This window comes from Drosophila willistoni, assembly GCF_018902025.1.
Source record: "Drosophila willistoni isolate 14030-0811.24 chromosome 2L unlocalized genomic scaffold, UCI_dwil_1.1 Seg168, whole genome shotgun sequence".
NCBI classification, from domain to species: domain Eukaryota; kingdom Metazoa; phylum Arthropoda; class Insecta; order Diptera; family Drosophilidae; genus Drosophila; species Drosophila willistoni.
This window is the reverse complement of record NW_025814047.1, coordinates 10,894,375-11,038,553: the sequence shown is the minus strand read 5'-3', so window position 1 is coordinate 11,038,553 and position 144,179 is coordinate 10,894,375. Positions and strand designations below refer to the sequence as shown.

Below are 144,179 nucleotides of genomic sequence, written 5' to 3'. Positions count from 1 at the left end.
TTGCTTCATTGGAACTAGAGTTGGGCTGGGTTTTATCGTGTCACGTCGTGACACGAACGGGCGCCCGCGTGCGCGTGTTGAAAAGTTGAATTTTGTCCATGGGCGTGCGTGTTCGTTCAGAGCAACATGAACACGAAAAAACACGAACATTTTTTTTTTAATTTAAATTGAGAAAAAATACTAAAAATCCCAATGCTGACTCAATATTTTAAGCTTGTAATCGGTCGGTCACACTTTAATGTAATTTACGCGACGCAGCACCACAATGCATAACTATGCAAAAAAAACATATACCGAAGCAAATTTTATCGAATTTGGCAAAAAAACAATTGGCATTTTCAGCAAAAGATCTGCTACCTTTAAATGTTACAGAAGGTAAGAGACACCTCATGCGTTAGTGCTGCGATCGATGGTATTGTGAGAGTTGTCACAATTAATTATTAATGTGCGATATGTAAAATCTTACAAAACTGTAGATCTTAGCAAAAATAACGTGTGCGTATTAAAATAGTGTTTCTAAAATATATTTATATTTAAAGGCATTGGGTTTCGCGAATTTGCACAGCAGCTAATCAATACGGGCGCAGAATTTGGTAAACAAGACGTGGAAGACCTGATTGTATCCAGGAGAACACTCACAAGGGACTTTTTAGAGCAGCAATATATAGAAATAAAAACTAAGCTGTTGGAGTCCTTGGAAAATGAAGAACTTTCATACACAACTGATATGTGGATGGATTCACACACGCAGAAAAGTTATATTTCGGTCAGCGCACACTATATTACAAAAGAATTAGAGCTTAAGGTAGCTATTCTGGGTATTAAGGAATTTGAACATGAAAAAAACGGGAGTTAATATTCTTTCTCAAGTTTCTTTAATTCTGGAAGAGTACAACTTAAAGCTAGGAAGCTCATTCATAGTGACAGACAATGGGGCCAACGTTGTTTCCGCTTTCAGCTCATATAAACGTATGTCTTGTGCATGTCACAACCTAAATTTGGTAATGGATGACGTTTTAGAAAAAAATCCAGTTCATGGTGTTCTAACACTCCTCAAGAGTTGTAAAAAATTAGTAAAATATTTTAAACATTCTGAGCTAAATAATAAGTTGTCTAAAACGTTGAAGCAAGATATAAGGACACGTTGGAACTCAAAATATATTATGCTTAACAGTATTTACGAGATGCAACAAGAAGTACAGAACTTACTCCTACAAAAGAATGAGCTTAAAAGAGTGTCCGAAATTGACTTTCATTTAATTGGCTTACTTTTGGCATTTTTAAATCCTTTTAAAGAGTGCTCAGAGCAGTTAAGTGCTGATAAACAGCCAACTATAGGGGAGTTATGACCCGGGTTTTGAAAAACCTCGAAATTTTTTCTTCAGTTCGGGAAAATGAAAAATTAAGAAGTTTAACATTTAAATATTAACCAAACGCAACTTTTTTCCAAAGAATGTATGTTTATTTGAGTTACTCAAAAAATTTTGGAACAGATTTAATTTGGATAACTTTTTTTAACTTTAACCAGTTATGACTCAACTTAAGAAATTCACTGAAAATAAGAAAATATGAAAGGAATGTCACACGAATTGTTGTGATTTAATTGTTTACTTATTTTGAAGGGCTTCAAAGCCAAAAACAATGAAAAACCCAAAAGAAAATGGCCATAAATGAGAACGATTTTAAGCCCTCGTCGTCCATGTCACTTTCGCAGTTTTTGCAAGCGAAATAACTTGCTTGCATATTAGCGCACTTCGAATGAACATTCCCGATCGAGATCTTCCAGAATATTCTTGGACAAACTGGTCTCAATATGTAAATTTCCTTTCCTTGTTGTTAAACAACAACAAAAATGTTGGAATTTGATAATTTTACATAATCCGAGTGCAAAAAAAAATGGGACATAACTGGGCACCCCAGCTGAGTCATAACCGGGCCTTTTTATAGTTTAAAGTTTATATCTATATTTTTTATATACACTACATAATCACATAAATTTTTATAGAATCACAAAATATACGGCAAATACAATACTTTGATGCATTGCACTCACCTTTTCACTGTTGATTTCACAAAATTTTGGTACTTTGAAAAAAATGGAAAAAAATCTTTTTCGCACGATTTTCAACACGATGTTTGGTACGCGTATATACAATACGTTTATTAACGTTGGGGTCTGTCCAAAAACTGCAGAACGTCTAACAAACATGATTTACAGGACTCAAACTGTCATTCAATACCGCATTTCAAAAATATTTGAGAATGTCACAACTGGGCCTGAGTCACTCCCCTACATATCTATGTACTTTGGTATGAAAAACTTAAAAAACACTGTCAATATTCAATAATGGATTCTGATGTTATGACAGAAATAAAACGTAACACTTTAAATTTGTTAGAAAAACGTTTTCAGCCATCAATTGTGCATTACGTAGGACTTTTTTTATACCCTCCGTTTAAACATATTAGCCTCTTAAATCCAGATCAAAAAGAGCAAGTGCTGGCCACTGTTAGAGCTATGCTTGTAGACTGTATGGAGTCCGTTAATAGTTCTGTAGAATCGCCCCCTAAAAGGAGTACACCACCTACTTATTTATTTGCTGAATTTTTAGACAGTCAACAAAGTAATTCGTTAGAAAAACCCGTAGTCAAACAAGAATTAGAAAACTACAATGCCACTGAATCACCGTCCACTGTGGATGTATTAAGTTTCTGGAAAAACTCGAGTAATAAAGGGCTACGGGTACTAGCCCGAAGAGTATTAAGTATTCCAGCTAGCTCAGCTACGAGCGAAAGGGTGTTTTCAACCTCGGGGCAAATTTTAAATGAGCGACGTACTCGACTTTCGAGCTCCAACCTTGACAAACTATTATTTTTGTACAAGAACTTGTAAATTATAATATTTGATTGTTATACATATTGAAAATTGAACGCAAAAACGTGGAAATTTAATAAAATGTACAAAAAAAAGTATAAACAAAAATCAAGTTAAAAATTTTGTGTTGGGCCGTGTTGGGTCGTGATTCCAAAATTTTGGAGCGTGCGTGTGTGTGCGTGTTTGGGATTTTCAATTTTGGACCGTGTTGGGCTGGACCGAAAAATTGCAGTCCATGCCCATCTCTAATTGGAACCAAGTTGGTCGTCGTTTCATAATTTCTTAAGCCACAACAAGTTTCCGAAAGGGAAAAGGGATTGCAAGGGGCAACCAATCATCAAACACCTATTGCGACATCTAGGAAAGAATGACGACATCATAAATTCATAGGATAGCACGCTTAAACTCTCCACATACTGCAGTAAAGTCATTGGAATAAAACCGCAAGTATTCAATCAATTACTGTACTCGCACATGTACAATGATAGAAACAGTTATAATTTCGTCGTTTGTCTTTCCATTCTTTACATATACAAACACACGAGCGTGAGTGCCTGCGCCAACTGAACATTAATGACAGTTAAGTTCGCAAACATACTTATATAATTATTCAACATTCTCGTTGGTTATGCTACTTAAGGGTGTTGCTGGCATTATGGCATTGAAGCATTATGGCAAAGACGGTTCAAATACTCCCGTAAGCTCAAAGGAAACAGATAAACTAACAAATCTTAGTTCCCAGCGGACTCAGTTTGAAAATCATATTCGAAATTTACATGAAAAAATCATTGCTACTGGCGACAAGGAAGATGCCGATACACTAGACTGCAGACTTCGAATGCTTGAATCTTATTATAGGCAAATTACTCATATTCAAACACAAATTGAAAATTTGCACGTAATTGATAAAGAGCGCAGTAATTTAGATGAAATGTACATAAAGGTCAAGGTACATTTATTGTCTCTTTTACAAAAAAAACCTTCAACGGGACCAGTAAACGCATCGGATATGAGTTTTATGAGTTCTTCAATGTCTCCTACAGTGGTTCTCAGTCAACGATTGCCTAAACTAAAATTACCCAGTTTCGATTACAAATATTCAGCGTTTAAGAGATTCAAATCGTCTTTCCTGCATCTAATTCACAACGACCACCACAAGCCAACAATTGATAGGTTCAATTATCTTCTCAAATGTTTATCAGGACCTGCACTTGAGGTCGTGCAGTCGTTCCAAGTCACCCAACAAAACTACAGTCAAGCTTGGTTAAGATTAGAAGCTCGCTACGACAACGACGTTCTTATTTTTCATAATTTTATATCGAGTCTGTTCAATTTACCATTAGTCAAGCAACCAGAAGCAAGACTTTTGCAGAAGCTCATCGATAATGCGTCCGCTATACGAGGATCACTTTTTACACTAGGATCAACTGAGGAAATAATGAATAACATCATGATTCACACATTTCTTACGAAGGATGATGCTGAGACCGAAGGCGTCTACTACGAAAAGCAAAGCTTCGACAAGCTTTCGACGCGGAAGGAATTCTGCACAGTTCTGGATCGCCGCTGCCAGTTCCTAGAAAGTCATCAGACAGGTCAACTCGGCCTGCGTAATAGTTCTCTAGGAGGAAAACGACCATCAACGTCAAAGGCATTCCTAAATATTAACTTTCAATGCTTACAATGCCATTCGACGCCGCACTATGTTAGTAATTGTAAATCATTTGGAGAGTTATCGCTACAACAAAGGTTCGAAACAGTCAAACGAAGTAACAAAGTGTGCAGATCAGCTCATCACACGTTATTGCATCAACTCGCCCCCACCTCAATAAATAACCTTTCACCATCGGTTCAATCTGTCAATCCAATAGCTAATTCACAAAGCACTTCGTTACTAACAAACACTAATAAAAAAGGGATGCTTCCTACATATTGATTCACATAATGGATAAGACTGGCACATTGTGTAATTACACTGAACTTTTAGATTCATGTTCTGAACTAAATTTAAAGGTAGGACTAATAATAGGACATTTGTTGCAACAAAGAAAAACAAGAATGCGAAACCCGTTTGGTAAAAATGTAATTGTAAAATCTGATTGAAGACGCCCCAGAGAAATTAGGATTGTCTTACGACAAAGCAGTACGGCGTTTCAAATTCTTAGAAAGTCGTCTCGACCGCGACGATCAACCAAAACAAGCATATGTGGATTTCATCGAAAAGTAGAAAAAACTTGGCCACATGTTTCTCATACCTGCTGCAAGCCAGAACGAGCCGCATTGTTACATACCTCATCATTGGGTGTTACTACGAAACTTAGAGTTGTGTTAAACGAGCTGTTAATGATTGGCCTTACAATTCAGCAAGACCTAATTATAAGTTTTGAATCATTTCGTCTGAACAGGTATGTACTAACAGGCGACATAGCAAAGATGTATCGCCAGTTTGTCGTAGATGCAAGATGCAGCTGCACCCTTCTTAGCCAGCAGAGGTGTTCATCATATTTCCGATTTATATGCACACGATCATCCTATAGGTGCTGAAACATTACTCAACGACTTATATGTGGATGACTTGCTAACAGGAGCATTACCGAGCTTCAACACATTTAAAATGATATAGTAGACATCCTAGCACAAGCTGAATTGCATCATACAAAACTTAGTAGCAACTGCAAGGAAATTACCAAAATTTCAGAGGACGAAGAATTTATCGCCATGAAAGATCAAGACACTTCCAAAACTCTGGGAATGACTTGGATCCCAAGCATTGACATCAAGAACCATTTACTAAACGATCAATTCCTTCAGTAGTAGCAAGAGTGTTTGATTTGCTGGAATTCATAAGTCCAGTCATTGTTCGGTGCAAAATTCTTATTCAAGACTTGACACTCAATGACCTAGATTGTGATGAGCCTGTCGATGGTCAAATTAAGGAAAGATGCAAAGAAATTTTACAGGATCTTAAAGACTTATCAAATGTACAAAATGTACTTATGAGCCTACGGATGCTGTCTTTATGTTCGATTAGAACTCTCGAGCGGAGTCAAAGTCACTTTACTCGTTGCGAATTAAAAGATAGCACCTGCTAAGGCATAGTCATTGCCCAAGTAAGAACTGTGCGGAGCATTGTTGCTCAGTCGGACTTGGCGCAAATTCGAAAGGACATTCAAACTATACACTGACAAGGTGTACTTTTGGACCGATTCAAAAATTGTTTTGAAATGGCTGAAACTTCATGCATCAAATTGTTTTGTAGCAAATAGAGTATCAAAGTTACAACAACAAACGGAAGAAATAATATGGAAGCACGTCCCTTCTAACAAGAATCCAGCAGACATTGTTTCTCGTGGTTGTCGGACATCAGAGCTGCAAACAAGCATGTGGATAACATTGTGGCCAACATTCTTAAAATTGTCTAAGGCCTAAGGCCAAAACATATGCGGCAATTTTTGTATGTTTTGCTTCAAAGGCGATTCATATTGAATTAGTTTCCGAATTGTCAACAAATGCATTTCTGCTTTGTATACGTAGATTTGTAGCGCGCCGTGGTATACCATTGCGCATGGTGTGCGACAACGTCACAAACTTTGTTGGCGCTGCTACAAGGCTAGCTGAGTTTAAGTCAGAATTGTTTAACTCAGACGTCATAGACCACATAAAAACATATAGTTCAATTAAAGGATTTAACTTTTGAACGGAACTTCGGTATCTGGATAGATGGCAGCGAGTGACCTATTTGAAACAACAATTCTGGACGCTGTGGCCACGGGATTACGTTCATAATTTACCATAACGCAGCAAATGGATTGACGGAAAACCAAATGTGGCCTTGGGACAACTAGTTATAGTACGTGAAGACAACGTGCCGGCTCAACATTGGCTTTTAGCAAGAGTAGTGTCTGTTATTGCCGGGCCTGATGCCAAATTCGAGTAGTCGAATTAAGAATTCACAATTCACAAGCTCGCTCCGTTTTTAGAATCATTTATTTGAAAGTTGGTTCTCTCAACAGGGGGAGCATGTTGGAGGAGAGAGATCTAGCATCACTAATTGCTCTCTTCTTGCTTTTCCCTTTACATTGTACTTTGAATTGCTCTTACATGCATATAATTTAAGAATTTAAGAATTTACTGTACCAAGAGAACTGACATGCGACGGACGCAAATAAATGTAAAACTATGTACATTACATTGTCTAATCTTTTCGGAAACATTTTGAAACTACATAAACAAGAGAAGTTTAGAGCCATCGAATCCAAACGAGGAAGCAATTTATTAACTGACCGAGAAATTGGACAACAAAACCGATAATGAGTTTAAGTTATAGAAAAGTTTTTAATATCGAGATAAAAATAAAAATTTGATAAGCGCAAAAAAGAACACGTCCGTCCTCTGCAACGCTTGAAATGATATATGCAATTTGTCTTCGCCCATTTCAAAAAGATGTTTTATTAAAGACGTAGTACGTCCGAGCGCAAAAAAGAACACGTCCGTCCTCTGCAACGCTTGAAATGATATATGCAATTTGTCTTCGCCCATTTCAAAAAGATGTTTTATTAAAGACGTAGTACGTCCGAGATGATAACTTGCATTGGGAAACATTTATTTGACGGCTTGAAGCTGTCTTACTAGTGAGTGCGTGCGAGAATTAACAATTGCCGGAGCGAGTTCGAAGACTCTCCAAAAATCATGACCTAGTATTACCCTTTTTGTCAACGTTGGAATTATAAATAAATTCAACATTCTTTCCAATCTACCGTAACGTACAGTGACCTCTAACATTACAATCACATTTTGGCCGTTTCCGTCCGGTGTGCGTACTTCACCTTTAGCTTTTCGAATTGGGCAAGATGTGAAAAATTTGTCCGAGATAAATCCGAGCCTATGAAGCTTATGCTGGCACCAGCTCGGTGCCAATAAACCTAATTCTGTGAACGTAGGAAATGAAACTTCTGCATAACTTTTATTATCATTGTGATTTCTAGAAATTGTTTCAACAAAAATATTTCCTAAGTCTTAACGTGCTTTTAGACGAGGGTTTGTCAGATCTAAAAATTCTGTCTTTAGCTGTAAGGTAATGTTTTAAACGTTGAGGAAATAACAAAAATCTTAGTGGAAACTTGTGGGATTTTCTTACGTTTACTTTGAGATTTACAGTGTTGGTACTTGGTTTATGTTTTTCCGAGTTTGCTGTAGCTATTGCGGGAGCATTCGACATTGCCTGGATGCACCCTTCTGTCGGTTTTCGGCTAACCTATTCTACATGTAAGAACCGCTGATGAGGCACCGATAGACAATAAGAGAACCACAAGCGGTCACCGTTTCTGAAGCCACTTCGTAGTGCTAAGCCAGCATAAAATAATAAAAAGACGGTCACACTTAACTTCCAAGTTTGGATCGACAGCGAGCACACGTTTCGGGACAGACCTGCAGTGAGTTTTGTTTTTGTTAAAGCCATAATATTAAATTGTAATTAGACTCTACAAGCATAAGTTAAAGTTAGTTCGAGTACGTTTACTCTGACTGGGTTAGAACTAAAGAAGGTTAGTTATGAGAATATTAAATTAAAAGGGCTCATAGATACAAGAGCAGATATGTGCTTGATTCGTCGAAGTGTTTTTTAGAAGCTAGTAGTTAAGGAGCTAGGAGCGAAAATTTTAACGTTTGGTAGTTTCAGTATAATGGTGATAATCGACAAAATTAACGTAGTTGTTGAATTTCATGTAGTTTCCGATTAGGACATGGGGTTTGACGCTATTTTGGGAAGAACGATTCTTGACATGAAGGTAACAAAAAAAGAGTACTCAGTTTCTGATTAGCAAGGAGCAAAAATTAGTAGAAGAAAATCTCAAATATGTTGAGGATTGCATGAAGCAATTTGAAGATGTCTGCACAGTTTTTGAAGGGAAGGATGAAATCGGTTTAGAGTTCTTACATTTAAGCCAAGAACAAGCTAAAGAGCGAAGATTGAAATTTGAAAGATGATATTCCCGTATACCAACACCCATGACGGTTGGCCTACTGCGATCAGGAGATTGTAGATAATCAGATACAGGAAGTTCCCTTGAGAGTAGACCAGAGAGTAGAACATCGGTCAGGATTAACCATGAGGCATGTAAATGCTTCGAGTCGAGTCGCCTGTTATTCAATAACAGATAGTATTATGTATCGTACGAAAGAAGCTCAATTGGTTGATGATTTGACAAAAGCTTTAAGAAGATAAGTTGAAAAAGGCGAGTACGAGGATTTCTATATTTTGAATCAGGTCTTGTTCAAGGATGCCAATAAGCAGTTGATCGTAGTACGCAAGCAGATGGAGAATGAAATTATCTTACTGGCCCAGAAACAACGATATATCTCAGCAAAAAAAACACAGTTATTGGTCTAAAAATCATATTTCATTCGCAAATTGAAAGAAAAAGTAACGCGATTAGTTGAGAGTCGCATACAGTGTATTCTAACAAATGCTAAAATGGGTAGAAAATAGGGGTATCTGACAAGACTCTAGTTACAATAATTTGTTAGTAGTTGTCGATGGTTTTAGTAAGTTCGTATGGTTATATCCTACCCGAAGTACCGAGGCAGAAAAAGTCGTAAGTCATTTGGAAAAACAAGCCAATATATTCGGTAGCCCAGTGAAAGTAGTGACCGATAGGCATTTACGTCACATTTGTTTAAACAGTATTGTAAGGACAATAACATACAACATTTACTTATTAAAACTGGTGTTCCGCGTGGAAATGGACAGTTCCAAAGAATGGACAAGGTCATTGTACCCATGTTAACGAAATTGAGTTTTGAAAGTCCAGCAACCTGGTATAAGCATGTAGGCAAGGTGCAACACATGATAAACAACGTACAGAGTACGGGGTAAGTCTTAAGCTCAAAGGAAAATACTTGGGGCCGTACAAGGTAGTAGCAGTCCAGAAACATGGAAGATATGAGGTTGAAAAGATGGGAGATACGGAAGGGCCGACTAAAACATTCACTGTGGCAGAGTTTAGAAAACCTTGGTGAATAGCCTTTTTTTTTGTAAATTTAAATAAATTTCTTGGTAGCAGTTGATGTTTGCAGCTCCCGCTTGGGATACCTTAAAACTTCTGTCATTGTCAGGATCGTTTTTTATAAAAATCTCCATTGCCTCGTCAATCAAGCCCATCGCTTTCGAAATTTGTTTAGAGGTTAAAAACTGTTCTTCGAACATTTCTTTTAAGTTTTGATAGCAAGACGCAATTATATACAGAAGTAGGTAAAGTAGATGTCAATGTTGAAAAAAGTAAAACTGCCATAAATTCAAGGCCAATGTTAAACGGTAAGAGTTGATTAGCGTTGCCACAATGGCTGACTTCGATATTAGCGAAATGCGAGAAAGAAAACATTAAAAAAATTGGGTCAAGATTCGTTTTTTTACATTTTGTCCCAAAGCTCGGGAACGGACGGACTTAGAGGCTAGATGTCTTCCCAACATTTGTAACTCTTTTAATTCTGTTGCTGAAGAAAGTTTGTAAAAAAAATTAATATTTTAGAAGTTAGAAGCAAATGAAAAAAACATCCTTTTCGATAAAATGGCAACTTTGATAAAAAACACCCGGAAAAAATTTTGCATGAAACCATCGTGATAACTTAAAAAACTAATGATGCAGTTCGAATCGCAGGACCCAAAATAGGGTGAAACCATCGAATTTTGCCATGCCTTTTTTTTCGACTATCACAGTGTTATTATTCTCACAAAAAATAGTTATAAATTAAAAATACTTCCATAACTACTCTAAAAAAGGGCTTAATTGTATTTTTTTCTAGAACTGTAGCTGAAAAAGTCATTTTGGGCTATATAACATTTATAAAATAATTTATATAAAAATTTTGATCAGGCTTTAGGTAATTTTTTCAAATAAAAATAAAAACATTGTTTGTAAGTTTATTTATTTTCCGATATATTTCGGTTGCGCAGCGTCAACCGTCTTCAGGACAACTACAATAAAATACAAGAACATTTAACAATTACATATGTGACATTTAACAAAATATTTTTAGTAACATACATTATTTAACACGTCAGCACCGTTTGACGTGGAGTTACGAACTAATTCTTGTCAAGTAAATGTCTATATATGTGAGCGCAGTTGTCAGTATCAGTCTTAAAGTTAAGACGTATGGCGCTCGGTGTATTGATGATATGTAGCATCTCCATGGTGAACCTTTTGTTGCCGCTCTTCATCTAATATTGTCGTCTCTTCGAAATTCGGTGCATGGCCACTAGTTGCACAGTGTGTCATTAGTGCTGTTTTTGGTGTGTCTGTGTAATGCCTCATTTTATAGTCAGATTTGTGTTGGGAAATCCTAGTTTTTAATTTCGATTTTGTCGTCCCTATGTATATATTATTGCACGGTATATTTCCTTGTCCATTGCATGGGATTTTGTATATCACATTGCTTCTATTAGTCATCTCTATTTTGGATTTTGTTTTGTTGAATACATGTTTGAGGGTATTGTCCGGTTTATGTGCTATTTTTATTCCATCTTTGTCATAACAATCCGAATGTAATAGTCTTTCCGATAATTTGGGTACATAAGTGACCGATACATATGTTTTTTCATTCTTAGTTTTGTCAATGGTGGATTTGTGTTTTTTAAATAATGTCCTGATTACGTTATCCGGAAAATCGTTGTCCTTTAAAATATTTAATATTTCCATCTTCGTTTCTTCATGGTATATTTTATCCGAAATGTTCAGCATCCGTTGGATACAGCTCCTTGCTGTATTTATTATCATCGTCTTAGGGTGTTTTGAGTTGAAATTAATGATTAAATTAATTTATTTAACCATTAACAATATTTCTACAATAAATAAGGATGATAATTGATCATAAAACGCTAAAACAGAAATTACACCAACGAATCTGAGTATCAATGGACTTTGTACCATCAACTCATAGTTGTAAAAACTTGGTTTAAGAGTCGCCGAACTTTTCGTTAAAAAAAATCGATACATCATTTATCGTTATCACAGAGTTATTTATGTATCAATTGATCGATATCCCAATATCCTAGATATCGATTGATCGACAGTAGAAGAGTATTGCGTAAAGACGTTACGTTTCAAAATTTAAAAATTTTATTTACCGCACGCTAGAGTAAATATCACAAATATTTGGTTAAATTTTAAACTTTTATATTTATTGCAACTACAAATTTGAACCGATTTAAAAGAGCATAGAAATTGCAGTTGCCAAGTTTAATATATAGTTAGTATGTTCTATTTGATTTCGTTTGACTAACAAATACTTACATACTTTTTATATTTATTGCAACTACACATTTGAACCGATTTAAAAGAGCATAGAAATTGCAGTTGCCAAGTTTAATATATAGTTAGTATGTTCTATTTGATTTCGTTTGACTAACAAATACTTACATACTTTTTATATTTATTGCAACTACACATTTGAACCGATTTAAAAGAGCATAGAAATTGCAGTTGCCAAGTTTAATATATAGTTAGTATGTTTTATTTGATTTCGTTTGACTAACAAATACTTACATATGCTTTGGAGTACTTGTATCATTCCTAGAAATAAGAAATAAGAAGATAGGAAGGTAGCTTTTCAAACAAAAAGCATATCCAAATTTACCCCAACAATGGGCACTATATTGACAAGGTAGATGGCATTAAATACTTTGCTTAAAAAAATCTAAAACTCATAATTCATACATGATAAAGTGTCTTTCAATAAAACATTAAAAATTTGTACAACATGGTGATTTTCATTTTATTTAGCATTTATTGTTAATGTATCTAATAATCTTATTTAATGAAGTAATCCTTAGGAGGGTATTCTTGGTTGTGAGCCTGTTTTTCGATCCATTTAAAAAAAATTAATATTTGATTATTTCACCCTATGGGTGTATGGTATCAAAATGTTTAAATTTTAATATTTGATGTATTTTGAGCATGAATTTGTTTACCCTGCTGGAATGCAATGTGATAAAATATGTTTTTTTTTATTTGAGCACTTTTAATAACTTTTTGTACCCTTGCAGAGGGTATTATTAAATTGGTCAGATGTTTGTGCGTTACAGAGGAGACGTTTCCGATTTCATAAAGTATATATATTCTTGATCAAAATGAGAAGCTGAGTCGATATAGCCATGTCCGTCTGTCGGTCTTTTTCTTCTGTGCGTTTTATTATCTGGGGCAGATCTAGTATGAAAATCATCAGGATCGGACCACTATATCATATAGCTCTAACAGAAACATTTTCATGAAAATTACTAATATGATAGTATTGGATATAAAATTTCAGATCCCAAAATTTGATCTGATCTGATAAATAGAACACAAGTTACAGTCAATATAAATGGGTTCCACCGGTGCCGGCAGCGCTGCTTGCTCTCTACTACGTCATCATCAAATCAACAGAGCACATGCATACACACACAGACGCAACGCTACATAAACTGTATGTGTATGCGTGCCGTGCGTTGCTTAGGGAATGATGAAAGAGTAATAATGTTTTGTTTGTGTATTGATGAATTGAGATGCATGGAAAGAAATTTCAAAATGAACCGTGATGTTGTAAATGCATTCCATTCCTTTCAACATGAATTTGTGCGACTTTTCCCCACAACAAAGTTTTGGCATTGCAGGAATATGGTAACCGATATAACCAACAAAGATGATCAAATTCAAATAGTTAATACCGAACACAAGCGCGCATAGAGCGGCACAAGAAAATATCAAACAAATACTTCGGGTGTATTACTTCCCAAAAATTGTCAACTTAACCAAGGAAATCGTCTTAAATTGCAAAGTCTGCACTACGGCTAAATACGACCGTCACACAAAAAAAAAACAAGAACTTGGTGAAACGCCCATTTCGTCTTATCCCAGCGAAATGTTGCATATTGATATATTCTCCACTGACCACAAACTATTCCTAACCTGCGTGGACAAGTTTTCCAAATTTGCTGTTGTACAACCCTTATTATCCCGAACAATAACGGATATTACCATCCCCATATTGCAGATAGTCAATATTTTTCCAAAAATAAAGACAATTTATTGTGACAATGAAGATTATTTTAATTCAGAGCCGATTACTTCAATGTTGAAAAAACCATTCGAAATAGACATAGTAAACGCACCTCCATTGCATAGCTGCTCGAATGGACAAGCAGAACGATTCCACAGTACATTGCTAGAGATAGCCAGAAGCATGAAAATTGATAATGATACGACCCAAATCTTAGTAAGAGCAGCAACAGAATATAATAAAACAATTAATTCAGCAGATGCAACGCAGATAGGCAAAATAGGTTATTTGACGTAGGTGACAAGGTATTCAGTAAGAATAATAAAAGATTGGGAAACAAACTATCCCCACTGTGTTAAGGGGTGGGTGGACCATAACGACAATTTGAAGTAATTTTGATCAAGTGTCTATAATTGCCACATCAAACTACACCGTTACTATAGTCCCTTTTTACGTCCCATTCACGAAAATCATAGACGATACTGTTAAACTGGCTGAGTTATTCCCCTTGACGTACATGCAAAAATTTATAGAAGTAGACATAAAACACGTTCGAAATCTTTTGTCCGAGTTAATGATACAACACAGGACAGCAAGAAGACTAGTTTTTTTGGGCACAGCAATAAAGGTTGTGACAGGAACGCCTGATGCGGCAGATTTGGAAAGAATCAAAATAACAGAAGCAGAGCTAACTCAATTTAACAATAGACAAATAATAATTAACACAGAAACTCAACGGCAAATCAAGTTACTTTAATAAAATAATACAATCCAGAAGTGGTGAAATTACTAATATCCCACACTTATACGAAACGTAACTAGCAAGAAATCTTAGCGGACGTTGACGATACCATGCGCAGTACGTTCAAGTGGCCCCTACGCAAAGACTGTTACGCGCGAGCCCAAGCAAAAGTTGCACACCCTTCACCCGACCGACCGAGGGGTGCAGCCATATAACGCACGGCACGAATCGCGTGGACAAGTACACAATAGAAAACACAGACTAACAAAAATAATACTATAACTATCTATGAACTAAATAGGAAAGGATAGAAGTTTTAAGTATAGTAATAGAAGACTCTGAGCAGATCACAGGGAATAGAAGGTTGAATCAGAGCAGAGGACTCTAAAGAGTTCATGCATGGCATAGTTAGAAGAACAACGACTAAGGTTTAAAGGTATAATAGGATGTCTACTCCGTCTACATGGTACCGACAGATTCACCTGTGCTCAGGCGAGCCAATATCACTTATAAGCAGCTTGTGCATAAAGGTAACACCAAGCAGTATATTCAAAAAATATATTAAACGTTGAAAAAAGGCAACACAAAAAGGTGAGCAGGTTGTCTGTATGGCTATTTCAAGAACCACCAACTTCTATCATCAGCAGACTTTGCTAAAGAACTCCAGAATTGCTATCCGATGATAGAACTTGGTTGTTCTTGAAATAGCTATACAACCTGGTTTGACTTATATATATTATTATTTATTGATTATAGCGTACGTTGACGATACTATGCGTAGTTCGTTCAAGTGGCCTATACGATACCAGGACAAAGCCTTATACGGGCGAACCCAAGCAGATAGCTGCCCATCTCCCACCCAACCGACCGAGGGGTGCAGATGTTTTAAGGTTAGTAATAGAAAACTCTAATCAGATTATAGACAATAGAAGGTTGTAATCAGAGCAGAGGACCCTAAAAGGTTAGTAGAACAACGACTAAGGGTTAAAGGTATAATAGGATGTCTATTTCGTCTACATGGTAACGACAGATTTACCTGAGCGAAGAACTCAGGTTAGGATCTTGTGCATAAAAATAACACCAAGTATAATTCTACGGTTATTTAAGGAAGGAAGGTTAATCAAAAGAAGTCTACTAGAATACGAAGGCAATTGACATTGCGATCCCAGCCTAAGCCACGAAGAGCAAATAGCAAGAACTGCTTTTGAACGGATTCAAGTCTAGTCTAGTGCGACTCATATTGAGGTGACCAAATGCAAGATCCATACTCTAAGATAGGACGGACAAGCGAAGTAAAAATAACGTTAGTTTTATAGGGGTCGTCAAATTCTTTTGACCATCTTTTAATGAAACCCGCAACACTCATGGCCTTTGCGACCGTGGTGGAAATATGGGTGTTAAAATTTAACTTATGGTCCATAAGTACGCCCAAATCACTCATATTGTTTAGTCGTTTTAAAGGACTATTGTTTAGAAAATAAGTGACCAGTTGAGGAGAGTTACGATAAAAAGTCATTACCTTACATTTGGTAGTATTAAGATTTAATAGATTAAACTGGCACCAGGATTAAAAGTTTTTAAGATCAGCTTGTAGCCGACTAAATGAATCTGTATCTTTTACAAAGCTTGACTTCGTCAGGATACATAACCACACGCGAATGAACAATGAAAAGCATAGGGTCAGGATGACTACCTTGAGGTACACCAGATGTCACAGGAATGGAATTGGAAAAAGAGGACTTAAAAAATACCATCTGTTTTCTATTTGTTAAATATTCTCGAACGCAAGAAAGAAAAAGAGGTGGAAACCCAATGTCGTTCAGTTTAGAAAGTAATAGAGTATGATTAACAGAATCAAAGGTTTTGCTGAAGTTAGTGTATATTTTTTTTTTTATATATTTGTTGAATCTACTCTTAAATTAGAGCCTAACAACAAGTTTGAGATATTTTTCTTAGTCTAGTACTTAAGATAAATCCTGGGGATATTGCAGGCGGCCCTAATCACTTGTTATTGGGTTGGTCTGTCATTTCTTTTAAGACGAGTTCTATTATTAGTTCGCGTAAGGCAATTGGCAAGAACATTTGGGTGTGCATCCAGTTTCGCAGAATACTTTAGTTGTTGAGTACCTATTTCAGATTTTACTCTAGGTATATTTAGATCATTTTGAATGTTGTCGTTTCGTATATACCACGGGGCCCCCGTGATTGATCTTAAAATCTTCGACTGCGCTCTTTGTATAATATCGACATTGCTGGTACTTGCATTTCCCCATAGTACGGCTCCGTAAGTCCAGATGGGTTTCAGTACGGAGTTGTATAGGAGGACTTTATACTCCAGACATAGAGGGGACCGAGCATTGATGATCCAATGTAGGCTACTCGCTTTCAATTTAAGCTGTGACTTTTTTGCTTCGATGTGCTTTCGCCAAGTTACTCTTCTGTCTAGGTGGATGCCAAGGTAAGTGACATCCACGGCTTGAGGAACTGGTACGTTGTTTAGCTTTAGAGCTGGACAGTTTCTTCTGTTAAGCGTAAATGTAACATGTTTGCATTTCTGCTCATTGACCCGGATACGCCAGGTTGCTAGCATTTCCTCTACCACCTTGAGGTGTTCCTCTAAAATGCAGAGGATTGTATTGGGCATTTGGATCTGCTGAGGATTGCCGTGTCATCGGCAAAAGTGGACGTTGTAAGTCCTAAACTCGTTGGTAAGTCTACAGCAGGTAGAGCAATGGGCCGAGTACACTGCCTTGAGGTACACCAGCTTTGATTTCAAAATCAGCCGAGACGGAGCCATTACATCTTACAGCGAATTTCCTATTGTAAAGGTAAGATTCCATGAGTTTGTGGGTGTACTGTGGCAGTTTTTGCCGGATTTTGAACATCAGACCCTCCAGCCAAACTCTATCGAAAGCCTGGGCAACGTCGAGAAAGACAGCCGCACAGTATTCTTTTAGTTCGAATGCTGTTCGTATTTCGGATGTTATGCGATTGACTTGTTCAATTGTACCATGTTTTTCGCGGAAGCCAAACTGGTGTGAAGGGATTGTGTTCTCCGATGCCAGAAATGAGTTTAGGCGGATCTGCAGGACCTTTTCAAAAAGCTTCGAAAGACATGGCAGCAAACTAATTGGCCTATAGGATGATGGCTGGGTTTTGTCCTTTCCCACTTTAGGAATCATGATGATAGTGGACTTTTTCCATGTTCTTGGGAAGTAGCCAATTTTTATTATAGCGTTGAACAGTTTGCACATATATTGTATGGCGATGATAGGGAGTTCTAGGATCATTTTCGGTGTGATTAGGTCATGGCCAGGGGCTTTTTTCGGTTTTATGTGGTTTTTAATAACTGCAGTGATCTCGTCCGATTGGAGTTCCGAGTACCACTATCCGATAATTGCTGGTTGGACTGCGCTTTTCTATGTATTTCCTTTGAGCCCAGCTTTCCTCTTGTCTTAACGCCTTGGAGAGGTTGCGATTAGCATGCCTTAGGCGAAGTTTTGCTGCTGGTGAGCGAGTAATCTGCCATTCTCTTCTTAGACGTCGTTTTTCCGTTACTAATTGTTCTATCCGCCGGTTCGTAGGCCTGTCAACAGGTTTAGTGTAAGAAGAGGCATGTGGAGTAGATACTCTTGCTGCAGCTCCCATCATCGACTCAAGTGCAGAGACGCACATATCAATGTCCTCTGCAGCATCCAGTTTCGGCGAACAGTCAATGTGGGCACTCATGTACATTTTAAATTTAAGCCAATTTGTTTTGTTGTTTGTGAGCCTATAAGGGCGATCCTATAAGCGATCTCCGAGTGTGTTAAAGAAATCGGTAAATTCCTTTTCAGAGATTGAGAAGCGTGGTGGGCAGTACAGGGCAACCAATGTAGTGTTGCCGCAGCTGGTTTGGACGGTTATAGCAGTTGCTTGTAGGTGCTGTGTTTCAAATCTGTTGAGGAACGAGTGTCTTATACGGTTTTTGATTAGGATACCAGTCCCGCCATGAGCTTTTCCGTCTGGATGGTTTGTTGCGTAGAAGGTATATTTTGGTATTTGAAAATTATTTTTTGATGTTAAATGTGTTTCCGAAATCAGCAAAACGTCGATTTCACTTGAGTCTAGGAATAGTTGCAGTTCATTTTTGTGCTTGGAGATGCCGTTAGCATTCCAAAGACATAGACGTAGGGAAGCCATTATTTATTCTCGATAAGCTTCTGGATAAGCAGGTTTTGATTCCGCATCAGTTCGTGCATACAGTTTTGCATGAACGTCATAAAAGTGGTCATGTTTTGATTGAGTGAGATCAATAGCCAGTCATGTTGGATGATCTAACAGCCTTGGCGAAGAAAACCTCCGGTGTAGGTTTGGAGGCGTTGAAGGTGATTTTTGGTCCAGCTGGGGGTTTGCGCCCGATTAGGTGTGATTTAAGATCCTTGAAGACAGGACATCCTCTGTAGTTGGCCGTGTGGTTCCCTCCACAGTTGCTGCATAGCCTTAGTGCGACGTTGTTTCTGTCCTTGGTGCAAATTCCATCTTCATGATGTTCGCCGCAGCCAACACACACTGACCTAAGATTGCAATTGTTAGAGGTGTGGTTGTATTCCTGGCAGTTTTTACACTGCGGTGGTTGGCGTCTCTTATGGGGCTCCTCTACGGTGATTCTTCTGTGCAATAGAAGCTGTAGGTTGTAGATCGGGTGCACTTCATTTGGCTTCGACCGCTTTGCATCAGGTTGGAGATCGATTTTAAAGAGCGGCTGTGCGACTTTGTTCCTGTTGATGATGTTGACAACGGACTTGACCGCAAACCCTTTTTCGACCAACGCGTCTGCTATTTCTTGAGTAGGGACCGATGGCTCAATCCCCTTTAACACAACCTGGAGACCTTTACTGCTTTTTAGTTGGTAGGTATAGAAGTTGATGTTAGCATTACGGAGGTACTTTTCGATGATGCGGAAATTGTCCTCAGTTTGGGTTTGACATTTAATTTCTTTAATGTTACCCCTATTGAGTGGGGTTACAACAAAGTTATTTGCCCCTACTGTTTCTACTAGCTTCGAAATCAGGGCGCTGCAGTTGGCTCCACGGATGTATAAAGGGGGTGGTCTAGCCGACTTAACTTTATCTACAGCGCCGGCTTGATCGTCTTGCTGATCGGCAAGAATTTTAAAACGATTCCCGCTAAGGGGTGCTACTCGTTCATTTGGTTTGGTTATTTTCGGCGTATTGCCACTTTTTTTCTTTTGCGGGCTTAGCTTTCGTTTAGTTATTTTAATATATCTATCCATTCCAGTTTGGACAGAAGTCGTTGGGTTTACTATTGTAGCTGACTCTGGGCGACTTGTCGTTGTCGGCTTGAGGCAGGTCAATACTTCGGCAGACGTTGCAGTAGTTGCTGTCAACGAGCTGACGGTGCTGGTCGGTGCAATGGGTGACCCAGTTATCGATATTGATGGAGAAGCACACTGCTCTCTCCACGGTAAGTTACTGTTGATTGCTGAGTGGCTGGCACTTTCGGTGTTATTGCTTACGTTAGCATTCAGTGGGGTCGGCGACACCACCGAAAAGTACGCGTTGTTGCGTTGGACCGAGAGTCGACGCTCACGTTGTTGTTGTACAATTAGTTCTTGTAGCTGTTGCTGGTGGGGATCGAGAGAGCTTGGGCCCGAATTGGTGGACATGGCTTTTGTAAAACTTACCACTTTGTTGTTGCAACTTAGTATTTATTGCTATTAGAGCAATCTAATAGCAATATGATTGTAAATAGGCGTCTCTGAGGCGACTGAGAGCCCTACACAAATTTTTGCAAACGCGGTCTTTTTTTTTTTTTTTTTACACTCAATTTTTGCGGAGTGCATTAAAAAACACGTCTGTACGAAGTTATAATTTTCTCAAAAGCTTTCGGGATAGCGGACAATTTTGAGATACCCCTATAGTTAGCGGCTTCGGACTTGGAATTTTAAAATGGGTTTACATAATGCGTTTGCACAGATCCTAAGTACACATCCACAGATCCTAAGTACACATCCATCTTGCCCTGGATAATAAACAGGTTTAACAAGTTTAAGTTCACTAAGAAGAGAACTTTCATCAATCACTGGATTAAAAATACAATTATCCTTTTTTAAATGATAAGGATACAGACTTGCTCGATATTCCGTTCCGGAATAAGTTGTTTTGAAAAAATTCGCAAAGATATCGGCAATTGCCTGATCAGTGCTTATCAGAGTATCATAAAAGAAGCGAACAGCAGAGTTCATATCTCTACAATTGTATAGATAGGACCAATCGGTAGTAATAATGTTTTCATTAAGGCTGGCAAAGTCAGTCTTACGAAAGCACCTAGTTAGAGGTAACTCATTTAAACCAAGTAATGGTGAAAGCAAGGGCAAAACAATTTTTAAATTTAATGTAGGATGCAATTTGTCTTCGGGAAGAACCAATGGTTCGATCCTAGAAACAACACAATAAGAAGAATCCAACACAAATATAAGATCTGACGATTTTGCACCATACTACAGAAACACAAAACCGTAGTGCCAGAATGCGACGACGGAGTGAAGGCGGTCACTGAATGCGTTACAAACAATAACATAACATTTTGCAAATTGGCTAAGCACGACATGCGCTCGCGCACTATATTTAGGGCAATCAGCTATGTGACGTACACAGCCCAGTCACCTGAAACACATTACAAGGTTTGACGAGGGGATAATTGTTGTCAATAATCTTGCCAGCATCGGCGTAGATGACGGCCCCACGTTACACACCAACGGAACTCATCTTATAACTTTTGAGAAAAGCGCTATGATACACGGGACCATATACCTCAACCACAAAAAGGTCGTAAACAAGGTTCCTGGCATTCCGGCTTCATCTTTGCTGCATAATAGGACACGATCATGTGTTAAGTCTACCTCTGCTACAGCAAATAAATGAACGTAACCTAAACGACATCCTGGAGCTAAATGATGATATGACGTCCGCGACCAAAGTATTTGTAAGCTTCTTGCTCTGTAGCCTCGACGTAGCTGGTCATTGCCGGTGCCAGAGAAAATCAGCTGTTGAATTGCGAAGATTCGTCCAAGAGTCATGGATCACAGAGAATGGCAATAAACTAAGGAGAGGAGAAGTTAATAAACAATCCAACGAACTCCACTCTCACTAAGCTTTAGAGCAATCTATGCAGCTGCAACGTCAATGTGACGAATTCCATTAAAACATAAATACGCTGACACAGTGTCTGACCAAGAGCCCATAGCATGACCATGACCATGACTATACGCCTTGCATATTTACTTATATACTTAGGTTTAGTTCTCTTTTATTTCCTTCAATATATTCAGTTTTGTATAATCGCTTAAACAATAAAGACACAATACTTGGCCGTAATTACATTTAAATATCTTTAATATATTGCTGAGCCACAAGGACAGTAATCTAGATACTTACTTGTATCTCACCCTAATCTACCTAAATCATCTCCTGAGTTGGATCCTATCAGCGGCTATCCCCAACAGGAACCATTGGACGGACCCTACATCATAATTTGTACAGTGATCAAGTTTATTTAAAATTTTTGCAACCCCGAATTCCTCCCCTGCAAATTAAATAAAACGGATTGTCTCAAAGACTATACTAGCTAGAGACATAAAATTTGATACGTGTACTGGCTTAGTACAAACGCAGATGTTGTCGCCCCGCAAATTAAACAAAACTGATTTTTAGAAAAAAAAATTGGCATTCGAAATTTTTTCACCATCGAAATAAAATTAAGCACACCAATTTGTCTTATTAATTTCTACCAGCCTACCAAATTGGATTAAAATCGGAAAAGAAAAATGGAAAATATACGTATGGAAAATATACGTCGTCTCGCCGACGTCGGTATACCTGCACCAGGTAAAAAAACGAAACGTTTAACGAAACTCAAAGCATTCGTTATCTTGCTCACTCTTACCAACACACTAGCACTCTACTAGCCTACAGCCAACTCCGGCGTTATTGACCGCCTAGTAAAACACGTTCATACGTATATTTTCCATTTTTCTTTTCCGATTTTAATCCAATTTGGTAGGCTGGTAGAAATTAATAAGACAAATTGGTGTGCTTAATTTTATTTCGATGGTGAAAAAATTTCGAATGCCAATTTTTTTTTCTAAAAATCAGTTTTGTTTAATTTGCGGGGCGACAACATCTGCGTTTGTACTAAGCCAGTACACGTATCAAATTTTATGTCTCTAGCTAGTATAGTCTTTGAGACAATCCGTTTTATTTAATTTGCAGGGGAGGAATTCGGGGTTGCAAAAATTTTAAATAAACTTCCACAGTACATTGCTAGAGATAGCCAGAAGCATGAAAATTGATAATGATACGACCCAAATCTTAGTAAGAGCAGCAACAGAATATAATAAAACAATTAATTCAGCAGATGCAACGCAGATAGGCAAAATAGGTTATTTGACGTAGGTGACAAGGTATTCAGTAAGAATAATAAAAGATTGGGAAACAAACTATCCCCACTGTGTTAAGGGGTGGGTGGACCATAACGACAATTTGAAGTAATTTTGATCAAGTGTCTATAATTGCCACATCAAACTACACCGTTACTATAGTCCCTGTTTACGTCCCATTCACGAAAATCATAGACGATACTGTTAAACTGGCTGAGTTATTCCCCTTGACGTACATGCAAAAATTTATAGAAGTAGACATAAAACACGTTCGAAATCTTTTGTCCGAGTTAATGATACAACACAGGACAGCAAGAAGACTAGTTTTTTTGGGCACAGCAATAAAGGTTGTGACAGGAACGCCTGATGCGGCAGATTTGGAAAGAATCAAAATAACAGAAGCAGAGCTAACTCAATTTAACAATAGACAAATAATAATTAACACAGAAACTCAACGGCAAATCAAGTTACTTTAATAAAATAATACAATCCAGAAGTGGTGAAATTACTAATATCCCACACTTATACGAAACGTAACTAGCAAGAAATCTTAGCGGACGTTGACGATACCATGCGCAGTACGTTCAAGTGGCCCCTACGCAAAGACTGTTACGCGCGAGCCCAAGCAAAAGTTGCACACCCTTCATCCGACCGACCGAGGGGTGCAGCCATATAACGCACGGCACGAATCGCGTGGACAAGTACACAATAGAAAACACAGACTAACAAAAATAATACTATAACTATCTATGAACTAAATAGGAAAGGATAGAAGTTTTAAGTATAGTAATAGAAGACTCTGAGCAGATCACAGGGAATAGAAGGTTGAATCAGAGCAGAGGACTCTAAAGAGTTCATGCATGGCATAGTTAGAAGAACAACGACTAAGGTTTAAAGGTATAATAGGATGTCTACTCCGTCTACATGGTACCGACAGATTCACCTGTGCTCAGGCGAGCCAATATCACTTATAAGCAGCTTGTGCATAAAGGTAACACCAAGCAGTATATTCAAAAAATATATTAAACGTTGAAAAAAGGCAACACAAAAAGGTGAGCAGGTTGTCTGTATGGCTATTTCAAGAACCACCAACTTCTATCATCAGCAGACTTTGCTAAAGAACTCCAGAATTGCTATCCGATGATAGAACTTGGTTGTTCTTGAAATAGCTATACAACCTGGTTTGACTTATATATATTATTATTTATTGATTATAGCGTACGTTGACGATACTATGCGTAGTTCGTTCAAGTGGCCTATACGATACCAGGACAAAGCCTTATACGGGCGAACCCAAGCAGATAGCTGCCCATCTCCCACCCAACCGACCGAGGGGTGCAGATGTTTTAAGGTTAGTAATAGAAAACTCTAATCAGATTATAGACAATAGAAGGTTGTAATCAGAGCAGAGGACCCTAAAAGGTTAGTAGAACAACGACTAAGGGTTAAAGGTATAATAGGATGTCTATTTCGTCTACATGGTAACGACAGATTTACCTGAGCGAAGAACTCAGGTTAGGATCTTGTGCATAAAAATAACACCAAGTATAATTCTACGGTTATTTAAGGAAGGAAGGTTAATCAAAAGAAGTCTACTAGAATACGAAGGCAATTGACATTGCGATCCCAGCCTAAGCCACGAAGAGCAAATAGCAAGAACTGCTTTTGAACGGATTCAAGTCTAGTCTAGTGCGACTCATATTGAGGTGACCAAATGCAAGATCCATTCTCTAAGATAGGACGGACAAGCGAAGTAAAAATAACGTTAGTTTTATAGGGGTCGTCAAATTCTTTTGACCATCTTTTAATGAAACCCGCAACACTCATGGCCTTTGCGACCGTGGTGGAAATATGGGTGTTAAAATTTAACTTATGGTCCATAAGTACGCCCAAATCACTCATATTGTTTAGTCGTTTTAAAGGACTATTGTTTAGAAAATAAGTGACCAGTTGAGGAGAGTTACGATAAAAAGTCATTACCTTACATTTGGTAGTATTAAGATTTAATAGATTAAACTGGCACCAGGATTAAAAGTTTTTAAGATCAGCTTGTAGCCGACTAAATGAATCTGTATCTTTTACAAAGCTTGACTTCGTCAGGATACATAACCACACGCGAATGAACAATGAAAAGCATAGGGTCAGGATGACTACCTTGAGGTACACCAGATGTCACAGGAATGGAATTGGAAAAAGAGGACTTAAAAAATACCATCTGTTTTCTATTTGTTAAATATTCTCGAACGCAAGAAAGAAAAAGAGGTGGAAACCCAATGTCGTTCAGTTTAGAAAGTAATAGAGTATGATTAACAGAATCAAAGGTTTTGCTGAAGTTAGTGTATATTTTTTTTTTTTTTTTTATATATTTGTTGAATCTACTCTTAAATTAGAGCCTAACAACAAGTTTGAGATATTTTTCTTAGTCTAGTACTTAAGATAAATCCTGGGGATATTGCAGGCGGCCCTAATCACTTGTTATTGGGTTGGTCTGTCATTTCTTTTAAGACGAGTTCTATTATTAGTTCGCGTAAGGCAATTGGCAAGAACATTTGGGTGTGCATCCAGTTTCGCAGAATACTTTAGTTGTTGAGTACCTATTTCAGATTTTACTCTAGGTATATTTAGATCATTTTGAATGTTGTCGTTTCGTATATACCACGGGGCCCCCGTGATTGATCTTAAAATCTTCGACTGCGCTCTTTGTATAATATCGACATTGCTGGTACTTGCATTTCCCCATAGTACGGCTCCGTAAGTCCAGATGGGTTTCAGTACGGAGTTGTATAGGAGGACTTTATACTCCAGACGTAGAGGGGACCGAGCATTGATGATCCAATGTAGGCTACTCGCTTTCAATTTAAGCTGTGACTTTTTTGCTTCGATGTGCTTGCGCCAAGTTAGTCTTCTGTCTAGGTGGATGCCAAGGTAAGTGACATCCACGGCTTGAGGAACTGGTACGTTGTTTAGCTTTAGAGCTGGACAGTTTCTTCTGTTAAGCGTAAATGTAACATGTTTGCATTTCTGCTCATTGACCCGGATACGCCAGGTTGCTAGCCATTCCTCTACCACCTTGAGGTGTTCCTCTAATTTTGCAGAGGCTTGTATTGGGCATTTGGATCTGCTGAGGATTGCCGTGTCATCGGCAAAAGTGGACGTTGTAAGTCCTAAACTCGTTGGTAAGTCTACAGCAGGTAGAGCAATGGGCCGAGTACACTGCCTTGCGGTACACCAGCTTTGATTTCAAAATCAGCCGAGACGGAGCCATTACATCTTACAGCGAATTTCCTATTGTAAAGGTAAGATTCCATGAGTTTGTGGGTGTACTGTGGCAGTTTTTGCCGGATTTTGAACATCAGAACCTCCAGCCAAACTCTATCGAAAGCCTGGGCAACGTCGAGAAAGACAGCCGCACAGTATTCTTTTAGTTCGAATGCTGTTCGTATTTCGGATGTTATGCGATTGACTTGTTCAATTGTACCATGTTTTTCGCGGAAGCCAAACTGGTGTGAAGGGATTGTGTTCTCCGATGCCAGAAATGAGTTTAGGCGGATCTGCAGGACCTTTTCAAAAAGCTTCGAAAGACATGGCAGCAAACTAATTGGCCTATAGGATGATGGCTGGGTTTTGTCCTTTCCCACTTTAGGAATCATGATGATAGTGGACTTTTTCCATGTTCTTGGGAAGTAGCCAATTTTTATTATAGCGTTGAACAGTTTGCACATATATTGTATGGCGATGATAGGGAGTTCTAGGATCATTTTCGGTGTGATTAGGTCATGGCCAGGGGCTTTTTTCGGTTTTATGTGGTTTTTAATAACTGCAGTGATCTCGTCCGATTGGAGTTCCGAGTACCACTATCCGATAATTGCTGGTTGGACTGAGCTTTTCTATGTATTTCCTTTGAGCCCAGCTTTCCTCTTGTCTTAACGCCTTGGAGAGGTTGCGATTAGCATGCCTTAGGCGAAGTTTTGCTGCTGGTGAGCGAGTAATCTGCCATTCTCTTCTTAGACGTCGTTTTTCCGTTACTAATTGTTCTATCCGCCGGTTCGTAGGCCTGTCAACAGGTTTAGTGTAAGAAGAGGCATGTGGAGTAGATACTCTTGCTGCAGCTCCCATCATCGACTCAAGTGCAGAGACGCACATATCAATGTCCTCTGCAGCATCCAGTTTTGGCGAACAGTCAATGTGGGCACTCATGTACATTTTAAATTTAAGCCAATTTGTTTAGTTGTTTGTGAGCCTATAAGGGCGATCCTATAAGCGATCTCCGAGTGTGTTAAAGAAATCGGTAAATTCCTTTTCAGAGATTGAGAAGCGTGGTGGGCAGTACAGGGCAACCAATGTAGTGTTGCCGCAGCTGGTTTGGACGGTTATAGCAGTTGCTTGTAGGTGCTGTGTTTCAAATCTGTTGAGGAACGAGTGTCTTATACGGTTTTTGATTAGGATACCAGTCCTGCCATGAGCTTTTCTGTCTGGATGGTTTGTTGCGTAGAAGGTATATTTTGGTATTTGAAAATTATTTTTTGATGTTAAATGTGTTTCCGAAATCAGCAAAACGTCGATTTCACTTGAGTCTAGGAATAGTTGCAGTTCATTTTTGTGCTTGGAGATGCCGTTAGCATTCCAAAGACATAGACGTAGGGAAGCCATTATTTATTCTCGATAAGCTTCTGGATAAGCAGGTTTTGATTCCGCATCAGTTCGTGCATACAGATTTGCATGAACGTCATAAAAGTGGTCATGTTTTGATTGAGTGAGATCAATAGGGCCTCTAAACCACTTGGAGTTTGCTGGCCAAGCTCTGGTGCGCTAGGTTGCGGATTCTGTATATGGTGGAAAGACGGGGTCTCTTTCGCGGGCTCCGTCTGTCCAGTTCGGAGCACACTAGCGAAGGATACACTAGGACTGGTTGTAGCAGTCATGTTGGATGATCTAACAGCCTTGGCGAAGAAAACCTCCGGTGTAGGTTTGGAGGCGTTGAAGGTGATTTTTGGTCCAGCTGGGGGTTTGCGCCCGATTAGGTGTGATTTAAGATCCTTGAAGACAGGACATCCTCTGTAGTTGGCCGTGTGGTTCCCTCCACAGTTGCTGCATAGCCTTAGTGCGACGTTGTTTCTGTCCTTGGTGCAAATGCCATCTTCATGATGTTCGCCGCAGCCAACACACACTGACAAGTGAAAAAGTGCTCTCTCTGGCACTTTCGGTGTTATTGCTTACGTTAGCATTCAGTGGGGTCGGCGACACCACCGAAAAGTACGCGTTGTTGCGTTGGACCGAGAGTCGACGCTCACGTTGTTGTTGTACAATTAGTTCTTGTAGCTGTTGCTGGTGGGGATCGAGAGAGCTTGGGCCCGAATTGGTGGACATGGCTTTTGTAAAACTTACCACTTTGTTGTTGCAACTTAGTATTTATTGCTATTAGAGCAATCTAATAGCAATATGATTGTAAATAGGCGTCTCTGAGGCGACTGAGAGCCCTACACAAATTTTTGCAAACGCGGTCTTTTTTTTTTTTTTTTTTACACTCAATTTTTGCGGAGTGCATTAAAAAACACGTCTGTACACGGCGGCAGTTGAATTGCGAACGTTAGTGTATATGATATCAGTTTTTTTGGATGACGAAATGATAGAGCTGCAAAAATGTTGCAAGTGCGAAGTTATAATTTTCTCAAAAGCTTTCGGGATAGCGGACAATTTTGAGATACCCCTATAGTTAGTGGCTTCGGACTTGGAATTTTAAAATGGGTTTACATAATGCGTTTGCACAGATCCTAAGTACACATCCACAGATCCTAAGTACACATCCATCTTGCCCTGGATAATAAACAGGTTTAACAAGTTTAAGTTCACTAAGAAGAGAACTTTCATCAATCACTGGATTAAAAATACAATTATCCTTTTTTAAATGATAAGGATACAGACTTGCTCGATATTCCGTTCCGGAATAAGTTGTTTTGAAAAAATTCGCAAACATATCGGCAATTGCCTGATCAGTGCTAGCTTTTTTATTCTGAAAGGACAAAAAAGATGGGTGCACAGACGTCTTACGTTTAGAATTAACAAAATTATAAACATTTTTAGGGTCAGAAGAAAACTGAAGATTACAGCGCTGAAGATAATTCTTATAGCATTGTGTATTAAGCATCATGAATTTTGAACGAGCGACTGTATACAGAGCGTTTTTTGAAACTTTTTATAATATCGAGTCTTCACATTTTTCAAATAGGATAACTCTCGAGAAAACCAAGGAGGTTTGTTAAGCCGCTCCTACCTACCAAGAGGCACGCAAATATCAAAGAGTGAATTCAGAGTATCATAAAAGAAGCGAACAGCAGAGTTCATATCTCTACAATTGTATAGATAGGACCAATCGGTAGTAATAATGTTTTCATTAAGGCTGGCAAAGTCAGTCTTACGAAAGCACCTAGTTAGAGGTAACTCATTTAAACCAAGTAATGGTGAAAGCAAGGGCAAAACAATTTTTAAATTTAATGTAGGATGCAATTTGTCTTCGGGAAGAACCAATGGTTCGATCCTAGAAACAACACAATAAGAAGAATCCAACACAAATATAAGATCTGACGATTTTGCACCATACTACAGAAACACAAAACCGTAGTGCCAGAATGCGACGACGGAGTGAAGGCGGTCACTGAATGCGTTACAAACAATAACGTAACATTTTGCAAATTGGCTAAGCACGACATGCGCTCGCGCACTATATTTAGGGCAATCAGCTATGTGACGTACACAGCCCAGTCACCTGAAACACATTACAAGGTTTGACGAGGGGATAATTGTTGTCAATAATCTTGCCAGCATCGGCGTAGATGACGGCCCCACGTTACACACCAACGGAACTCATCTTATAACTTTTGAGAAAAGCGCTATGATACACGGGACCATATACCTCAACCACAAAAAGGTCGTAAACAAGGTTCCTGGCATTCCGGCTTCATCTTTGCTGCATAATAGGACACGATCATGTGTTAAGTCTACCTCTGCTACAGCAAATAAATGAACGTAACCTAAACGACATCCTGGAGCTAAATGATGATATGACGTCCGCGACCAAAGTATTTGTAAGCTTCTTGCTCTGTAGCCTCGACGTAGCTGGTCATTGCCGGTGCCAGAGAAAATCAGCTGTTGAATTGCGAAGATTCGTCCAAGAGTCATGGATCACAGAGAATGGCAATAAACTAAGGAGAGGAGAAGTTAATAAACAATCCAACGAACTCCACTCTCACTAAGCTTTAGAGCAATCTATGCAGCTGCAACGTCAATGTGACGAATTCCATTAAAACATAAATACGCTGACACAGTGTCTGACCAAGAGCCCATAGCATGACCATGACCATGACTATACGCCTTGCATATTTACTTATATACTTAGGTTTAGTTCTCTTTTATTTCCTTCAATATATTCAGTTTTGTATAATCGCTTAAACAATAAAGACACAATACTTGGCCGTAATTACATTTAAATATCTTTAATATATTGCTGAGCCACAAGGACAGTAATCTAGATACTTGTATCTCACCCTAATCTACCTAAATCATCTCCTGAGTTGGATCCTATCAGCGGCTATCCCCAACAGGAACCATTGGACGGACCCTACATCATAATTTGTACAGTGATCAAGTTTATTTAAAATTTTTGCAACCCCGAATTCCTCCCCTGCAAATTAAATAAAACGGATTGTCTCAAAGACTATACTAGCTAGAGACATAAAATTTGATACGTGTACTGGCTTAGTACAAACGCAGATGTTGTCGCCCCGCAAATTAAACAAAACTGATTTTTAGAAAAAAAAATTGGCATTCGAAATTTTTTCACCATCGAAATAAAATTAAGCACACCAATTTGTCTTATTAATTTCTACCAGCCTACCAAATTGGATTAAAATCGGAAAAGAAAAATGGAAAATATACGTATGAACGTGTTTTACTAGGCGGTCAATAACGCCGGAGTTGGCTGTAGGCTAGTAGAGTGCTAGTGTGTTGGTAAGAGTGAGCAAGATAACGAATGCTTTGAGTTTCGTTAAACGTTTCGTTTTTTCACCTGGTGCAGGTATACCGACGTCGGCGAGACGACGTATATTTTCCATTTTTCTTTTCCGATTTTAATCCAATTTGGTAGGCTGGTAGAAATTAATAAGACAAATTGGTGTGCTTAATTTTATTTCGATGGTGAAAAAATTTCGAATGCCAATTTTTTTTTCTAAAAATCAGTTTTGTTTAATTTGCGGGGCGACAACATCTGCGTTTGTACTAAGCCAGTACACGTATCAAATTTTATGTCTCTAGCTAGTATAGTCTTTGAGACAATCCGTTTTATTTAATTTGCAGGGGAGGAATTCGGGGTTGCAAAAATTTTAAATAAACTTGATCACTGTACAAATTATGATGTAGGGTCCGTCCAATGGTTCCTGTTGGGGATAGCCGCTGATAGGATCCAACTCAGGAGATGATTTAGGTAGATTAGGGTGAGATACAAGTAAGTATCTAGATTACTGTCCTTGTGGCTCAGCAATATATTAAAGATATTTAAATGTAATTACGGCCAAGTATTGTGTCTTTATTGTTTAAGCGATTATACAAAACTGAATATATTGAAGGAAATAAAAGAGAACTAAACCTAAGTATATAAGTAAATATGCAAGGCGTATGGTCATGGTCATGGTCATGCTATGGGCTCTTGGTCAGACACTGTGTCAGCGTATTTATGTTTTAATGGAATTCGTCACATTGACGTTGCAGCTGCATAGATTGCTCTAAAGCTTAGTGAGAGTGGAGTTCGTTGGATTGTTTATTAACTTCTCCTCTCCTTAGTTTATTGCCATTCTCTGTGATCCATGACTCTTGGACGAATCTTCGCAATTCAACAGCTGATTTTCTCTGGCACCGGCAATGACCAGCTACGTCGAGGCTACAGAGCATGAAGCTTACAAATACTTTGGTCGCGGACGTCATATCATCATTTAGCTCCAGGATGTCGTTTAGGTTACGTTCATTTATTTGCTGTAGCAGAGGTAGACTTAACACATGATCGTGTCCTATTATGCAGCAAAGATGAAGCCGGAATGCCAGGAACCTTGTTTACGACCTTTTTGTGGTTGAGGTATATGGTCCCGTGTATCATAGCGCTTTTCTCAAAAGTTATAAGATGAGTTCCGTTGGTGTGTAACGTGGGGCCGTCATCTACGCCGATGCTGGCAAGATTATTGACAACAATTATCCCCTCGTCAAACCTTGTAATGTGTTTCAGGTGACTGGGCTGTGTACGTCACATAGCTGATTGCCCTAAATATAGTGCGCGAGCGCATGTCGTGCTTAGCCAATTTGCAAAATGTTACGTTATTGTTTGTAACGCATTCAGTGACCGCCTTCACTCCGTCGTCGCATTCTGGCACTACGGTTTTGTGTTTCTGTAGTATGGTGCAAAATCGTCAGATCTTATATTTGTGTTGGATTCTTCTTATTGTGTTGTTTCTAGGATCGAACCATTGGTTCTTCCCGAAGACAAATTGCATCCTACATTAAATTTAAAAATTGTTTTGCCCTTGCTTTCACCATTACTTGGTTTAAATGAGTTACCTCTAACTAGGTGCTTTCGTAAGACTGACTTTGCCAGCCTTAATGAAAACATTATTACTACCGATTGGTCCTATCTATACAATTGTAGAGATATGAACTCTGCTGTTCGCTTCTTTTATGATACTCTGAATTCACTCTTTGATATTTGCGTGCCTCTTGGTAGGTAGGAGCGGCTTAACAAACCTCCTTGGTTTTCTCGAGAGTTATCCTATTTGAAAAATGTGAAGACTCGATATTATAAAAAGTTTCAAAAAACGCTCTGTATACAGTCGCTCGTTCAAAATTCATGATGCTTAATACACAATGCTATAAGAATTATCTTCAGCGCTGTAATCTTCAGTTTTCTTCTGACCCTAAAAATGTTTATAATTTTGTTAATTCTAAACGTAAGACGTCTGTGCACCCATCTTTTTTGTCCTTTCAGAATAAAAAAGCTAGCACTGATCAGGCAATTGCCGATATGTTTGCGAATTTTTTCAAAACAACTTATTCCGGAACGGAATATCGAGCAAGTCTGTATCCTTATCATTTAAAAAAGGATAATTGTATTTTTAATCCAGTGATTGATGAAAGTTCTCTTCTTAGTGAACTTAAACTTGTTAAACCTGTTTATTATCCAGGGCAAGATGGATGTGTACTTAGGATCTGTGGATGTGTACTTAGGATCTGTGCAAACGCATTATGTAAACCCATTTTAAAATCCCAAGTCCGAAGCCACTAACTATAGGGGTATCTCAAAATTGTCCGCTATCCCGAAAGCTTTTGAGAAAATTATAACTTCGCACTTGCAACATTTTTGCAGCTCTATCATTTCGTCATCCAAAAAAACTGATATCATATACACTAACGTTCGCAATTCAACTGCCGCCGTGTACAGACGTGTTTTTTAATGCACTCCGCAAAAATTGAGTGTAAAAAAAAAAAAAAAAAAGACCGCGTTTGCAAAAATTTGTGTAGGGCTCTCAGTCGCCTCAGAGACGCCTATTTACAATCATATTGCTATTAGATTGCTCTAATAGCAATAAATACTAAGTTGCAACAACAAAGTGGTAAGTTTTACAAAAGCCATGTCCACCAATTCGGGCCCAAGCTCTCTCGATCCCCACCAGCAACAGCTACAAGAACTAATTGTACAACAACAACGTGAGCGTCGACTCTCGGTCCAACGCAACAACGCGTACTTTTCGGTGGTGTCGCCGACCCCACTGAATGCTAACGTAAGCAATAACACCGAAAGTGCCAGCCACTCAACAATCAACAGCAACTTACCGTGGAGAGAGCAGTGTGCTTCTCCATCAATATCGATAACTGGGTCACCCATTGCACCGACCAGCACCGTCAGCTCGTTGACAGCAACTACTGCAACGTCTGCCGAAGTATTGACCTGCCTCAAGCCGACAACGACAAGTCGCCCAGAGTCAGCTACAATAGTAAACCCAACGACTTCTGTCCAAACTGGAATGGATAGATATATTAAAATAACTAAACGAAAGCTAAGCCCGCAAAAGAAAAAAAGTGGCAATACGCCGAAAATAACCAAACCAAATGAACTAGTAGCACCCCTTAGCGGTAATCGTTTTAAAATTCTTGCCGATCAGCAAGACGATCAAGCCGGCGCTGTAGATAAAGTTAAGTCGGCTAGACCACCCCCTTTATACATCCGTGGAGCCAACTGCAGCGCCCTGATTTCGAAGCTAGTAGAAACAGTAGGGGCAAATAACTTTGTTGTAACCCCACTCAATAGGGGTAACATTAAAGAAATTAAATGTCAAACCCAAACTGAGGACAATTTCCGCATCATCGAAAAGTACCTCCGTAATGCTAACATCAACTTCTATACCTACCAACTAAAAAGCAGTAAAGGTCTCCAGGTTGTGTTAAAGGGGATTGAGCCATCGGTCCCTACTCAAGAAATAGCAGACGCGTTGGTCGAAAAAGGGTTTGCGGTCAAGTCCGTTGTCAACATCATCAAAAGGAACAAAGTCGCACAGCCGCTCTTTAAAATATACGTATGAACGTGTTTTACTAGGCGGTCAATAACGCCGGAGTTGGCTGTAGGCTAGTAGAGTGCTAGTGTGTTGGTAAGAGTGAGCAAGATAACGAATGCTTTGAGTTTCGTTAAACGTTTCGTTTTTTCACCTGGTGCAGGTATACCGACGTCGGCGAGACGACTTATTATCATTATTTCGTTATACTCCCAATTTCCTTCCGGCACGCACACAAACACAGTTTATGTAGCGTTGTGTTTTTGTAAGCGTGTGCTCTGCTGATTCAAACAATGACGTAGTTGACCGAGCAGCGCTGCCGATTTATCCTATCAGCTAACTTGTGTTCTATTTTTTCGATTGTATTGAATCTTTGGGATGTTTTATATCCAAAGCTATCACATACACCATCTCATATACTCCAACTTCTTCACCTATTTGTCGTATATAACTATGTAATATATTGGTCCGATTCGGATCATTTTCATTCTCACCCACGTTATAAACACCAAGTTTCATCCCAATAGCTTTTCAGATGGCTGAGTAAAACGCATTCGCACCGACAGACGGACGGACAGACGGTCTTGGCTAAATCGACTCAGCTTCTCATGATGATCAAGAATATATATATTTATGGGGTCGGAAATGTGTCCTTCTGTGCGTTAAAAACATCTGACCAATTTTATAATTGGTACAAGGGTATAAAAATGGAAAAAAACAAATTTTTTTAACCTTAAGAAAATTTTCCTTTAGGTATTGTAAGATCGTACTCATCTCCAGAATGTGAGTTAATTTGGAACTCGGGTTTTTAAAAAAAAAAGAAGATATCTTAATGCTTTTAATAAATATATGGACTGAAATGTACAATATACATTGAATTGCCACTAACTTTTTTTCTGTCGTGCTTTTATCGTATATATTTCGTGTCATATTTCGTCAATTTGTGACCGAGAGATTGCCACTTCATGCATGAAAAATTAACATTCTTCTGGAAGCAACTTTAGGTTGTATTTCCCACATCCATTCCTATCATTCTCTGAAATGAAATCATAATAGCGTGGAGCGATATGAGCTATTGCTCGTTGAAAAAGATATTATGTTTCTTGAACTTCCTTCCAGTTCACTTTGGTGAAAGCCTGATATTAAGCGGAGGCAGGAAAAGTATTTAGCTCAACGCAGATGATTCTAGATCAATTCTGGGGAGCGGGAATCAATCGAATAGCAGTTTTTTTTGTTGATTTGACGATACTCAATTACCAATCGCCATTTCTTTTTTGCTGAATGTTGTAATGATTTCTTCGGGACTAGCAAGAGTGGGCTCTTGTATTCAGATACAGTCGGTTCTACAATTTTGTCAGAAATTGCCGTACAACTGTTTTCAAATTTTGACACATCAATTATGTTTAAAAATGTTCCTACTTGCTTGGTAAGTTTAACCTAACAATTTTGTGTCATAGCTTTTACAACTGTTGTAGTGCTGTATTTATTAGCAAGTGCTTGGCTTATATCTTTACTGATGTAGGCCCTTCAAGGGCCTTTGTTAGTTTTTCCACCTCTTGGGTGTATTGGTTAGCCGTCTTACTCCGTTGCTGTCAATTGTTTTAGACTTCCTGGCACATTTATTCGAATGTGTTGGCAAGTAGTGACAGAAATTAATCGTGTGTTTAGGGATTTTAAAACATTTTTTTTTGTGCTAAGATTTTTTTTTTTGTCTATATTTATTTGCAATCTTTCCTAGTAGGACAATAAGCAAATTGTATAAGAGGTGGGATGTAAGTAGGAAAATATATGAAAGGGAAAGAGATAGAAAAATACAATGATAGAAGATATTGGTTAGTTATGGGAAATTACAAAGTTTCAAAATTACAAATTCATACCTAGGATTCACCAGTCCTGGTCTTTCCTGAAGGGAAGGTCCAGGGGGTGACATCTTTTGAGACGCCGTATTTGAGTGCTGTTATCTAGCAGAGCGATGTCCAGAATGTTGCCATGCATCTCCAACTTAGAGCAGTGCCGAACGCCATATCTCTTTATTTCGCTGCTGACTGATGGAACGTTCAGGTCTCTGTGAACGAAGGAGTTGCGAATAAAAGCAGGTGCTCTAAGTATTCTTCGGAGCAGTTTACTCTGGAAGCGCTGTATGATGTTTACGTTCCAGTCTGAAGCCGTGCCCCAGAACTGAATTCCATAAGTTCACACCGTCTTGATAATGGCCTTGTAGAGCAGCACCTTGTTGCGAATGCTGAACTGTGACTTGCTGCCGATGAGCCACTGCATCCTAGCCAGCTTCAGGTTGAGTACGCTTGGCTTGTAGGTGCGCCTTCCAATTCAGTCGCCTGTCCAGAGTGAGGACCAAATACCTGACCGAGTCCACGCTCGAGAGAAGCGTCCCATGAAGACTGACCGGAGGACAGTAGAGTCTTCGTGTTGCGAAGTTCATGTGCAGCGACTTGTCTGTGTTAACAACGATGTCCCACCTGTTTAGCCAGGGAGCAGTTGATCCTGGATGATCTCTGACGCCTCAGTAGAGTTCGATGCATTGGCAATGAATGCAGTGTCGTCTGCATATGAGGCAATCAGGAGTTGTGGGTGTTGAGGCACTGGTAGGTCTGCGGTGTAAAGGGTGTAGATTACAGGGCCTAGTACACTGCCCTGTGGGACGCCCGCTTTGATGCGCTCAGCTCTTGATAAAGAGCTGTCACACCTTACGTAGAACCGTCTGTCTGCTATGTATGATTTCAGTACCATGTAGTACGGGGCGGGCAGGAGCAGCTCTATTTTGTGCAGGAGCCCATCATGCCTAACTCGATCGAAGGCCTGCTTGACGTCCAGAAAGACAGCGGAGGTATACTGCTTTTTAAAAGCGTGAAGCAGCTTCTTTACGATGCGATGACATTGCTCAAGAGAGCCATGGTGTTGCCGGATGCCAAACTGGTGTTCCGGGTTAGTGTTTCCTTCGTCCAGTAGCGGCAATACTCTGGCCAAAAATATTCTTTCGCATATCTTGGAGAGAATTGCTAGCAAACTGAGTGGACGATACGAGGTTACTTCATGGTCAAGTTTTCCAGGTTTTGAGAGGTTCAGAGATCAAAGATCCTGTTGAAAATATTGGATAATAGCTGGATCACTCTCGGCGGTAAGCATTCGATGGTGACTGCATCAATGCCATCGTAGCCAGGGCTTTTGGTTGTCTTGCGGCGGTTAATCTCCAATTTGACTTCCTCAGGATTAACTCTATCGATGGGAAGAGCCATCTGATGAGGGCCCTCAAGGAAGGACAGGGTGGCATTGGCATATTCTGCGCTGTAGGTGCTGAAAGGTGTGAAAGAGTTGGCCAAATGGGTCACAAACTCCTCAGCTTTGTCCTCTCTAAATCTGCACCATAGACCCCATCCTAGGATGGGGACTTTCCTGACGGTGGGCCTTTTTAAGTATTTTGTAGCTTGCCAAATATTGTGATCAGGCTGGTTACGCTCGAGTTCTTGGAGGTAAGCAGCAGTGGCTTTATTGCGGACTTGGAAATAAAGCATTTTTAGCACCTTCGTGGCACAGTTGAGGACCCTTTTGTCTAGAGGGTTACGGCTGAGTTGCCAGACACATTCTCACGCAAAGCGTTGTTGATCTCATCAGACCAGGCGAACATGTCCTTCTGAGGTGTTGGTCGGTGTCTGCTGCTACTTGGAGGACTGCAGGTGCAGGCAACTTCGTGTATGTCTCGGGTAAGCTTTTCCACAGTCTCATCGAAGTCCTCTCCACTGTTGAGGCAAGCGTTGGGCTCAGTGATCTCGTCAAGCATACTTTTAAAAGAGTCTATGTTGGAGTTTTTCCTGAGTAGCCTGGTGGTGCGTATTGTCGACTCGATGACTATCCAAATCTTCCCAGCACTGTGGTCAGATTGCAGGTTGTGGTCTGCATCTGTGTAAGTGCAGCTACTGCTGATACCCCTAGAGATAGCAAAGTCCAAGACATCGGGGATCTTGGCCGGATCAGTAGGCTAGTAGGTAGGTTGTCCGAATGAGTGGGTGGTCAGGTTGAGTTTACGTAGGGTCTTAGGGTTGTTGAGCCTGGACCCCCACCAGGTGTACTTGGGATTAAAGTCGACTCCAGCCAGAAACCTAGGGTTATCAATGTGTCTACTGCATGTCTGGGAGGGACATAGCAGGAAACGATGTTGATATTTCCGATGGAGGTGGCAATGCTGAGGGAAGTCGCTTGAAGCCACGGATGACGGATAGGCGCGTTTGCAGAGATGTTAATCTTTCTTCACACTATTTACTGTGAATACTATAATATTATAACATCTTACAATTATACCTATATGGTTTATTAAGGTTTCTAATTGTATTGCTGCATCTTTATTAATGCATTTATATGATTTATCAAGTTTATTACGAAATGCATCTATGGGTTTCCCAAATTCATTCCATTCCATTTTTTAGTCTGTAAGGACGGGATAACTAAAATAGAGTAATGTAGACTAAGCTTTATTCTTAATATCATGCACTTTCCGTTTCTAAAATTTCCTGCCGTCCGTTACTTGTGAATAAGAGAGCGAGGCTGAAGCGCTCATAAAAGAGGCAACGGTAAATAAAAGTAAAAGCGAACCAGCGTGAACCGCGTTGCCTACCGTTTTAGCTCTACTTTTTCATATTCTTTTGTCCATCGTGTGTCTCATTTAAATTAAGAATAAATTTAATTTTCAGCCCATGGTTTCAACTTTAAGCACAACTCCAATTTGGTTTGGGTTTTTTGAAGTCCCGTGTTTACATCAACAAGCCTGACACTTTGGAAGCCCTTAAAGAAAATATCCGACACGAATGCGAGAATTTATCGCCCGAAACGCTCGCCAAAGTGATGAAAAATGCCAAAACAAGCCCGTATGGCAATCAATTGTGACGGCGCCCATTTGTCCTATATCATCTTCTCGACTTAACACAATTAATTCTAAAGCTATAAATAAACATAATCAAAAAACAGAGACAAAGTTTTTCATTTAGAAAAAAATATATATATCGAGTCGATCTAGCCTTATCCTTCTCCTGATTGGGATACTATTGTTTTATTTGCCTTACGTATATCACTAGATCAGAGACCGGCACAAAGAGAGCCCAAAATAATTGTCAATGTATGTGTGCACTTGCTTGTGTGCGTATGTCGGATTACACTGCGCAAAATGAAAACAGAAACAATGTAGTTTCAAAATCAAGAAAACGATCACAGCCGTTAATCTGATGCAATTAATGATACAGAACACAGAGCAATGACTAGTTTTTCATTTAATTAAAGTTGCCACGAATAGTGAATTGGCCGAATACCGTATATTCGTCAACGCTGTCGGCCAAAACGCCGAGTATTAAAAAATCATTTTAAAATCAAGCATGCTGACCAATACGCTAAAAGCAGAATTAATTAAAAAATTAATGTTCCATCGACAAGTGGCAGCAGTTTCTGGAACGTCCAGGTCAAATGAACGGCAGCTAACCCTGAAGGAAACATATGAAATGATCCGAAATTAATAAAATATCATTACTTGATTGGCGAAATGATTGCATTAGACAACGAACCATGGTCACTTTTTGAACGTGTTGAATATCAGAGGCTTATGGCATTATAAAGTACCTGGTCGCACTTACATGACCGAGAAAATGGTTCTTCATATATATATATGCCAGCACAATAACGAGAGCTTTCTGAGCTTCACTGAGCACTGGATATCATTGAGAAACATGACTTTTTAGCTATGAATTCATTGATATTACAGAAAAACGAAATAATCCTCTATCCAAGATCCATTAACTTATCTATAATAGTGACAGGACATGATTCAGGCAGATGCTTCATTCATTAACTGCAAAGAGCTTTAAAGGAGTCGCTAAAATCTCAACCAGAAGTACTACAGATGATAGATGCTGCGAGACGAATTGTTACCCATTTCAATCATGCTTAGCAGAGCAGAAACATTGTTGAAAATACCATATGTTTCTGCTTGCAGCCCTGTATTTATCCCTGGTTATATCGATTGTACTAAGCTTGTAGGTTATCGATATAAGATGCTTTGTAACTCTGTATATTTTGGCTTGTGATTGTGATTGTGCGGAAAGACACACGGCATAAGGCGCGTGGTAAAATATGAGTTCTTTTTACCAAATAGAAAAGTTGGAGGAGGGGAATTATGATTCCTGGTCCGTTCAAATGCGCAGCGTGTTGATCCATGCGGAATTATGGAACTCCATAGGAATGACGAGGCCTACGGAAGCGAATGCGGTTGCTGCGTGGGATGCACGGAACCAGAAAGCTTTGGCGACGATAACGCTGAGTGTAAGACCGTCTCAGTTGGTTTACCTCAAGAATTGTGCTACAGTAAAGGAAGCATGGGATAAGCTCAAGGAAACGTACGAGCCAAGCGGACCCGTCCGGAGGGTGTCGCTATATAAAAAGTTGCTTGGGTTGCAGCTGAAAGAGGACAAGATGAGCGACTATCTCAATATGTTCTTCTCTACAAAAGACAAACTTGCTGAAGTGAATATTAAGCTAGAAGACGAACTAGCGGTGATCATATTACTTTCAAGTTTGCCAAAGGAATACGAAAACTTCGTTATTGCGATGGAAACTCGTGATAGTCTTCCTTTTTTGGACAGTCTAAGCATTAAGTTGCTGGAAGAAGGAGATCGCAGGAGTAACGAGAGAATGTCAACCCCATCATACCAGGCAAATGTGCGAAAAAATCCAACTCGTAAGAAGAGGTCTCTGGTGGATATGGAGTGCTACAGTTGTGGGCAACGAGGTCACTATAAGAGGGGCTGCCCAAAGTTTCAAGAAAAGCCAAAAGAAAATCGGCAATCACAACATCGATCGTACACTATTATAGGCAGGAAATCTAGATGCTTCGAGCTGGTGTGTGGATTCGGGAGCAACGGCTCATTTATGTGGCAGGCGCAGTATGTTTGCGCATTATGTTGCACATGAGGAAGATGTTGTATTGGCCAACAACCACGTCATAAAAGCAGTTGGCAGAGGTGACGTGCTTGTACAAACAGGATTTTGTGAGCTGAAATTGGAGAATGTTTTGCACTTACCAGGGTTGGAGACGAATTTTATGTCGGTTGATCGAGCAGTCGATAGGCGATGCACTGTGACTTTCGACAAAAATTCAGCGACGGTTCGCCAAGACGACGAGATGGTACTAATAGCAGAGAGACAAAGAGAAGGAAAGCTCTTTGTGTTTAAGGAGACAGGCAATCGATGCTTTGGAGCGAAACAAATAAGTGCAGAAGATTGGCACTACAGGTATGGTCATTTGAATTATTCAAGTCTGATGAATATTGTTCCGATGGAGGTGGCAATGCTGAGGGAAGTCGCTTGAACCCACGGATGACGGATAGGCGCGTTTGCAGAGATGTTAATCTTTCTTCACACTATTTACTGTGAATACTATAATATTATAACATCTTACAATTATACCTATATGGTTTATTAAGGTTTCTAATTGTATTGCTGCATCTTTATTAATGCATTTATATGATTTATCAAGTTTATTACGAAATGCATCTATGGGTTTCCCAAATTCATTCCATTCCATTTTTTAGTCTGTAAGGACGGGATAACTAAAATAGAGTAATGTAGACTAAGCTTTATTCTTAATATCATGCACTTTCCGTTTCTAAAATTTCCTGCCGTCCGTTACTTGTGAATAAGAGAGCGAGGCTGAAGCGCTCATAAAAGAGGCAACGGTAAATAAAAGTAAAAGCGAACCAGCGTGAACCGCGTTGCCTACCGTTTTAGCTCTACTTTTTCATATTCTTTTGTCCATCGTGTGTCTCATTTAAATTAAGAATAAATTTAATTTTCAGCCCATGGTTTCAACTTTAAGCACAACTCCAATTTGGTTTGGGTTTTTTGAAGTCCCGTGTTTACATCAACAAGCCTGACACTTTGGAAGCCCTTAAAGAAAATATCCGACACGAATGCGAGAATTTATCGCCCGAAACGCTCGCCAAAGTGATGAAAAATGCCAAAACAAGCCCGTATGGCAATCAATTGTGACGGCGCCCATTTGTCCTATATCATCTTCTCGACTTAACACAATTAATTCTAAAGCTATAAATAAACATAATCAAAAAACAGAGACAAAGTTTTTCATTTAGAAAAAAATATATATATCGAGTCGATCTAGCCTTATCCTTCTCCTGATTTGGATACTATTGTTTTATTTGCCTTACGTATATCACTAGATCAGAGACCGGCACAAAGAGAGCCCAAAATAATTGTCAATGTATGTGTGCACTTGCTTGTGTGCGTATGTCGGATTACACTGCGCAAAATGAAAACAGAAACAATGTAGTTTCAAAATCAAGAAAACGATCACAGCCGTTAATCTGATGCAATTAATGATACAGAACACAGAGCAATGACTAGTTTTTCATTTAATTAAAGTTGCCACGAATAGTGAATTGGCCGAATACCGTATATTCGTCAACGCTGTCGGCCAAAACGCCGAGTATTAAAAAATCATTTTAAAATCAAGCATGCTGACCAATACGCTAAAAGCAGAATTAATTAAAAAATTAATGTTCCATCGACAAGTGGCAGCAGTTTCTGGAACGTCCAGGTCAAATGAACGGCAGCTAACCCTGAAGGAAACATATGAAATGATCCGAAATTAATAAAATATCATTACTTGATTGGCGAAATGATTGCATTAGACAACGAACCATGGTCACTTTTTGAACGTGTTGAATATCAGAGGCTTATGGCATTATAAAGTACCTGGTCGCACTTACATGACCGAGAAAATGGTTCTTCATATATATATATGCCAGCACAATAACGAGAGCTTTCTGAGCTTCACTGAGCACTGGATATCATTGAGAAACATGACTTTTTAGCTATGAATTCATTGATATTACAGAAAAACGAAATAATCCTCTATCCAAGATCCATTAACTTATCTATAATAGTGACAGGACATGATTCAGGCAGATGCTTCATTCATTAACTGCAAAGAGCTTTAAAGGAGTCGCTAAAATCTCAACCAGAAGTACTACAGATGATAGATGCTGCGAGACGAATTGTTACCCATTTCAATCATGCTTAGCAGAGCAGAAACATTGTTGAAAATACCATATGTTTCTGCTTGCAGCCCTGTATTTATCCCTGGTTATATCGATTGTACTAAGCTTGTAGGTTATCGATATAAGATGCTTTGTAACTCTGTATATTTTGGCTTGTGATTGTGATTGTGCGGAAAGACACACGGCATAAGGCGCGTGGTAAAATATGAGTTCTTTTTACCAAATAGAAAAGTTGGAGGAGGGGAATTATGATTCCTGGTCCGTTCAAATGCGCAGCGTGTTGATCCATGCGGAATTATGGAACTCCATAGGAATGACGAGGCCTACGGAAGCGAATGCGGTTGCTGCGTGGGATGCACGGAACCAGAAAGCTTTGGCGACGATAACGCTGAGTGTAAGACCGTCTCAGTTGGTTTACCTCAAGAATTGTGCTACAGTAAAGGAAGCATGGGATAAGCTCAAGGAAACGTACGAGCCAAGCGGACCCGTCCGGAGGGTGTCGCTATATAAAAAGTTGCTTGGGTTGCAGCTGAAAGAGGACAAGATGAGCGACTATCTCAATATGTTCTTCTCTACAAAAGACAAACTTGCTGAAGTGAATATTAAGCTAGAAGACGAACTAGCGGTGATCATATTACTTTCAAGTTTGCCAAAGGAATACGAAAACTTCGTTATTGCGATGGAAACTCGTGATAGTCTTCCTTTTTTGGACAGTCTAAGCATTAAGTTGCTGGAAGAAGGAGATCGCAGGAGTAACGAGAGAATGTCAACCCCATCATACCAGGCAAATGTGCGAAAAAATCCAACTCGTAAGAAGAGGTCTCTGGTGGATATGGAGTGCTACAGTTGTGGGCAACGAGGTCACTATAAGAGGGGCTGCCCAAAGTTTCAAGAAAAGCCAAAAGAAAATCGGCAATCACAACATCGATCGTACACTATTATAGGCAGGAAATCTAGATGCTTCGAGCTGGTGTGTGGATTCGGGAGCAACGGCTCATTTATGTGGCAGGCGCAGTATGTTTGCGCATTATGTTGCACATGAGGAAGATGTTGTATTGGCCAACAACCACGTCATAAAAGCAGTTGGCAGAGGTGACGTGCTTGTACAAACAGGATTTTGTGAGCTGAAATTGGAGAATGTTTTGCACTTACCAGGGTTGGAGACGAATTTTATGTCGGTTGATCGAGCAGTCGATAGGCGATGCACTGTGACTTTCGACAAAAATTCAGCGACGGTTCGCCAAGACGACGAGATGGTACTAATAGCAGAGAGACAAAGAGAAGGAAAGCTCTTTGTGTTTAAGGAGACAGGCAATCGATGCTTTGGAGCGAAACAAATAAGTGCAGAAGATTGGCACTACAGGTATGGTCATTTGAATTATTCAAGTCTGATGAATATTGTTAAACGCAAAATGGTGACTGGCATGGAAAATGTGGATTTTTCCGAGAAGATGCCATGTGTGACTTGTATGAGAAGCAAGATTCATACTCAATTTTTTTCCGTCAGCGTCTGAACATAGAGCTCAGCATCTTTTGGAATTGGTACATACCGATGTATGTGGACCTTTTAAGCAACGTTCTCTAGGCGGTTCTTCATATTTTTTGACATTCATAGACGACATGTCGAGACGAATATTTGCTTATTGTCTAAAATCGAAGGATGAAGTATTCGAGAAATTCGTGGAATTTAAAGAGATAGCTGAAAGACAGACTGGCCAAAAATTGAAGGCAATAAGAAGTGACAACGGCCGAGAATTCATCAACAGGCGTTTTGATGGCTACTTAAACGATCATGGAATTGTGCGTCCGTTGACGGTTCCATATAGCCCTCAACAGAATGGAGTGGCTGAACGAGCAAACCGGACGTTAGTCGAGATGGCTAGATGTTTGCTTGTACACGCGGATATGCAGGAGTTTCTCTGGGAAGAGGCAATAATGACACCGTCTTACATTCGAAACAGATCACCAACAGCAGCTTTAGTTGGTATGACACCTTATGAGGCATGGACTGGAAGGAAACCCAATGTGCAGGGTATGCGCATTTTTGGATCGATAGCAGTTGCATTAGATAAGAGACGACGAAGCAAGTTTCAGGACAAGGCCAGAGAATATCGACTCGTAGGATATTCACTGGTGTCAAAAGCATACAGGTTGTATGACAAAGAAAAACGAGAGGTCGTTGAGAAACGGGATGTAATGTTCAAGGATCCGAATGATGTGGTTTCGATTGTTGAATCCCCAGGTCCAGCACAAACAGTCACAGGTTTGGAAATGCGGTGGGACGAATCAAGTAAAGATGATCTGGAAAATGAGGAATTTGTTAGCGCTGAAGATTTCGATGATGAGAGTTCAGGGCAGAGCGATGATGAATCTGGTCAAGCGGAAAAACAAGAACCAGAACAAGAGATACGGCAGGAAGGACAGATCGGTCCTGGAAGGCCACGTTTGATTCGCACCGGTAAGCCAGGACGTCCCAAGAAAATATACAATCGTGTTAACAAGTTACATGTAAAGGAACTGGATTTGCCACAGACATTTGATGATGCGATGCAAGGTAAGCAATCTTCATTCTGGAAGACTGCTATGGATATGAGGCTCTGTTGGCAAATAAGACATGGACACTGGTAGATTTACCCAAGGGACAAAAAGCGATTGGTTCAAAGTGGGTATATACTATCAAACGGAGTGGCGATGGAAGCGTGGTACGGTATAAGTCTCGGTTGGTGGCTAAAGGGTGCTCACAGATATACGGAGTCGATTATACCGAAACCTTCTCACCAGTGTGTCGTTACGAAACGATACGGCTAGTTTTGGCTATAGCAGCGGAGCTGAAACTATATATGCACCAAATGGATGTGTGCACAGCCTATCTTAACAGTGACCTAAGCGAAGTCGTCTATATGAGGCAGCCTCAGGGATATGTGGATAAGGCAAATTCACAACAGGTGTTGAGGCTGAATAAAGCTATATATGGATTGAAACAAGCAGGAAGGGAGTGGAATGCCAAGTTGAATGAAGCACTATGTGATCTTGGATTCACTTCTTCCAAGAACGAGCCGTGCCTTTATCAACAGGATATAAAAGATAGACTTTGTTTTTTACTAATATATATAGATGATTTACTTATAGCTTGCCAAAAGATGGATGACATGATCGCAATCAAGGCAAAGATTGCGATGAAATTCGAATGCGTCGATAAGGGTCCGTTACGAGAGTTTTTGGGCATGCAAGTAGACCGGAATGATGATGCAGGCAGTATCGTGATGAATCAGGCTCAGTACATAAAAGGCATGCTTCAAAGACATAGTATGGAAGTGTGTCGAGCAGTTGCTACTCCATTGGATGCTGGTTTCCAAGTGGCGTGCAGTGACGAGAAATGTGTCATACAGGATGTGACAATGTATCAGTCAGCAATCGGAGAGTAGATGTGGCTTGCATTAACATCAAGACCTGATATCTACCATTCAAATTAGCGCAAAGGAATAAGGAACCTCACAGTGAACATGTTGCAGCAGTTAAGCATGTTATGAGGTATTTGGCGGCAACGAAGGATCTTAAGTTGCACTACCGATCGTGTGGAGATGCTCTTACGGGATACGCTGACGCAGATTGGGGCGGTGATGTGAGATATGGCAAATCGTACGGCAGGTGGCCCTATTTCCTGGAAGTCAGAAAAACAATGCAGTGTGGCGTTGAGCAGCACAGAGGCCGAATACATGGCTATGTCTTCAGCGGCGAAAGAGGCTTTGCATTTGAGGCGATTGTTGATCGAGATTGGATGTGGAGACGCTGGGACATCTACGAAATTGTTTGGACACAATTTGAGTGCTCAATCTCTGGCCAAGAATCCTGTGTTTCATGCTCGATCGAAACACATTGACATCAGACATCATTTCGTTCGAGAAGTTGTTACAAAAGGCGAGATTGATCTGGACTATATATCAACTAAGGACATGGTAGCTGATATATTACTTAAAATTTGTCCAAGCAAAAGCATAATCATTGTGTCAAGTTATTGAATTTAAACTAAGAAAGAAATTGTAATTGGCACACAGAATCATATTGAGGAAGGGTGTTGAAAATACCATATGTTTCTGTTTGCAGCCCTGTATTTATCCCTGGTTATATCGATTGTACTAAGCTTGTAGGTTATCGATATAAGATGCTTTGTAACTCTGTATATTTTGGCTTCTTCCTTTTTCCGCCCTTGAAAGTAAATGGACACTTAATAAAGATAAACTTATAATTTAACGCAATCCACTCGATTCTCAACAAACATAATTCATTCAACAAGAACTTAACTTGCCCAACCATTAACTAGTACAAGATGTAAGCACACGCTGGATTTCTATTTATTATTTAATGGAGCGATAATCCAAGCGAGTAATATCCTTGTATATAACAGATCATGAAAGTTTAATAAGTCTGACGCATACTCAATGGGAACTATTGGAACAATGTATCAAATTCGTCAAACCATTCGAAGAGATAAACAATAACCAGCTCACATGTACTAGTACCGATACCGGTTCTTCTACAATTGGTGAGAAAAAAACTTGAATGAAAATGACAGAACTATTGGAATTCACGACAGTTTCTGGAACTGATTTGAGGAGGACGCGGAGAAAAATACTGTGGCAAACGAGTTTTTTATTTTTGTTTGAAAACAGGTCGCATAAATCGGAAGGCCAAACCTTACAAGTAGTGGTTAGTCAATGAAAAACAAAAACCAAACCTTTCAAAATTCGTTAAACTTTCTTCTGGAAGTAGGGTAAATAGTGAAAGGTAAAATTTACGATGAAAAGCGTAGCCAAGGGCTATCAAAATATTTTTCTCAAAGATGTAGCAATGGTTCTTTTTGGAAAAAAACCCCTTTTCCCTTTTTTCCCATTTGGCTTACAGATAACAGATTTCCGCACAAATTTGGAACATATCACTTCATAAATATTACCTTTAACTGTTTAGCCTCTTACATGAAACAAAATTCCTACATCTGCTTTTTACATACAGTTTCTTTTTGTTCGCTATTATTACGCTCTTGTTGCTAACCTCAGATTCGTTGCTGAGCAATCTCCGATCATTTGTCATGTGGGTTGAAGCGCCAGAACCAATGTACCAAACTGTTTCGCTCTTGCCTACATGCGGATTTGCACTAAGAGCGAAGTATTTGATGGAAGAACTGCTCTCTGTTCATCGCTTCTCTCTTCTTCCATTACGCTTGGGCATATTTTTGGCATATGCCCTTTACCAACGCATGCGTATCAAATAACTGTCTTCTTAAAACGGTTGTTTAAATTTGCTTTGTACCTCTTAAGGTGCGCGAAATAAATAAGTGGGACACTACAGCCCATTAAAATGGAAACAAGCTTAGGGCAAAATTAGAAAAAAATGAAACAAAATATTTTCAAACGAAATTAGTAACTGGGCCACATTGTTAATTTGTGTCCTTATTGTAAAATGAAAAATAAAAACCAACTTAAACACCTTTAAACGATAGAATAGCCCTTTCCTCTAATTTTACCAATTGCAATGTACAAGCTGCCATTTAGTTAAGCTTAATCTTAAAAAATGCCTTCTTATAAGCCAGTTGCTTTCCGTGGGCATAAACCGTTGAATCAAGATACCTAAAAGATTTTTTATCGGCTTTGGGTCTAGTCTTGACCAGTCTAAGACAAAAGTTTGAGAGACTTTTAAATAAGCTTCTGTGAGTTTTGTTGTATGGTTGGGTGCATTATCCAGCTAGAAAATGTATGTATGCACAAAAACGATCTTGGACAACTGAACATCGTTTTGTGCATTTATTTTATGCGTTATAAAACACTTTAGAGTTTTTTCAATAAACGGAAATTCCATCCAAAACAATCATATACAAATTTCAGGACACTTGGACTTATTTTGGGGCGTGCAAATCGGGAATTTAATGGCGCTACTTCCCGGGCTTATCTAAATTAAACATTTTTTGTTGGTTACTAAAAACAATATTTTTCCAGACAGTTGAAACTGAGAGTACAATCTTTGTATTTGTTGGCAAACTGTAAACGAGCAGCTTTATGCCTAGGCAGTAGGTCCGGTTTCAGGAGTTTTTTTCAATATAATGCATTTTGTGATCACTGCAGGATTTATGCACACGTCTCGTGGATATCGATAGAGAAAAATTACTCCCTATTTGGGATGCGCTGATATTTTATTTGATCGATAGATTTCATATTTAGTTGTCACTCAATATTGGGCTATCAGAACGGGGGCTTCTTTCATAATTTTCCCGCTCTTTACGTCATTTTTCACTGTTTTTATTTTCGCCATGTTTTGCATTTTTGCTAATTGAGATCTCCACATCACACAGTGCCACAAATCTTCCACGCTCTTCATCGGATATTTTTTTAATAAAAAAGAACAGTTACGAATACCAACAGTTATTATCCTAACTGAAAATCACATTTTTTGTTGATTTTAAAAGATTTAATTTTTGTTATTCTTATAATAATTATAATTGCGCGCGCCTCTGTCCTTCTTAGCGTGGTTTGATGCCCTTGAGTACACGGCATTCGAATTGATATCAGCGTTGTTGTCAAACTTCACGTCTTGAAGCAACAAACCTTTTACATTGTCGACAGTTAATGTCGACTAATCCTTCTCTCATAGTTGATTACACACCACATTCCAACAAACTTTGATCACAAGGTAAGATTGAGCCTGCCGATTGCAAACATCGTACTTTTCGCGGCCCCTCAAATTTTCACATGGATACATATTGGTCATGTTTGTCGAATAACCCTAAGAGAAGAAGCTAAACCACAACGATTCCTATGGAAACACCAGAGAACAGGCCAATTAAATGAGCTATGTGTTAAAAAAGTAGAAGATGAGTTTTCGTCCGCAGCTAAAGTTATTCAGAGAAGTCACTACGTAAATGACTACATCGATTTCTGCCATTTAGAAAAAGAAAGCCATTATATTAGCGAAAGAGGGAAGTCCACGCACGCAGAGGTTTTTATATGCGGAAGTGGTGCTCGAATTCAAAAACGGTACCAGATGCAATTTGCGCCACAACAACTCACGAGGAAAAGCAGTTCCGCAACAGTAAGGAGATACACTCTTACGGGAATATATTGGGAATGCAGTAGAGCCCACATCAAGATGCCTTAACCTATGCACTAAAAATTCGTACGATTTAAGCGCAAAATAATAGCGATAAAAGTCCCACCATCCAAGAGAAATTTTACAAGTTTTGATCCTATGGGCTTTGAATCTTGTATAATGATAAAAAGTTCAACTTCACTTCGAAGTTCAAACAAAATAACAAAATTCTTTTGGGTCTCGTTTCAGCCATAATCAAGGTAGCACCGTTGCAACCGCTCTTGATAGAGCGGCAGCAGTATTTGGTGCGCGACTGATCAGAAACAGAATAGAGCAACATAAAATCGACTTTGAGGAATGTTATTTATGGACCGACTCAAGAACGGTACTAGCGTGGCTCAATGAAGACCCTCGACGATATCAGCAATATGTAATGTTTGAGCTCACAGAAGCCAATAACTTGAGATACCGAGCAAACTAAATATTGCGGACATCACCACCAAACGACAACACAGGCCATTGGACCGATTTTCTAAAACTGCCGCCAACAGTTGGAAACTACCAATGAAACGGCAGTCGCTGAACAATTGCGTCCTCATTGTCTTGACATGCGAAAGGAATCAGCAAGAATCAAAAATATTTTATTCCAAAAGACCTCTCAATAAAGGGATTTGTCGAAATTGTAGTAGTGCCCGACCCATTGCATCTTTAATGGCGCCCCTACCGCGGTCTAGGCTGTGTGCTTTCACGCCAGCGTTCATTAATTAGAGCCGATAACAGTTATCGATGGAAGAAAGTCATTGAAACGACATGCTGATATCCTGCCTCACGCTGTGAGCAATAAGCATTCAGGTTGTGCATGTGTATCCACAAGCTTATGCCTAATGGGTTTAAGACGCCATATATCGCGCCGAGGTACACCAAAGAACATATATAGCGATAACGGGACTAATTTTTGAGGGACCGACGCCTTTCTTAGAGACAAACTTTAGCTGGATGATGCGAAGATTCATCAAGAATTGGCGCTGCGGGAAAAATCGTGGTACTTTAACACACCATTATTCAATCAAAACCGTTTATATTGTATAACACCAAATCAAAGATCCTCAAAAGAAAGTCTTATCGCCATGGCAAAGGTGGAAATGACGGTCAACTCCACACCCTTGACATACGTGTCCCTAGACGACGAGGATCCAGAAGCTCATACGCCAAATGCAATATTGCTTGGATCATCAAATGGAGAAAAACCGATTTGCGATCCTGAACAAATCGACTATAAATGGTCGTTCCGCCACAGTGAGATGTTCGCCCACCAATTTTCAAAAAGCTGTGTTAGAGAGATGCTACCTAACATAACACGAGGTCCAAGTGGCATAAAAAGTTAAAGTTAAGTTAAGTTAAAATCAGCGTCGGATTACCTGGACAACGTGATGGAAGTGACCACCGCCAGGGGAAGATACAGACACAACAAGGTGTCCAACAACAGAGCACATGCATACATACACAGACGCAACGATACATTGTGTACACTCATTTTCATTAGTGTTATGAGCAGGTCATGAGCATTTTGTTATTATGTTGCAGCCGACTATTTACTTACTTATTCTTAATTATTGCAGCACTTAATTTTTAGGGGTCGATGTCAAATATGTTTATCTTTGGATATTTTGTTTTATTCAAAATAAATGGGTTTCTTTATGTGATTCTCCATTGTTATTTCTATTGACCGATTTAGAGCTAAAATGCTCAATATTATATTATTTTTCTACTGTTTTATATATCTTATTTAAGAAGGGCTTTCAATTTTTACGTGAACGTATTTTTCACACAATCTGTTTTGTATAATTGAAAATATGTTATGTTCAATTAAGTAGTGTTACATTTTTTATGAGTTTAAATTTTGGCAAAGATTGCAATATAAAAATTACAAAATAATTTATACTCTAATAAAATACTCAGTTGAGGTTTCCATAAATATGGCTAGGATTTGGTATGGCAGAACTTTGGGTTTATATGAACTAAAATAGGTAAATGTGGCATGGGAAAAGACCTTTGTTTCTAAAATTGTTACATGTGGTTCTTTAATTATGTGTGAGTTTTTAAATATTTTAAACTTAAATTAAGTAACGGTATAATCAGAAAGATAAATTTGTTTTGAGGTCTACCAAATTTCAATTTGCATAAAGTTTTGCTCAGTTAGCAAACTGTTTGTATAATAACCAAAAACGTAAAAAAGGAATTTAAATATTCTCTTCCTTTGTGAACTCAATCACTCAAATATTATCCATTCCTTTTTAATTTATTGTATAGAAAACAGCTAGAAATAGCAGAGCTTTGTAAAAATTATATTAGTTGTAGTTAAAGATGGTGCCAAGAAACGTAAGTGTTTATGGTTGGCAGAGACTTTTTGTGTCGATACGTTGCGACAATTCATATTGAATTTGGTTTATGATAAATATTTATGGTGAAACATATGGTGGAGGCTTGCGATATGATGGTGTCGCTGGAGATTTACCGCGCGCTTCACGTCCTCCTAGAACAACAGCAGGCGGGGGAACATACTCATCCACGTCGTTGTCACCTAGAAGTGCAGGAACAAAAAGTATGCGGAATACGGAAATGATCGTTCATGTATGTACTTACCATTCATATTAGAAGAGTTGTATGACGGTGGAAGCAAAGGTGGCTTTTCGTCTTTGAGTATCACGGGACTTTTATTACCCATTTCAGGTTTCTCTTCGAATTCATCTTGGAAAATAACAGGTATACCTTTGTTGCGAAATGATTTACGTTCCTCATCGTCACCCAATTCCATTTTCCCACTCTTATTCCGACGTCTGTGCAAACAACAAGCTATAATGGAGGCCAGCAAAATCATGACAACAATAATAATGGCGGGTAAAACAAAAGTTGTTAAATTCTGTTCACTAAAAGTTGATTTTAAACGGGGTTCCTCGGGTCGTTTTGGAATATAATCATGAGGATTTATGGCGTTGTAATCAGTTACTGCAAAATTTAAATTGAATTTTCATTTTAGTAATATATATGTGTCAGTCAATGAATATAATAAATAATAAGGTGTGTGTCGGCCATTAATCACGTGACGCAAATTTGTTTGAAAATAAACGCTCTCTGGTGTGTCACGTGATTAATGGAGGTTCCCCGATTGCAAAAAAAATTGTATTTAGTGGAACAAAATATTCAAATATTGATATTATTTATTTGCTTTCAGGAAAAAGTGGTGAAAAATTGAAATAAGTATACATATGTATGTACGAATCGCATTCTTCACAGTTTTATATTTTATTTCTTTCAGAATGAAGATGGAAGTCTTCGATGACCTTTGCTTAAACTATATATATTCAAGCACTGCGGTCACACAGAGAGCGATATTTACTCATTAAAATTTGTTTAGATTTTAAGATTTTTAGAGGTAGTTTGTTATCCATTGTCTCTGTTTACATTAATGATTTTTTAATAGTTTTCTAGAAAGATTTTGTTTTCTTTATTAACAATTCATTAACAATTATTATAACAAGACTTGCACGTCTTATTTTTATTCATGCTGATAATAGACCCACTGAAGTGAAAAAACAAATATATAGTATTATGCAGCATTTAAAGGTAAATCTACCAATATAGTAATTGTTCTATATTGGAAATTCCTGTATTACAAATGTTTTTTTTTTATTTACAATTATAAATACCAAACACATTGATCCCTTACTATTAAAAAATTATTTAAGTCGTCTCGCCGACTTTGGTATACCATGCACCACGTGAACTCTAGTGCCACCACTAACATACGCCCACCTCTTTTGTGGGCCGCCTAGTAAAACACTTTTATACGTATATTTGGCATGTTTCCATGTTTCAATAAAAAATTTTCTGGGTTGGTAGAAATAAATAATATTAATTAGACTGCTGCATTTGGAAAAATTGTGAGGGCAATCGATTTTGGTCATCGTAGCGCTTATTAAGCAAGTGTACATACCAAGTTTCATGTCTGTGGCTAGTATAGTCTTTTAAAAAACACTTGTTTAAATTGAAACCAACTTTATCACTGTACATACTGCACGAGTCTACAAACCAATTTTGGAGCTCGTACAGTCTCTGAGATGTATGTGGTCATACGGAGCGATGAGCGGACGGACATGGCTAGATCGACTCGGCTGTTGATCCTGATCAAGAATTTATATACTTTATCAGAGAAGCTTCCTTCTGCCTGTTACATACATTTTGGCGACATTAATATACCAATTTACCCTGTAGGTGCATGGTATAGAGCCGTTAAAGCCCACAGAAATGACTTACGATGGCAACTGCCAATAGGCACCACGGAAAAGTTGGTTAAGTTCAATTCAGGACCCATCCAAAGTTTGACTCCTTCTCTAAGCATTTGATCGTTATCTAAATAGACATTTCTGGTGGCAGCCAATTCTTTATCAGGGCACCGATTTTGTATTTTAAACAGCGAGGTATTATAAAAGTTCACAATAGTGCCATCTGAATCATGATGCGTTGTTATCGAACGTACTTGTATTTTATTTGTATTTGCATCGTTATGAAGTTTGGCAATGCGTTCCACAAATTTCCGCTGCAAGTCCGCATTAAAATTTTCATGGCGAATGGCCAAATACGCTTTGAACAAAGTACTGAACTCCTTTTTGTGTGCATGAGTCACAACAACAACCAAAGCGTCGGTTGCGCTGAGACCTCCACTATCCTCAGCAACTAGCAAATATTCTTCAGATCCTATATCTCCACTTTTGGGAATTCCAAAAAATTCTTGATTTTTTGAATCAAATTGTAGCCACTGCCGGGTACTGAGCTCTTTGTGATCTTTACTTTTTAGGGTAAGAGTTAGATCGTTGTCATTAGGATCATAGAAGGTATCGCTGGGAACTCTGTAGACCATCAACTGACCAACACTAGCATTAACTCGATCCACTTGATTGCGAGGCATGGGTGGCAGATTTTTAGTCACGGTAATAGTTGGTTTTATTTGGTTTAACTCTACTTTTTGACAGGATCCAATCAAATTCCCTGCAATGGATTTAATGCTTAGAATAGGTTGTACTAATTCGTTTAGACGGTGGACATCTAAGCTCCTAAGTATGTCATTTAATGCTTCTTCGGGACATTCTATTGAGGGCAGAGTCTCATTGAAATAAACAAAAGTAGCGTTATGAAGATTTTGCGGTGGTTGACGTATCTCCCGCACTACAACGGCGGCGCTGTTAAGATCGTTTAGAGTCTGTACTAAGGCATGAATTAGTTTTAATTGCCAATCAATGCTACGACCATTATTGTCAACTATTTCCACAGCTATACTGATTTCATGGTTGATGGTCCTCACTGCGCGATGTTGCTGTACGCTGATCTCTACAATCTCAGTAGCACTTGCATTGCTCGAATCAGTGGCGGTAAGACAATACTGCCAACGAGAAACAGTGTCGTCCAAGGGTCTGTTACAATAATTTAAGAATTAAATCGCGGTGGGGATTGTTTTAGTATCGGTATATCTTACAGTCCATAAAGCTCCCTTTTATCAGAATTAAATTGCATCCAAGACGAACCCTTTAGTTCATTGCCGTCCATATCAGTCAGCTCCAGTCTAAGATTATTGTAATCTTCCGCATCAGCAAACGTTTGCTCTGGTACGATAAATTGAAAAGCTTTTCCTGACGTCACAGCCAACTTTCGCAACCGCGTCTTTATTATGGGCGGGCTATTTTCAATGGATGGTTCCAAATAGTCCAAAGTTGCAGGAATTTCCACAGGTGCAAATGTAGATGAAGGAATGTCAATGATAGAACCCAGCTGAAAAAAATTGGCAATGGGAAAGATTAATATTCGATTCTAAATTTTTAAGTGCTAACCTCATTCCCAATTAAAGTAATGAAGTCAGTATTGCTGATAGCATTCGCTTCAACAGTTGAGTTCACCACCTGAAAATTGATACAGAAAAATAATGCATAATTAGAAATACATGAAATATATATGAGATTTTTAAATTAATTTGGCCGGCGTAAATTACAGAACGTAAAGTACAAAAACCAGAAGGCCGGGGCTAACTTCGACCCCGTCAAAGTTTGTATACCCTTGCAAATTTTTTAATACCTCTTTCCTTACCTGTAGCCATCAAAGTGGAAAAACGTTTTATCTAAAAAGGCGATAGAACGGCCTTCAATCTTAGCATAGGAAATAACGAAGTTATTGATCAAAGTCACTATTTTCTACCGATCGTTCCTATGGTAGCTATATGATGTAGTCACCCGATTATTTATCAAATTCGGCAAAGATATTAACAAAGTTTTTGTGAAGTATCTAGAACTAGTCCAATGGTGATTGGACTAATTTGTACGGATATGAATTCCGCCATTTCTTTATTTTATACCACTCTTGACTCAATCTTTAATGACTGGGTACCCCTAGTGTCTCCTGTGGTGACGCAAAAATTAACTCAAAGCGAAATTCTATCTCCCTTCCATCGTTTGCAGTTTTTAATAATGATTAAATGATTAATGATTAATCTATTTCTAATTTATTTGCTAACTTCTTCTCGACAACGTACATATCTACTAAGTACAACTCTAGTCAGATATATCCATATCCTATAACGAAAACCAACTGCATTCTTAATCCTATTATAACGCAAAGTTCGGTAGCTAAGGAACTAATGACGATTAAGCCGGTATATTCACCGGGCCCAGAAGGTATTCCCGCTTGTGTCCTGAGGTTCTGTGCGGAGTCATTGTGCTCGCCTTTACATAAGCTTTTTGAGTTGTCCGTTACACTGTCCGAGTTTCCAACTATATGGAAGGATTCGTTTATTTTACCTCTTCACAAATGTGGCAATAAATCCGACGTCACTAATTACAGAGGAATTTCTAAATTGTCAGCGATACCTAAACTGTTTGAGAAAATTATGACGTCTCAAATACAGCATTTATGTAAATCTATTTTTTCGCCATACCAGCATGTTTGTCAAGAATAGGTCTACCACAACTAACCTTTTACAGTTTACATCTTTTGTAATCCAAGGTTTTAAGAAACAAAAGCAAACTGATGTTATATATACGGATTTCAGTAAGGCTTTCGATTCGGTAAACCATGCCTTACTATTACTGCTTGCTTGGATTTCACAATATCTAAGCAATAGGAGGCAGAGGGTTCTTTTTATGTCCTCTCTTTCTAAGATCATTTGTGTTGAATCGGGAGTCCCACAGGGCAGTCACCTTGGCCCATTACTATTCACCATTTTTATTAATGATCTCCCCACCGTTCTTTAAAATTCCAGAGTTCTTATGTATGCCGATGATGTAAAAATCGCTAATCGCGTCGTAGACTATCTCTCATGTCATATCTTGCAAGCTGACCTGAATGCTTTTCAGGGGTGGTATAGGACTAACTTGTTATCTCTAAACTGTTCTAAGTGCAAAGTTATGTCTTTTTATAGAGGTTCTCCCCAATTTACGAGTTACTTTTTAAATAATTTCCCGTTAGAAAGAATTAATAATACTTCCTTGGTTGTAAAAGATTTGGGGATCTTGATCGACCACAAACTTAGTTTTAATCAGCACATATCGACTACTGTTAGTAGGGCTAAGAGTGTTCTTGGCTTTATAAAGCGCTGGTCGAAGGAGTTCAAGGATCCATATACTACCAAAATACTATTTACTTCTTTAGTCCGCCCCATATTAGAGTATGGATCTTGTGTTTGGTCTCCTCAATATGAGTTTTATGAAAACAAATTAGAATCTGTACAAAAACAGTTTTTACTCTTTGCCTTTCGTGATGGGATCCAACTTTACAACTTCCATCTTATTTTAGTCGACTTCAGTTAATTAACCTTCCTTCTTTAACTAATGCAGAACTATGCTTGGTGTAACTTTTCTTTACAAACTTTTGAATGGTGAGATTGACTCTTCCGAGCTGTTGAGCCAAATTAACATTTCTGTTCCATCTAGAAGGACCCGCAATTTCACACCGCTTATACTTCCCACTTGCACAACTAACTTTTCTCTGCATGAACCTTTTCGTATACTATGTAGTGACTACAACAGACTTTGGCACGTTATCGGTTCCGAAACATCGCTTCCGGGTATAAAAACTGCGATCGTGTCCTTCCTCGCTCGTAATTAGTTGGAATCATGTTTATTTTAACCTATCCTGTTTTCTTTTTATATGTAACCTATTATCTTATTACATTTAATATTTTCTATTTCTTTAGTTTAATTTATGTTTATATATGTAATACGCCTATGCCCTTAGGTCGGAGTGGGTAGAGGTTGTAACATTAACTTTACTTAGGGTCATTCGTAACAGGCCCGGGCCTGGTGTCATATGGGCCACTTGTTCGTACTGAGCGTTGTACAACTACGTCTATATAAAAATATCAAAGAATCTAACATCGGCTATGCCGAAGTTTATATACCCTTGCAGTCCTAGGTAATAATAATTTTACATGTTTGTTTTCTGCAACTCAATTCATCAATATACAAACAAAACAATTTTACTCTCTATTTTACAATTTGTTCTTCTTCCCTCATTCCCAAAGCAAAGCAACGCACGCATACACATACACTTTATGTAGCGTTGCGTCTGTGTGTGTATGCATGTACTCTGTTGATGACGAAAGACGTAGTAGACAGCAAGCAGCGCTGCCGGCAGAGCTGGGAACAGAGCCGATTATTATATTGACTGTAACTTGTGTTATATTTATCCGATCAAATTCAAATTTTGGGATCTGGGGTTTTATATCACATATGTAAATTTCATAGCATACTACAATTTTTATAAAAATGTTTCATCTAGTTCTTCTAGAGCTATATGATATAGTGGTCCGATCCTGATGGTTTTCATACTTTATTTTTCCCGGGTAATAAAAAAACACCAAAAACAAATTTCAGCCCGATAGCTCCTAAGACGGCTGAGTAAAACGCATACGCACAGACGGACGGACAGACGGACATAGCTATATCAACTCAGCTTCTCATGTTGATCAAGAATATATATACTTTATGGGGTCGGAAACGTCTCCTTCTGTGCGTTACAAACATCTGACCAATTTTATAATACCCTCTGCAAGGGTATAAAAAAAAATATATATATATATATATTAAACTAACAAATGTTTAATTTGAAAGCAATCGCGTCAAAAGTAACGAAGTTATAGTACGCTGTACGCTGTACGTGACTTTGCCGTTTGTATGGGAGCTATATGATCTAGTGGTCAGATCCGGCTGAATCCGAGATATACAACCTGTGCAGTATATATAAGCCTACATGCTAGAGCTCTGTAGCTCTTGCGGTCTAGGAGTTTGCGCTGATCCAGACGGACGGTCAAGAATATATATATATATTATATGGTCGGAGATGCTTCCTTCAATCCGTCGCACAGTTCTGACCAAAATTAATATACCCTTTTTGCAAGGGTATAAAAATAATTCTTGGCATTTATTTCCTAGAAAATAAGGCGCAATTTTAAGTTATTTCGTTTTAATCATTTTTATAAACTTTGTGCTTTGAATTATATGTAAAAAGAATCAGAGAAAAATTAGAGTTCCTGCAATCGTCCTTGCAAATGATATTTGGAGAGAACATATTTTATGGATCAATAGATTGTAAATAAAAAAGTTCCAATTCTAAGAAACACTTAAACCAAAAAATTTATTTATTTTAATAAACCTTCAAGAAATGGATTTTATTATTCAAAACAATAATTCTACAATAAATGAGGCTGATTTAGAAATACAAATCATATTTGGTTTATATGGCAAACTGCAAAACAACCTCAAAAAAATTTGTTTCACTCGTTATAAAAAGAAACCAGAGGGCCGGGGCTAACTTTGACCGCGTCAAAGTTTGTATACCCTATCTAAGTTTTTTATTACTCTTCGTCGTCAAAGTGGAAAAAAGTTTTATCTTAACAGTCTAATGTTTGCGAAGACCGGCTTATAATCTTAGCATACCAAATAACTATACTTCCTATTTACTACCGATTGTTCCTATTAAATTAGCACAGTCATTAAGAGATATATTTAACTAACAAATATTAACTTTTATGACAATAGCTTAGAAAATAACGTTATTATTCATAAAAGTAACTATTTTTGACCGATCGTAACCATGGGAGCTATATGATATAGTCACGCGATCTCGATCAAATTTGCCACAGTCGTTTATACATAGGTGTAATAACGACCAATACCAAATTTCACGACAATAGCTCAGAAAATAAAGTTATTGAGAAAAGTCACTGTTCGAGATCTAGGTGTTCATACGGACGGACGGATATGGCTAGATTGACTGTTGTCGGCTGTTGATGCTGATGAAGAATATATACAGACGAAAAATCGTTTTTTTGTGTGTTACGTACATTTCGGCGTCATTAATATACCACTTCACCCTGTAGGTGCATGGTATAAATATTGCTATTTGCGTTCTCTGCCATATACACTCATGGAGAAAAAAATAGATGTGAGCCTCAGGATTCGAGAACTGCCTATTTTTAAATTACGTGGCAAGTTCTACGATTGAAAAACTTATTTTTAATGGTTAGCGTTACTATCATGAAGTAACATAAGGCAGTCCCAGTAATAATTACCAACCTTAACAAATTTTTTTACCATAATTTGTAATATATATGGCTATTGTCCAATATTTAATTGAGTTTTGCTAAATACATTTAGTATCGTAAATATTCACAATTATTCTCGATAATTTGATTTATATTCGTGGGCACAAACGACTCTACACGGGTGTTGCACACTGTATTTCAATATTTTATACCAATTAGTCTTTAAAATTGTTCTCAAAAGTTCTTACTAAAATTAAGCTCCAAAGATTTACTTTTCCACTCAAGGGCAATGCCAAGTTCTCAGGGTGTTGCTCTTAGAAGTTTCTTCCAATCAAATTTTTCACAGGAACTTGGCCAATTTTGGAAATACGAACGAGTCAAACGAATATCTTGGTATGGAAAATAATCCCAAACCACTAGACAACCGATTCGCATTCCCGAAGTAAATTTTTTGGGCTTCTGATCCTTGAACATAAATGTTTCGCTACTTCAAGCAATCGTTTGTAAATTTGTTTCTCTTTGTGATGCTCACCTGGTCTTGTAAATATGATAGAAATGTTTGCACATTCACAATAATGCATTTCGAGCTAAAAGAACTTCTAAAACTTTTTTTTTAGTAGATTGGATCTTCATAGTTGTCAATAAACGTTTTTTTACGATTCTTTATTGTGCAATTCGCTGTCGATCGTGTCAAAGGACTTGAAAGGGGTACACGCAATAAGGTAGAGATTAGGACAGTGGGTTCACACCTATTTTTTTTGTCCATAAGGGTACATGCATATACGGTGTATATTATACACTTTTGAAAAAGAAGGAAGAAGAGTTAACGAATCCAATTCAATCATTTTTGTTACAATTTACAATCAGTTTGTGTATTAGAGCCACCGTTCATATGTGCTTGATTGGTTTAAAATATTTTTTTTCGCGAATAAGCTTTCGTATAAGTGTATAGTTATTCAATGAACAAATAAAATTCAGTTTTAAGAGTGTTATTTTTTTTTAAACAATTGTATAAACAAGTTTTTTAATATTGTCAAGATTTCGACCTTATTGAAGTTAATCAAAACTTGGTTTTAGCGGGGCTTCAGGTCAATAAATCTTACTAATTTATTTGTAAGATTTTAAATCATATGCAGCACAAAAGGTGAGCAGGTTGTCTGTATAGCTATTTCAAGAACCACCAAGTTCTATCATCAGCAGACTTCGCTAAAGAATTCAAAATTGTAATGGCCATACCATATCTTCAACGCTAAAAGTATATCAGAATTCAAACTACATGAAGCGAAAAAAGAACGGCAAAGCTTGCAACTGCAGATTCCACCTTGGGCGCCAGCTGAATTACTGTAAATACTAGTGAATAAATGATATTTGTTCACCTTTTAATGCATTTTGAACTGCAGTTGAAGTGCACTGCAAATTGGAATACTTTAATGAATCTTCTATCGCGAACATTTAACACATAAAATAGAGTAAAAAAAACCAACCTTCGACCAATAGTTTAAGTTTCCTGCAAAGAAAGATCCTTCACATCAATTATTTTGCTCGCTCTAAATTTGGCAATTAAGCTTAAAAATGAAGTAGCAAAAAAGTTAAGTCTCCAAGTGAAGTTAAAATGTAATAGACAAGTCTTAGACATTGCTGATAACGGTACTTAAAGGTATTACCTCGCAAGTTATAGTAATAAACATCGGTAAGTGTTATGCGCTACTATTCTTTTGCTCGCAACTGTACATAGCTGTCAAAAAATTTTGACTTTTATGTCTTGAGACAATAAAAGTTTTGTTACCCGTTCAAATACTTGCACAAGGACGGGACCTTAGATTTGCCTTAGTTGTAGTCATCGGCTTTATGCTTTTTATTCACGCCTTTAATATCGTCAACGTACACTTTTTACATCATCATCATTTTTTACATATAGTAACTTTATCTGATCATGTGGGTTTTTCTTATGTAATAATCCCCAATAACACATCTTTATTATCCTTCTTATGAGGAGTTAATGCTGATGTTTCTAAAACTGTTTCTAAAACTCTAAATTTACTCAGCCTATCGTGATATCATCTTCCTAGATTATATTACCTGATGAATAGCAATGACCCTGATTTATATTACATATTAAAAAATCCGTTGGTCGCCGTGGCGGACGTGTACTTATTAAAGTCAGCTCGAATCTTTGCTCAGGTGTTATCTCAATTGATTTGCCTTTAGGCGTTCAGTTTGCTTGTATTAAACATTTTATTAACTTACATTAACATAGAATACATCTTGTTCTTATATGCACCGCTTATGATATTTCTATTTACATGTTATTATGTAGCTTTACAAAGATTTCGAATGCTCAATTGTCGTGTTTTCCAACTTTTGACACAATAAGCTGACTGCGATTACTATTTTTGAAATTTTGGATCTGTATAATAAGTTCTTTCAGTCTTTTAATTCTAAGTCAGTTTCGCTTTATAAGCCTTTTCCTTTAAATAAACTAATTGGTGCGGAATTGGTGCCGTGGCTAAGTTTGTTTCATCATTTGTTTATATGACATCTATGTTTATAATATAACAATCCGAATTTGATTAAATTTTAAGCAGTCATTAATAGGTATATTAAGCAATTTTTTCGGAAGAGCTTATAACTTCTTGAGGAAATTTGGTACAGTCTGTTCGTGAATTTGCTGTTTGTATGGAATCACGATCCCATCCGGCTAAGTCTGAGATATACAACTCCTGGGTACAGAAGCCAACATGCTTCAACAAACTTCACTAAAATCATAAACGGTCAGGAGAAATTTGCGACAATCAAGACGGACGGGCGGACGGACATGGCTATATGAACTCGTCTTAGAGTGCTGATCAAGTATATATGTATTTTATATGGTTGGAGATGCTTCCTTCTATGGGTTGCACAATTCTGGAACAGTTAAAATACCCATTTTGCAAGGGTATAAAAACACGATGTTCAATGCATAAAAATGGTTTATGATATTAAGCCGTTTGGCTCCCATCATAGCTTAATACTCTATTATTCTTGGGTTCTTGGCTGGTGTAATAATAAATAATAACTCAAAGTCAACATGCTAGGGACGGACAGACAGACAAACAGACGGACATGGCTATATCGACTCAGCTTCTCATTCTGATCAAAAATAGATATACTTTATGGGGTCGGAAACATCTACAGCTGTGTTCACGAAAATAGCAGTGCCCCTAAGCTTTGACCTTAAAGTTGATAAATCATATTAAAAAGACCATAAATGCACCAATCTTTTACAAATTCATAATCTATATTTATATATAATAATATTAGTACTATTTTGGACTGAACAAAGAGTCCCCCACTTTCAGAAACGAGCAAGACACTGAAGGAAGGGCATTTTGAGCTGTTCATTAAAATAGCAGTGACAACTAAGAATTAAAATCTGTCGCTTCTAAATTATTTGAAACTTTAAATTCAGGTTACCTTTGGTTCTTAGGACTTAATACTTAGTCCTGAACCAATTATTGGCAATAGCCGGTTGGCACCTACGCCGCACCGACTCCAGCAATGCTGAACTGGGATCTGTAGCCATTTTTCATGGATAACTTCTTAATGCTAAGCTTTATTGGTCGGTTTTTTCTTTGTGACGCTTCTCTGAATGTTACCCCATACATATTTAATGGGTTACCAATCCGACGACTGAGCTGGCCCTGGCATAACATCGATTCTTTCGAATTAAAAGTCAAATTTTTTGAGCTTGCTCCTAGGTTTTGGGTCGTTAGATCGGTGATATGTCCATTTTATGGGCAGATTCCATATGATATAGGAAAGCTTAACCTTCCTTATGATGTCCACGTAGATATTTCGATTCATATTTTCATGAATCTTATGAATTGGACCAAGTCCTTTACATGAGAAACAAGTTCAAATCATGCCGGATTGCTTAACCGTTTTAGCGTGCCGTTTGGGTGGTATTCCGTATATTCTGGGCGGCGTACATACTGTTTAAACCCTGCACCACCAAACAGGATTACTTTAAGGACGCCTGGCCTGAGAATATTACGCTGCTTTGCAATATGAAGATTCATATGGAGTTTTGTCAAAGTACAAACGTGATTTACAGGCTTCAAAGTCAAGAGTGGGATTTTCCTACGACTTGGCGATATTAGCTCTTGTTCTAGGATTCTACACCGACAAGTGACACTCCTTACCGACACGTTTAGATCATGTTTGACGAAATTAGAAGATGCAAACTGATTGAATCTGCTGTATATAACAAAGTGCCAATCATCTGAAGCCGTTTTTGCACGTTTTACGCAAGGTTTTTCGGTTATTTTTGGTAGTCTAGGGCAGCGGAGAACATCTTTGCAGAACATCCAACTCAAATTTTGAAATTTTTTAAAAGTTTTACCTTGATTTTAAAGGTTTTGGATCCATTCCGTGTTCTCAGCATAGCAATGCGTTACTTTTCCGACTACCATGAAATTTTTAGCGTTAGTTGGCGCAAATAATAGTACACCATAATTATCTAATTATTTACACTTACTATTGACAGATTTGTAAACTTTTAATTTGTTATTTCCGCAACTAAACGAAACACTGCTATTTTTGTGAACAGCCAAATTTGTAAGGTTAGGCTCAAAAATGTGAAAAACAACTTAAAAATCAGTAAAATTAAGGGAATTTGTTCGGTTTTCCTATGCCTACATACCATTTTACAAAACCAAAGTCAAAAAACTGAATGTATAAAAAGGAATATGTGAAAAATTTTTGAATCTTTGTTAGCATCTACTGCACTGCTATTTTCATGAACACAGCTGTACTTCTGTGCGTTACAAACATCTGACCAATTTTATAATACCCTCTTCAAGGGTATAAAAAACGAACTGGGCGAAAACCGTTGTTAAGTTCGCGCGATAATCGATAATCGCGCGATAATTATTAACAAAGCCAGCAACAGCTGAACCTGTGTCAGCGGTGACTGTTTAGCGAAGTCTGTATTGAGCCGAATGAACAGTGAATATAGTCAAACTCTGGATAGTAGTCTCATTCCATTTTTAAGGGAATTTCGTGAAAAACCAACGGTTTTCCAACAGGTTAATTCCAGAATTCATGTAAGCAGATGAGCAAAGGAGTATTTGGAGGCATGTTAAGTTGATGTCCTTGACTGGCCAGCATGTTCTCCAGATCACAACCCGATAGATAGCAAATGTCTTTGGTATCTTGTCTTGCAAGACATGCTTATAATCGCCAATTTGACACAGTGTGAGATATTAAAACGAAATTTTAAATGAATTGCAAAGTCTCGAAAAGGACCTTTTAGTTAACTAAGGCAAATGGAGGCCGCACGAAATATTAATATTTGTTATTCCATCAATCCGCAACGGTTTCGGTTTTTTTTTCACCAAAACATGAAAGTGGGCTATTATTTTGATACAGCAAATGGGTGCTTTTTACTTCTTTTTAAGAAATCGTTATTAAATCGTTAATTTTAAGTGAAAGTTGTTTTTTATTTATAATTCAAATATTAAACTAATATTTTTTCAAGATTTTGAAGGCAAAACTTTCAGCCAATGTGTTTTTCCGTTAAAAGTGGGTTATAAGTATGATAAGCACTGGAGTTGATAGTTATAATTGAGAACAGAGAAACGCGATGCTTTTGTTGTGTCCTAGTTTGTATACTCTTCCAAGTTTTTCTGTTGCTCTTTTCCTACTTAAAGGCGTCAAAACGGAAAAACATTTAACTTTTTATCAAGCCCTCCCGGTGCTTAAACTATTTTACCCCAGAAGTGAACCTCCGATTTGAAGACGTGTCTACAATAACCTGTCTTTTAAAACCTCAAAATCTCAGTGTCTTTTTTAACAACAAACAAAATCTATAAAAATTTGTTTAAGCATTGGGATGAAGAATACTATTTTTGCGAGTAATGGGGTCATAAGATACTCAATATCAAATGGTGTAGACATTATAGATTATTATGGACCTTAGTTAAGAACTTAACTTTTGTGGTAATGGCATACAATTTGAAAAGGTTTTAACCAAAAATTATTTTTCGACCAATCGTTCCTACATGATACAGTCATCTGATCTTGGTACGCTATTTGGCCCATCAATTAGAATACGTATTAAAATGAAAAATTTTAATTTTTAATACAATCGAAGTTATTGATCAAATCACTAAGTTAGACTGATTTTCCTATGGGGCTATGTGATATAGTGATGTATACGGCTGAGTCTAAAATACACAATGCTGCAGTAAAAAGGTGGTCTAGACGGAAAGTTAAGGAAATTTGTGTATATCTTACTCTTAAACTATCAAAGAAGCTTCTTCCATCATTCATACACATGCGGTTCATGTAGCGTTGCGTCTGTGTGTATGCGTGTGCTCTGTTGGTTGGATGATGACGTAGTAGGCGGCAAGCAGTGCTGCCGGCAGCTTGTTCCGATTTATATTGACTGTAACTTGTGTTCTATTTATCCGATCAGATTAAAACTTTGGGATCTGAGGTTTTATATCCAATACTATCATATTAGTATGTATCATGGAGATGCTCCAGTTTTTATACCCTTGCAAAAAGGGTATATTCATTTTGGTCATAGAAGCAAGCATTTCCGACCATATAAAGTATATATATTCTTGATCAGCATGGCGAGACGAGTTCATATAGCCATATCCGTCCGTCCGTTCGTCTGGATCAACGCAAACTCCTCCTAGACCGTAAGAGCTACAGAGCTGAAATTTTGCATCTAGGCTTGTATATACTGCACAGCTTGCATATCTCGAATTCATCCAGATCGGACCACTATATCATATAGCTCCCATACAAACGCCAACGACACGAACAATGAATTTTCTCAATAACTTCATTATTTTTGAGCTATTGGTTAGTTAATATTGGTTAGTTTATTACACATATAAACGACTATGCCAAATTTGATCAAGATCGGGTGACTTTATATATAGCTCCCATAGAAACGATCTTTCGGAAACAGTGACTTTTGTCAACAACTTCGTTACTTTTGACGCGATTGCTTTTAAATTAAACATTTGTTAGTTTAATATATCTCTTAATGTCTGTGCCGAATTTGAAAAACATCGGGTAACTATATCATATAGCTTCTTGTAACAGTGGCCTTGATCAATATCTTATTTAAAAACGAATATTTCTTATTGCTCAAGGCACTCCAATAGTAGGCTTCTGGTTAAAATTTTAAAAGTTTTAACGCCGACAATGACTATTAAGCTTAAAAGTAACTATGCTGATATACATAAAAAAAAATCGTAATTAGAGTCAGTTTTTTTTTAAATGCAAATATACAGTGATCACTCAACTAAACTAAAATGTTAACACGAGCTGAAACACAAAATTTAAAGGTTATGTCTTTAATTTTTTAATCAGATGATAAGTACTGATGTTTTAGATATTTTATAAAATATTTTTTTAAAGGTGTTTCGCTATATTTCGAAAATACGCAACAAAAACCCAAAAAATCAAGTGATCTATTAGTTGACTCTAACTAAAATTGAACTTTTCGGTTATTTTAAAAGTGCCTAATGTCGGAAAGTTACTAATTTTTTTTAAATTGATTTATTGATTGTTTCAGACTTTAAAAAATGTCAAACAACAAAAAATTATTCAATTATTCTTTCTTATTATTCTTCAAAAAGTGGCACTTTTTGGTTTACTGATCAAAAATTTAACTTCAAGATTGGTCACGACCATTACCTGGATTAATGCGTATAGATCACTTTCGGATGAGGTATATAATTTTCCAAAAAAATGTATGTGGCCTAAACTAATTGATCACACACCATTTTTCCGATTTTACTTAATATATTTTGATTATGACAGTAAATCTGCAATATTATTAAAAATTTCCGGTAATATTCTATTCTAAGTTGTAATAGAACTTAGGTATAGTTGCGTGATCAAAAAGTTGAGTCACTGTACGCATGAACGTAATTTACTAGGCGGTCCATAAGGGCGGAGTTGGCTGTAGGGTAGTGGCAGCAGTAGAGTGTTGGTGTGTTTGTAGAGTGAGCGAAATAGCATTTTGTATACCGAAGTCGGCGAGACGACTTCATTTCCATTTTATTTCATTTTATTACTTTATTTATATGAATTGAAATATGTAGGTACTTTTGAGTAAATAATACGACAATGTTATTTTAGGGTGCTTACTTGGGAGATTTTCACACATAGACTGTATATATCCTTTACTAACTCCGAAAAAGCATTATTCTGCCTGTTACATTCATTTTGGCAAATTTAATATAGAATTCAATCAATCCGCAACGGTTTCGGTTTTTTTTTCACCAAAACATGAAAGTGGGCTATTATTTTGATACAGCAAATGGGTGCTTTTTACTTCTTTTTAAGAAATCGTTATTAAATCGTTAATTTTAAGTGAAAGTTGTTTTTTATTTATAATTCAAATATTAAACTAATATTTTTTCAAGATTTTGAAGGCAAAACTTTCAGCCAATGTGTTTTTCCGTTTAAAGTGGGTTATAAGTATGATAAGCACTGTAGTTGATAGTTATAATTGAGAACAGAGAAACGCGATGCTTTTGTTGTGTCCTAGTTTGTATACTCTTCCAAGTTTTTCTGTTGCTCTTTTCCTACTTAAAGGCGTCAAAACGGAAAAACATTTAACTTTTTATCAAGCCCTCCCGGTGCTTAAACTATTTTACCCCAGAAGTGAACCTCCGATTTGAAGACGTGTCTACAATAACCTGTCTTTTAAAACCTCAAAATCTCAGTGTCTTTTTTAACAACAAACAAAATCTATAAAAATTTGTTTAAGCATTGGGATGAAGAATACTATTTTTGCGAGTAATGGGGTCATAAGATACTCAATATCAAATGGTGTAGACATTATAGATTATTAAGAACTTAACTTTTGTGGTAATGGCATACAATTTGAAAAGGTTTTAACCAAAAATTATTTTTCGACCAATCGTTCCTACATGATACAGTCATCTGATCTTGGTACGCTATTTGGCCCATCAATTAGAATACGTATTAAAATGAAAAATTTTAATTTTTAATACAATCGAAGTTATTGATCAAATCACTAAGTTAGACTGATTTTCCTATGGGGCTATGTGATATAGTGATGTATACGGCTGAGTCTAAAATACACAATGCTGCAGTAAAAAGGTGGTCTAGACGGAAAGTTAAGGAAATTTGTGTATATCTTACTCTTAAACTATCAAAGAAGCTTCTTCCATCATTCATACACATGCGGTTCATGTAGCGTTGCGTCTGTGTGTATGCGTGTGCTCTGTTGGTTGGATGATGACGTAGTAGGCGGCAAGCAGCGCTGCCGGCAGCTTGTTCCGATTTATATTGACTGTAACTTGTGTTCTATTTATCCGATCAGATTAAAACTTTGGGATCTGAGGTTTTATATCCAATACTATCATATTAGTATGTATCATGGAGATGCTCCAGTTTTTATACCCTTGCAAAAAGGGTATATTCATTTTGGTCATAGAAGCAAGCATTTCCGACCATATAAAGTATATATATTCTTGATCAGCATGGCGAGACGAGTTCATATAGCCATATCCGTCCGTCCGTTCGTCTGGATCAACGCAAACTCCTCCTAGACCGTAAGAGCTACAGAGCTGAAATTTTGCATCTAGGCTTGTATATACTGCACAGCTTGCATATCTCGAATTCATCCAGATCGGACCACTATATCATATAGCTCCCATACAAACGCCAACGACACGAACAATGAATTTTCTCAATAACTTCATTATTTTTGAGCTATTGGTTAGTTAATATTGGTTAGTTTATTACACATATAAACGACTATGCCAAATTTGATCAAGATCGGGTGACTTTATATATAGCTCCCATAGAAACGATCTTTCGGAAACAGTGACTTTTGTCAACAACTTCGTTACTTTTGACGCGATTGCTTTTAAATTAAACATTTGTTAGTTTAATATATCTCTTAATGTCTGTGCCGAATTTGAAAAACATCGGGTAACTATATCATATAGCTTCTTGTAACAGTGGCCTTGATCAATATCTTATTTATTTCCTATGCTAAGATTGTAGGCCGTTCTTTCGCAAACTTTAGCCTTTTTAGAAAAAACGCTTTTCCACTTTGATGGCTATAGGTAAGGAAAGAGTTACCAAAAAAGATGCAAGGGTTTAAAAACTTTGACGCGGTCGAAGTTAGCCCCGTCCCTCTGGTTTCAATTATGTTTCTTCTAGAACTATATGATATAGTGGTCCGATCATGATGATTTTCATACTTTATCTTACCCAGGCTATAAGTAGCTCAAATACAAAAATTTCATCGGACGGACTGAGGGACGGACAAGGCTATATCCACTCAGCTTCTCAATCTGATCAAGAATATATATACTTTATGGGATCAGAAACGTTTCCTTCAGTGCGTTACAAACATCTGACCAATTTTATAATACCCGCTGCCAGGGGCATAAAACACAACTTAACACTCATTGATATTATAGTCTTTGAGGCGAAAGTGTTGATACGAACGGACGAACATGTCTAGACCAACTTGACTGCTGATGCTATATTTATATATACATACATATATACATATGGAAATCTCCCAAGTGAGCCACCTAAAAAACATTTGCGTATTTTTTACTCAAAAATACCTATTTCGATTCATATGAATAAAGGAAAAATTCATTTTGAACACTTTTCGCCATTCAAACTTGTACCAAAGTTATAATCAGCAATACTTTGTTGCATGCTACTTTGAACACATTTTTTCTTCTTACTCGGTGCTTTTATTTGGAACTTTTTTATCCTGGCTATTTATCAAAGAGCTAAACGTATTTTTTTTGTTTTGTCTAAGCCGTGTAATATTAAAAGATATGAATGTGATTATAAAGTCTTTTACCTTATAACAATCTTTGATTCTCACCGCACCGAATACGAAAAAATAAAATAAGATCGTATTAAGCTACAAGTTATCGGTAAAAAACGAATATTTCTTATTGCTCAAGGCACTCCAATAGTAGGCTTCTGGTTAAAATTTTAAAAGTTTTAACGCCGACAATGACTATTAAGCTTAAAAGTAACTATGCTGATATACATAAAAAAATTCGTAATTAGAGTCAGTTTTTTTTTAAATGCAAATATACAGTGATCACTCAACTAAACTAAAATGTTAACACGAGCTGAAACACAAAATTTAAAGGTTATGTCTTTAATTTTTTAATCAGATGATAAGTACTGATGTTTTAGATATTTTATAAAATATTTTTTTAAAGGTGTTTCGCTATATTTCGAAAATACGCAACAAAAACCCAAAAAATCAAGTGATCTATTAGTTGACTCTAACTAAAATTGAACTTTTCGGTTATTTTAAAAGTGCCTAATGTCGGAAAGTTACTAATTTTTTTTAAATTGATTTATTGATTGTTTCAGACTTTAAAAAATGTCAAACAACAAAAAATTATTCAATTATTCTTTCTTATTATTCTTCAAAAAGTGGCACTTTTTGGTTTACTGATCAAAAATTTAACTTCAAGATTGGTCACGACCATTACCTGGATTAATGCGTATAGATCACTTTCGGATGAGGTATATAATTTTCCAAAAAAATTTATGTGGCCTAAACTAATTGATCACACACCATTTTTCCGATTTTACTTAATATATTTTGATTATGACAGTAAATCTGCAATATTATTAAAAATTTCCGGTAATATTCTATTCTAAGTTGTAATAGAACTTAGGTATAGTTGCGTGATCAAAAAGTTGAGTCACTGTACGCATGAACGTAATTTACTAGGCAGTCCATAAGGGCGGAGTTGGCTGTAGGGTAGTGGCAGCAGTAGAGTGTTGGTGTGTTTGTAGAGTGAGCGAAATAGAATTTTGTATACCGAAGTCGGCGAGACGACTTCATTTCCATTTTATTTCATTTTATTACTTTATTCATATGAATTGAAATATGTAGGTACTTTTGAGTAAATAATACGACAATGTTATTTTAGGGTGCTTACTTGGGAGATTTTCACACATAGACTGTATATATCCTTTACTAACTCCGAAAAAGCATTATTCTGCCTGTTACATTCATTTTGGCAAATTTAATATAGAATTTAACCCTTTGGTTACAAGGCAGGGCAGTTTAGCAATTAAATTGCTATATCTGGCAACTAAAGCGTTTTTCAATAGGTGCGCTTCAATATTTTTCCGATAGGGAGTGCGAACGACGCAATATTTTTTATTTTTCGATTGTCATTTGTAAACTTCATTAGTAGCGATGCGATTCGTAAATTGGGCTGAAGATCAACTCGAAAATAATCCAGATTTTTTCCAAAAAGTCATCTTCAGCTCACTTTTGGCTCAATGGCTTTGCGAACAATCCACACGTGATTCATGAGGCACCGTTGCATCCCGAAAAAAATCACTGTTTGGTGCGGTTTACATGCTGGCGGCGTCATTGGCCCATATTTTTTCGTTGACGAGAACGATCGCCACGTTACTGTGAATGGAAATCGATACCGCGACATGATAAATGATTATTTTCGACCGCAATTGAATGGTATGGACTTGGACGACATGTGGTTTCAGCACAACGGGGCCACAAGCCACACATCACACGTTACAATTGATTTGTTGAAGAGTAAGTTCGATGAGCGCCTTATTTCCAGAAATGGACCGGTCGAATGGCCGCCGCGCTTGTGTGATTTGACGCCTCTAGACTATTTTCTTATGTGACGTCATTGGTTTACAGTAACAAGCCGGCGACGATTGGTGAGCTCAGAGCCAATATTGAACGCGAAATTGCTGGAATTTCGTCTGATTTATGAAAAAGAGTGGTCCCAAATTGGGTTCAACGTTTGGACTTCGTAAAACATGCACGAGGTAGTCATGCAAAAGAAATCAAATTTCATACTTAAATGTACATATATGTTCAAAATCAATAATAAAAAAAAAATTAGTTAAAAAACTCCAAAAAATATCAAAGAAGATAACTTCGGCTGTGCCGAAGTTTATATACCCTTGCAGTCCTTGGCCATAATATTTTTACATGTTCCAAACACTTTTTCTATATCATCAATTCATTAATGCACAGACAAAACCTTCCAAATATCATTTCCATTTCTTTTTCTTCTTCTTTCTCATGCTGCATGCTGCGATTGACACGCATACACATACAGTTTAAGTATGTGTCCACAGAGCAGTTGAACACAATTCAAGCAACGACGTAGTAGAGCTGAATTATATTGACTGTAACTTGTGTTATATTTATCCAATCTGATTGAAATTTCGGGATCTGATGTTTTATATCCAAAACTATCAAATTAGTAAATTTCATGGGGATACTCCGATTTTTATGAAAATGTTTCCTCTAGAGCTAGTGATATAGTGGTCCGATTTTCATACTTTATCGGCTCCGGGCTATAATAAGCTCAAATATCAAGTTTCATCCCGATAGCTCCTAAGATGGCGGTGTGAAATTGATTTGCACAGACGGACGGACGGACGGACAGACGGACATGGCTATATCGACTAAGCTTCTCATGCTGATCAAGAATATGTATACTTTATGGGGTCGGAAACGTCTCTAGCGGACGTTGACGATACTTTGCGCAGTAGGTTCAAGTGGCCCCTACGACACCAGGACAAAGCCTGTTACGCGCGAGCCCAAGCAGATAACTGCCCACCTCCCACCCGACCGACCGAGGGATGCAGCCGTATAACGCACGACACGAATCGCGTGGACAAATACACAATAGAAAAAACAGACAAACAAATAATACTATAGCTATCTATTAACTAAATGGGATAGGATAGATGTTTTAAGCATATTAATAGAAAACTCTGAGCCGATTACAGGGAAGGAAGAAGGTTGTAAACAGAGCAGAGGACCCTAAAAGGTTCATGCATAGCATAGTTAGAAGAACAACGACTAAGGGATAAAGGTATCAAAGGATGTCTACTCCGTCTACATGGTACCGACAGATTCACCTGAGCTAATAACTCAGGCGAGTCGATATCACCAATTAGGAGCTTGTGCATAAAAATGACACCAAGCATAATTCTACGGTTAGTTAGGGACGGAAGGTTAATCAAGAGAAGTCTACTAGAATACGAAGGCAAATTGACATTGCGATCCCAGCTTAAGCCACGAAGAGCAAATACCAAGAACTGCTTTTGAACGGATTCAAGTCTAATCTGGTGCGACTCATATTGAGGTGACCAAATGCAAGATCCATACTCTAAAATAGGACGGACAAGCGAAGTAAAAAAAACTTTAGTTGTATTGGGGTCATCAAATTCTTTTGACCATCTTTTAATGAAACCCAGAGTACACTCATGGCCTTTGCGACCGTGGTGGATATATGGGTGTTAAAATTTAACTTATGGTCCATAAGTACGCCCAAATCATTCATATTATTTAGACGTTCTAAAGGGCTATTGTTTAGAAAGTAAGTGACCAGTTGAGGAGAGTTACGAAAAAAAAGTCATTACCTTACATTTGGTAGTGTTAAGATTTAGTAGATTAAACTGTCACCAGAATTGAAAGTTTTTAAGATCAGCTTGTAGCCGACTAAATGAATCTGTATCTTTATAAGTAAGACAAAGCTTGACATCGTCAGCATACATAAGCACACGCGAATGAACAATGACTGAAGGAAGATCGTTAATGAATAGTGTGAAGAGCAGAGGGCCAAGATGACTACCTTGAGGTACACCAGAAGTCACAGAAATGGAAACGGAAAAAGAAGACTTAAAAAGTACCTTCTGTTTTCTATTTGTTAAATATTCTCGAACCCAAGAAAGGAAAATGGGGGAAAACCCAATGTCGCTCAGCTTAGAAAGTAATAGGGTATGATTAACGGAATCAAAGGCTTTGCTGAAGTCAGTGTATATGACATCAGTTTGTTTACCATTTTTGAACCCCTTGATAATTATTGATGTAAATTCTAAAAGGTTAGTGGTTGTAGATCTACGTTTCACAAACCCATGTTGGGATGGCGAAATAATAGAGCTGCAAAAATGTTGCAATTGAGAAGTTATAATTTTCTCAAAAGCTTTCGGAATAGCGGACAATTTTGAGATACCCCTATAGTTAGAGGCTTCGGACTTTTTGCCATTTTTATGCAGAGGAATAATATACGACTCCTTCCAAATAGATGGAAAAGAGGAAGATTCTACAGACAATAGAAACAATTTTAAAATGGGTTTACATAATGCGTTTGCACAGAACCTGAGTATACATCCAGGAATACCGTCTGGCCCCGGAGAATAAACAGGTTTAACTAATTTAAGTTCGGTAAGAATAGAACTTTCATCAATCACTGGATTGAAAATGCAATTAGCCTTTTTTAAATGATATAATTTAAGTTCGGTAAGAATAGAACTTTCATCAATCACTGGATTGAAAATGCAATTAGCCTTTTTTAAATGATATAATTTAAGTTCGGTAAGAATAGAACTTTCATCAATCACTGGATTGAAAATGCAATTAGCCTTTTTTAAATGATATAATTTAAGTTCGGTAAGAATAGAACTTTCATCAATCACTGGATTGAAAATACAATTAGCCTTTTTTAAATGATAAGGATACGGACTTGCTCGATATTCCGTTGAGGAATAAGTTGTTTTGAAAAAACTCGCAAACATATCGGCAATTGCCTGATCAGTGCTCGCTTTTTTATTTTGAAAAGACAAAAAAGATGGGTGCACAGAGGTCTTACGTTTAGAATTAACAAAATTATAAAATTGTTTAGGGTCAGAAGAAAACTGAAGCTTACACCGCTGAAGATAATTCTTATAGCATTGTGTATTAAGCATCATGAATTTTGAACGAGCGACTGTATACAGAGCATAATCTGATGAACGACGTGTTTTTTGGAACTTCTTATAATATCGTGTCTTCACATTTTTCAAATTGGATAGCTCGCGAGAGAACCAGGGAGGTTTGTTAAGCCGCTCCAGCCTACCAAGAGGCACACAAATATCAAAGAGTGAATTCAGAGTATCATAGAAAAAACGAACAGCCGAGTTCATATCACTACAATTGTACAGATAAGACCAATCGGTAGTAGCAATGTTTTCATTAAGGCTGGCAAAGTCAGTCTTACGAAAGCACCTAGTTAGTGGTAACTCATTTGAACCAAGTAATGGTGAAAGCAAGGGCAAATCAATTTTTAAATTTAATGTAGGATGAAATTTGTCTTCTGGAAGAACAAATGGTTCGATCCTAGAAACCTCACAATAAGAAGAATCCAATACAAAAATAAGATCTAACGATTTTCCATTAGAATTTAAGACAGGATTGACTTGGGATAAAGATAAGCCTAGAAGGCCATCAATAAAGTCATGTGACAAAGAGGGCAGCAACGTGGTAGATTCATCTGTTAGTGACCATGCTAAAGCTGGTAAATTAAAATCAGCTACAACTATGAGCATGTCTTGACTGGAAACTAAAGAGGAGACAAACTGAATTGCCTCTAAATGATTTAAATATACCACCATGTCTGACAATGGTGGAATATAGGAACAAGTAATGAAAGCATTAAAAGATTTAAAATTTACTTTAACACCGACAAACTCAATCTCCTGGGTACTAGAGAATTGGATCATTTCAGATGATAAAGCAGCATCAACAGCTATTAGAACGCCACCACCTATGCGAAAAATCCGGTCACGTCTGAATATAGAAAAGTTTGTGGAAAAAACCGATGCATCAGCAATATCAGGTTTTAGCCACGTCTCTGTAAAAGCTACAATGTTATGCTCAAAAGAAAGACTATCTACATAGAGATTAGGAAGATTAGATTTCAGTCCTCTAACGTTCTGGTAACCCAGGTTAAGGGACGAAGCTAGTTTTTTGACACACCAGCAGATGCTGATGTGGCAGGAATAGTATTAGTTGTTGTTCTTGGCAAGCGAATCGGTTGCCGATTTTTCTTTTTTACAGTATATTTATACCCTTGCAAAAAGGGTATATTAATTTTGGTCAGAAGTGTGCAACGCATAGAAGAAAGCATTTCCGACCATATAAAGTATATATATTCTTGATCAGCACGACGAGACGAGCTCAAATAGCCATGTCCGTCCGTCCGTCCGTCCGTCTGTCCGTCTGTCCGTCCGTCTGGATCAACGCAAACTCCTCCTAGACCGTTGGAGCTACAGAGCTGAAATTTTGCATGTAGGCTTGTATATACTGCAGGCGTTGTATATCTCGGATTCAGCCGGATCGGATCCCTATATCGTATAGCTCCCATACAAATGGCAAAGTCACGAACAGTGACTTTTCTTAATAACTTCGTTATTTTCTGAGCTATTGTCATGAGATTTAATATTGATGAGTTAATTACACATATAAACGACTGTGCCAAATTTGATCAAGATCGGGTTACTATATCATATAGCTCCCATAGGAACGATCTTTCGAAAACAGTGACTTTTGTCAATAACTTCGTTACTTTTGACTCGATTGCTTTCAAATTAAACATTTGTTAGTTTAATATATCTGTTAATGACTGTGCCGAATTTGATAAAGATCGGGTTACTATATCATATAGCTACCATAGGAACGATCGGTGGAAAACAGTGACTTTGATCAATATCTTCGTTTTTTCCTATGCTAAGATTGTAGGTAAGGAAAGAGTTACCATAAAAGTTGCAAGGGTATACAAACTTTGACGCGGTCGAAGTTAGCCCCGGCCCTCTGGTCCTTAACTATTATATGTTTCGGCCAAAAATCTTCTCGACATATAGTGTCGAAGATATTGGCAGAAACACTAATTTTAAAGGACGAAATGTCCCGAGAATAAGAAAATTTAAACTTTTCCATTGCAATATTTGAGACGATAACTTTCTTCCGAATATAGGCTATTACATCATCAGATGTGACAACAGGGTCTAGCCTAGAAACAAATATATGTTTCTTTGGTGGTATGCCAACGAAAGACCGCGGTCCCGAAGCGTCAGCCGCAGCAGTAACGTTGGACAAGTCACCCACTGCAGCAGTCAACCTGTTTACGGGGCCCTCGATACTTTTAGAACTATCGGCAATTTCCATTGGAATGGGTAATTGCCCGGACACATCGGACACTACAATAGGCATCGTTTTTAAAGAGATCATTCCCAGGTGATATCGGTAATTCCTAACTAATAGCATTCACAACTGGGCTCTTAAACGATATCAATTGCTGTACATTAGGAGTGGACGGTGCATGAGACCGGTCGGGGACGATAAGAGACGCTGGCGGATCTACAGATACAGAAACACCCCAAGGACTGGTCCTTTTACGTTTCGGAGACTCATTCATAAGCGATAAACTTCTGAACTGAGTCTCCACCGCAGTAAACTCCGCTTGGAGTTTATTAAAATCTGCCCTTAAAGTGTCAAAACTATCTCTAGTCCGCATCATGAAAGAGCGCATCTCATTCTCGACCTCCTGGCAAGCATCACATCCATATTTTAAGCCACCAACTTTAGCAATAGACTCCTTGATTCTGCTTGTGTAACCTGCACACTTAACGTGAACCGCATTGTCACACAACCAACAAAGAATATAATCATGGGAGTCAACCGCATTAGTGGCAACTATGCAATTATTTTTTGAGCAGACAACCATTTTATCAAAAAGTTTAATTTAATTACAAAAGGAAATACAAAAAAATAAAAATTCTAAAGGTAAAAAATCGGTGTATAAGAATATACTGACCAGTTCTGACACAAGGGTTAATGTGCAGAGTAAGCCTTCACAAATAAAGAATAAAAAGAGATGAAAGCACAAAAACAAAAACACGTATCACAGAGTCGCGGGTAGGCAAAAGACGAGAGCGCAAATCAATCAAGAATAGGAAAGAGCGGGAGAGCGCGTCAAATTGAACACATGCAACAACAATTTGTACGCAAGAGCACGAGAGTTAGTTAAAACGGTAAAGACACAAAAGCAAAAGAGTTAAACAAAACAACAACACCGCTAATGCAAGTATTGTTGTAAGTTTTGATTTTATTTAAATTAAAACAAAAGCGACAGTAAGAATTTGCGAATTGAAAATAAAATTCGGATGTTCAAATTATTATTAATTAAACCGATAACTAATTTAAAAGTTATGGCAAAGTATTTAATCGCGAGAAAAAAAAAAAGTTGATAAGCGCAAAAAAAAACACGTCCGTCCTCTGCAACGAGTGAAAGTATGTATCTATTCTATTATTTTTTTTTAGCAATTTTTGTTCTTTTGTGTGTGTAAATAAATGTCAATTTTCTAAGATTTTCGAAATTTAAACTGAACGATTTTTTTTAAATAATTACATTAGAATCTTTTGAAAATACCGAGAGTAAGTGCCACCAAATGGTTGTCGATAGAGAGTGCGGTTTCCCGAATCGTGGATCAGTGGACAAAATTGAAGCTCCATTTTAAACTAGCAGCTACGTCTGAAAAGTGTCACAAAGCAGAACCTTTCCACGGACTGTATAAAGATGAGATAAATGATCTTTATATGGTGTTTTTAAGACCAATTTTAAAAGGCATGCAAAGCTTAAACTAAAAATTTTCAAAACAGGAACGGAGACACTTATTCTCTACCATATGAGTACTTGACGCAACTGGCAATGAGAAGTACAACGATGTATGTGAAGATGCTGACGAACTAGATAGTATTTTAGCTATTTCTGTAGTTAAATGTAATTATAATTGTTTAAGATCACGTTCCTTATTACAAGTTTTGAATTTGTTTTTTATTTTTGTATATCTTAATTTGTTAAAAATGACACTAATGGGTTTAAAAATTTTTTGTTGTAAATTTTAAAAAAAAATGTATAAATTTTTGGCATCTTTTCTTCCCCAATCTAGCAATTGTAGCTTAAAAGATTCTGGCAGCACTGGAACAAGGTATAAACAGACTTACAAAAGCAACAATATTACCTTTGATAAATTTGATTGTGGTGAAGCAAAAATAGTTGACTCGGTTAAAGTTGATATTGGTGTTTCTGTTGAAGGATATTGTATTGTTGAAGTTAAAAATTGGGGTGATGATGAAGTAGACGTAATGTTCTCATTTTCGATGTTAGTTGACGCTGAGAAAGATGAGGGATATAACGACATGACCGACGAGGACAATGGTGTTGTGGTCGATCTAAGGGTTGACGTATTTGATGAAAAGTTTGCATGATAAAGAGAGTTCTCTGAAGTTGGATTTTCTTGAACGACAAGCGCGGTGCTTTCTTGTTCTTTCACAGAAGTGTTGGTTATTGATTCGGTGCCGAGTTCATTAGCATTATTGTATATGCTATAGGGATTCTCCAAAGAGATGGGACTTCCCATAGACAGAGGAGCAACATCTGTAGTAGTCAACGTAATTTCCAGATCGTTCTGTTTATTAGTGCTGGATTCAGCCCGAATGGCTCCTAAGCGTTGTAATTCAAACTCTTCACCATTGTCAACAGCCACATCCATAGTGATAAGAGCTAGCTCTTTAATATTTTTGGTATTTTCAATTGTTTTGCTTATCACTGATTCCAATTTCGAGACACTTTCCTCAATTTCCTCTTCCACATTAGTAACAATTGATGCTTCTAATGGTGTTGATGCTATTGATGTTACTAATGGCATTGGCGTTGATTCAGCCTCAGTAGGCAAGAAACCCGGTGCACCGACATTCTCCAAAATTATAGCTGACTGAGTTTAGGCACGCAAGTTTTTTGATTTCCCAGGTTTTTTTTAAGTTAAACGTTACGTATTTGTAATATATTAATTGGAAGACAATTTAAGTTTTACGAGTAAGTGCATGGGAATAGAAAATTAAGAATGAGAGAGAGGAAATAAAGTAATCTTTAATGAAATAGAAACATTTAAACAAATTATGTCGTGTTTGTTGAAAAAAACATTTTAGCTTCCGGAAACAATAACAAGTATGTAACATTCAATGCCACGCAATTGAACACTAAGCAATGACAAATAATTTTTTAGCGATCAGTATGTTATTAAGTGATATGATAAAAAGAAAACCAAGTTTTATTGACAGGTCATACTTCTAGAATTTGTGTATGTCTATACTAAGAAACAAGACTCCTTTCTTTCAAGCACTTCAATGGGGAAAACTTCTTAAAGGAACTATAAAGAGTTTGATAACTTTTTTTTTTGCTAACATCTTAAAATATAATTTGTCAATAAAATTTGTTTTAAATTTTTGCCTTGCACTTAATTACATCGCTAAAAAATTATGTGATTGTTTAGTTTGTTTCTTTTTGGCGAAAAGACGTCAATTTATAAATAAAAATTGTCCCTTTCTATTTGAAGTGTATAATTAAGATACGTGTTTGTTGTACGAATATAATAAAACAAAAATTAATAAAAACAATAAATTTATATTTTTTTGTATAAACAAAAAAATAATTAAAGTACATTCATATTATACTCACGACTACATGGTGATGCCGATGTGCATGAGTTGTACTGACTGCCGGAACTTCTGTGTTTAGGTCACTAATACAATAAAAGAAATTATAATTTTTTACATAATCATCCATAGGTACCTTAAACATTGGGTGACGGGATTTAAAAAATTAATTGAGACATACCTTACGTCCTCATCACCATAATCATAGTCCTCATCATTATCCGCACCAGAACCTTCATTCTGTGATTGGCGACGCACTCGATCAGATCTAATTAGAAATAAAAAAATGAACAAAATTTAAGTGTTTATATAAATATTTATTAAAAGTTTATACGTAAAGAAAAGCAATTTTTTATCATATTTTATATTAAAATAGTCGTCCCATAGATATTGATTACTTATATAAATAAGACAATTCATTTTAGGCATTAAACTACCTACAAAAGCACACATAATCACTGAAGGATCTATCTATTATTAAGTTCTAACCAAGGAAGTAGTTAAAATATCTTCGGGAACAAGCTAAGCGGTAAAAGAGAGAGGACTGAAAGAGACGGATGTTATTATCCAATTTATTTACAATATTCTACTTCTATTCAATACACAAGTCTTGAAAAATGTATCCAAATTTGAATCAACAATATCTCATTCGATGCGTATCCGAGATCTAGGTGTTCAAACGGGCGGATAGACGGACGGCTGTTGATGCTGATGAAGAATATGTATACTTTATATGGTCGAAAGAACTTCCTTGGTACGTAGATTGGTTTAGTATGCGCGCAAATTAAGATTATTTAAGTTTTTTGCCACGCCCACATACGCCTCCCTAATTTAGAAAAAGCCCATTGTCTCAATTTTTTGCCTATCGTAATCAAATTCGGTAGACTAATTAATCTTTTCAATTTCTACCTACTAAAAAATTGGACTAGAAATACGCAAAATATTCGTCATCTGATCTGAATGAAATTTTACACAGACATTATTCGAGTAGAGGTTTATTAGGTTTATTACTGAATTTATACATAAGAATATTCGCTGCAGCGCAGGCAGCCAAAAATGAATGTAAAGCCGAAATGAAAGACTTTCCGTTATAATTCACAGATCGGAGCATTCGGAGAATAATAAAATAGAGATAGACATACTGCGGCGTTTACATACATATTTTGAACAGACATTAATAAGTCCATGAAAATAAATTAATTTTTGTAAGAAGGTTTTTTTTTTACTCTCTCTCTACAATTATTGCTTAAAACCAGACAAAACATGCATCCACACTCTGTGAAAAACACTTAAGATTATAACAACGGCGCGGTATCAAGTAACCAGCGCTGAGCATGAAATATAAACAATTTTCAACCCCCAAAAACGTGGGTCATTAGAATAAGAAAATCAGTTCATAATTTGAATTCAACGAAAATTGGGTTATTTTTCCTTCTCTCGGAATCCCTATTCATTTTGGTCCTTCGAGCAAAAGGAACTATGTAGTTTTCCCCCAAGAGACTAAGAGACTCAGAGATTGAATCAGCTCCTTAAAGTCTGGATTCTTATGCAAGTGTAAATGCTAAGATTAGCTATAGGTAGCAAAATAAAATAACTCTTGTTTTCCCCCACCAGTGGTAAGAGACAGAGTATAATATGAAAGCCAAATACTGCTTAATAAATAAAAAGTGCGTGCGACCGAGTATATAAAGGCAGTTTGGCTAGTCGAGCAACTGCAATAATTTCGGCGTCGGTAAAAAAAAATTAATTACGGAGGTGGTGTGTGGCGTATTCGAAGCCCTAATATCGAAAAAAAAAGTTAACTAGTGTATATGTATATATGTACTCTATATGTAGTTGCAAGTCGGCAACTACCAACAGCAGCAGAGCAACAAGATAGTTGCATAGAAGAGGCTGGAGAGTGCCAGTATAAGGAAATCTTGTGCGATGTCCGGCACCACCGGTACCGCCTTAGCCCATAAGCCCAAGACAACAGCAGCTGAGCGAGACGGAGTTAAAAAGGAAGGCGATTTATCACCAAGGTAGCGGCGAACTCTACCCATTGGCGGACAAGCAGCAGCGAACAGGATCATCAGATAAGAGATAAATTAAAATAGTTAGAAGTACATACATCAATCTACATATTTTATTATAATCATTATATAATTATATCGATAAGGATATCGATAAGACAAAAATGTTCCCTACCAAAATGGAAAAATTGTTAGCGAAACAACACGAGTTGCATAAAAGGTTGAAGAAGATAGAAGAATTAGATGCTAGTAATTTAACTAGCCAAATTCTCAACGAAGTAAGGGACATACCGAAGCAATGGATTAGTTACCATAGCCAAATGCTACAGAGTGGAGTAACCGAACACATCTAGTAGTTCGCAGATGGAAAATATGAGGAAGGTTTACATATGGCAGCCAAATTAATAGCCAAAGGAGAGTCACATGAAGTCAGTGAAGCAGATGCGAATATGTCAGAAATGTGTGATGACAGCAAAGAAGAGTCGCGCGGGAATGCGACCTCCAGTAATGAGAACGCTAATGTTAGCCAGGAAAAATTTCAAGAAAAGGTCCGTCATCTCCAGCAATATTTCAACATGGTAAGCAAAGATTTACGTACGATAGACCATAGAAGAAAATAAAATTCTAGTTGAAGAATGTACAGGTGTGCCAAGCTTATACAGATGAACTATACAGATATGTTGAAACGTTTAAAGAGGTCATAGATGAATTTGACTTCGACCTTCAGAAAACCTTGGTAGCATTAGAAGAGAAAATAAACGATCAAAAAAATGTGAATGTTGAGAATGTTACCGTAAGAGGGGAACTACCGGTATTGCCAAAAACACAGGTACCCACATTATCTGGAGAACCTAGAGAATGGGACCTGTTTGTGGAATTATTTACGGAATTAATTGAAAAAGGAGAGGAATAAAGTCTGGCTCTTAAGTTCAATTATTTAAAATCCGCGTTAAAGGGCGAAGCAAGGAGCATGGTAGCTCACTTACTATCAGGTTCAGCTGACAATTATAGCGCCACTTGGGAGTTGTTAACCAAGCGATATGAAAATAAGCGAATGGTATTTTCCGAACAATTAAGTCGGATCGTTGATTTAACGATGATCAACAATGAATCCGCAAGAAGTGTTAAGGGAGTGATTAACATAGTTAATGAGTCAATATACTTAATTAAAATAAAAGCAAATTTGTCCGATGAAGTTGACGTCCTATTCGCAGAACTCTTACTAAGGAAATTAGACAGAGAGGCTCTACAATTGTGTGAGAGCCAGTTTAGAAAAACAAGGCAAATTCAAAAGCTATCTGATGTCATGGAATACTTAGAGCAAAGATATTGCTCGTTAAGTGCCATGAGCAAAGAAGAGAAAAAACCGCTACAAACTGTTTTAAATTATGCGAAATTCGAATATAAATGTCCGATTTGTAAAATTGCCGGGCATAAAGCGTAAATGAAATGGCCAAAAAAGTACAGCTTTGTACAAGATGCTTGAACTATTTAAGCAATAAAGGATGCACTAATGAAATGGTCTGTTCATTGTGCAGTAAATCACATTTCGTGAATCACATTTCGTGATTCATACACGAAGCGAAACATCAATGATTTGATCGTTTCATTTCGGCGATCGTACCGGATCGAGCCTGTTTGATGTTGAGGCCTGATTTGACTCGATTGAAATTTGTTCCTTCGTGATCGATCATACCCATCACATTCAGAGAGCTGCAACTGATTGGAACTGAATGTTCGCTGAATGTTCGATCACAAAAAATCTGAGTCAATGATCGGGTATGATTGAAGAAATTGTGATTGTTGCAGCTCTCTGGTATGCACATATATGTATGTATAGTATGAAAAATATATATAATAGCCGATACAAAATATGCATTCATTTTTATGACATTTAGGTAAAAGGAACCTAAGACTCATGACTGTAATTTGTTTTTTAAGGCGATTCGGTAAAAAAGGGTTGTGGGAAAATTCCGCTTGGCATACTCAAATATTTACTATTGCAGGTAGCGGCCGTTACACTTGTTTCCTATAGAAAAAATAGACCGGCACTTGATTTTTTTTTTATATTTAAATAACTTGTATAGTAGGTAGAAAGGATTGCAGAATCTATTGCGCAAAACTGCGAACATTCAATTTTTTTTTGTAAAATTTGCTACCTACCATGCATTTTTAGCCATAGAAGATCTCCTTCGTATAAAAAGTTATCCAAGCAATATAGAAGTAAAGGAAATAGTTGACTTTCTGAACAACAATTAGGTCGGAATTATTCTTTTTCACTTGCAGTTTAATTTTTTTATTCGTTTCTTCACATACGATTCGGGCAGTGTAAAGCAGCTTACGCACACAAGCAAGCGCACGCATACATTGACAGTTTGAGCTGGCTCTCTTTGTGCCTACCCCTGCTCTAGGGGACAATTGTTCTTAAAAATACTTATTCTAATGACCCACGTTTTCGGGGGTTGAAAATTGTTTATATTTCATGCTCAGCGCTGGTTACTTGATACCGCATGTTTTGTTTGGTTTTAAGCAATAATTGTCATATAAATCTTTATGACATATTTTTGTTTTATATTTTTGTTTCGTTTTGTATATTTCTCGGTGCATCTGATTTGGTGAAGCCATTTCAGATGAACACGATGTTTAATCTTAAACATTCTGCAAAGGGCCGCCAAATGCGACGATTTGGATTCTTTTATTTTTATTAAGTTGTCTTGAACAAATTATTATTATTAATATTATCATTAGTAAGATAATTATTGTTAAAGAAGCATAAACAGCTAAATGTTGGACTGACTTCCTATTCTTTCCTATTCTGCCGTATGGTTTACTAAACTGGCTTCTACTGGATTTTATATTATATTTGGCAAATTACCAATGCTTAACAATTTCCGTTTCGGGATATCTACCCACTCCTGATGTGTATTACTGTTTTGACTTTTAGCCTTTTTATATAGTGTAAACTTTAAAGACCAATTGCTTCTACCTTTCGGTTTAAGCCAATGTGGTTTTCGCTCCACTCTTTTCACATTTCGCTGATAGCTGAAATTTGAGCGGTTATTCTGTTTAAATGTTGTCCCTTTATTTTGCAATACCTGCCCGTTTTCTAATACAGACTCGGACAATTTTTTAACGGAATCTATTTTGACATTATTTTTTAAATTATCATTATTAAATTGAACTATTGCCATCTGAATATTCTTATTTTGTAGTGGCTCTGGGATATATACTTTTTCTTTCCCAGATTTCACTATACCTTCAAAGTGAGGTCCTGCCGGGAGCCATAAATTTATTTCTTTAGTTTTGTTGTTGAGTTTGTTTGGCATTGTGTAGTATTTATTTTGACATTTACGTTTCTTGTTCTCCCAACGTTGCTTAAAACCTGTGACATCTATTGTTGTTGCCACTACAGATTTATTCTGATTTGATTTGGTGCATCCCGAGACGATCCAACCAAATTGAGTATTTTGGCCTAGCAGGCCATCAATTTTCGTAGTTCCTTCTTTTAAGATTTGGGTATATACGCTTACCCCCATTATTATATCAACCTTACCCGGTTTATTAAAGGTAGGATCAGCTAGCACGTAAGTTTGCCATTTTGACATATCCACATTTGCTATTTTTAATGGAAGAGCTTCCATTAACTTTGGCAACACAATTGCCTCCACCTTAAGATGTCTTTTCCAGGGATTTCGCGTCTTTACATCTATTTTTACCTTATATGTTGATTTTTTGGCTTTTATTGAGCACACGCCAGTTATTTCTGTATATTGCTTAATTTTAGGTAATTTTAATATTTGAGCCGCCTGTTCAGACAAAATTGTGCTCTGTGACCCATTATCAATAAGGGCTCTTAGAGTCTTATATCCTACATTTGCATTTTTTACTTGTATTACAGCTGTGGCCAACAGTGTTCGTTGTGCCATTACACATGTATTAATACTCTCCTGTTTTTCTTGAAAATGCAGTAAAGGACACCATACCTTACTCCTTTTTTTAAAATGAAAAAAAAAAAAAATAAAAAACTAAATTCATTAATATTTTATGATTAGCTATTAAAAATATTAATAAATTAAAAACTCAACACTTCGTTCCGTTGCTCTTAGTGTCGAAATCCGCAACACAACGTCTTAGCATTGAGTTAACCAGGTCTTGACAGCATTTGACCGGTATTTTCTTCCAGGACTCCTCCCAAAACGTCTTATTTTTGTTGGTTTTGCAACAGCAACTTCTTTTATAATGTCAGACCACAGATTTTTAATAGGGGTTAGGCCTGGTGACCGTGAACACTCTATTACATTTAGAGAAATCTCTGAGAACCACTGCCTGGCTTTCTTACTGATGTGCTTTGGGTCGTTGTCCTGTTGAAAGACCCGTATAAGTGGCATATTATCCTCAGCCTATGGTAGCATCTCCGTATCCAAGGTAATTACATAAACATGCTGATCCATAGACGACTTTACGCACTATATTAGACCGACACCTTAATAATAAAAACAGGCCCATATCAGGACACTGGATTCGCCATGTTTAACAGTCTTCAGGGTGCTTTTGGAGTTATGTGGACGCCAGACGTATACTCTAGAGCCATTTCCATCATACATGACAACTTTGCTTCCATCAGTCCATAGAAAGTGTCTCTACTTTTGGACAGGCCAATTCTAATAATGTTTGGCAAACTTAAGGCGATTGGCAATATGTCCCGCATTCAAAAGTGGAAGCTTTCAGGGGGTTCAGGCTTATAAATTGCTCTTCCGAAGGTACTTGCGAATTATTTCGTCGCTAGTCAAGATGTTTAAGTCCTTTTCCAGATCGCGTACGGCATTAAAAGGATCACTATTGTTCTCTCGGATTAAGCAACCGACTTCTTGCTTTTTCAGTTTTGGCTTTCGTATACGAGTTTCAGACTTCTGTTTGAAATTGATCGCACTTCGAATCATTTTCTTGGAACTACCAACCGATTTTCGAACCTAGCGATACGATTATCTCTCAAAAACCTGGTTTTGGATGAGTTTTCGCTTTTCCACAGAGCAGTGTTTTCCCCGACCTATTATATCAAAAAGTTTTGAATTTTTTTTAGTGCTAGTGCTTTTAAAATTGACTTCGATCCACGGACTGTTATTCATGTGTTTTTTACAATGTAATTCTGCGAAATATGACGGTATTTTGGCAAATACTGCAAGTGGTGCTATTTTTAGTTACGGGTATTTTTTGAGTATTTGAAGAAAATCCCTAAAAAACTTTGAATACGTTGGATATTATTCAAATTTTTTTTGCTTCCATTAGTAGTAAATATTGAAACATTCAAAAACGTATTCACATGTTCCTTGAGCCTTAAATTGAAGCCAAGAATCCTTTGAACAAATAACCTCAGCAAGTGGTGCTATTTTTAAGTTCCCAACTGTATATAATATAGTGGTCGGATCCGGTTGAATCCAAGATAGACAACCAATGCAGTATATACAAGCCTACATGCAAATTTCAGCTCTGTAGCTCTTACGGTCTAGGAGGAGTTTGCGTTGATCCAGACGGACGGACATGGCTATATGAAATCGTCTCGTCATTCTGATCAAGAATATATATAGTTTATATGGTCGGAAATGCTTCCTTCTATGAGTTGCACACTTCTGACCAAAATTAACATACCCTTTTTGCAAGGGTATAAAAAGTTTTAGAGGTTCTTTTAGCACGAAATGCCCTAATAAACAAACACTTCGGTCATATTTACATGACCAGGTAAGAATCACAAAGAGAAACAAATTTACAAACGATTGCTTGAAGTACCGAAAGCCCAAGGGAAAAATACTGAAATTCAAGGTGCAACACCCGTGTAGAGTCTTGCAGGTAAACAAAGTCGTCTGTGCCCACGAATATGGATCAAATTATCTAGAATAATTGTGAATATTTACGATACTAAATGTATTTAGCAAGACTCAATTTGATATTGGACCATAGCTACATATTTTTCAAATTATCCCAAGATTTGTTGAACACACCTATTATTCTAGGCAATTGAAAAAGTGTGTATATTATGGTCATATTACGAATTATTGTAAAAAAAATTTGTTAATTACTGGAAATGACTTATTTTACTTTATGATACTACCACTAATCATTGCAAATCAGTTGTCTGATCGTAGAACTTGCCACATAATTTAAAAATAGGCAGATATCGAATCATGAGAACTTTAAGCGAATAAACACGTTCGCCGTTATTTTTGATCCAAATTTGTCTTTCGGTCTTTAAGTATCTTGGAGTGTCAATAGAGGAACTAGTCTTCTTGGCTATATAAAAAGTTGGGCTAAAGAATTTGATGACCCTTGCATGTCTTTCGGTCTTCATATGTCTTGAAGTGAAGCAGTTCCACAGATTTCTTCTCGTGAATCTTCCTTCACTTCACAACCTTGTATATCCGTAGCTTTGTATTTCGGAGACCTATTTTCCATTAACTAATCAACGGTGTAGTCATTTATACTAATTTACTAAATACGCTAGATTTATCAGTTCCCTTATGTAGCTTTGTTTTTCATCTAGGTAGATGTTTCACTAACTACTCCCTACATGAACCTTTTCGTGTCCTTTACCAATCTTTGCACGACTTTCTGTTATTTCACATTGCTTTCTACTTTACAAAAGCCTCGCAATTCTTTCCTGACCACTTTGGCTGTGAATTGTGCAAATAAAACACCTCCATCGGCGCGGAAAACATAGTTGCGTATTACTTTTTACATACTTACTCATTTTATAATTAATTGATAACAGTTTTTAGTGAATAAAACGACCAGTATTTAAAGCCGTTGTATCTGAGCCCAGTGTTTGTACTTATTTATACAGGTTCCAATCAAATTAACAGTTATAATAGCATGATGTTTTCCTAAAGAATTTAATAATCGTTCTTGTTTTGCATTTTGCACATCTAATACAGATAATAACTTTCCATCCCAATTTACATCACAAATACCATATATTGCAAAAAAGTATTTTTATTTTCTGCTTTTGGTTTTCTCGACTGTGTATAAGTTACTTGAGTCGATGCTTTGTTAAACGAGTGCTTCCAAAAATACATCCTGGTTTGTGTACGAAAACAAAACCAAGTTTAACTCTAACTTATATTCGAAAATATCAGTTCTCGTTTCAAGAAATACAAGTTCTCACTTGTTATTTGACAGGAAATAAGTTCGACATAATTCTTATTCTCGCTAAGACGTGTTGTTAAAAACATTACTGTTAACAGATTCGAGCGGTCCCAAAATAAGTGTTGTTCAATGAGAGAAAAAAGTACGATAGCAACCGATTGCTTTGTTCATATAATAATTTTTCTCGCACTCAATTGATGAGCAGTTTTTTTTTTGATTTAGTTTGCTCTGCTTATTCCCTGACTTTTTTAACCTGAATGAAAATTCAAAATGTCTTTTGAGCATTTACGTGTATATGTGAAGTTTCGTTAGTTGTATGTATCACTTGACTGTGTGAATTTGCGAAGACACCAAGATTAATTAAATTTGTAGGCAAAATAGGACGTGAACCGATTAAAAAAATTCACAAATTTTTTAAATAAAAAAACTTTAATACACATACCATCGCTATTTTTTGTTCGATTTGGATCAAATTTGGTATTTTGGTGGATTCAAATTTATACAGTTATAGGGTGTATGGTATAAAAACTTTCAACTCATTTGGGAGCTGTGCTAATTTTTAAGTTCGATATAATCGATAGTTTTAATTATCTGTCGGTAAATATGTCGATTGTTAAGAGAATCTAGTTTATATGAGATGCCAATTTGCCCACTAATTATTATTAATCTCAATGTAAAAGTAAACAAAACAAAAAAAAAAAGGAAATCGTCGGGTTTTACCCTATTTTGGGTCTTGCGAATCAAGTGTTAGTTAGGAGTGTTAGTTTTTTAAGTTGTCGCGATGGTTTCATACAAAATTTTTTGTGGAAGTTTTTCACCAAAGTTGTCGATTTTTCAAATAAGGATAATTCTTCATAGACTAACTTCTAAAATATTATTTTTTGTACATACTTTCATAAAATTGGACAGGCTACAAGCTAATGAACTTAAAAACTAATGAAGCAGTTCAATTCGCAACACCCCAAATAGGTTGAAATAATCGAGTTTGGTCATGTTTTTTTTTCGTCTATCACAGTGTTATTAAGGCGAACACTAATATGCAGTTTCACTGACGTACGGCTTTATCTCATGTATTTTATAAAACAAGTTAAATGGAACGAAAAAAAAATATTTGATTTATCACTTCGTTTCTGCACGTACATATTTATGGACTTAAAAACACTTATTGACGTAAAGTCAAATACTGCACTAGATCTGAACTAGAAAGTATATACCTATAAAATAGTATAAGATGTAGCCCTGAAAGTCTCTTGAATTTCTATGATCATATCGGCTTTATGTTATCTAAAGTAAACATTTAATAAAAAATAAACTCTAATGATTGCTTGTTTACCTGGTTGTTAATTCCTTACGTCTTTTAAATATCATCCACTTTCCAAAATTTTCCTCGGTTAAAGCATTAATCGTACCGTCTTTGATTTGATGGGAAATTTCATTTGCAATGATTTTACCCATGTTGAATAAATTTTCACCACAACCTATCTGCAAAAAAAAAAAAAATTTAATGGAAATCTAGTCTAATTTAAACGAGAGTTAAAATGTTTTTACAACAAAACTAGCTCGTCCTAGCGGTTGTTTTGTGTAATCAATGTCTTCAATTTCCTCGCCCCCCTTGTGTATGGACAACAAATGCATGGCGTTTAACTCATGTTTTGAAATCGAATCCAAGTAAACAAATTCCTAAGAAGACAAACAAGCATATGAAATTGTAAAAGAAACCATTGATAGAGATTTTATATTCTCTTACCTTTGGTATTGCAAAAAACGTGGCTAATTTTGCCTTTACTTGAGCTCGTTTATCAGCAGATAGTTCGCTCCAGTCATACATTTTTAGTAGTAAGCCAAACACTACTTCGCTTTCTAACTGCTTACAGTTCATAAGCTCCTTTACATATGGGGTTTGCTTAAAAACGGGTACATCTTGGGGTTCAATAAGAGGTACCTAAAAGAGAAGGTTGGAAAAAGCTTTATATTATTCTTATCAGATAAAAATATAGTATTGTATTTTTAATCCAATGATTGGTTCTCAGAGTAACCAACTACTCAAACCTGTGTTTGTATTCTCCGAGACCTGAAAGTCTACCGGAAAGACTAGAATGGATTCAAAAATGCGGAACAAGCTGGAGTCATATCCATATACTGTCCGTTATTCATACGCTACTACTTTCAAAACTGAACGACATAGGCTTTCCGCCCCTTTTCTTTTTTTTTTGGGTTAGAGAGTGTATAACAAATATAGTAAAGAAGACACTTTTTAAGTCTTTTTTATACACTTGCACATGGTAATATTAGTAGATCAGCATGAGAAGCTATAGCCATGTCTGTCCGTCAGTGCGTATGCGTTTTACTCCGCCAATTTAAAAGGTATATAAAAGGATAAGACTTGGGATCTAACACGGGGAACTTCAGGTATGCGAATCACCGATTTGGATGAATTTTGGATATGTTGTAGAATACCCCGTCATTTGAAGCTGTGTGAAATATTTCGGCGCACTATTCTATATTTTCCTAATAAATCGGCTTTAAAGTTATAGCTTTGGTGACTTATAAGTAAAACGCCGAGTGGTCAACAAGCAGCTCGACGGTGTAAGGGGTAGAGGTCCTGCCTAAAATCGACGGGACTCTGGTTCAACCTCGCCCGAAACTAGTTAGTTTTGGGTTTTAATTTTTTTTTTTGCTTTTTTAATAATTATTTTTGTTTAATAGCGAAATAGGTCTTTTGATGATTTGTAATTGGAAACATTTTTTATGTATATTGAAATTATTGTAGATGCAAATTATTATTATTATCTATTATTAACTTGTACGCTTAAGGTAATACCAGCTATACGCACGCCATTATGTACTGTATTTTTTAGGCAAGTTTAAAATATGATAAAGCGGATGCAAAACTTCTTAACGCTTATAGAAGAAAATCGAGAAATTTCATCAAAAGAAGACTGCACTAAAGTAAAATCCCCGTCAAAGACGGGGCAATTCCACTTGTCATCTCTGATATTGAAGGGAATGCTCAAGTATGCATGGTTCGCTTCAGATTAGAAAGTGGTTTTCCAAAATTTTTATTTCGTTTGTTTCCTTAAAATTGGTTTAAAGTTGGTATGTTTTTGCACAAAAGCATTATTTAAACATGTTCATAGTCTTGAGAAAATATACATACGGGTATCATGTTTTTATGATTTATATCACAACAAAAAATGTGAAGGCAGAAGTTAATTCGTCTATTTTGCGTCTATATTATATTAATGTTTTTGTAAAGGCATAAAAAATGAATCCAATCAAAAATCATCAAAAGACCTATAACGTTATTAGACAAAAATAATTATTGAAAAAGCAAAAAAAATGAAAACCCAAAACTAACTAGTTTCGGGCGGGGGTTGAACCAGAGTCCCGTCGATTTTAGGCAGGACCTCTATCCCTTACACCGTCGAGCTGCTTGTTGACCACTCGGCGTTTTACTTATAAGTCACCAAAGCTATAACTTTAAAGCCGATTTATTAGGAAAATATAGAATAGTGCGCCGAAATATTTCACACAGCTTTAAATGACGGGGTATTCTACAACATATCCAAAATTCATCCAAATCGGTGATTCGCATACCTTAAGTTCCCCTTGTAAGCTATTTATAATCTGGATGAGATAAAAATGAAAATCATCGGGATCTGACCACTATATAATTAAGTGCTATACAAAAAATCGTTGAATGAATGGTAGTATCTTTACCAAATTCGCTAATGATAGTTTTGCATGTAAGACATCAAATCTCAAAATTTTAATACGATCGGATAAATAGAATACAAGTTACAGTCAATAAAAATCGGCATAATGAATTGATTTACGGAAAAAAGTTTTGAAAATGTTAAATTATTATTGTCAAAGACTGCAAGGGTATATAAACTTCGTGATTGTCGAAGTTAGCTTTTGATATTATTATTTTAATTCTATTCCTGTGACATAGAGGACTATCTTAAAGTAAGGATCTTCCATGAGTTATGAGTCGTCTCACAGTAGGGTTGATGGGTTCGCAACTGCAATTGGCCTTCGTATTCAAGTAGATTTTTTTCCCTAACCTTCCTTCTTTAATTAACTGCAGGCATATATTTTTATGCATAAGCACAAATGGCAAAATACATGTGCCCCTAACAAGTTTAATCTGTCGGTATTATGTACCAGACATCTCTTTCTCTTTTTTTTCTGATATTAGAGCACTTATATGAATTTCATACTGTATATAGAGTCTATATATATTATATTATAGACTTACTACAAATTTTCCTTCCTACTTCTACTGTTCCTTCGTGCACATCGAGAAAATAAGTTCATTTTTGAGCAGAATAACGCACGTCAGTCAAGAGACCTTGTCATGGCTTGATTGATGTGGCCGGCATGTTCCCCAGACATGAATCCTATGGAGAACTTGTGGGCTTTATTAGTTCGTAGAATGCTCATAGCACTAAGTTTATCAAAATTAATTGCTTTAAACTGGCTATTACACTGTGATAGTTTTTAAAAAAAAAAAAAAAAGACAAGCCAAAATTTGATGGTTTCACCCTATTTCGGGTCCTGCGAATCGAACTACGAGCTTTGGGACAAAATGTAAAAAAAATGTAATCTTGACCTAATTTTGTTTATGTTTTCTTTCTCGCATTTTGCTCATATGGAAAATTTTCCATTCGAATCTGGATCATAATAGGAGAATTTACTATTCTCAATAGCAGCAGAAGAAACACCAGACCTATCTAATTTACGATTTATAATATAACCATTTAATCAAATTGAATTTTTATACCCTTGCAATAAGGGTATATTAAATTTGGACGAAAGTCTACAACGCATAGAAGGAAGCATCTCCGACCATATAAAGTATATATATTCTTGAACAGCATGACGAGACGCGCTCATAAAGCCATGTCCGTCCGTCCGTTTTTCCGTCCGTCTGGATCAACGCAAACTCCTTCTAGATCGTTAGAGCTACAGAGTTGCATGTAGGCTTGTATATACTGCAGGGATTGTAGCTATTGTCATAATTTAATATTGGTGAGTTTATTACACCCATAAACAACTGTGCCAAATTTGATTAAGATCGTTTGACTATATCATATAGCTTTTATAGGAACGATCGGTGAAAAACAGTGGCTTTGATCAATAACTTCGTTATTTACAATGCACACTGGGCTGAATTGCCAAATAAGCGGCATAAAGTCGAATAACGCAGATATCGAGCTGAAACTTGGTATATTTGATAAGAATAACACTCTAAATATTAAAACAAAATTTGAAGTTCATTTGACCACGCCTACCCCAGTAGCCCATATAAGGCAACAGTGCGTATACGTGATCACAAAGGAAAGTGTGAAAACTATATAAAGTACAAAAATTTTAATATTTTTTATGTTTTAGTGATAGTAATATAATATTAATTATGATTAAATTCTTACTTAAAGACAGGTCTTAGTTACTAACAATTTTAGAAAAGTTCATATTTTAATTGTTTTCCACATCTAATTCAAACGCATATGGATTTATATCATCTATTTCTGAGTCGGAGTCATCATGAAAACTGTAATCATTACCTAAATACTGCACATTTATTGGAAAATTATAATGTGGTGTTTCTAAAAGTTCAATGACATCTCGCGGAAGGGGGTTTTTTTATGTTGAGCTGCCCTTTTCTTAATGGATATACTTGAAATGAGGGGATCTGAAGTGACCATAGATCTTTGGAATACATCCATCATATTATTTACCCGCGAATTGTGTCGAGCGTGCAGTAGCCGATCACGCTTGTAAAATTTATTTTTCGCTTCAGACGCGTTTTCTCCCAAACACTCCACCGGCATTACTGATGCAGTTATTATTTGTGATCCATGAACTAAAATTTTATGGAGAGTTGGTGACATAGGATACCATGAATAATGTAACATGTATGATCTAATAGTTTTATCTGGGATATTTTGAAATTTTAAAGCGTCGATTGCAAATTCGCAGTTAATAGCTATTAGAATAGTATGCAGACACTCAAGTAACTCCAAGTCGAGTTCTAAAATTGATCCAAACAACTTCGTATTTAAAAATGCTTTTCTCGCAGTATTGCCATCGTTCGTGTTTCCACTTCCATTCGGCTTTGGCTTATCTACATGCAAACCCATTTCTTCTCGCAATCTTCTTTGTATATGTTTTTTTCTTTCAATCATTTCTAATTTGTCTTTTTCGTTTCTTACTTGCCATTTTTTAAACCCCAATCTGTATGATATTTTGAGCAGCAATTTAAAAATGCGTATCCAAGCGTGAAGTGGACTTATTCCATATTGAAGATGCCGAGGGTTTGGTTTAAAAGAATTTGTGTTATAGGTTTCCATAATGTGTTTTGGGCCTGCACCACAAATTGAACACAACTGGCTAGATTTTGTGCCCGTTAAAACGTTTAAAACTTTCCCATCTATTAAAGTCATATAAAGGTCGTACGAGACAATGATCTTCCTTTCTTTTGATATTGGTACTACACAAGGAGTCAAGTGTTTTATTTGAGTGTCCAAATCGTTTTTTTCTGCAAGAACATGATCTCTTGTTTCCTTTGCGAATTACATTTTGAGGGGTCGGAAAAATCTTACAGACTGTGGAGTTCTATTATTCCAAAAAATTGTTCCTGCTTCGTCTATAAGCTTCAGAGGTATCACGGTAGTAACAAATAAAGATTGATCAACAGTATCAGGTTCGTTCGTTTCAAATCTTATTTTGTACATACTTTGTCCAGTTGATCCATCGTATCCGTAACTCGCAATTAATTTTAAACTTGGAACGATTTCTAAGTTAGCAAATAACTCCTGCTGTAACAATACGATGCGGCTAGCAGTGTGATTTAACAAATCTTGCAAGGTAACTTTTGCCATAGTTTCTGTAATTGTTATACCCGTAGGTCTCAATTGCAATTTAGCTTCCTGGACATTTCGGTAGCTTGGATATATGTCACAATTATGCTATTTGCTTATTTGACGAATTTCATTGTACAATCGTTTGCTTATCGAGTTTTCCAGCAAGAATTCCAAAGCTTCATTTATTGTTAAAGGTATTGGTTCTGCAATACCGAATTTTCTTTTAGCTTCAGTACCATCACATTCAGTATTGCTAAAATTTTTAAGCACAAATGCAGTGTCACTTTCATTTGATTTTTATACCCTTGCAAAAAGGGTATATTAATTTTGGTCAAAAGTGTGCAACGCATAGAAGGAAGCATCTCCGACCTTATAAAGTATAGTAAGTATAAGAGACGAGTTCAAATAGCCATGTCCGTCCGTCCGTCCGTCTGAATCAACGCAAACTCCTCCTAGACCGTAAGAGCTACAGAGCTGAAATTTTGCATGTAGGCTTGTATATACTGCAGGCGTCGTATATCTCGGACTCAGCCGGATCGGATCACTATATCATATAGCTCCCATACAAATGGCAAAGTCACGAACAGTGACTTTTCTTAATAACTTCGTTATTTTCTGAGCTATTGTCGTGAAATTTAATATTGGTGAGTTAATTACACATATAAACGACTATGCCAAATTTGATCAAGATCGGGTGACTATATCATATAGCTCCCATAGGAACGATCTTTCGAAAACAGTGACTTTGGTGAATAACTTCGTTACTTTTGCCGCGATTGCTTTCAAATTAATTATTTGTTAGTTTAATATATCTGTTAATAACTATGCCAAATTTGATCAAGATCGGGTGACTATATCATATAGCTCTCATAGGAACGATCAGTGGAAAACAGTGACTTTGATCAATATCTTCGTTATTTCCTATGCTAAGATTGTAGGCCGTTCTTTCGGAAAAATTAGCCTTTTTAGCTTAAACGTTTTTCCACTTTGATGGCTATAGATAAGGAAAGAGTTACCATAAAAGTTGCAAGGGTATACAAACTTTGACGCGGTCGAAGTTAGCCCCGGCCCTCTGGTCTGGCTGCCATTGTAGCAGCATGAATCAAAAGTTTGCTGTCGTTCTTATTGTTCATTGCAACATCGGCAGCTAGTTTTCTTTTAAGACGGAGCCCAGCTTCATCATAATTTAGCTTTGGTCTACCCAATTGAAGACTGTCCGTATCTTCTTTATTGTCCAATCCAATTTTAAAGCTCATTGTTAGCCCCTGTGAATGTTTTATTCAGAATGTGCGCATATTTCTGCTGCACTTTTAAAAATTCGAAGTAATGTATATTTCAAAGTTTTTAACTTTCTTTTTAATTTCACTAATGCTTTCATTGGTTAGCGAACATTCCGTCAATTGGCCAAATATCCAGTTTGCAAGAACGGCAGAGTTGCGGCCGCTGTCAATCCATACGTCCAGCAGCGTTGAATGACAGAACTCAATGTGATCTACAAGTTCAAAATACCGCCAAAGCCGCAAAAAGCCGCAAACAAGATTATTACTAACTTTTTATACACACTCTCTACTTTGTTTTCACATACATTACATATCCCAGAAACACGCAGAAGGTAAGTTTTTATTCCACAGAAGACGAACACATATGTTTAGTTTTCTATCTTTTTGGACAATACAAAGCAGTGTAGATATATAAAATATAATAAATTTGAACACCAAATTGTTGTGTTTTATCCATTCTACATACCTTGGCCTCCAAAATCCATTTTTTACAGTAGCTTATTTTTCTTTTGTGTAAATTTGCCAAGCGCTCAAAGTAAATAAAAATTTCCCGCCAAATTTAGGAAATAACGGAGTTATTGATCAAAGTCACTGTTTTCCACCAATCGTTCCTATGGGAGCTATATGATATAGTTACCCGATCCTTATCATTTTATTAATTTGGCACAATCATTAACAGATATATTAAACTAACAAATGTTTAATTTGAAAGCAATCGCGTCAAAAGTAACGAAGTTATTCACCAAAGTCACTGTTTTCGAAAGATCGTTCCTATGGGAGCTATATGATATAGTCATCCGATCTTGATCAAATTTGGCATAGTCGTTTATATATGTAATTAACTCACCAATATTAAAATTCACGACAATCGCTTAGAAAATAACGAAGTTATTAAGAAAAGTCACTGTTCGTGACTTTGCCATTTGTATGGGAGCTATATGATACAGTGATCCGATCCGGCTGAATCCGAGATATACAACGCCTGCAGTATATACAAGCCTACATGCAAAACAGCTCTGTAGCTCTACAGCTCTGTAGCTCTTACGGTCTAGGAGTTTGCGTTGATTCAGACGGACGGACGGACGGACATGGCTATTTGAACTCGTCTCGTCGTGCTGATCAAGAATATATATACTTTATATGGTCGGAGATGCTTCCTTCTATGCGTTGCACACTTTTGACCAAAATTAATATACCCTTTTTGCAAGGGTATAAAAGTTCAATTTGATTAAATGGTTATATTATAAATCGTAAATTAGATAGGTCTGGTGTTTCTTCTGCTGCCATTGAGCATAGTAAATTCTCATATTATGATCCAGATTCGAATGGAAAATTTTCAATATGAGGAAAATGCGAGAAAGAAAACATAAAAAAAATTATGTCAAGATTACATTTTTTTTACATTTTGTCCCGAAGCTCGGGAACGGACGGATTTAGAGGCTAGATGTCTTCCCAACATTTGTAGCTCTTTAAATTCTAAGAAACTTTGAAGTTTGTAAAAAAATGAATATTTTAGAAGTTAGAAGAAACTGAAAAAAACATCCTTTTTGAAAAAGGGCAACTTTGATGAAAAACTTCCGCAAAAAATTTTGTATGAAACCATCGTGATAACTTAAAAAACTAATGATGCAGTTCGATTCGTAGGACCCGAAATAGGGTGAAACCATCAAATTTTGCCATGTCTTTTTTTTTTGGACTATCACAGTGTTATTAAAGAATGAGACAATATCTCTCAATTATAATTAGGTATTTTGATTAAGTTCAAGCCAAATCGTGTTTTTGAGCTTGTTAGGAAAAAACAGAGTGCGGCCATGGTCGTGCACCAGAATTTACAAAGTCTTGTTTTGCTAACTTTTGCGACTTCCAGTCATATCAGTTATTGTGGCCTAAGCTGAGTCGACGATTAAATAAATGTTATATTTTTGTATCTATTACTTACTCATCTATCTTAATTATAAAATAAACCATTACATGTATATTATATAATATTGAGTGAATACTTGCTTAAATATACATGCGTATATGAGTGTATACTGCGTTTCATTACACACAGCGACCAAAGAAAAGTGTTTTGGAATGAAGCTTTACTTTCGTTTGTGTGGAAATGAAAATAAGCAAATTTATTGGTTTTGTCTTTTTCTTCCTTTTTTCTATTCTATAATAAAATGAAGTCAACAACTACTTTGTCACTCGAATGCAATCGAAACCAATCGCATTTTTTTTATTGTGTGACTGAGTCCCATGCAAGAACACTTACTCACTCAAACAAAAAATTTTCGTGAAAATGTATTAATTTGAAAATTTGTATATATATTCCGTATATATTTAACAATATTTTGACATACATAATTAGTAAAAACTATTTTGAAAAGCTCTGTAGCCGATGTCCGTGGGGTTCTCAAAAAAAAAGGGTTTAAACAATGACCATCATATCTTTGGACTGGATCATTAGAAAACCAAATGGCATTAGTTTCAGAAATATATAAAATTTAAAATAACAGTTAGAATAAGCAAAAAAAAAAAGGTTGTTTAAAGCAAATCCTGTTAATATAATGTTATTCAATAATAAAAATACAAAAACCCTCTCTAAAAATTTCAGACCAATCGGTTCAGGAGTTTTCGAGTTTGGGTGGTCATCGATTCCGAAACCACTATTTTGAGAAAAATGCGTTTAAAGTTTTAAAAGTGATTTACACACACGCCCGACCAACCCTCTTTAAAATGCTATAAAACATAAAATACTGTCAATTTCGTTATGAAAATTTAACAGCATACTCTTAAAAGTTAAAACTCTATGGATTCGAAAAATCGATTTTTTTAAAATTCTACCTAGGTATAATCCCATAAATTACGACAGCTGAATAGGGCATGGCAAAAAAATATAGTGGCCGAAGGTAAGTCGACTATTAAATAAATGTTATATTCTTGTTAAATGTTACTCCATATATTTTCAATGGGTTACCATTCCGGGAACTGAGCTGGACCTGGCGCCGATTCTTTCGAATTGAAAACAACCTTTTCGAGCTTGCGCCTATGTTTTGGGCCGTTGGACATTCTTTAAACTGTTCATGTAGACATTTCGATCCCTACTTCCATCAATCTTATGAATTAAGCCAAGTCTAATAAATGAGAACACTATGTAACAAGATTTTTGTCCATGGGTTGTAATTCTTATTTCCTAGTCAGTTAGGTCCCAAAAGTATAGAAAACAGCTATTGTCCCAAGCTAACTTTGCTTTTGTGACCATGGCAGCACTTTTTTGACAAATACGTTATCGCATATACTTCTATATCACTATGTATCAAAAATAAATGAAGTACCTAAGTCGTTTCGCCGACTTAGGTATACCATACACCAGTAAAACAAATATTTAAAATTTATAATAACACATTCTTTTTATCTCAGCATCTTGCTTACCCAAGCATATGAGCACACTAGCGCCGCCACCAGCCAACGGCCATCTCCGGTCTTATGGAAAAACGTTTATATGCAAAACTTGGCTATTTATTTCCGACTTTAATCAAATTTGGTATTTTGCTGAATAGGAATATCAAATTTAAGTGTGCCAAATTTGATTGCATAAGGTAGGAAAATACGGGAGATAATCAAGTTTTTTCACATTACGGGGGCGAAAAGGGGCGTGGCAAAATCTTTACACATACATAATGAGCGCTAAGCAAATATACATATCAAATATGGTGTCTCTAGCTAGAAAAGTTTTGAGATAAACACTTTTTTTAAAATGCGTCGGCGGAAAGGGGCGTGGCAAAAATTTGAAATAATCTTGATCACTTTACATACAACACGAGTCTATATACCAAATTTGGTGACTGTAGCTTTCATAGTCTCCGAGATCTGCGGACGGACAAGGCTACATCGACTCGCCTGTTAATCCTGATCAAGAATATATATATTTTATGGGATCGGAGAAGCTTCCTTCTGCATGTTACATACATTTTGGCGACTTTAATATACCATTTCAACCCACATATGTGTATGGTATAAAAACTGAATGTATAAAAAGGAATATGTGAAAATTTCTTGAATTTTTGTTATCATCTACTGCACTTCTATTTTCGTGAACACAGCTGTATGTATCTCCCTTACTCTTACCCACACGAACACTCTAGCGCCGCCAAAAGCCTGCGGATAACTCCGGTCTTATAAACCGCCTAGAAAAACACGTTCACACGTATATTTTCCATGCTTCTAGTCCAATTTTACTCAAATTTGGTAGGTTGGTATACATATTTATTATATTTGGTTTCGATAGTCAAAAAATTGCAGGCGGCAAAATCGGTTTTGTCGAGTTTGTGCAGGCGAAAGTAGGCGAGGCAAAAATGTTAAATATTAGTAATCTGCACGCATACTAAACAAATCTACATACTAAATGTTGTGTTTCTAGCTATCAGGAGTGTCACAGAAGTCTCTAGAGATTTTGGCAGTTTATTTTTTAAATCTACCAAATCAAATGTCGGTGTCACAGAAATCACGATATCACTGCGATTTCATTTTTAATCACCTTTTTTGGTTCGCTGTTACTGCTAGAAATATAAGCTGTCACGATAAACGATAGTTGCTACTTCGATTGCGGTTGAGTCAAGTAGGGTTGTATATGGTAAGAAAAATAATACCTGTTTTTAAACTTAACATTTGTGTGCTTTTTAACACTTTATTGAAAATGCATAAATCCGTTGAAAAGCAATTAAAATGAACTTTTTTTGAATTTTTAAGAGTACACATTGCAAATGGTTTCTATAGCTAATATAGTCTTTGAAAAAATTGGTCTTATCTTATCTGCGATGGCGTAAGGGATCGTGGCAAAAATTAAAACAAAAAACTCTATCACTGTACATAATACACGAGTCTACATACTAAATTTAAGGGCTCAAGCTCCCATAGTCTCCGATATCTAGGTGTTTATATGGACGGACGGTCCCGGCTAGTCCGTCTCAGCTGTTGATTCTGATCAAGATTTGGGGGCTCTAGCTTCCATAGTGTCCGATATCTAGGTGTTCATATGGACGGACGGTCACGGCTAGATCGCCTCGGTTGTTGATCCAGATCAAGAATATATGCTTCCCTTTGCCTGTTACATACTAAATTTGGGGGCTCTAGCTTCCATAGTCACCGATAACTAACTAGGTGTTCATATGGATGGACGGTCACGGCTAGATCGTCTCTGCTATTGATCCTGATCAAGAATATATGCTTCCTTTTGCGTGTTACATACATTTTGGCAATTTTAATATACCATTTTACCCTATGTGTGCATGGTATAAAAAGTTATTAAAAGTGCTCAAATACAAAATACTGATTTTACCACTTTGCATGCAATTTGCTCATCACTGTAAACAAAATTAGGCTCAAAATGCATTAAATTTTTTGTATAAGAATTAAAAAGAAACAATGAGCTTCAGAACGTTAATTTTGGTTGACATTTCCGCGAAAATGCTTTATGTTGTCGGAAACGTCTTTTCATCGTTACAAACATCTGACCAATTTTATAATGTGCTCTACAAGCATATAAAAAACAAAATTATTCGACTCCCTATAGCACACTTTTGGGTGCTTTTAAATTATTTTTTGAGATATATTTTTTACAAATGGGTTAAAATAATACAGTTTTAATATTATGTTTTTATTTTACAATGAAATATTTAAAATGCAGTTAAATAGTTTAAAAAATTTTAACACAGTTCTTTTTCGAAAACCTGACCTGATGGACACATAGTAAGTAAAAGGTTGTGATCATTGCTCCCAATTACTACAGGTCACCTATTGAACCTAAGACACTTTTTCATTACCTCAAAAATATTCGTACGTGATCATTTTTAATACCTGGCCAGACATATTTTCTGACAAGCACAATTAAATGTGAAAATAAAGTAGACAGTGTATATTTAAAAATAGCAATAATTGAGTAATAGAAATATATAAAAAAAATGTTTATAAACTATTCATTATCCCAGAATTTGATATACATTTTTACTGAATAATAAATCACAAATAAATGAACTGCGTCTGCTACTGTTAAATGATTGTAAGAGATAAATAAACAAAAAACATGGTAAGAAGTACAAGATTATTCTGTTTGATGACAAAGACATAAGTGTTTGTATTAATACAATGTACATACTTAGTAATAAATTACTATTTATTTAAAAAAACATAAAATTAATAATAATACAACAAATAGGTTCCATTGATATGTTTCCCTGAAAATTAAGCGGTCACGTATGGGCGCTGAGGTAGGCTTTACTTATTAAATGTAAATTTACTAACAATAAGTGAAATATACATACATCAGCTTGATATCTGCATTATTCGACTTTATGCCAAATTAAACGATTCGGCCAAACATGAAGCTTTTTTAAAAATTTTTAAATTTCTACTTTGCCTATAATCCAGACAATCATCTCTTAGATTATATACTCACACGAGTATCTCCTACATTAAAGTCCATCTCAGCGTTGACAAAAAGTACCCAAACCAGCGCGATCCACCAGCTGCTGAATGTTACCCTTTTTTGCCAGCCCATATTCCCTGTAAATAGACAAAAATGTATATATGATATAAAACTTTTTCTTTTTGTGGTGACTTAGAAGTTTATGATTGTTCCAAGTCTGTTGTAATTAATATTACAATAGTTTTACAATTTAGTTCGACTGCAGCTTAAGATGATAAAATATCTTAACTCTGTTAAGCTTCATAACTATTGAGATACATATATAGCTGTGTTAAAGAAAATCTTAAACCCAGCCTTAGGCTTGAGCAATGCTGCGAATGTAGCGTGCCATTTTAACATAATTTTATATTACATCTATATAATTTAGGTTTGCGATTTTGATCAAATTTGCCAAATGTTAATTTTTATGAAAATCGTGTCAAAAAAAACAAAGCTATTGATAAAAGTTTTGACCGATCCTATGTGATCTATACGATAACGTCACCCGATCTTAATAGAATTTTGCATTAAAAGCCATGTTAAACTGAGAAATATAATTTATAGTGACAATGGCGTAAAAAGTATCGAAGTTACTCCGTCCGATCTTGATGAAATTTGGCACCGTCAGTAATAGATATGTATATAAAACTGTCAAATATTAACTTTTATAACTATCGATCAAACGCAAGATATAAATTTTATTTATTTTTATACCCTTGCAGAGGGTATTATAAAATTGGTCAGATGTTTGTAACGCACAGAAGGAGACGTTTCCGACCCCATAAAGTATATATATTCTTGATCAGCATGAGAAGCTGAGTCGATATATCCATGTCCGTCTGTGCGTATGCGTTTTACTCAGCCGTCTTAAGAGATATCGGGTTGAAATTTTTTATGTGCTATTTATTATCTGGAGCAGATCAAGTATGAAACTTATCACGATCGGACCACTATATCATATAGCTCCAGAAGAAACATTTTCATAAAAATTGGAGTATCGCTATGAAATTTACATATATGATAATATTGGACATAAAACCCCAGATCCCAGCGCTGCTTGCTGTCTACTACGTCTTTCGTCATCAACAGAGTACATGCATACACACAGACGCAACGCTACATAAACTGTATGTGTATGCGTGCGTTGCTTTGCTTTGGGAATAAGGGAAGAAGAAGAACAAATGGTAAAATAGAGAGTAAAATTGTTTTGTTTGTATATTGATGAATTGAGTTGCAGAAAACTAATTTTGAACATGTAAAATTATTATTACCAAGGACTGCAAGGGTATATATAAGGGTCGCTGACTCTGAGATATTTAAAAACAATATTTATCAAAATCACAAACATTTGCTCTCTCTTTATTTTGCGCAGTGAAAATAAACTTAGACCAGAGCCCGGCACTCATATCCCCCGGGGGACGAACTCGTTCGGCACCTCTTATACGTGTAAGCCGAATGGCTGCCGAAGTCCTCACACAAATTAATCAAGAATATGAGGGTGGATTTAGTTTCCCTCAGCATGTCGACGCAAGCAGATCTATGTCGCTTTGTTGAGAGAACACACATAAAAAAATGATCGCTGCTTTGTTTTCTCTATCTTTCTCTTGCATAAGATTATTTGCTGCACTCGTTTTCTTGATTTGAGGCAGAATTTGATGAAGTTTAATTTTGCGCAGTGTAAAGCCACATACGCACACAAGCAAGCGCACACATACAACTAAACTTTTTTAGCGCTCTCTTTGTGCCGGGCCCTGACTTAGACCCATAAGCATTTTCGTTTCTTGAGAATAGTGCGAACAAAAGTTTCAAAAATCCCGCGTATTCGAGTATCCGAAATTTGGCAACACTATCTCAAAATTTGTACGCTTCTTTTAGCCGTAGATAGCTACTTTTAGCTATAATATACATATATATTTTTCTTTTGCTAATTACACTAAAACTACATAATAAATCGGCAAGGCGCACCTGAAGTCGTGCTCGTGGAATTTTTCTCTTTCGTTTAATACTAAATTTATGTAGTTTAAGCGCATTTTGGGCCCGAGTAACTTAAGTAAATATTTACCGCGTAAATACTAAATTAGTCTCTCAAAACGTTTGATCCAATATAAAGTCCCAAAAAGTCATATTTTAAAAATTACTTTCCAAAGATTAAAAATTTGTATTTGAAAATATATATTAAAAATATATATTAATTAAGTATATATTACATAATAAGAATAAATCACGTTAAAATGAGCTTTCATCGGTTAAGAAGTTTTCAAATAATAAATGTTACCAGTTAAATTCTATTTTTAATCTGACTTACAATTACACTGGCGTTAAAGAAACCCGCTCCAGGGGCAATCGTGGCTTACAATTTTAAGTTTTGGAAAAACCACCTACGGGTGTGCAAACAAAAAAAAAAAAAATTTACTTTTGTAAAAAAGTGTATACACTCTTGATCAGCAAGAGAAGCCATTTCTGTCCAAATCAACATTACGCCTCCATTTGGAAAGCTATTGGAATTAACTTATTATTCTATTTATTACTGTACATGGTTTATTTGAAAATCAGTAAATCTGTGCCACAGTTGTAGTAAATTACCCACACCGCAGATCACATCTCTGATGTGTTCATGGCTTCATGGGAGAGCTTTTCCCCTGCAAAAGATTAGGGCAGTGGTGACGGATAATGGTGCGAACGTTGTAAAATCCATACATGACAGCTTTAAAAGATCGCGCCACGTCCCTTGCTTCGCACTCTTTTAACTTAGTGTGTGTAAAAGCACTGGAGTTGCAACAAGCAGAACAAGTCATTGCCAACTAATGGAATATAGTAGTTTGGTTCAAACGAAGTACAAGATCAAAGGAGAATTTGCTAAGACTGCAACAATTTATGTATGTAAGATGGAGTCCCCAAATGTATTATTGATACTCTATTAATAGTATTATAAATCATGGACATGGTGCGACATCGGGGCTAATTGGTCATCTTGGTCCGACATAATGATGCGATTTCGTAATACTCTTATTAAAAGCTTGCTCGCGATTTTTTTTTTCGTTTTCCGCTTGCTCTTTTCGTCTCTTTTATTGTGTTTGCTGCCTTCGTCTCTCTTTTCGTTTCGTTTGGCGCCAGAATATCGCGACTTCTTGCTGTCTCTTTTTCCTCGCTTGATGTTTTTGTCTTGTTTATTTTAATTGGCGCCAGAGCATCGCGTCTATTTGAAAATTGGTATTTGCTTTTTCTCTCGTTCTTTCTGCTGTCGAAAACTTTCGCTGTCTCACTATTTCTATTGGCAGCTTTCCGATCATGTATTTACGAAGTCCGCGATCGGTTGAGCCCCCAAATGTAACATGGAGTCCCATCTCACATGTATTTAATTTTTCGGAATTTCCAGAAATGATCTCAACGAAAGAAACCCAGAGGGCCGGGGCTAACTTCGACCGCGTCAAAGTTTGTATACCCTTGCAACATTTTTGGTAACTCTTTCCTTACCTATAGCCACCAAAGTGGAAAAACGTTTAAGCTAAAAAGGCTAATATTTCCGAAAGAACGGCCTACAATCTTAGCATAGGAAATAACGAAGATATTGATCACTGTTTTCCACCGATCGTTCCTATGGGAGCTATATGATATAGTCACCCGATCTTGATCAAATTTGGCATAGTTATTAACAGATATGTATATTAAACTAACAAATAATTAATTTGAAAGCAATCGCGGCAAAAGTAACGAAGTTATTGACAAAAGTCACTGTTTTCGAAAGATCGTTCCTATGGGAGCTATATGATATAGTCACCCGATCTTGATCAAATTTGGCACAGTTATTAACAGATATATTAAACTAACAAATAATTAATTTGAAAGCAATCGCGGCAAAAGTAACGAAGTTATTGACAAAAGTCACTGTTTTCGAAAGATCGTTCCTATGGGAGCTATATGATATTTATTTTATTTATTTATTTATTTATTTATTTACGTCAACTAACACAGCAGTCGACGAAAAAGCTTAAGCTAAAGACAGATAGTAATTAAATAAAGAAGGTAGCTTAGCTTTATACACAACTAAACATCCCCGGCCCGGTGGAGGTGTTTTATTTGCACAAGGTGCCAGCTATGCCCCGATTCACAGCCAATGTGGCCAGGGATGAGTTGCAGCCAATCCAAGTCCAGAATATTTTCATTGGTTTCGCTGTAGATGATTAAAAAGTATAGCGCGAAGAGAAGTGACAGAAAGATGAGGAGAGATAAGGTGAGAAAGGTTGTTAAAAGATTGGCAAAGAACACGAAGAGGTTCGTGAAGAGAGTAGTTAGTCAGACATCTACTAAGGTGAATAGGAAAAAAGTTTCTGGTCCGACGTGAGGGAACACAAAAATACAGCGTATCTAGTAAATTGGTAGAAATGACTTCGCCGTTGACTAGTTTATGGAGAAAGAGAATGCCAAAAACAAGCCTACGGTTATAAAGTGAAGGAAGATTAATAAGAAGAAGTCTATCAGAATAAGAAGGTAGGCGAAGACCCGGGTCCCAATTTAGACCGCGTAGCGCAAACTTTAGGAATTGCTTCTGTACCGATTCAATACTACGCTGGTGAACATCATATTGCGGGTTCCACACTGGCGAGCAATATTCTAGAGTAGGGCGAACTAACGAAGTGTATAAAACCTTTGTTACATAGGGATCATCAAATTCTTTGGCCCAACGTTTAATGAAGCCGAGAAGGCAGCTTGCTCTGTTGACAATTGAAGAAATATGAACATTAAATGAAAGTTTAGGGTCAAACATAACGCCTAAGTCTTTGAATGATGGAACACAATCTAACAGAACAGACTTAATAGAGTAATGAGCTAGGAGCGGAGACAAACGACTGAAAGTCATAAAAGAACACTTAGAGGCATTAAGGTGTAATTTATTAACGTGGCACCAATCACAGAACGCATCGAGATCTGATTGCAAGTACTGTTGGAAAGAAGGATCATTATAGGAATAACAAATCTTGACGTCATCCGCAAACATGAGCACGCGTGAATGCGCCAAGGCCAAAGGCAAATCATTTATAAACAATGTAAATAATAGTGGGCCCAGATGACTGCCTTGGGGTACACCTGACGTAACTCGAACAGTTTTAGATATCGAGGAACGAAAAGACACCTTTTGGGTTCTGCCAATAAGATACGACTTTAACCAACCCAATAATTTTGGTGAAAAACCCATGATGTTAAGTTTCGCGAGAAGCAAAGAATGATCAACCGTATCAAAAGCCTTACTGAAGTCAGTATAAATAACATCAGTTTGACACTTTTTACGGAAGCCATGGTGTACAAGGGTAGTCAATTCTAAAAGGTTGGTAAGCGACGAACGACCTTTCATGAAACCATGCTGACAAGGAGAAATAGTGGATCTGGATAGATGTTGAAGAGAAGACGTAATAATTTTCTCAAACAGTTTAGGTATTGCCGAAAGTTTGGCAATGCCACGGTAGTTGGAAACATCCGATTTGCTACCCTTTTTAAAAAGCGGAATAATAAATGACTCCTTCCAAATATCAGGAAATCTACAAGTCTCACTCGATATAAAGAATAACCGAGCTAAAGGCTTAGATAGGGAAATAGAACACATTTTAAGGATGCAACTAGGTATATCATCAGGCCCGGGAACGAAGGAAGACTTCATAGATGACAAGCTAGAGAGAATACAGTCTTCAGTAATACTGGGAAAAAACATACAATTTAAATGTGGGATTGAAAAGGGATAGGGTGTGGGATCCGAAACAGTAGTAGAATATGTCGACTGAAAAAATTTAGCAAACAGATCTGCAATATCTAAATCATTATTAGCAGACTGGTCGTTAAGTCTGAAGGTGGAAGGTAGGACATTAGAGCGTCTTTTGGAATTGACAAAGTTGTAAAATCTTTTGGGGTTATTATAAAATTCAGCCTTACAGCGAACGAGATAATTGTTGTAGCATTGAGTATTTAAGAGACAAAATTGAGATTTGGCTATACAATAATTTGCATAGTCAAGTCGCGAACCAGTTTTTTTAAATCTTTTAAAATATCTCGATTTAATGTTACGAAGATTAGAGAGCCTACGTGTGAACCAGACTGGCGAGCTGGAGACGGTAGAGACATTCACATAAGGAACGCATTTATCAATTAGAGAATTAAGAGCAGAATAGAAAAACTTCACTGCACAATCTATATCGCAGCACTCAAATAGAAACGACCAATCAAAAGAGAAAATAAGGCTGTTAAGAAGATTGAAATTTGTTTTACGAAAACATCTACGACGAGAATTTGAGATGTTTTTAAATAAATTAGTAACGGAATTGTAAGAAATAGTAACTTCAATGGTAGGATGATAAGGATCTTCAGGTTTCACTAGTGGCTGTGTTTGCGATACAGCACTAACAGTGGGATCAGAGACAAAAACAAGATCAAGGATTCTTTTAGAACAGTTAAGGAAAGAATTCAACTGATATAGTGGACATTCAAGTAGGCTATCAAGAAAAACATGTTGAGATGAAGGAATTAAGAAAGATAGATTATCATCAACAAGCCAAGAAATATTAGGCAAGTTAAAATCACCTAAAACTATAAGAACATCCCGATCTTTAAGACGACCAAAAATAGTTCGTAAAGCATCAGCATGGTGCACGTAGATCATGGTATCAGAAGCTGGAGGAATATAAGAACAAGAGATATATAGGCTAAAGTTAGAACATGTAACTTCGACGCAAATAAACTCAACACCTAAGGGGAGATCAATCGGCACCACACTTGAAGACAGATTCGAGTTTACAGCAATGAGTACTCCACCGCCACGACGACCAACACGATCAAGCCTATAAGAAATAAAATTATTAGAAAGAATTTCATTATCTAGAACAGAGGAGTTAAGCCAAGTTTCAGAGAAAGCTAATATGTCAGCTGAAAAGGTTTGGCTATCACAGAAAAGGTTCGACAGCTTGGTAAGAAGTCCTCTTACATTTTGATAATGAATGCAAAGACTAGATGTTATTAGTTTTTTGAAGCAGAAGATAAAGTAGGAAGGTGGACAGGCAACGGACGAGAGCGCTTATTGGGCGCAAACTCGTGTACAACTAGGCCCTCTGGCCAAAAATTAGGGTCAACCATAGCTGAGAAGTACTCATTTGGTACTGTAATTTTAAAAGAGGAGATTTCGCGAGGCCTAGAAAACTTAAACTTTTGAATTAAAACCTTAGCAGGGCAAATATTACCAATGTAAGCTGCCACAGACGATATAGTCACCCGATCTTGATCAAATTTGGCATAGTCGTTTATATGTGTAATTACCTCACCAATATTAAATTTCGACAATAGCTCTGAAAATAACGAAGTTATTAAGAAAAGTCACTGTTCGTGACTGTGTCATTTGTATTTTGCAGGGGTATACAAATGGAAAAAATTACCAAATCTCCAAATGTTTTTTTATTGGCATAATATTGAAATAAAAACGATATTTCGTCAGTATTTTTTTGTATAAAAGGTTGGATTACGGTGCTCCCTGGGGGAAACAAGCAAGAAAATTTCCTACTCAGATTTGAGACTTAATTAACATCTTTAAAAACATTGATACAAATCAAGTCTTTCAAAATATTGAATTACAAATGTTTTTAAGCCTTTAAAAACAATTGAGATCCAATCTACTAAAAAAAGTTTTAGAGCTTATTTTAGCACGAAATGCATTATTGTGGATGTGCATATTTACATGACATGATTGCTTGAAGTACCGAAAATCGGGGAAAATGGTTTCGTACTGATGCCAACATTAATGTTCAAGGATCAGAAGTCCAAGAAATTTACTTCGGGTACACGAATCGGCAATCTAGTGGTTTTGGATTGTAGTCCATACCAAGATATTTGATTGACTCATTCATATTTCTAACTATTTCCCAAGGAAGCGATGACTTTTTGATGAAAATTTTAATTTGGAAACATTATTTAACAAGCTTTTCAAGGGGCTCCTTGGCACCTTGGCATTGCCCTTTGAGTAAAAAAGTAAATCATAAGACCTTAATTCTAGTAAGAACTTGCGAGAACAACCTTAAAAAACCATTGGTAACCTTGGTTAGCCTAAAACCAAACTATTTTTAAGAAAAATTCTGAAATACGGTGTGAGCACCTGTGTAGAGTCCTGCAGGTTTTTTATACCCTTGCAAAAAGGGTATATTAATTTTGGTCAAAAGTGTGCAACGCATAGAAGGAAGCATCTCCGACCATATAAAGTATATATATTCTTGATCAGCACGACGAGACGAGTTCAAATCGCCATGTCCGTCCGTCCGTCTGGATCAACTCAAACTCCTCCTAGACCGTAAGAGCTACAGAGCTGAAATTTTGCATGTAGGCTTGTATATACTGCACGCGTTGTATATCTCAGCCGGATCGGATCACTATATCATATAGCTCCCATACAAATGATAAAGTCACGAACAGTGACTTTTCTTAATAACTTCGTTATTTTCTGAGCTATTGTCGTGAAATTTAATATTGGTGAGTTAATTACACATGTTAACTACTATGCCAAATTTGATCAAGATCGGGTGACTATATCATATAGCTCCCATAGGAACGATCTTTCGAAAACAGTGACTTTTGTCAACAACTTCGTGACTTTTGACGCGATTGCTTTTAAATTGAATATTTATTGGTTTAATATATCTGTTAATGACTGTGCCAAATTTGATAAGGATCGGGTAACTATATCATATAGCTCCCATAGGAACGATCGGTGGAAAACAGTGACTTTGATCAATATCTTACAAGGGGAACTTCAGGTATGCGAATCACCGATTTGGATGAATTTTGGATATGTTGTAGAACACCCCGTCATTTGAAGCTGTGTGAAATATTTCGGCGCACTATTCTATATTTTCCTAATAAATCGGCTTTAAAGTTATAGCTTTGGTGACTTATAAGTAAAACGCCGAGTGGTGTACAAGCAGCTCGAAGGTGTAAGGGGTAGAGGCCCTGCCTAAAATCGACGGAACTCTGGTTCAACCCCCGCCCGAAACTAGTTAGTTTTGGGTTTTTATTTTTTTTGATTTTTCAATAATTATTTTTGTCTAATAACGTTATAGGTCTTTTGATGATTTTTGATTGGATTCATTTTTTATGCCTTTACAAAAACATAAATAACTTATAGACGCAAAATAGACTAATTAACTTCTGCCTTCACATTTTTTTTTGTGATATAAATCATACAAACATGATACCCGTATGTATATTTTCTCAAGACTATGAACATGCTTAAATAATGCTTTTGTGCAAAAACATACCAACTTTAAACCAATTTTAAGGAAACAAACGAAATAAAAATTTTGGAAAACCACTTTCTAATCTGAAGCGAACCATGCATACTTGAGCATTCTCTTCAATATCAGAGATGACAAGTGGAATTGCCCCGTCTTTGACGGGGATTTTACTTTAGTGCAGTCTTCTTTTGATGAAATTTCTCGACTTTCTTCTATAAGCGTTAAGGAGTTTTGCATCCGCTTTATCATATTTTAAACTTGCATAAAAAATACAGTACATAATGGCGTGCGTATAGCTGGTATTACCTTAAGCGTACAAGTTAATAATAGTTAATAATAATCTACAATAATTTCAACATACATAAAAAATGTTTCCAATTACAAATCATCAAAAGACCTATTTCGCTATTAAAAAAAAAAATTATTAAAAAAGGAAAAAAAAAATGAAAACCCAAAACTAACTAGTTTCGGGCGGGGGTTGAACCAGAGTTCCGTCGATTTTAGGCAGGGCCTCTACCCCTTACACCGTCGAGCTGCTTGTACACCACTCGGCGTTTTACTTATAAGTCACCAAAGCTATAACTTTAAAGCCGATTTATTAGGAAAATATAGAATAGTGCGCCGAAATATTTCACACAGCTTCAAATGACGGGGTGTTCTACAACATATCCAAAATTCATCCAAATCGGTGATTCGCATACCTGAAGTTCCCCTTGTTAGTTTTTTCCTATACTAAGATTGTAGGCCGTTCCGAAACATTTGCCTTTTTAGCTTAAACGTTTTTCCACTTTGATGGCTATAGTTAAGGAAAGAGTTACCAAAAATGTTGCAAGGGTATACAAACTTTGACGCGGTCGAAGTTAGCCCCGGCCCTCTGGTTTTAAATTCATATATTTATCGGTTTACAACATAGGATTACATACAAAGGGATACATGGTTAACAATTGTTTGGTGGCTTGCGAGGGACTAGCCAGTGGGCCATTGCATCGAAAGCACAGAAATTCCCCACTTACCCTACCCTAGCCCTCTCGCGCTCTAACCTGCGAAGCTCAGCTGCTGTACACGCCGCATAGTCGCTGCATGCCCTCCAGTTCGATTCGCTTTCTAGCATAATCGAGATTAGATTGCCCGAGTTAATAGATGTACCCAGCTGAGTTCCCAGCCGAGTCCGCTGCTCCGGAAATCGGCCACATGTAAATAGTGCATGGCTAGCATCCTCCTTAATGTCTTAGGTGCACCATATGCAAAGCGCACTGTTGTCGATCTTAAAACGATGCAGGTAGCTGCGAAAGCAGCCGTGCCCGCTTATCATTCGGAACGACACTTGGCCATGCTTTCTTCCTATCCAGCCTCTTCGAAATTAGTGAGTGAGTCTATCTTCCGTTCGTTGCCTCATCCCACCTCCTTTGCCATCTATCAATTGTACGCTGCCTCGCTTCTATGCGGACGACCCTTCTAGTTGCGTTGTTGCTGCGAACTGCCAAGAACGTTTCCTGATCCTCTGGACTAGTAGATCGATTGGTGGCATGCCCGCAATTACCAGTGCTGCCTCCGTGGATACCGTCCTGAATGCACAGCAGACTTGTAGGGCACTTAGCCGGTATGTCGCTGCCAATCCTCTAGTATAGCTCGGTGTTGCTACTGCTCTGGCCCATATGGGCGCGGCATATAAAATAATAGTTCTTAAATCCGTCATGAAGAGCTGCGTTCTCCATTGTTTGGGGCCCCTGGAGTTGAGCATGATACGTGAAAGTGCCTGCAGCCTTTGTATTAGTCGTCTCCAAATGTTCCCTGAAGCTTAGCCTGGTATCAATTAGTACTCCAAGATAACGCAGTGCTCGCTTAAACGCAACCGTTTCATCAGCAATCCTGATTGATGCTGTCTCCACCTTTTTTCTGCTACTGACTAGCACTGCCTCTTTTTTTTGTGCCGTCAGCTCCAATCCCATCCTGTCCAGCCAGCCTTTGACCACCAACACCGCATCGTTGCAGTTAGTTTCTACCAGGCTCAGATGTTTCGCCACTACCACAAGTGCAATGTCGTCGGCGAAGCCCACCATCGTGCATCCTATCGGTAGCGTCAGACGAAGAATGCCGTCATACATTACATTCCATAAACTCGGCCCTAATACCGAAGCCCTGAGGGACTCCGGCTGAGATGCGATGCGTTCTGGGGTTCATCGGTATTGTACAGGAGAGTCCGGTTGCTGAGATAGCTACGTATAATACGTGTTAGGTACATGGGCACTCCAAAGCCTTCCAATGCAGCTAGAATTGTATTCCATCGGGCAAAATTAAATGCGTTTTTGACGTCAAGTGTGTCTTGGGTCTGCAGATAAACAAAGTCGTCTATGCCCACGAATATGGAACAACTTATTAAAAATAATTGTGAATAATCACAATACTAAATGTATTCAGTAAAATTCAAAATTTTTTTAATTTATTTGTGTATGAGTGTATATTGAAAAATACTGTTCAGTCCGAAATTAAGTGGGATATTTGGCACTTCATATTATATTTTTTGAATTAACTAGGTAGAAGAACCCTTTTTTTACTATTAGGTAAAAAACAAAATATTTACATCCAATTATATAAACGGAAATAAAAAGGCCCAACCTGGAACTATGCCCAAATTTTCATCAACTTAAATATAAGTCATTTTATTCAAAGCAGGTAATTAGCAATGAAACATTGTGAAAAGGCATATATATAGTAGCGCATCACCTTGCAACATTTAAATTAATTTTTCGACATGTTAAGCGTTAAAAATTAAATTTTTTTTTTTATATTCTTCAAAGAATGGGATATAAAGATGAGAATAGGATAAGATTCCGTTTGTTTTATATTGTTTTTTATAATTTTTTTATGACTTTTGCCAAATACACCAAAAAGTGCCTGTTCATAATTATAGTAGTGGTTACAAAGGAGGCAAAAAAACAACAGTTTAATTTAATTCAAAAGTGATTTTTTGAGTTCTTCTCACTTAATAATGTCTAATACTTTGTTGTATAGCCTTTTTTTTAAATACCGACATCGCATCGGCGGATCATCGAACCGATAAGGTCCTGCCAAGGGTTCAAGGGCATTTGCGACCATGCTTTTCAACTATTTGCCAAAGCCCAGTTTTTTTTGATGGATTTGATGTTGCCACAACCCGCCTAACATCTCCCCATAAGGTCTTGATCGGATTAAGATCTGGGGACTGAGGTGGCCGTAACATAACATCGATATTTTGGATGCAAACCAATCTTTCTGGTATGTTTCGGATCGTTATCCTGTTGAAATGTCCATTTTATAGTCATTTCCCAACTGGAACATGGTAGTATTGTATTTCCTAATATATCTACATAAGCATATCTATCCATAATTCCGTTTCCCACATGGGTAGGGCCAGCGAAGTTGTAAGAAAAGCATGCATTTATCATTATGCATATGCCACGATGCCTAATTGTTGTTTTGGGTGTACCTAGGATTATATTAGGTGTTTGGTGAACATCGTACATACTTCCTAGAGCCTTTCTCGTCAAATAAAACTATTTTGCAATCCGAAAATAATCTTACAAAACAACAATTAGGCATCGTGGCATATGCATAATGATAAATGCATGCTTTTCTTACAACTTCGCTGGCCCTACCCATGTGGGAAACGGAATTATGGATAGATATGTTTATGTAGATATATTAGGAAATACAATGCTACCATGTTCCAGTTGGGAAATGACTATAAAATGGACATTTCAACAGGATAACGATCCGAAACATACCAGAAAGATTGGTTCGCATCCAAAATATCGATGTTATGTTACGGCCACCTCAGTCCCCAGATCTTAATCCGATCAAGACCTTATGGCGAGATGTTAGGCGGGTTGTGGCAACATCAAATCCATCAAAAAAAACTGGGCTTTGGCAAATAGTTGAAAAGCATGGTCGCAAATGCCCTTGAACCCTTGGCAGGACCTTATCGGTTCGATGATCCGCCGATGCGATGTCGGTATTTAAAAAAAAGGCTATACAACAAAGTATTAGACATTATTAAGTGAGAAGAACTCAAAAAATCACTTTTGAATTAAATTAAACTGTTGTTTTTTTGCCTCCTTTGTAACCACTACTATAATTATGAACAGGCACTTTTTGGTGTATTTGGCAAAAGTCATAAAAAAATTATAAAAAACAATATAAAACAAACGGAATCTTATCCTATTCTCATCTTTATATCCCATTCTTTGAAGAATATGAAAAAAAAATTTAATTTTTAACGCTTAACATGTCGAAAAATTAATTTAAATGTTGCAAGGTGATGCGCTACTATATTTTTGAACACAACTGTATATAATCAGATAGTATTAACAAAACAACATTAAGCAATGTTATCAATTAATTACAAACAAGCCACAGGCAAAACTGTGTGCGACCTTCTTTCCTATACCTCCTGTGGCATGTTTTTTAGACGAGGTTTCTCTAGTCATATGGCTTATTGTTGAAATCGGCCAATATTTTTGTAAAAGTTTTTTTTTATTCCCATTTACTAAAATTTTCTCAACTTTGGGCGTCTCTAGCATCTATGAATCTTACCCGATTCCAAAAATTCAGAATTTGTGAGTGATTCCCTATGGATTGCATATAATTGTCATTTTTACCAAACACTATCACGAAAATATTAATTTTTGCAGCGCTATCCGGCAGCGCTGCCAGCAGCCTACTGTGAGATCCCTCCCTGAGTGAAATGAGATTGTACAATTATTAGTTATAAGAAATCTCTAAACTAACCTGAAATTACTTGCAGAATTAAAAAGCTTACCGCTGACTTACCGCTTACCACGAAGGTTTCTTTAGGATTAAAAGAAAAAATCTCAGCTTTATTTTGGAAAAAATACAAGAACTTTAGTTTTTTACAGACAAAATAAAATCAGTTGGTTCAATGAATTTAAAAAACAAGTCAGATGTTGGAGCGTCTTCTATTCAAATTCAAGTAAAACTCAGCTAGCGATAGCTTCGGTTATGGGACTCTATGGCGTCTGATAAAGTTGGAGAGGGTTGAAAAATTGATGTCGGATTGAATGCCCCCAGAATATTTCAATTTTGGACCTTAAATTCAGTAATAGAGGGAATAATAGGAGAAAAGTAACCCCGGAGGATAATTTTCTACACATTCCTAGCCACAGGCATGCTTCAAATAGAGTTAAACCGATGGTTTACTGACCAAAAATTGAACACCTAAAATATCAATACTTTCAAAAAAACAGAAAAACTTCATGAAAGACTTAAATGACTTATTAAAGTTTTTCTTTGTAATTGAACTTAGGTATAGTTACGTGATCAAAAAGTTGAGTCACTGTATGTGAAATCTTAGAATCTAGAAGACGACAAATGTTCTTAATAATACTGTTTCTAATAACCCACGTTTTGGGGCGTTGAAAATATTTCTACTTTATGTTCGGTGGTGTGGTTATATTCTTAAATGTTTACCACAGCGTGTAGATTTTTGTTTTGGTTTTGAGTAAACTTGACATTATTTTTTTTTCATGACCTAATTTCGTTCTATTTATCTGAATTGGTGAAGCCAAATCAATCAAATGAATCTTAATCTTAAACATTGTACAAAGCGCTACCGAATGCGACGTTTTGGAATCTGCGTTCCTAATGTTCCTGGTGATGTTCTTTAACGATTGTTACTGACTTCCAATTCTTTCCAACTCTGCCGTATGAATTACTAAATTGGCTACTATTGGTTTTTATGATATATTTATAAAAATATACTATATTTACTATATATATATACTATATCTATTGACTACTTATATCGTCTAATGCCTTACAGTCTCTGTTTGGGAATATCTACCCACTCCTGATGTGTATTACTGTGCTGGCTTCCATCATTTTTATATGGAAAATTTAAAAAACAAACTATTTCTACTTTTCAAATTGATCCAATGTGATCTTTGTTCCTCTATTTTTAAATATCGCTGAGAGCTGAAAATGAGAGAGCTTGAGTGGTTAAAATGTTGTCCCTTTATGAACATTTTTATTGGCGCCGCTCCAAGACCTTTCTTTTATTCGATAGCCATTTCTGCCCTTTTTGTATTATGTATTCAGACTATTTGTTATCGGAATCTATGACCACATTATTAGATAATCATTATCTAATTCAACCATTGCTATCTGAATATTCTCATTTTGGGATCGATATATAATTTTCTTCTGTTTTATATTTTTTGACTTTTGCATGCTTCGAAGTCAATAGAGGGACTTTCCTCAGACTTCGCGCGTTTATCTATTGTTCTAGGAGTCTACGCCGACAAGTGACATACCTTAATGCCAGGATTAGATCATGTTTGACTAAATTAGAAGATGCAAACGGATTGGATCTGCTGTATCGAACAATGTGCCAGTCATCAGAAACCGTTTTTGCACTTTTTACGCCACGTATTTCGGTTTTTGTTTTTTTTTTTTTAATGTAGGTCAGGTTTTGGATCCACTCCGTCTTCTCCGTTGAGTAATGTGTTCCTCTTTCGACTAACATAAAATTTTTAGCGTTACTTGACGCAAATTATAGTACATCATAATAATCTGATTAATTAGACTTACTACTAACAGATTTGTCAACTTTTGACTTGCTTTTTTCGCAACTAAACGGAACAATGCTTTTTTTGTGAACCGCCAAATTTGTGGGAATAAACACAAAAATGTGAAAAACGACAAAAAAAAAAATTTGTAAAATTAACGTAACTTTTTCGGTCTTATCTGATGATCCTATCTTATCGTTGATGGTTCGCTGTCACCTTAAATCCGCCTCGCCTTCGTTCATCTCTTTCTTCTCCTCTTGTAGGCACCTGCAACCATCCATCTCTCGTCTTTGCAACGATGTCGCCACACTGCTGCTGACTTCTTTGCCACTGTGTCGTTGCTCTGCTGCTGATCTTTGGCTTTTTTTTATTACACATGTTGTAAAACCTCTTTTTTGAATATAGTATAATATACCATAACAAAAATATTTGGGCGTGACGGTTAGTTGTTTAAGGCGAAGATTTTTTTTTTTTTTTTAACGTTTAATATATATTTATTGAATCCACTCTTAAATTAGAGCCTAACAACAAGTTTGAGATATTTTTCTTAGACTAGTACTTAAGATAAATCCTGGGGATATTGCAGGCGGCCCTAATCACTTGTTATTGGGTTGGTCTGTCATTTCTTTTAAGACGAGTTCTATCATTAGTTCGCGTAAGGGAATTGGCAAGAACATTTGGGTGTGCATCCAGTTTCGCAGAATACTTAGTATATAGTATACCTATATACTAGGTATATTTAGATCATTTTGAATGTTGTCGTTTCGTATATACCACGGGGCCCCCGTGATTGATCTTAAAATCTTCGACTGCGCTCTTTGTATAATATCGACATTGCTGGTACTTGCATTTCCCCATAGTACGGCTCCGTAAGTCCAGATGGGTTTCAGTACGGAGTTGTATAGGAGGACTTTATACTCCAGACGTAGAGGGGACCGAGCATTGATGATCCAATGTAGGCTACTCGCTTTCAGTTTAAGCTGTGACTTTTTTGCTTCGATGTGCTTGCGCCAAGTTAGTCTTCTGTCTAGGTGGATGCCAAGGTAAGTGACATCCACGGCTTGAGGAACTGGTACGTTGTTTAGCATTAGAGCTGGACAGTTTCTTCTGTTAAGCGTAAATGTAACATGTTTGCATTTCTGCTCGTTGACCCGGATACGCCAGGTTGCTGGCCATTCCTCTACCACCTTAAGGTGTTCCTCTAGTTTTGCAGAGGCTTGTATTGGGCATTTGGATCTGCTAAGGATTGCCGTGTCATCGGCAAAAGTGGACGTTGTAAGTCCTAAACTCGTTGGTAAGTCTGCAGTGTACAGCAAAGGCGAAGTTCTTTATACTAATTATGATGGCGCCCAAGGGACATGCACATAAAAAATGTAGTTTGGATTCCCAACTACTTTTAGCGTTGAAGATATGGTAAGGTCATTACAACCCTGGATTCTTTAGCGAAGTCTGCTAATGATAGAACTTGGTGGTTCGCTTGGTGGACGGCTAAAACATGGTTTTGATTTTGCTAGACAATGGGTCACGGTCTACGTTGCCGGTGATTTTAATGTCTTTTTGCTGGAGGCGTTCGCAGCTTTGGATTTGGTATTGCTGAATTCTGGCTCAGAGCATACTTTCCATCGAGCGGATCCGTAGTGAAGTGACTTTTGGAGTGACTTTTGCAAGCAGACAGTTGGCCCAGCAAGCAGAATGGAAACTGTGAAGCCACTTCACAGCCAGCGACCACTTGGCCATAATACGCACATTCGGCAGACATTTCGCCAACAATGCAACTGCACGGAAAATCGTGAAAATGTACTGAGTGGAAACACCACTGAGTTTGAGGCCTCATTGGAGTTCCCGCAACTAACTGGCGACGCAAACAAGTGTGCCAAACTGATGATGGCCGTACTAGCCTATAGTTGGAGTTTTAATCCAGGATATGCGAACTAAAATTGCTATCAAGGAAAGCAACAAAAAAAAAAATGCTTTCTCGAACTTTGCTACGCCGTCAAAAATGACGTAAAAGGCCCTGTACACCAAGTGACGATGAGAAAATTTAAAGCTGCTAAACCAGCTACACCAGGAGAATCCAACAAATAGTGAAATCACTGTTCCCTGCCACTGCAGTACCACTAAGGATTACCTCATAAAGCGTCGCACCAGACGCATGCAACATCCGCCCGGAAGAGGTAATTCGAAATCAAATCTCGTATATACATACATATACACCATATGGATTCATTTGACTTTAACTTTGCTTCCATTCATGCAGCTCTCTAATATGTACATGTATGTATGTACATACATATGTTTGTTTAATTCTAGCTAAGGAGGTAAAAATTCGCTTTAAAAAAGATAAGGAGTGAAAGAGATCGACTACGTTATTATTGTATTTATTTAAATATGCTCGATTTCAACAACACAGAAGTTTTTATATTCATCACATTCAATTGTTGGTACACATACATATGTACATACATATGCATGTTTATGTATGTATGTACATACATTTTATCGTATATGTACATATGTATGTCCATTTGTAAAGCACATTTGAACATATGTACATATACATACAAAATGTACATTGTAATTAGCTTTGCCGACAGCTTAGCATAGATCATATACTTACCGGGGTGTTTTATAATCTCTTTATCAATTGCTACCCCTTAGAGACAATTTAAGGGTCTATAACAACTTTGAGGCATAGATACAAACTAGTGTTCTTCTTTTCACTATTAATATTCAATTTGTAGACAGATAACAAACATACAATAATATTAAACTATGTTTTTACTGTTCTCTTTGTTCAGTGGATGCACTCATGGTCAAATATCACTCGACTCAGTTATTAGTTTACGCATTACGCTTTGTAGGTTTTACACAAATTTTCAAATATTTATGTTTTATTTGCATTAATAGCAGTTAAAACATTTTTAATGCTTCTTATTGTCTAAATTTCAGATATGACACATATGTATGTATGTATCAATATTATAGCCAACGTTGGTCAACAGAATATACAACTCTCTTTCCACCCGACAACATTTGGCGGAAAATATACTGTACCAATATTATCCCCGAATACCACAAAATACATCTGAGGGAAACGATTGACACATCGAATGGATGTGGTATAATCGATAACAGCTGCTGTTGTAATTTGTCATTCACTAGAAAAAAACAAACAGAAAGAAACAAAGTTTAAGTAAATTTTCAGAGCCAAAATCATTGCCACATCTGGCTAGAAGTTTCGTTGCAAAGATCAAAGTGTGAAAGATAGATTTTGTATAATATTTTCGATGGCATCAATCTTGCTAACATAAAAATATACATACATTGTGTGTAATTGTGCCAACTAATAATGAAACCACACAAAAAATTGAAGCAGTCATAGTTGTCGATCGGAAAATTCCGGGAAACAACGGTAAATTTAGAATATGCGACAAAAAGAAACGAAAAAGCGAGATGTGTAAACACTTTCTTGGCAGTTACTTTTTGTTCCTTTTTTTGTTTTTTGTTATTTTCTTTTGTTTATTGAAACATATTGTTAATTTTTTTTCACTTATTAATAAGTTTATAGTTTAGTTTACCTATTTTCATTAAAAAAAAATTGGACAATCATATTTTAACTGCTTTTTTTTCGCTTCAAAGCTAAAAATTTTAATGTTTTCCCTGTGTGTAAACACTTTCTTGCCAAACTATGTTTGCACATACACAAACATATGCTGTTATTTAACATAAAATTTTTTCATAGATGTTTGTTTGTACTTAAATGTATATACATACATACATATTCACACACATGCATACAATATTTCATATAATTTATTTAAAACGCTACTGAAGAGATGCCTATAGACATATGTACATATGTACATTCATTGAACTATATTAATACATGGGGGTAGGTGTATATGAATGTATTATGGGGCTATTTAAAATCATTAAATATGCAAAGTGTGAGGACTCACAACCTAGGGCATAACCTGGCGTCACCTTGTATTTCCTTGTTTTGTTTCAATAATTTCTTTGATTTACACTACGCCTATGTGGGGCCCATTTTAGATTTAAACTACACCCATGTGGGGCCTATTTTAGATTTAAGCTACGCCCATGTGGGGCACAATAAAAATTACTCAATACGAAGTTAACTGTATTTCTCTTTGTATTCGGACGGACGGACGGACATGGTTAGATCGTCTCGGATGTTAATGCTAATGAAGAATATATATACTTTATGGGGTCGGAAGAGCTTCCTTCTGCCTGTTATATACATTTGGGCGAATTTAATATACCATTTTACCCTATGGGTGCATGGTATAGAAACGTGGAGTTCCAAATTCTTAAGCATTTTTGATTTATTAATAATTTCTTAATTTTACACAATAATTTCTCCGTATAAAATGTCCCTACAATCCCGCACATGAAATGTTAAGGGACCTAAGAATTGAGCTCACCTGACTATCGATCCTTGCCCTGGATTGCATCCTGGCTGCTGACGTCCTTTTTTTTTCTTTTGGTTCCTTTGCACTATTGACTCTCACTCTGCTGTGGTCACGTACTTAATGATTTCGTCAAATTCTATTATCATTCTCGCTACCGAAAACTCACCCTCATTCTGCCTACTAATAACCTCAAATTTGTTTCACCAGGTGCATGGTATTCCAAAGTCGACGAGATGACTTACTTCACTTTTGTTATACTTTGCCGATAATCAACGCACATTGTTAAACTAACCTATGTACGTCCTAAGCGGGACTTCGCTTGGCAGTGAAGATCAGTCGTTGCAGTTTCTCTTCACCCTCCCCCTTCATGTGTCTTCCACTTTACTTGCGATCCTTTCAAGGTCTTCAGATTTAAATAAATTTTCTGTAGACGGGATTCTGGAGACTGAGATCTATTCCCAGCCAGAGATTCCTTACAAAAGTATTATATATTACTAATGTCACCTACTAAAACCCACTTCTGAGAATGTCGGTTTTAAATCACGTTTCCCAGTGGAAGATTGTCGATAGAGAAGCTGTCAGGAAGGCTTCGGCGGGGAGTGCGGCTTACGGGAACAATAGAAATGCCAGACTCGTACGTTTAGGTAGATAATTAATATAAGTTTATTATTTAATTGATACTTAACAATAAAAGTACTTTTGCAAAGCGATGCCGTTGGACTCGTTCGTGATGGCCATTCGTTACCACCGATCGTAGGAGATTATTCGTTCGCAACCTTTCTTCTCGTGTACGTTTTGCCAACTACTTCTTCTTCACTTATCGATAACACCAGGGGTAGAGCATAACGTCACTCGTCCAGTGCTGAATCAGTATATTTATAAACTGTCTGGTGACAGCTCGGCTAATCCTGCATTCGGATCGCCCTCGATTCGAGTATCTTTGTCGTTAGATACATCCAATTCAGGAATATTTGAACACCAGGGTTTCATCTTATCCGAGGAGTATACAGAACAGTATTTACGTCCTGCAATCTGTATGCCGGGGATATCTTTGATTACATAACGATCGTTTCCAAGGACTTTGACGACTTCATAGGGACCTCGGTATCGTGGTTCCAGTTTACGTGATTCGCCTGTCGCGGCTGGTTCGTTCTCGATTACTACAAGATTACCTGTGGAATAAACAAAGGGGTTAGAGTGCTTGGCATCAAAACGTTTCTTCCATTTAGCTCTCTCTGATGCCATATTGGTTGCGGCTTGACTTGGATTTTCGGTGACGGTTTCGTTGGAGTATGGCTTATCCAGGTCTGCGTGTATCGCTGCAGTAAGGTTGTTCTGCACGACATCAATAGCATTGAAATTAAATACGAGATCAATTGGGCTGAATCCAGTGGTGCTGTTTTTCTGCGAGTTGACGGTCCATTGAAGGTTATGAAGAGTCAGATCCCAATCCTTTGGATTTTCGTTCATCGTTCGTATATAATTCAGAATTATTTGATTAGCGCGTTCCACTTGACCATTTGCCCGGAGTGTTCGTACAGCGGTCTTAAGGTGTTGCATATGGTTGTGCTTACAGTAATCCTCAAATAATTTTGACGTAAACGCTGTTCCACGGTCTGTTATAATAAAATTTAGCAAGCCAAAGTAACTAGAAATTTCGTTTAGCGTTGCAGAACAGGTAATGTTTCTGTACTTTTAAGGGCTTTTACAATTAGAAATTTACTGAATGGATCAGATATAGCCAGTATATGAGTATTTCCGCGTTTGCTTCGAATGAAAGCACCCAAATGATCCGCGTGATGTTGACGAAAAGGGACCGGTGGAACATGGTTGTAATGCATGCAACCTTCAGCCTTTCCTCCTTTAGACTTATAGTAGCAGCATTGGATGCATGTAGAGATGTAGTCCTTCTCGTATTTCCTCATCTTTGGAAACCAAAATCGTTTTTGAATCCTCTCAATGGTTTTATCAAGACCGAAGTGTCTGAAATCATAATGGCAACTTTTAACAACGCGCCAAATGCCTTTGGTACAACAAACGCAATAATGTTTTCCGCTTTTCGATAAAGGCGATGATTTTCAATGACATAATCAGTACGTAGTTGCTTCAGTTGATCACTGTGACGCTTTCCCTTCAGCACTGCGATTATTTCCGCAAGTATTTTATCCTGTAGTTGCATTGTTAACAACCAGTCGTCGATTTCCGAAATTATGGTCCGAACAAATTCATCTAGTAATTTTTCCGGGGGTAAATTTTGAGCACGGCTCAAGGCATCTACATGAGCCATTTTGCTTCCATATCGATGAACAAATTCACAGTCGTAATCCATTATTTTAATTTACCGCGCGCCACCTGTGGAATGAGTTCTTTATTCGTTTTAACCTTGGCAATAGCGGAGCAATCGGTCATCAGACGGAATGATTTTCCCAAAAGGTACACTCCGAACCTTTGGAGTGTTTCTACTACTGAAATGTATTCGCCTCCGTTTTACGTAGAATAAATTAAAATAAAAAATAAAATAAATTTTCTGAAGAAAGAAAATAAATTCTCTTACGTTTGTAGGAATTTTAAAATTTTTAATTGCGCTTACTTTACATTCGCCAGGTTTTATTCCATCTTTATTGATTATGAGGCCCAAGAACGTAATTTCCGATTGCAGAAACTTGCATTTGTCGTACCGTAGGGTTAAGCCACTGTCTTGTAAGATCAATAAAAACTTTTTAATTCGTTGCATACCAGATTCAAAGGTCTTATTTGGGACTATTACGTCATCTAAATATGCGAGTACCTCACCTAGTTCCATACGTTTTATGATTTGGTTCATTACCGATAGAAAGACTGCCGGAGCGTTAACGAGTCCAAAAGGTATTCTGTTGTATTCTGTAACAAACGCCGTGTACTGTTTGGACAATTCACTTATCTCGATTTAATGATAACCCATACGTAAATCAAGTTGCGTAAAATAGACGTTTCCAGCTAGCTGTACAAATTGCTGTTCCATGTTTGGCATAGGAAATGGAATTGTGACCGTGATACTGTTAAGCCGACGATAGTCGTTAGATTCCAATTTTTTTGAATAAGATACTACCATAAAAATTATTGGTTGGTGTTTGCAGTAAAAAAAAAATAAAAATTTTTTTCTTGTTGCCAAGCACAAAAAAAACGCTTTTGTCGCCCCACTCTCCCCTCGTTGGAAATCTGGTACATGCTTACAGTTTAGTACATGCTTACAGTTTAGTTGGCTCGCATTGCACATGCACATATAGATACATACAAAAAGAGATTTGATGTTCCGTTTGATTTCGTAGTTGTGTTGTTGTGCTTGCATCGTTGGCACGCTTACCGCCGGTGACCCTAGAAACCAACAAACTGATAAGGTATATACTTTTTTTCATCAATACCCTATATTTGTCAAATACCCTATATTTCCGCCAATTTGGTGGGTAATACACATTTTTCGTTTCGTTTGGATAAAATACCCTAGATTTCGGTAAAACTGGTAGGGTATATATGTGTTCTTGGTTTTATTGATCATAAATACCCTATGTATCTTCTCGGTTGAAATCATAGTTGCTGATTGTCAATAAAAACTCGTTCGCTGTAAAATATATTTTTAAATTTTTTATTTTTTAAATAAAAACAAAAATTTGTCAAGATTTCGACCTTATTAAAGTTAATCAAAAAATTTGTTTGAGCGGGGCTTCAGGTCAATCTTACTGATTTATTTGTAAGATTTTAAATCATAGGCAGCACAAACAAATAAATCAGTAAGATTGACCTGAAGCCCCGCTCAAACAAATTTTTTGATTAACTTCAATAAGGTCGAAATCTAGACAAATACCAAAAACGGAAGGCCCGCCGTTTTACACTTGCTGTAAAAAACCCTCTTTTTTGCATATAGTACAATATACTATTACAAAATATTTGGGCGCGACGATTAGTTGGTTAAGGCGAAGCCCTTTACACTAATTCAGCTGGCGCCCATGGGTATGCACACAAAAAAGGTGGAATCTGCAGTTGCAAGCTTTGCCGTTCTTTTTTCGCTTCATTTAATTGGCAATGTAATTCCCAACTAGTTTTAGTGTTGAAGATATGGTATGGCCATTACAATTGTGGATTCTTTAGCGAAGTCTGCTGATGATAGAACTTGGTGGTTCTTGAAATAGCTATACAGACAACCTGCTCACCTTTTGTGCTGCCTATGATTTAAAATCTTACAAATAAATCAGTAAGATTGACCTGAAGCCCCGCTCAAACAAATTTTTTAAAAACAAAAATATTAGTACAAGTTAACATTGATTAAAGCACTATAAATAAGTAAATGCTATACAAATTTTAAAATGGAAAACCAAATCTCAACTTAAAAATATCAAAGAAGCTATATATATCCTTGCAGTCTTTGGCAATAATATTTTTACTTTTTGAAATTTCTTTCCTTGCAACTCAACTCATCAATACACAAATAAAACAACTACAATTTTTTCTTCTTCTTCCATCATTCCCTAAGCACGGCACGCATACACATACAGTTCATGTTGCGTTGCGTCTGTGTGTGTATCCGTGTGCTCTGTTGCTTTGATGATGACGTAGTAGGCAGCAAGCAGCGCTGCCGGAAGCGGTTGAACCGATTTATATCGACTGTAACTTGTGTTCTATTTATCCAATCAGATTCAAATTTTGGGATCTGAGATTTTACATCTACTACTATTATATTGGTTATAATTTCGTGGGGATACTGCAATTTTTGCAAAAATGTTTCTTCTAGAGCTTATGATATAGTGGTCCGAACCTGACAAATTTCATACTTTATCTTACCCGGGAAAAAAAAAGTACACAAAAAAAAATTTCATCGACGGACGGACGGACAGACTGACATGGCTATATCAAGTCAGTTCTCATGCTGATCAAGAATTTATGGCGTCGGAATCGTCTCCTTCTGAGCGTTACAAACATCTGACCAATTTTATAATACTCCCTGCAAGGGTATTAAAAAAGAGTCATAACACCTAACAAAAAAATACATTTAAGTAAAAAATTGCAGTTAGCTATAAGATTCGTTTCGGCTCAGCAAGTTTGTTTTGTTCTGTATAAGTAAATAAATTTAAAATCGGTTCGGGTTTGTCCTTTTAAATTATTTATCTTGCAAGAATGGCTCCTTCATCTGGGACGATCCCCAAAGATTACAAAGATGCAAAGAAGCGACGAGCTCAATGCGTAAAAAGTATAAAACGCGTTAGTGACCAATCAAAAGATAGAAGTATTTCGTTTCAAGCAATAGACTTGGATTGTCGATTGGAAATGTTGAATACCAATATCGAGTCTGCTCTAAGATATCCAACTTGAGTGGAGACATTTGACTCCGACGATATGTGTAGGTCAGAGCTATAAGAGTTGTGTATTTCCGCGAAATCACAACTTAGGTCCGCAATAAAAAACTCATCCGATACCAAAGAGCAAAGACCGAAGGCTCGATCTAGTCCTTTGAAACCCTTGTTCATAATGAAAAGTCAATTCTCAAGATAGAGAAATTTATTATTTAATCTCGTGTCTCTCCGGTGAAGCTGTAGAAACTGTTAAAGCATTCCAAGTCACCGATCTTAAGCCTTAAACAAGTATATGACAACGACTGCCTCATTTTTATGGAAAATATTTCCGCGCGGTTCAGCCTTCTTAAGATTTTACATCCATCAGCTGCAGCGATGAGGATTCTAGTTGACACTGTCACTGCCATTTATGTCCTTTTTTTGTCAATTGGAGACGAAAAAGTAATCTTAAATGCCATTTTGATTTACTTAGTTATCCCGTCGTGGAAAAAATGCGAGGCCCCATTAAATAAGAAAGTTGACGAAAAGTCCCCAAAATGTTCATATTGCAATTCCGAAGACCATAGTATCTATTACTGGTTGTCTGTCGCAATCAGCGTTGTCGGTGAAACAACGTTTTGATTTTGCAAAAACCGCCTCCCCTTATATTAACCGCCTTCTGAAGGGGCACACTGTCGCTAAGTGCAACGCAAAAAAGTGTCGTGTATGCAACGATTCGAATCATACGTTGCACATTTACACAGTCAACAGTGGTCGAGCGTTACCATCACCTTCACAAGAAGAACAACCTTCCACACCTGGTGATTTCGTACTGGCCAGAGGTTTACTTGATAGTTGTTCTATGTCCAACTTAATAACCGAAGAACAATTGCAGTTACCTAGAGAAGAGCGTCCAATCGACTTGCTTGGGATCGCTGAATCCAATGTACAAGTCAAGAAAATGTTACACACTGTGGTAAAGTCTCGAGTAAATCGCAGTGAGGTATCCTTGAATTTTGGAATTCTGAAGTCCATTTCGTCATATCATCCACCATTAGCCACGACCTTTTATTAATAGGTGAAGTAAAACAAGGTCCAGGACTTTCAACCCTTCATAAGACCATCTTCGGATAGGTGGTATCCGGGAGGTACTCTCTTGAAGTGGGATCAGTTCATAAGAGGACAGTCAATTTGAGCTATCAAAACGAAGTCTTATGCTCAATTGACAAGACCTTGCAGAAATAAAAGTGCGTTTGCAAATCGATGCCGTTGGATTCGTTCGTGATGGCCGTTAGTTACCACCGATCGTAGGAGCTTATTCGTTCACAACCTTTCTTTTCGATTAAGTTTTTCCAACTACTTCTTCTTCACTTATCGATAACACCAGGGGTAGAGCATAACGTTGCTCGCCCTGGGCTGAATCAGTATATTTATAAACTGTCTGGTGACACTAATTATACGAGGGCAGTCCGATATAAACATAGCCTACAAATGAAAAACGAAAGTTTTGGAGAAGTGTCGATTTATTTCTCAGCATAGTCTCCTTTAAGGTAGATATACTTGATCTGGATCGCTGGCGATGCTCCAACTTTTTTACCCCAAATTTCTGCCCGGCGAGTGACTTTTTCAAGTTTGCAAACAAGAAGTTGTCGCTCCTAAAAGAACACTTTTTTCTTCGAAAAAAAGAGCCGTTTTTTCTTTAATTCAGTGTCAAATCGGGTCAATAATTCAGAATAATAGGCCACTGTGACTGCTTTGCCTTTCTCCAGGTAGTCGATGTAGATCACACCTTGTGAATCCCAGAAAACGGCTGATAGGACAGTCTTTGCCTTCTTCGAAGAAGATTCGCCTTGGTCTCTGGTGTGTACCAGTGGATTAAAGTTTCGTCGACAGTTACAAAACGACGTAAAAACTCCTTCGGATTGCGTTTAACCAGCGTTAAACAATGGTCTGATTTCATCGTACGGTTGCGCTTGTTATCCGGAATAAGCAAACGCGGCACCCATTGCGCCGACAGCTTTCTCTGGCTCATCAAAAAGTACGACAGCGTTGAAACTCGTTGAACCAATTTTTGACGGTCGTCATCGAAGGAGAACAGTCACAGTACACCCCATGCACGATTTCTCTTCCAAATCAAGAATCGAACCACCGTCCGATATAGCTGTTTTTTTATTTTTCTCGCTTCTACGCGGAGTCTATAAGATGGTTCTACACGATCGTTAGCGCAGATAAGCGCTAGTGCATTGTTCGTGTCGTCGCTTAATGTTTGATGCTGGAGTTGGGTGCGAGCCGAAAATTTCGAAAATCATGGCAATTAACGGTCCAGTTATATACTTAAATTAATAATCATAAAGACTCTTATGATTTTTCATGGCACCCGAGCAGGGACAAGTTAGGTGACAGTGAAAATTTAAACAGTGCAAAGATAATTGAAGTGAACCGTTATTCTTTTGTTAAATTTTTTTTTGTGAGGTTGATACATACATACATATATTTACATATACATAAAATAATAACGGTCACTGTTGTTGGTAAATTTGGTAATAAATCTATTGCCAATTTAATTGTGCGTCGCGTCGGAGTGCAAATAAAAGCCAAAGAAACTCCCCGCGTCTGAAATTAATTGTCTTGTCTGGAACTGTTCATTACCTTGTTTAATTCGACGAAAGACTCGATGTAGAACAAGGAGATAAGTTGATTTTAAACCGGAGATCAAGTCCCAGGTAAAGTGCTAACAATTGAAAGAGCCTAAATCGAAAAATTCCCTTTGGTAATTGTGCTGACCATCTTGAGCACAGGCTTTCAATTTCTTGCACAGAAAGTACATGCATAGTTGAGCTTTTCAATAACAAATGCATGCACATGTTTTATGTAAATATTTACTAACAAATGAACCGCTTTACCTAATTTGTGGTCTACTTTTACCTTTGCATTGTTAATAAGTGAATTTTTAAATCGTTAGATTCCAATTTTTTTGAATAAGATACTACCATAAAAATTATTCGTTGGTGTTTGCAGTCAAAAAAAATGGAAATTTTTGTCTTGTTGCCAAGCACAAAAAAAACGCTTTTGTCGCCCCACTCTCCCCTCGTTGGAAATCTGGTACATGCTTACAGTTTAGTACATGCTTACAGTTTAGTTGGCTCGCATTGCACATGCACATATAGATACATACAAAGAGAGATTTGATGTTCCGTTTGATTTCGTAGTTGTGTTGTTGTGCTTGCATCGTTGGCACGCTTTCCGCCGGTGACCCTAGAAACCAACAGACTGATAAGGTATATACTTTTTTTCATCAATACCCTATATTTGTCAAATACCCTATATTTCCGCCAATTTGGTGGGTAATACACATTTTTTGTTTCGTTTGGATAAAATACCCTAGATTTCGGTCAAACTAGTAGGGAATATATGTGTTCTTGGTTTTATTGATCATAAATACCCTATGTATCTTCTCGGTTAAAATCATAGTTGCTGATTGTCAATAAAAACTCGTTCGCTGTAAAATATATTTTTAAATTTTTTATTTTTAAATATTTGTATATTATTATTTTAATTTATTAAAATAAAAACAAAAATAATAGTACAAGTTAACATTGATTAAAGCACTATAAATAAGTAAATGCTATACAAATTTTAAAATGGAAAACAAATCTCAACTTTAAAATATCAAAGAAGCTATATATACCCTTGCAGTCTTTGGCAATAATATTTTTACTTTTTGAAATTTCTTTCCTTGCAACTCAACTCATCAATACACAAATAAAACAACTACAATTTTTTCTTCTTCTTCCATCATTCCCTAAGCACTGCACGCATACACATACAGTTCATGTTGTGTTGCGTTGCGTCTGTGTGTGTATCCGTGTGCTCTGTTGCTTTGATGATGACGTAGTAGGCAGCAAGCAGCGCTGCCGGAAGCGGTTGAACCGATTTATATAGACTGTAACTTGTGTTCTATTTATCCAATCAGATTCAAATTTTGGGATCTGAGATTTTACATCTACTACTATTATATTGGTTATAATTTCATGGGGATACTGCAATTTTTGCAAAAATGTTTCTTCTAGAGCTTATGATATAGTGGTCCGAACCTAACAAATTTCATACTTTATCTTACCCGGGAAAAAAAAAGTACACAAAAAAAAATTTCATCGACGGACGGACGGACAGACTGACATGGCTATATCAAGTCAGTTCTCATGCTGATCAAGAATTTATGGCGTCGGAATCGTCTACTTCTGAGCGTTACAAACATCTGACCAATTTTATAATACCCTCTGCAAGGGTATTAAAAAAGAGTCATAACACCTAACAAAAAAATACATTTAAGTAAAAAATTGCAGTTAGCTATAAGATTCGTTTCGGCTCAGCAAGTTTGTTTTGTTCTGTATAAGTAAATAAATTTAAAATCGGTTCGGGTTTGTCCTTTTAAATTATTTATCTTGCAAGAATGGCTCCTTCATCTGGGACGATGCCCAGATTACAAAGATGCAAAGAAGCAACGAGCTCAATGCGTAAAAAGTATAAAACGCGTTAGTGACCAATCAAAAGATAGAAGTATTTCGTTTCAAGCAATAGACTTGGAATAGACTTGGACTTGGACTTGTCGATTGGAAATGTTGAATACCAATATCGAGTCTGCTCTAAGATATCCAACTTGACTGGAGACATTTGACTCCGACGATGAGTGTAGGTCAGAGCTATAAGAGTTGTGTATTTCCGCGAAATCACAACTTAGGTCCGCAATAAAAAACTCATCCGATACCAAAGAGCAAAGACCGAAGGCTCGATCTAGTCCTTCGAAACCCTTGTTCATAATGAAAAGTCAATTCTCAAGATAGAGAAATTTAATTATTTAATCTCGTGTCTCTCCGGTGAAGCTGTAGAAACTGTTAAAGCATTCCAAGTCACCGATCTTAAGCCTTAAACAAGTATATGACAACGACTGCCTCATTTTTATGGAAAATATTTCCGCGCGGTTCAGCCTTCTTAAGATGTTACATCCATCAGCTGCAGCGATGAGGATTCTAGTTGACACTGTCACTGCCATTTATGTCCTTTTTTTGTCAATTGGAGACGAAAAAGTGATCTTAAATGCCATTTTGATTTACTTAGTTATCCCGTCGTGGAAAGAATGCGAGGCCCCATTAAGTCGGAATCATCAACACATGTCGGCTGAAGAATCAGCAAAGCAGTCGGTAGACGTTGTTAAATCGTAGCACCTTTTCGTGTTTTGTGGCAAATAAGAAAGTTGACGAAAAGTCCCCAAAATGTTCATATTGCAATTCCGACGACCATAGTATCTATTACTGGTTGTCTGTCGCAATCAGCGTTGTCGGTGAAACAACGTTTTGATTTTGCAAAAACCGCCTCCCCTTATATTAACCGCCTTCTGAAGGGGCACACTGTCGCTAAGTGCAACGCAAAAAAGTGTCGTGTATGCAACGATTCGCATCATACGTTGCACATTTACACAGTCAACAGTGGTCGAGCGTTACCATCACCTTCACAAGAAGAACAACCTTCCACACCTGGTGATTTCGTACTGGCCAGAGGTTTACTTGATAGTTGTTCTATGTCCAACTTAATAACCGAAGAACAATTGCAGTTACCTAGAGAAGAGCGTCCAATCGACTTGCTTGGGATCGCTGAATCCAATGTACAAGTCAAGAAAATGTTACACACTGTGGTAAAGTCTCGAATTTGGAATTCTGAAGTCCATTTCGTCATATCATCCACCGTTAGCCACGACCTTTTATTAATAGGTCAAGTAAAACAAGGTCCAGGACTTTCAACCCTTCATAAGACCATCTTCGGATGGGTGGTATCCGGGAGGTACTCTTTTGAAGGGGGATCAGTTCAGAAGAGGACAGTCAATTTGAGCTATCAAAACGAAGTCTTATGCTCAATTGACAAGACCTTGCAGAAATTTTGAACAATCGAAAATTTGCCTTCCTCCATCAAATTTTTATCTTCAGCGCATCAGCTGTGCAAAAACCATTTCGCTGATAATTTGAAAATTTTACCTTCGGGTCGTTTTCAGGTGAGGCTGCCGTTTAAGTCGAGCCCCAATGCCCTTGGGCTTTCATTTGAAGTTGCTAAACGGCGGATTTTGTCGCTCGAAAGAATTTAGTCGAAAGATGTGGAATTAAAAAACTTGTGAAGACCTTCTGACAATTAAGTCTGAAGTGTCTCAGCCATTGTTTTAAGCAGGCTTTGAGTTAACCAAATTGTTGCCGTGTAGGCCTAATTGCCGCCCTGCGCCAGTAGAAAGGCTTACCCAACGCGCCCCTGGTTTTTATTCTCTCTTACTCGAAGAAGAACAGTTAAAATTTACTTTGTCTTTGCTTGCACTGGTGACAGAGCGGCGGCCCGCTATGACGGCGCGCTAGTCACAGAAAATTAGGCAAGCAGGAAAGACGTGAAAAGAGAGAAAAACACAAATGTAAGATGATATAAAAAAGATGTGAGAAATTCGAATTAACATTGAAATAAAGATTTGAGCCAACCGATCTAACCGATCGATATGCCCACAAATTGTGCAACTGAATATAGCGCAATACAACACAAAACCGGCGTTTAATTGTTTGGTTAGAGGGCTCGGGGTATATGTTCGACTCGCGAACTTTTTTGGAGCTGTCCCACGTCACAACCTGAACATTTTCTACATCCTGAAATATTTATTTCTTTGGCTCCAGAGATATTAGCAGAGTCTGAATATCTCTGAACCACGTGGATTGGAGTGGAATCTTCCAGAAGCTTCCTTCGTGAGGGCGACCGCGGCAGACGATTACATGCCGGCTCGCTGAGAGAGGAAGAGAGAGGGAGATAGTGAACGTGGAATCTTTCAGAAGCTTCCTTCGTAAGAGCGACCGCGGCAGACGATTACATGCCGGCTCGCTGAGAGAGGAAAAGAGAGGAAGATAGTGAACCACGTGCAAACAGGCAAACATAACCTCATTGTTACGCAACATACGCAATGAGCAATAGTGATAGAGTACCAGTTCAACTTAGCGCTGAGAGTCAGGAAGACGGCGCTGAGGCGACTGAGAATGGAGCGGTCTCAAGTGACAGAGAAACTGATACAGCAACGATGTCAACGCCATCCAGAGGCGACGGTTTGTCAGTGCAACAAACGATTCTTAATGGAATGTTCGAGAGTCACGCAGGAAACGGTACGGCAATTAAACGGCCCAGTAAAATTGATCCAGCTCCGTGGTCCGTACCTGGGTTGGCGCAATCGACTATTCAAGGAGTGAGTCTACCGTTTCTGGCCAATACAGCTAATCTTCATAACGGATTGTGGACCCAAGGACAAATGAGTAATGCGGGTGGAATGCAGCATGGACCTGGAAGCCAACTGCCGGCTACCGGACACTCGACGTTAAGCCCTGGAGTGCACTCTACGGATTTAGGACACAAGAAAACTTTATTGTCATCGGAACAGATAGCGGCCCGCCAAGTACTGAACAAAGACTTACCGTGTTTTCCGGTAAGCCAGAGGAGTGGTTATTGTTTATAAGCCACTACGAACAATCTACTGAAAGATGTGGAATTAGTAACGAAGAGAATCTTATTCGGCTCCAAAAGTGCTTAAAAGAAGCGGCTTGGGATGCCGTTAGAGGAAAGCTAATGTGTCCAGAGACGGTACCGTATGCAATCGGTACGTTACGGATGCTTTACGGAAGACCGGAGATTATTCACTCGAGCCTACAAAGGAAACTAAGAGAAGAACCAGCGGCACGTTTAAATAATTTGGATTCGGTTATTCAGCTAGCCTTGGCAGTGCAGAACTACTATTAAAGAGTATCTGCACGATCCAGCTTTACTAGGCGAGCTCGTCGAGAAGTAGCCGGGAGAATTGAAACTCGATTGGGGAAGACAACGAATGTTTCTAATTGGATGTGTCGCTAACTTGTCTATCTTTGACAATTGGTTGTTTGGCAAAGAGCGAATTTTTCTGCACAACGAATTGCAAAGTGGATCTAGTCAGGAAACGAAGACGGTGGAAGTACGCATCAGGCTGTGTCCCAAATGTGCAGGGAGTCATAACCTAGCAGACTGTCGCCTCTTTCGAGAAATGAGCATAAAGCATAGAAAGGAGTTCGTGCGGCAAAAGAGGCTCTGCTATTGTTGTTTTGATCAGCACGTGATACGGAATTGCAAAAGTAAACGAAGTTGTGGTGTCGATGGGTGCAGGCAGATACACCACTCGTTAATCCACGAGACATCGGACTACAAGGAAAGCAAATCGCAGTAGCAGACGAATGAGACGAATGATAAACCAGTTAATCCACCAATTTTATTCCATGGAGATATAACAAGCAAGGCTTTATTCAGATATATGCCAATCATGTTATACGGAAGGAAGCGAAATTTAGCGACATATGCCTTACTGGACGAGGGAGCCGCTTGCTCTTTGATTGAAGAAACTCTGGCAGACCAGTTAGGACTAGATTGCCCGGCCGAAGAAATGTGCTTAAAGTGGACCAGTCAAGTCACTCAAACGGAAAGCCCGTCCAAGTATGTGAGTGTCGGAGTGTCGTCGATGTGTCAAGCTATACTTGCCTACGCAAACAGTTACCGACGAACTGATAACAACGAGAAAGCATCTACAGTATTTAACAAATTTAAGTTACTGTAACGTAAAGCAAGCTTAATTATTGGTCTGGATAATTTGTGTGCCTTTGGAGATACGGGAGTCCGAAGGAGACGACGTGGTCGCGGGCGCTGTAGATTGGGCTGGTCTGTGTATGGCCGGCACAGCGACGCCGCTCCAGCGTCCTCACACATATTGCACATACGTGAGTGCAATGAAGCGAGGAGCATGCGCGCTTTGGATGCGTCAATGAAAGAACACTTCGCTATGGAGTCTTCGGGAACACGTGTGCCAAGCAAGCCATTAAGATCGAAAGACGATGAGCGCGCGTTGCAGATTATGGAGGCGACCACAAGTTATTGCCCGATTGACAAACGTTGGCAAACTGGACTGTTATGGAGGTTCGACAAAGTAGATCTACCGGATTCATACTCAATGGCCATGAGGCGTCTTCAGTGTTTAGAAGCGAAAATGGCAAAGGACACCGACCTTAGAAGCTTTATGTTGGACACTATGCAAAGCAATGAAGAAAAGGGATACATCCGGAGATTAACAGAAAGTGAGCTAAATAAGGGTAAAAGTTCATGGTTTCTTCCTATATTTACAGTCACTAACCCAAACAAGAACAAGACGAGGCTGGTCTGGGATGCAGCTGCGAAAGTCAAAGGCACGTCATTGAACGACGTCTTGCTAAAGGGCCCGGACATATTGGCATCTCTAGTTGGCGTGCTAATACGTTTTCGGGAGCGACCAGTAGCAGTGGCTGGTGACATAAGTGAGATGTTTCACCAAGTAAGAGTGCGCATAGAGGACTAGTCGGCTCAGAAGTTTCTATGGCGCAGTGGAAATTCGGCTAAAGCGGCAGAAACGTACGTGATGCAGGTTATGACATTCGGGGCTTCCTGCCCGCCGACCTTAGCTAATTACATAAAGAATCGCAACGCAGAACGGTTCAGAAAAGAATCTCCAAGAGCTGTTGCGGCCATTTGTAGAAACACGTTTGTCGACGACTGGCTCGAGTCGACAAACACCGAAGACGAGATGACGGAGTTGGCCATGGAGGTGCAGAGAATTCACTTGGAGGGTGGATTCAACATGAGGCGCTGGACCTCGAATTCTGCAAGCGTAGTGAGAGCGCTCAAGAACCAAGAAGGAGACGTGCCTAGGGAGGTGGGATTCCTTGAAAAAACGCACAATAAGGTTTTAGGCATGTGGTGGCTGCCCGTGACAAATCAACTTACGTATGTAGTCAAGCCGGATTTGCTTGAAAGAGCATCGAAAGACTATCAGACCAAAAGAACTGTATTGAGTGTGGTCAATGTCAATATTTGACCCACTTGGATTGCTTGGCTTTTTCACTGTTCGTGCTAAAATTATTTTGCAGAATATCTAGCGAGCAGGAACGGATTGGGATGAGCCTCTTCAAGAAAAGGACCAAGAAGACTGGAAAATTTGGGTGAAGCTGTTACCCAAAATCAACGAAGTGAGGATTTCAAGGTGCATGCCGAAGGTTTGTTGTGCAAGACGAGTACAACTTCACACGTTTGTGGACGCCAGCATCAACGCTTATGCAGCGTGTGTACCTGCGAGCAGAAGTGGATGGAATAGTCCACTGCTCCCTGGTAGCGGCTAAAACACAAGTGGCCCCCTTGAAGCCAGTCTCAATTCCACGGATGGAACTGATGGCTGCTGTTTTAAGTTTACGGCTGACGAAATTCATCGAACCAGAACTCTCAGTAACAGTATGTCAGCGTATTTTCTGGACGGATTCAAAGGACGTTTTATGCTGGATTAGATCAGATGCCCGCAAATACAATCGATTTGTGGCATTGCGAGTTGGAGAAATTCTGGAAGACTCTGACGTGCTATCTTGGCGATGGGTGCCCACCCAGCAAAAACGTTGCAGACGATGGCACGAAATAGACAAAGATGCCAGACATGACCGGGAATTCAAGGTGGTTTGTTGGCCCGAGATTCTTGTATGAACAAGAGACACAATGGCCTAGCATGGAGCAGAGCCCGAGCAAGACGAGTGAAAGTATTTTGCACCACCAGGAGAAAGTCAAAGAAAATTCTAGTTTGGCTTGCATCACACCTGATCCGGAACGATTCGGAACGTTGGAAAAGCTAAGGGCAGTACAAAAGGGAATTCTAAACTTTTTGCAAGGCATATGTAAGAGGTCTTGCGGAGAACAACTGAGGAACATTTTGGCTATAAACCGCGATGTGGAAACCGATGCAGTTTTTATTCGTGCATGCCAAGAAGAGGAGTTTCCAGAAGAGATCAGATGCTTAAACCAAGGATATGGCATAACAAATAGGAAAAGTAAGCTATTTAAGTGCACTCCTTACCTGTACGAGTTAGGAGTGCTACGTATCAAAGGACGAATCGACAGAATTGAAGGCGTAGATATGGACACTAAACGACCCATTATACTACCGCAAAAGCATAGAGTAACGTTTCTGATTGTGGAGTACTATCACAGGAAGAATTATCATTTGCACAATGAAATTGTCGTCAACGAGGTACGACAGCGGTACTGGATAACTGGCTTACGCGCTTTAGTGAGAAAAGTCGCGAACGCCTGTGTAGCGTGCCGTATACGAGTGGCCCGACCAGTGCCACCAAAGATGGGCGATTTACCAAAGGAGAGGTTATCGCCGCACACACAACCATTCATTTTTACTGGAGTGGACTGCTTCGGCCCATTTGAAGTCGCAGTGGGCCGCAGGCACGAGAAGAGATGGGGCGTGTTATTCACATGCCTTACGACCCGAGCGTCTGACTCAAGAGTCAACTGACTCATTCCTCTGCGTATTGAAGGCGTTTGTAGCCAGAAGAGGCGTGCCGCGCTGCATACTATCGGACAATGGTACAAATATCGTATTGAAGGAGCACATAGAACGGATATCAACCTCAGCTGTGGAGCAACAGTATCCAACGTTGGAGTTCAAGTTTAACCCTCCTGGTTCACCGCACATGGGCGGCGTTTGGGAGCGACTGGTACGTTCAACTAAATCTATACTTTTAGAAATACTGTCAAAGGCCGGCCTGAAGGAAGAGGTGCTAAGAGGAGCGTTTGCTGACGTAGAGCAAATTTTGAATTCAAGGCCTCTGACCTATGTGCCTTTAGAAAGCGCCGAATCGGAAGCATTAACGCCGAACCATTTTCTAAAAGGCAGTTCTAGTGGCAAACGTGAGTACGGTTCACTGGAACAGTCTGGTCCGCAACTCGCAAAAGGATATCGTGTTGCCAGCCAAATTGCCGACCGTTTCTGGTGGCTAAGAGAATATCTACCTACAATCACAAGGCGCACGAAATGGTTCCAACCACAGCTCAAGCCGATAGCAGTAGGTGACGTGGTGATAATTGTAGACGATGCCGCTAAACGTAAAACGTGGCCAAAGGGAAGAGTGATCGACGTTCATCGTGGGAAAGACAGACAGGTGCGAAGCGCAGTCGTTCGCACAGTAGATGGACTTGTGACGCGACCAACAATGAAGCTGGCCGTACTGAAT

At 37.5% G+C, this 144,179-nt stretch overlaps 1 protein-coding gene across 3 annotated transcripts; it reads right to left on the bottom strand.

Annotated features, from left to right (window-relative positions):
• Positions 1-52,468: 52,468 nt before the first annotated feature.
• On the bottom strand, positions 52,469-125,315 carry LOC6652385. 3 transcript variants are annotated; one of them, XM_047009902.1, is made up of 12 exons: positions 124,939-125,315; positions 106,493-106,599; positions 93,652-93,846; positions 93,453-93,584; positions 93,238-93,386; positions 82,937-83,023; positions 82,778-82,841; positions 81,282-82,034; positions 56,352-56,644; positions 55,136-56,289; positions 53,465-53,827; positions 52,469-53,402 (listed from the first exon to the last, which is right to left on the bottom strand). In XM_047009902.1, the coding sequence occupies exons 2-12, from the start codon at positions 106,592-106,594 to the stop codon at positions 53,281-53,283; spliced, it is 3,414 nt and encodes a 1,137-aa protein (XP_046865858.1). In that variant the 5' UTR covers positions 106,595-106,599; positions 124,939-125,315; the 3' UTR covers positions 52,469-53,280. The 3 variants fall into 3 exon arrangements, with proteins under 3 accessions (XP_046865858.1, XP_023037012.1, XP_023037013.1); XM_023181244.2 differs by lacking the exon at positions 81,282-82,034 and adding an exon at positions 56,704-56,772 and having other exon boundaries at positions 124,939-125,305; XM_023181245.2 differs by lacking the exon at positions 81,282-82,034 and having other exon boundaries at positions 124,939-125,304.
• Positions 125,316-144,179: the final 18,864 nt, after the last annotated feature.

Bases quoted from the DNA above. Each gene is read 5' to 3' on its own strand.
- LOC6652385 (XM_047009902.1), bottom strand. From the start codon at position 106,594: ATGGGCTGGCAAAAAAGGGTAACATTCAGCAGCTGGTGGATCGCGCTG. The intron at 56,645-81,281 runs GTAATATTGTTG...AATTTTTTTCAG, and splicing joins CACAATCAAATTTATCAAAG to CTGGGTTCTATCATTGACAT. The intron at 53,828-55,135 runs GTAAGTCATTTC...TAAATTTTGCAG, and splicing joins GCCTATTGGCAGTTGCCATC to TAACTGATTACAACGCCATA.